Here is a 109718-nt window from a genome sequence, read left to right as displayed (position 1 = left end):
GTGAAATGATTTGTCTATTAATTGATGGTACAATGACAAAGCACTTCTTTTTAAATGAGAAAATGACATTTTATCAATTTTTTTCATGATACAATCCCTGTGGGATACAATATTGTGGGACAGCTAATCATTTATAAGTTGGTATATAGTCTCATAAGGAGCGCTCCTTATGAGACTACCTAGTAGGTAAGTTTCTATATTTTACTAGCCTATCATCTCAATTGAGTGTAGCCACAACGTACGTACGTAGTTCAGCGGAAAAGAGACTATTTGGGCCTATATAGTTCTGCACTTGTCAAATTCCCTTTTCTAATGAAATACACGCAGCCGCTCTCCGGCTTGAAAACAAAATGATTGAAGTTGTAGAAATGATCTTACACCAGGGGCCGCGGAACGGTTTTCAAAGAGGGGGGCGGGCTGACCATGCAAAAAATCACACAATCATATGGTAATTTTAACGTTTTTGTACACGGTTTTGGAAAAAGTTGGGGGCTGAAGCCCCCCACCCCCCACCGCTTCCGCTGCCCCAGTATACATTTAATCAATTGTCCCCCCAAAAATATGTTATTCCCGGTGGAAAAAAATTGGATAAATATAATTTTACATGATAAATTGAAAATAATTGGGGATATGAACCTGGGGCGGGCACTGATTTTTTTCTTTTATAGGTGGATGAGTGCCTCTTCCCCTCTGCCACTCTCGAAACAGGAGCTCAGTATAAATGTCTCATTTTTAAAGAATGTGTTTTTGAGGTTCAAGGAGCCCCAATAAGGAGCTAATAAAACTAGATCATGGCCGTACGTAACGTACGCAGGGGGTGCCCTCCCCTCCCCCGGCCCCCAAGAAATTTGAAATACTTTTTTACTTAAAATTTTCACAAATGAATTTAACCATTTAATTGTATGCACAAAATCCTTCAAGGCTATAAATGGCCCAGAAAAATGGTAAATTGCCATATCATCTATACTGCCAACTCGATTTTATTTCCAATTCGTCTAATTAATGCCGATTCGTCCAATTGCCAACTCGTCTACTATCTGGTCTACTAGCTTCCATTTAGTCTAACTTTGCCACTGATTCCGTCCATCAACATTTCATCTAACAACCATTTGTTCTATTAACCGTTTGGTCCTATCCAGGGGCGGATCCAGGATTTTCCTAGGGGCACTAGCGTACCTACGGGGGGGGGGGTTGGGCAGGGGGGCACTCTGCCCCCCCTGACGAGTCACAACCCATGCAATAACGTATCTTTGCCCCCCCTGACGGGCTTGAAAAACCTTTTTTGCCCCCCCTGACGAGCTTTAAGACCTTCAATGCCCCTCTGACGAGCTTGAAGACCTTTTTTTTTTTTGCTTGTCAATTTTTTTCTGGTACGAAATCCTTTATTTGTGATCGAAGACCTTTTTTTTTTTTTTTTTTTTTTTTGCTTGTCAAATTTTTTGGCGGACGGTTTTGCCCCCCCTGTGGAAAAAACTAGGTACGCCACTGCCTAGGGGGGCACATTTTCCCGAGGAAATATTTGACAAGCAAAAAAAAAAAAAGGTTTTCAACCAAAAATTATAGATATTTCGTCCCATAAAAAAATAGAAAAGAAAATGGTCACTTTCAACGGCTTTTTTAAAATTTACATTACAAATTTTAATTTTGCTTCTCAAAAGGGGGGCACACGGGCCGGCTGTGCTCCACCCCCTGATGGATCCGCCAGTGGTCCACTTCGTCTAATCACCATTTCGTCTATGAACATTTCGTCTCATCACAGTTGGGCTATATCCATTTCATTTTCATTCATTTTGCACACTTTACTTATTTCATTTCGTTTAATTCCATTTTCAACAATTAGTTTGTTTTGTACATTTTGACATGTAAATAACAAAATGTATTTCAAGTATCCCTTTCCAAAATTATATTCAAGAATATTACATATCAGTAGGAGTGGGCTATAAATGGGTGATTTTTAGTTTTACTGTGACAACAGTTTTTTGTGTTCCTTTTACCTTATCTCAGCATGAAATGACAATATTTTTTGTCTCGGGTCCGAGAAAAAAGTGTGCCGGGCCAAAATCCAAAATGGCCACCAAAACCCCCCCAAAATCACATTTTGGGCCACAAATTTTTTATTTGATGGTCTTTTTCTCTGGTTTTGGTCTCTATTCATATGTTTTTCTGGGGGCAGGGAATATGTTTTTCCTAAACTTAGTACTTTTAAATCATTATTTGTAGTTATAAGGTGATTTTACTTAAATTTACCACTTTTTAAAGCCATTTTTTCAGCCAAAAAGTAGATTTCATCGTTATGTGGTTCTTGAATATTAGACGATACCATACAGTTGAACAGTAGCAGGCAGCTTTATATAGCTATATTGCTTTTATTCCTCTACTTTGGGTTTTTACGGATATTTGCGAAATATATCTTATCAAATAAAAGAAAATGTCATTTATCCATAGGGGCTATACGGTATACAATGCACTGTACTGTACATACTACACTGCATATATCCGTGCATTAACCACCATGACATATGAAAAGGACTGTATATAAACTATAGTGTCATAGAAATGAGCTCCTAATGTTTAGAATTAGATTGTGAATTGTGAATTTGATTGCTTGTCAGCTGATGTATAATACATGATGAAACCAGCAACGTAAATTGCACAAAAATATCACATGTATATCATATACGTACATCACATTTTTAACCATATCTTCTCCATTTGGAGGTGTTTTTTTTACCTGGTTGTGGTGTCTAAACTGGCCTATATTTATGGGGTCAGTTAAATATCATGGTACCGCTGATCAACAGCAAATCAGAATCAAGGATTCCATGCAAGTTATACCATTAAGTTAAGTTAACATAATGGTAAATTTTTATGCAACGGGGACCACAATAGCTACAGTGTAAATGACATGATGTGGGGTTAATTACCTCTCTCCGCCCCCTGAATTAGCATATTTGACAAAACGTCCTCAATTTCTGAGACAAAACATATCTTCAATTTCTGAGGCATGTAATTCTAAACATGAGAGCTCATTTCTATGACACTATAGTTTGTACAGGCGTTGTTAGCTGTCATGGTGGCCAATGCATTTATGCAGTGCAGTATGTACAGTACATTGTATATATGTACTGTATAGGCCCAATGGATAATTGTCATTTTTTATTTAATAAGATATATATTTCACAAATATCCGTAAAACCCAAAGTAGAGGAATAAAAGCAATATAGCTATATGAAGCTGCTTTCTATTGTTGACCTCGTACCATCTAATATCCAAGAACCCCAGGACGATAAAACCTACTTTTTGGCTGAAAAAAAACTATAAAAATTTGAAAATTTAGGTATAATTACATTTTAACTCTACAAATAATCGTTTAAAAGTACTTATCATAGGAAAAAAACTAATTGCCTGCCCCCCAAAACATATGAATAGACACCAAAACCAGAGAAAAGGACCACCAAATAAAGAAGTTGTGGCCAAAACTGTGATTTTGGTGGCTTTTGGCGGCCATTTTGGATCTTGGACCGGCACACTTTTTTCTCGGACCCGAGACAAAAAGTATTGTCATTTCATGTTGAGATACATTACAAGGAATAAAAAAAAACTGTTGTCATATTGAAATTACAAAAAAAAGTTTTTTGACCCATGTATAGCCCACTCCTAATATCAGGTTGGAAATGGAGGAGGCTGCTAAACTCGGAGCTTGTAGATTGCAGCCTCATAATAAATATTCTTGTAGTTACATAGCATATAAAAATCAAAATAACAACTTGAGCATACACCAGTTAAATTAAAAAGAAATAGGGAAAATTAGAATAGAAAAGAAAATAAGAAAAGATAGATCAAAGGTATCCAGAATCCAGCCCCAGCACTCACAAACGGACCTCGTTGATCAACAAGAAAACGAAAGAGATGCAGGAAAAGTGTATGTCACATGATAATCATGTTTGATAAAAATACAAAAGTTTGAGTGATGAAGAGTTAATTCAATGGTTATCTTGAAGAATTTTTTAAACTTATATTTGAAAGAATTTAGGCTTGGTGATTCTTTGATGTTATTGTTAATGGTTCCCCAGAGTCTATAGGGCCTTCAAAAATTGATTTTGAAAGGATGGTCCGGGGTAGTGGTAAATGGAATTCATCTGATTGACGAGTGGGATATTTGTGAAGAGTTTTGTTTTGTTAAAAGAAGAATTAAATATTGGTGGTAACATATTATTGTTTAACTGATACATGAATTGACCTAAGTTATATTGGTACTAGCATCCCTAAATTAGACCTCAAAATAGCAAATCTGGAATAAAATTATTGGAAATGGTTTTTTGACTGATTTGAGTAGGTATGGGTGTCAAAATTTACCCAAAAAAAAGTTAGGGAGAATACGGGTTGGGGAAAGTGGTTTTTTCAAGGTCAAAGATCAATGACCTTTTCATATATACTGTATAATGGTATCTCTGAGATGGAAAGGCGCAGGTTGGTGATAATGGTGTCAAAATGCACAAATTCTTACTAGAATATCAAATAGAATAAAATTGATTGCCTAGAATGCACATTCACCGATACAATTCAAGGTCAAAGCTTTTCAAAGGTCAATTACCTTTTTACATTATATACCATACTGTATAACGGTATGTCTGAGATGAAAAGGCACAGGTTGGTGATCATGGTGTCAAAATGCACAGATTCTTACCAGAAGATCAAATAAAATAAAATTAAGTACCTAGAATGCACATCCACCCATAAAATTTAAGGCCAAAGGGCAATGACCTTTTATACTATATATACCATATTATATAATTGTATCTTTAAAATAAAACGGCGCAGGTTGGTGTTCTTGGTGTCAAAACACACAGATTCTTACAGGAAGATAAGATAAAATAAAATTAAGCATCGAGAATACACATTCACCCATAAAAATAAGGACAAAGGTCAATGTCTTTTTCAACATTAGATAATAATAATGGTATCTCTAAGATAAAACACCGCAGCGGGTTGGTGATCTTGGTGCCAAAATGCAAAGACTTGTACAAGAAGATTAAACAACGCCAAAATATGTATAAAGAATAAACTTTCACCCTTGAAATCCAAGATCAAAGGAAATATATAATCTATATGACATAAAAATAACCAAAAAATTATCCTTTGTGTTCATATTTTATTTGTAAATAATGTAAATAAAGATGGCTAATTTGTAATGAAAACATGGAGGTTTCATAATTTCAGTCTGAAATAATGAAGGCCATGGATAATGTATTCAGGGGTCAGAGGTCAATGAACCCTTTCCAAAATATCAGTGGAAATTAAGTCTTAAAAAAGTTGATAACCAAATAACACTTTTTCATATACTGCGATGCATTGCCAAAAGCAATGAAAAAAATAAATGAAATCAAGTATATAATTTGAAATGATTTTTATCTTAAGTAGCAGCATTTAATGCATCATTATATCTAAATCAAGGTTGTCGTGTCTTTTTCTCTCCAGCGATAGGCCACTCACCTCAATGCTATAATAAATAGTATGAACTATTAGCTTAATACTTTAGTACTTGCCACTTGCTACTTTAGGTAACTTCACCATTGTCACCATTTCAAATTATATCACACATGATTTTTTTTTACACTTTTGGCAATGCATTACAATATATTATAAGAAAAGGTGCTATTTGATCTCAATTTCACCTCGAACTTATATTTTGACATCATCATTGGTCAAGGATTCAACTATTTAATTTGTGTTCATTTTCCACGCAGGTCAGTCTTTTTCCCATCAGAATCACTATACCTACATGCCACAATCACGTTATATCGACCTATTTACTTAAATTCCCTGACGTTATTGGCATAGTTGATTGACCTCTAACTCCTAAATATATTTTTCATGGCCATTTTTTATCCTTATTTCAGAGTGAAATTTTCAAACTTCCAGGCTTTCATTACAAATAACTATCTTTCTTTCTATTATTCACAAATAAAATGTGAATATAATGGATCAATTTCTTTTTGGGGGGAATCATGCATGGATATATAAATATTTATCATCATTTGACCTTTGACTTTGGATATCAAAGTTGAAGGATTATTCTGTATGATTATTTTGAGCCTTTTTATCTTCTTGTAAAAATTGCTTTTTGTCATCAAAATCACCAATATGCAGCGTTTTATCTGAGATACCTTTATACGATATATAGCCTATGTAAAAAGGTCATTGACCTTTGACCTTTGAACTTGAACTTTATGGATTAATATGCATTCTAGGTGATTAACTTTATCTTATTTGACCTTCCTGTAAGAATCTGTGCATTTTGACACAACGATCACCAACCTGTGCCGTTTCATCTCAAAGATAATATTATACAGTATGATACATAATGTAAAAAAAGGTCATTGACCTTTGAAAGGCTTTGACCTTGAATTTTATTGTTTAATGTACATTCTGGGTACTTAATATTTTTTTTTTTTAATCTTCCTGTAAGAACCTCTGCATTTTGACACCTAAATAACCAACCTGCACCTTTTCATCTCAGAGATACCATTATACCGTATATGGTATATAATGTTAAAAAGGTCATTGACCTTTCAAAGGCTTTGACCTTGAATTTCATGGGTGAATGAGCATTGTAGGTACTTGATTTTATTTTATTTTATCTTCTTGTAAGAATCTGTGCATTTTGACACCATGATCACCAACCTGTAATATTTTATCTGGGAAATACCATGATACAGTATATTTAAAAAAGTCATTGACCTTAGACCTTGAAAAAAAACACTTTCCCCAACCCGTATTCCTCTAAACTTTTTTTGGGTAAATGTTGACACCCATACCTACTCAAATCAGTCAAAAAAACATTTCCAATAATTTTATTCCAGTTGGTTACTAATTACGGGATACTTTACAGTGTTTTTATTTTTAGAATGTTATTGTTGAAAAACAAGTGATCTTTGTAAACGCTTTCTTTCATGCATGGATATATAAATATTTGTCATCTTTTGACCTTTGACTTTGGATATCAAAGTTGAAGGATTATTCTGTATGATTATTTTGAGCCTTTTTATCTTCTTGTAAAAATTGCTTTTTGTCATCAAAATCACCAATATGCAGCGTTTTATCTGAGATACCTTTATACGATATATAGCCTATGTAAAAAGGTCATTGACCTTTGACCTTTGAACTTGAACTTTATGGATTAATATGCATTCTAGGTGATTAACTTTATCTTATTTGACCTTCCTGTAAGAATCTGTGCATTTTGACACAACGATCACCAACCTGTGCCGTTTCATCTCAAAGATAATATTATACAGTATGATACATAATGTAAAAAAAGGTCATTGACCTTTGAAAGGCTTTGACCTTGAATTTTATTGTTTAATGTACATTCTGGGTACTTAATATTTTTTTTTTTTAATCTTCCTGTAAGAACCTCTGCATTTTGACACCTAAATAACCAACCTGCACCTTTTCATCTCAGAGATACCATTATACCGTATATGGTATATAATGTTAAAAAGGTCATTGACCTTTCAAAGGCTTTGACCTTGAATTTCATGGGTGAATGAGCATTGTAGGTACTTGATTTTATTTTATTTTATCTTCTTGTAAGAATCTGTGCATTTTGACACCATGATCACCAACCTGTAATATTTTATCTGGGAAATACCATGATACAGTATATTTAAAAAAGTCATTGACCTTAGACCTTGAAAAAAAACACTTTCCCCAACCCGTATTCCTCTAAACTTTTTTGGGGTAAATGTTGACACCCATACCTACTCAAATCAGTCAAAAAAACATTTCCAATAATTTTATTCCAGTTGGTTACTAATTACGGGATACTTTACAGTGTTTTTATTTTTAGAATGTTATTGTTGAAAAACAAGTGATCTTTGTAAACGCTTTCTTTCATGCATGGATATATAAATATTTGTCATCTTTTGACCTTTGACTTTGGATATCAAAGTTGAAGGATTATTCTGTATGATTATTTTGAGCCTTTTTATCTTCTTGTAAAAATTGCTTTTTGTCATCAAAATCACCAATATGCAGCGTTTTATCTGAGATACCTTTATACGATATATAGCCTATGTAAAAAGGTCATTGACCTTTGACCTTTGAACTTGAACTTTATGGATTAATATGCATTCTAGGTGATTAACTTTATCTTATTTGACCTTCCTGTAAGAATCTGTGCATTTTGACACAACGATCACCAACCTGTGCCGTTTCATCTCAAAGATAATATTATACAGTATGATACATAATGTAAAAAAAGGTCATTGACCTTTGAAAGGCTTTGACCTTGAATTTTATTGTTTAATGTACATTCTGGGTACTTAATATTTTTTTTTTTAATCTTCCTGTAAGAACCTCTGCATTTTGACACCTAAATAACCAACCTGCACCTTTTCATCTCAGAGATACCATTATACCGTATATGGTATATAATGTTAAAAAGGTCATTGACCTTTCAAAGGCTTTGACCTTGAATTTCATGGGTGAATGAGCATTGTAGGTACTTGATTTTATTTTATTTTATCTTCTTGTAAGAATCTGTGCATTTTGACACCATGATCACCAACCTGTAATATTTTATCTGGGAAATACCATGATACAGTATATTTAAAAAAGTCATTGACCTTAGACCTTGAAAAAACCACTTTCCCCAACCCGTATTCCTCTAAACTTTTTTTGGGTAAATGTTGACACCCATACCTACTCAAATCAGTCAAAAAAACATTTCCAATAATTTTATTCCAGTTGGTTACTAATTACGGGATACTTTACAGTGTTTTTATTTTTAGAATGTTATTGTTGAAAAACAAGTGATCTTTGTAAACGCTTTCTTTTTTAAAAACAATATTCTATCTAGGTAGGTTGAGTGTGTATTTCCCCAAACAATTGCTGTTAGCTAGCCGAGACAGATGAAAATTTGTGCAAAACTTGTAAGTTGGCGAATGTGGACCCGGGATCATCATCCGTTTAATGAATAATGGTGGTCCCCAAGTCTAGCCAGGAGGCTTCTAGAGAGTAAAAATCATTTACTAACGTAAGGTTACTCTCATACGAAGCCAGGTCTTCCTTCCTATACTTTTGCGTGTACCACCAAAAAACCTGAAACTTTCGCCCCGAGATTTCTACTTTCTTTCTAAAAGATCTAGCCCTAAATCATGTACATGGGATACAACTTCATTTCCGACATTTCTACGCTATGGATTTTATTTCTAGACAAGAATTGCTCCATAATTTAGATATGGTAAAATTAATGTCGAATAAAGCATTTTAGGGAGGAAGTTGGAAGAAAAAAACTTAACTTTGCTGATAACATCAATATCGCGTGAAATTGTACGACATATAAAGTCAGTGTGTGTTTTCCAAGATAATTTGTTGTCTATTATGAGACCTAAAAATGTTGTTGCAGTAACAACTTAAATGTCTATATTGTCCAGTTTAATATTAAATGGCAATTGTTCTAAAGCATTGCTAATAAGCATGCATTTTGTTTTTTTGTACATGAATTGACAATTTGTTAGCCCTAATCCATATTGTACCAAGTTCAGTGTTCAGTACAATAATTAAAATATCGGGGTTAGGATGAGAGTAGAGTAGAGTACACTATTTGAATCATCTGCAAAAGGACATAATTATTAAGATAATATTTCAGAGGAGTTCTGGATGTCATTTATAAAGATAATAGATAAAAGTGGGTCCAGGAGGCTGCCTTGGGGAACACCCCAGTTAACATTCTGTAGAGAAGAATTTTGTTCATTTATGCTTACGAATTGTTTACGATTTGCGAGGTATAGTTTCTGAACCACTCCAAGGCCTTCCCACGAACTTCGTAATTTTCAAGTTTGTAGAAAAGTATTTCATGATAGTGTCAAAGGCCTTGGAGAGGTTCAGAAAAACACATATTTGTATATTCAAAGTTGTCAATAGCTTTTGTGATTTTGTCAATTAATAAGAAAGTGGCATGAGATGTAGGCCTACCATGTTTTTGGCGATATCCAAATTGAAAATCAGAAATTATATTATATTTATTAAAAAAATTAATAATCTTGTATAGCTCACCCTTTCCATAACTTTAGTCAAAGTAGGCAATAAAGCTATCGGTCTATAGTTACATACATTTCTCCTTTTTGTGCACTGGTATTATCTTCGATATTTTCGTATTGTCAGGCACATCGGACGCCATTACTTAAAGAAAGGTTAAATATGTATACTAATAGATTAATATATTCTATAACATTCTTTAATAAAATATTATCAATACCATCCGAGGTGACCACAGTTTTTTTTTTTTAAGTTGTTCACTATATCTATATAATTCCTATGTACTGCATGGTACTAAAAATAAAGAATTAGGGTTTGGTTGGTGAATGAAGGCGTACATTTCTTTTGTGTTAATGGTATATTGTCTGCAAGACTTTTTCCAATTTGTGTAAAGTATTGATTAAATATATCAGCTATACGAAAAGAATCATGAATTTCAACATTATTGTGCTTTATCGTTTTCATGCGTTCTTTTATGCTCTCGTTATATGGCAGTGTTTATTGTTTTCCATGTTTTATTGATGTATTTGAAACGAATTAATTAATTTGTGAATTAATTGATTTGTGATTAGTCCAATTAGACCAAATAAATGGCTATTAGACCATCTGGTTATTAGACGGAATGGTATTAGACTATATAAATGAAAGTAGATCGACAATACGTGGAGAGTGGACGAATTGATGGTAGACCGAAGATAGTAGACGAGTTGGCAATATTGGATGAATTGGAAATAAGCTTGCAAAATGACAAAGACAATGACAAGTTTGGTCGCTTCCCTCCCTCGCTTTCGATTTTTTTGGGAAAAAGTTTACGCATGTGCTGCCCCCCCCCCCCGTGGCGGATTTTCCACAGGGGGGGGCAAATTCGTCGGCCCAAAAATTTGACAAGCAAAAAAAAAAAAAAAGGTCTTCAACCACAAATATAGGATTTCGAACCAAAAAAAAAATTGACAAGCAAAAAAGAAAAAAAAAAAGGTCTTAAACCACAAATATAGGATTTCATACCAGAAAAAAAATTGAAAAGCAAAAATATATAAATAAAAAAAAGTCTTCAACCCCAAATGTAGGATTTCGTACAAGAAAAAAAAATTGACAAGCAAAAAAAAAAAAAAAAGGTCTTCAAGCTCGTCAGGGGGGGGGGGGGGCAGGGATACGTCCCTTGCATGGGTTGTGATTCGTCAGGGGGCAGACTGCTTGCATCAACCGCGTAGCCAGGATTTCATTTTGGAGGGGGCGGTAAATGCACGCGAAGCGTGTCAACACTTACAGAGCGCGCGAAGCGCGTTCCCTAGGGGGTGGGTGCAGGGAGGGGGAGTTTCCCCCTCCCGCGCGAAGCGCGAAGCTTTTGGTGTTTCATAAATTAAAATGAAAAGGAGCCGTCTCTCTTGTCTCTAGTATCTATATCAGCTCCAATTCAGTTGACTATATTGTGATTTTGAACCTTGTTTTCAAAAGTGATTGTGAACGCACAAAAAGGAATACAGTGGAGGAAATTAAAATCATAATAACCCCGCGCGAAGTGCGGAAGCTAAAGCGTTTTATCAATTTTTTTTTGCCATGAAAAGGGTCCCGAGAAAAGGGTATTCTCAAAGATATATTGAATACTTCCCTTGGAAAGATCAGATTTGATTACAAACAATTTAGCGACAGTGCATATCTTTAACTCGCAAAACAGAGGAGAAGAAGTGTATATGCCGGGAGGAAGATATTCCTCCCCGCGCAGAGCAATAAAACTCTGAAATTTCAAAGGGCGGACGTTTCATCAAATGCAGATATCTCTAATACACAGTAAAAACGCTGTTTAAGATTTTATACAACGCTGTTTACTATATGAACCTTACAGTATTTGTTTAACCGTTTAAACAATCATGTTTAATTTATTGAAAATTAGATATTGAAAATTAAACTTTGTTGCTTAAGATTTAAACAGTTGTTTACAGTTGTTTACAATTGCTGTAAGGTTCATATATTAAACAGCGTTGTATAATTTTTTTTTGCTGTGTACCCCATCGGCTCTAATTCAATTGATTTCCTAAGATTATTGAACTTCATTACAAGGAAAATAGTGCGCAAAAAGTTGAAACTTCTGTGATTTATTGAAATTATATAAAAAAGGATGCCTAATTTCTTTGACTTATCCTGAAGCGCTTCATTTTGAATTATAAAGAAACCTAAGTGTCATTAAAAATTTCAAACTGAGGGCGCAAAACAGGACAGGAGATGAATGTGCAGGGAAATGACATGACGATTAATAGAATTTGATAAAAAAATATTGTACTTTTTTATTTAATACGACACAAATTTTATACATTCCTCTTCTTAAATTAGGAACCTGTTTGCCCCAAAATTATGGTTGTTTAGTAATGAGCTGAAAAGCGGGAGAAGTTGACTTTATGGAGTTGACGGCAGTAATTGATATAAAGATTTTACCCGCCCGGAGCCGACCCGACCAGAAGTTGCGCGATCAATTTAAAAAAAAAAGATAACTTCATATACTGATCGGCTTAACCTTACTCTAATTCCATGCCCTAATGTATACGTTTGAACTTTAACTGGCAAGAAACACATATATATAGCTGAGGTGGAAAAACATGGTTAGAGAAAGGGTGGGGGAAACAATGGAGAACTTCAATATTGTCATTTAAGCAAAATTCATATATAAATTTTGAGCAAGAGTGAAGGAGTTTCTCTTTTGAGAAAAAAAAGAATAAAAAGAAAAAAAAAACCGACAAAGCTACCTTTCTTCCATTTCCTCCCTTCTCTTTTCCTTTTCTCCTCTCTTTTTTTTCCCTTCTTTTTTTTTTCTTTTTGGGGACGTTTTGGGGGGGGCGACCGCCCCCACCGCCCCCCCCTGGCTACGCGCCTGCTTGCATGCACGAATTAAATAATCCCATCAATCACTAACACTCGTGAACTGAACTGAACTGAAACTTTATTCTGTCGACCCCTTTCGGAGTATGAGAATATACATAGATATACATCATACATTCATACATAGTGCATACGTACATTAATACATACATAACAAAACATGAATAAATATAAAAAGCTATAATATGGCAAAAAAAGGTGATGAAAGCCTTGATTGCTTGAATGCAAAGATAATACTTTTGAACACATGAATAACAAAAAGAGAAAGAAAAAGGATATAATAACATAATATACAGGTATATACATTTGGTACTTATCTACGAAACTGTTTCATAATAATGTTAACAAACTTGGCAAGTTTTGACAGTGTTTTGGGAATTTTAGTATTAAATAGACTATGCATTTTTAAAGTGTTTGGACGTTTGGCAAACTAGCAACAGATTGTCAGGGGATCATTGTTTGTATGTGTACCATAGAGATGTATACTAATTACTTGTACCCATATATTTTGGTCGATAATTTCTACCAACATTTCTGCTCCAATGCACTGCAGCGCTGAGCTGCCGATCGATCCGAAGAGAGGGCAACTTGCCAATCTCTAGGCCAGTAGTTTAGGCTGCATTTGCGAGCGATATACCGTACCGTTGGATTATCAGCGCGGGATATTCAATTTCAAAGACTGACGAGGTGGCGACAAAAGTTGGTTAGCAGGCTTGAAAGGATTGGAGAAGACAGCATTAAGACAAGTGGAAAAGGCTGGAGCATTTAAATCTGTACAACTTTTTGACCCCCAAAAAAGTTAGCTAGCCGAGACAGATGAAAATTTGTGCAAAACTTGTAAGTTGGCGAATGTTGACCCGGGATCATCATCCGTATTCCGTTTAATGAATAATGGTGGTCCCCAAGTCTGCGCACCTAAGAATTTGAGTTAAGATTTAACATGAATTTCTTTTTATTTCACAAAATCTTTCAGTTAATAATGTTCCTTATATTATTATTATAAAATATGAGTAAGTGTACCAGATATCTCATAAAAATTTAAAAGAAATATAGATCTATCATCTAGGAATTTCTTGGAAAAAACCTCGGGCAGTCATTTTCAATTTCAGATTGAAAAAATGATGGGGGGACCTAAAGCTACGCACTTTGTTTTCAAACAATAAAAACTATCCCAATTTTAATATTTCAACAAATATCTTTCACTAATTTGTGGCAAACATTCTAAAGATCATTAAACAAGAAGAAAATATCGCAAAACTCACTAATACGAAAATCCCGCCATGTTTTCCGAACACCTCTTGATTTCGCCACCCGATGTAGAAGGGGTCCTAAAGCTACGCGCACTCGATTTAATATCATGCAAAAAAATAGTATTTCCTGTGCCTCAATTTCTAAAATATATTCATATTATTATAGGAAAAAATGAAATTTAAGCGAATATAACTCCAAAATTCCAAACAGTTATTGGTTTCTCTGCATTAAATTAGAGATTTACTGCAGCCTCTGTAGAAAAAATTGAATAGGAATCATTCGTCACTCTGCAGTCACAGTTCCACACACAGAGTGCGCATTTGCCATAAAAACTATGCGCGATGAGTGGTGCGTAGCTTTAGGACCCCCTGCCATACTACGTCTACGGTATGACTATGAAGTATGATATGGTGGGCCCCAAGTCTGCGCACCTAACAATTTGAGTTAAGATTTAACATGAAATTCTTCTTATTTCACAAAATATTTCAGTTAATAATTAATGTTCCTTTATTATATTATTATGAGTAAGTGTGCCAAATTTCTCACTGAAAAATGAAAGAAAATATAGGATTTTCTTGAAAAAACCTTGGGCAGTCATTTTCAGATTGAAAAAAAAATGGTAGGATGGGGGGTCGGGTGTCCGGACAGTTTATCTTTTCGAAGCCTTCTTTTTTGTCTTTGGATTACACTAAAAATATGAATTCAATACTTGTAATCATCTTCTTTGTTCTTTATAATATTTCCTAAAATTTTGTACTAAAATTTGATGAAACTTTGCTTGTAATTTTTTCCAAATGACTTGTTAATTCTAAATTCTAAAATTGATCATCCGGACACACAACAACTGGGTATACCCCATGTCTGCGCACTCATTCACTTTGCACACGATTTGGGGATTTGGATGAGAAAGGCTGCATTTTGAGGTCGTCACATGAAGTGCCCTAAATTCATTATTTTCCCACCATTTTGAGCCGGATTTTAAAATAAAAATCTGTCTACACTGTATGTAATGCATGTGTAAAGTCTGTGTTCGTTGCGTATCTTTTACTAGAATCGCGCAGATACGCGTGTGCGCAGACAAGGGGGACTGCGCAGACTTGGGGGAACTTGCCATACAGTCCACCAGGTTGGTGTATCATGTGGACTCGACTGTTCACACAATCAGGTGCCAATGTTAACTTAGGTGCAGGTTGTATGATGGGGGACCTAAAGCTACGCACTTTATTTCCAATTTTACTATTACAAACGATGAAAACTGCCAGTTTTAATATTTGAATCATAAACCAAGGAGAAAATATCACAAAACTGACAAATACGAAAATCCTGCCATGTTTTCCGAACACCTCTTAATTTCGCCGCCCGATGTCATGCCTCATGGGTGTAGAACTTCTAGAAGGTTAAACTAGAAGGGGTCCTAAAGCTAGCACTCCATTTATCATGCAAAAAAAATAGTATACTCAATAGACCAGGGGCAGTATTCTGAAAATTGTCTTAAGAGAAATATTCTTGTATCTTTAGAGTTACAATAAAATCTGTATTCCGAAAATTCTTGTATGTTTTCTTGTAACTTTCGGCGAGCGCGTATGATGTCATAGCTAGAATTATGCGTAAAGTTAAAAACGGCGCATAAATATCCCTTTGCGCAAGATAACTTATCGAGGTAAAAGGTGTTCTGAAAATTCTCTTATCTTTGTGTTATGTTAACTTCCTTGGAAAATACAAGAAAATTTACAAGAGGTAAGGGGCTATTGTAACTTATTGTTGCATGCGATATTTGTCCGTCTGCAATAATTATTTCCTGCTGCATCCCGCAAGAATATCATGTTTTACAAAACGAGACTTTGCAAAGACATTATAACGACGGATTGGTAGACTTTTCAGCAAATTAAAAATTGGTGTTCGAGACGATGAATCTTTTCAGAGAAAATATGTCTTTGAGAAGAGCCACGTGTATTTTTAGCACAGAAGCGCACAAGCATAAGCATCGCGGGTGCAAGGAAATTACGCCTCATATCAACAATGCGCTTCATTATTTTTTAGAAGAGACGTCTCTATTGGTTGACCTTAGCATATCACAAGCTTAATGATTGGTTGATGAAGAAATATAGGGCGTGTCAGAGATAAAATAGGGGACGTTCTTACAGGGATAAGACAATTTTCAGAATACCAATTTAAGATAATTTTAGCGAGCTGTTATATTGCTGACTTACAAGAAAAGTTAAGACAATTTTCAGAATACCACCCCTGTTCGTAGTTACTTCTTGGACAATTTTTGTCAAATGACCTTTCATTTCTTTCACTATGATAGGCAGATTTCAATGCAAGATATTACGTAAGCATGCCTTCCATAGCAAGATGAAAAAATTGAATAGACCAGGTGACCAGAATAGCACACCAATGAACACTATGAAGGTATTTGTTGCATTTCTACTTTGAATGCATAATTATAGCATGTTGTCCAATGTACATGTACTTTGCAAACTGAAATACCAGTCGTTCGTAGACGCAATTTTGTTTTTTGTGGAGGTAAATCAAAATAATATATGAATAATCAAGACACCAAAGTTGGTGCTTATAAATCTCATTAGATTTTAAACCACCATGTCACTTTAGTACCAATGACCTTCCTCTGATCATGCACAGAGTGGAACTACGAACTGGCTTATTTCTAAAATATGTTCATATTATACAGGAACATATGAAATTAAAGTGAATGTAACTCCAATTCCAAACAGTTGTGGGTTTTCTCTGCATTTAGAGATTAAATGCAGCCTCTGTATAAAAAATTGATTAGGAATCGTTCGTCTGCAGTCACAATTCCACATAGTGCGCATTTGCCATTGAAAACTGCATGTGCGATAAGTGGTGCTTAGCTTTAGGACCCCCTACCATACGTTGTTTCAGACCCGACCCACGGCCCACCGTGAATTTAAACTTCAGTCTAGACTCTCTGGAGACTCTTGGTTGGTAAATTCTGAGATCCATTTTATGATTTTTATCTCAGATAAAATAAAATATTTTATCTCTGTTAAAATCAGTGAGATAAAATACCCTTAAAATCTCTCTGTATTGGTATTCTCTATCTCTCATCTCACTCAACCAACATGACCAATGCCATGGAAATCCATTCCGCCAGGAGGTGTGGCAAATGAGTGAGATTGCGTCAATTTATTGACTTCAAATATGCTTGCGCGTCTTTACAGAGATGCCTTTTTTAAAAAGTGACAATACTCTCATCTTTTTTTCAAAGTCTAGTCTAGGGTCACTCACACACATGCGAGGTTAGAATGTATTACTCGGCTAGGCACCTATACATGTATATCGTATCCTTTCAAGCATCATTTCAAACACAATATCAGTCATGGTCATGATTGTACAGGAAGAACGTTGTATTCTCAATAATATCATTCATTTTTCTTCATTTTCATCAAATTGATGTCAAGATTTGAAGTTAATTCACCTAGTAGAAATATTGATGAAATCAACGTCGCAGAGAAAAAAAAAGACTGACTCTGAGCATCAATTTCCTTTAAATTTTACAAAATTGTCAGTTGATATTGTTTCTTATATAATGTCAAGAGAACAGCACTCAGCAGCAGCCAGCAGGGTCTAACAAGACTAACATTACTTAACTTAGTGTGCCAAACATCTAACAATTTGAGAGAAATTTAATGACAATGCTCTAAAAAAAAAAAAAAGCAGCTAGTTATTTCAGATTGAAAAGTGGTGCCCCATGCATCATGTGCATGGCATGCGCTCACATATTGATCTCTGGCTCTCACCAACATTGTTTTACTTTCACTCCTTTTTTTTAATTAAAATAAATTCACCTTGTTCCACAGGTTTATTTGAAATTTGCCTAATTACCAACCATATACATGTACCATTTGGTCTAACTGGAATAAGTGTTAATTGGGCGAAATGAATGAAATTAAAATGGATATTTAAAATGGATATTAGACCAACTGGTTATGAGACAAAATTGTCATTATTAGACGAAATGGTGATTAGACAAAGTGATGATTGGACCTAATGATTTTTGGACCAAATGTTTGTTAGACAAAATGTTGATGGACAGAATGGTATTAGATTAAATGAAGGTACAATAACATTAGACCATGTGATGAGTTGGCAGACAAATTGGCAATTTACCATTTTATACCAATACCATGTCCACATGACTTTACATGTAGACTAAACTGGGCATACATTCCTCAAATTTTTCCTGATATCCAATATGAATAAATGCCAATGACTCTTGTTTATGATTTTAGGCTTTAAGAATAAGGTATGAACCTTGAAACATGCATGTTCCGTTTATTACAATGTTAAGTTCTTTTTATTACTTTTGGCTCCCATATTCACTTTACACACAGGGATTTTCTCCATCATTTTGTCTTCTTGACCCAGATTTTTAAATATCTGTCTATGTAATGCAGCCAGGTGTATTCAGTGTGAAGTTTATGGTTATTGCAGGTTATTTAATTTTCACTAAGGACTCTGTATACACAGACAGTACTATGCAGACTTTGGGCATCTAATCATATGAAGGAGGGCCCCATGTCTGCACACCTAACTATTCAAGTTAAAAATTTAACATGAATTTGTTTTTATTTAACAAAAATTTTCAGTTGATATTACATAATTATGAGTAAGTATACCAAAATCTCATAATAGTTTGAAGGAAATTTATGATTTTATTGGAAAAAACGCTTAAAAAAAATGCCAATTATTTTCAGATTGAACAAAAAAATGGTGCCCCATGTCTGCGCACCAACACAGGATTCTGGGTTTTGATGAGAAAATCTGCATTTTGATGCCGTCACATGACATGCCTGAAATTCAATATTTTCCCACCATTTTGAGTAGATTTTTAAACGAATATCTATGTATTTCAGGTGTAAAGTTTGTGTTCGTTGTGTGGATCTTCTTTTATTAGAAAAGAATGTGCGCAGACAAGGGGCAGTTGATATGAAGGGCCTTCTACTAGTATTTCAAAAACGTTAAACTTATTCTCCTGTAAAAATTGGCCATTCATTTTGAGATTGAAAAAAAATAATGGTGCCCTATAGGAATATTTTCAATTGGTCTAATGCTAATTCATCCAATTTCCAACTCGTCTACTATCATTTGGTCTACCATCAGTTTGTCCACTATCCACATGTTCTAAATGCTATTTCGTCCACTCACCGTTTCGTTTAATAACCTGTTGGTCCAATAGCCATTAGTCCATACCATTTGGTCTAATTGGACTAAGTGTTATTTGGGCAATATGAATGAAAAGAAAATGGGTATTCATATTGGACCAATTGATTATGAGACGAAATGGTCAAAGACAAACTGGTGATTAGATTATTAAGTGATTATTGGACCAAATGGTTGTTAGATGAAATTTTGATGGATGGAACTTGGCAGACTAAATGAAGGTAGACCGTGTGGTTAGTGGACGAACCCCTATGGCTATGTCCTATGACATGTCTTTGCACCAATTGACTTTACAAATGATTCAGGGATTTTGATGAGAAAGGTTGGATTTTGAGGCTGTAAGTATGATTGAAATGCCTGAAACTCTATACTATTTCACAGTTTTTGTGGACAAATGCAAGCACTCGTGTATATGACTGTTATGTTTCATCTTAGCTTGAGAATTTTGTGAATCAGCTGTGAGAATTTTGTGAATCAGCTGCTTACAAAGTGCAGTGTTCCAAATAGTACTACTGATACTTTAAATTTTTATTCATAATATTTTCTTGATACACAGAGAATATTGCTAAAGAATTTGAGTCATGGATTCTGATACACAACCAATGTCAGCAGGGGAATTGAAAACAAGGCTCTACCATACATTCAGAGAAAGGGGTCTAGTTGAATCACTTAAGGTATTTTCTTTGATTTTACAGTTATCCCTCCAGCTTGAATGTTTCTAAACTTGATGAATTTTTACTAGGTCGACCACTAGTCAAGTTTGAAAATAAACTAAACATCAATCACAATTCACTAATACATGTAATACAGTTTCATGATGGTGTTAATTTGTTGGAATTATGGAATATACACACGTTAACACGTCGACTGCTGAAAGCACGCTGCTCAAATCCTAGATGGGAGTTATTAATGGAAGTTAACAAATTTGAAATGCAATAATGTATAAAAACATGATTCAGGGATTATATGTATATGTACAAGTAGGTAGGACAGTGCTTTTCCATTTTATGGTTAAATCAAAACAAAAAAATCTGGTATGTTTTTTTTTTAGTTTTCAAGAGAAAATTTAATGAATTTACCTTTGCTAAACTGAACTTATGTTTTTGCTGTGTACATTTTCTATGACAAAACTGAATTTCAATTTTGGATATTAAGTTTACAGGTTTTCAGAAATGAAAAAAAAAACATTGATTTTTTTAAACCACTGTCCCTATACAAGGATTTGCTTTCTTAAATTCCTTGAATACCAGTATCATTTTTTTCATTGAGCATTTACTGAGAGAAATATGTGAATGATATAGATCATCCATTGACTCTTTTTTTTATCTCTGAGGACCACTTTTCTTCTCATTCTTGAGCATATAACTAACTTGTGTATTTATTCCATTTTGTATTCTTCAATAAAAATAGTCCCAGCTACGAACCAAGTTAGTGACAGAACTTCGGCAGAGTGCTGGTTTACAGCATGTCAAGTTTGCATCAAGCCCATCATCAATGTTAACGGCTTCCCTGGATGGTTCCTCATCACTCATGCTTAGAGCTGCCAACTCCCTGGTCGTCGACCACCTGAGACGATGTGGCTATGATTACTCTGTTGCTGTCTTTATGCCAGAAAGTGGTGCTACAGATGACAAGGTGTATAAAACTTGTAGGATTTTCCAATTTTTTTTTCTTATTAGTTCTTTCAAAAATTATCCTCGACTAAAATTTGAATATAATTTTCAGTTACTTTCTGCTTTGAAATGCAAATTTGCCCAAAACATATCTCTGATATTTGATTAATACTTGCTGAAGTGTGAATAATGTAAATTTCAGGTGTGAACTGTTTTAATACAAGTTAAAATTCAAGGCAATTGTAAGTATTTAATTTACAGTAGTTTGACAATTTAATCCAAAGTTGCAGTCCTTGACCCTGATTGTGATGCTTCTTGAGGAATTTTCAATTGAATGAAAGTTAAACTGCAGTGGTGAAATATACCACAAATTTCAATTTATGATCTATATACAAATTAAATTTGGCAAATATTATTTACCTCAAAATTTTCGACTACACACTTCAGTCTTCTTCAGGGATATGATGCATCTGATCTTCGCCGGAAGTGACGTAGTGGCGAAGAATTGGGTCATAAACTCTAGGAAGTTTGTATCGGCCCCGTCACGATTCAGCGAAGGTTGGCTTTAATTTTCTTTCATTGAAATCTGTCTGGAATAGTTTTCAGAATCTTCTTTACACAGTAAATTTTCTTTAATTGAGATCTGTCTGGAATACTCTTCCGAATCTTAATTAGATTTTTTATTATTTTTTTATCTCCTTTCTCATGCTCTCCATAAAGATGTTCACATTACCAGATTTATTAGATCTTCTGAGGATTGCCCCAAGCTCTCGATTATATAAGAAGTTGGTAAGAATGGCTTGACTATTTTTTTGTAATTCTCAATGTTTTTTTAAACATACATATGTCTTTTTTGTGGCTGCAATATAATGTTTCAAAATTTCATAACAATTCCTCTGACAAGAAAATAATTACCTTTTCATAATTTACATTTTGAATGTGTGGCATAATCTTGAATGTGCATCAGTCAAAACTGGACGCTTCTCATTTAGATTTCATGCTAAATCATTACTGTACATAGCTCTTTTTATTCGTAATAGTTTTGATGATATCTGTTTGTTTGTTTAATTGAAAGTTGAAAGTATTTTGTGTCAGTGATTATCACTCCTCTGGAGAGCATTGAAATCTGCTAGTAGGTTTAATTATGGGCATTAAACATGAAAATAACTACTATAATAATGGTATTTTATTCAAAGACTGTTCGCAGCAAGAGCTGAATTGTACAGAACTTTTACATTAAAAAACAACATAAAACATAACAGTATCAAAATAGAATTATAAAAATACACAAAGCATGAAAAAATGTACTTTGGGGGTTAATATGAATCAACAGAATATTTTCAAATATAAGTAATTGCAGAGGTTTCAAAATTTGCTTAAGATATAGTACATGTATACAAGAAAGCGGATTGGAAGGATTTATGATGTAAGTGAATTGGATTGGATAAATTTGACTTGAGAATATCGATATTTCAAATTAGTAACGTATTCAGAGTATAAGGAGAAATGGAAGTGGGTAACAATGGGTAAATGATTAGAATAAAGTTTTATATACAGAGAGTTTTGTATACTTATTTCGTTCTACTGAAACATTACAGGTAGTCGCTGATTATTCTAATTCAATAATAATAATAAGTCACATTGCATGGTGAGATAGAGAAAGAATTGGAGAGAATGATGGATGAAGGGAAAGAGAGCGAGAGAAAGAGAAAGAGATGGAGATGGAGATGGAGATGGAGGGTGAGAAAGAAAAAGAAGAAAGAGAGAGAGAGAGAGGAGATATGAAAAAAAAAAGGATTTAGGAAGAGGTCATAATACAGATCACAACAAACTGATTGTCTTTTTTATCTAGGATTCATTCAATAAGCTAATTAGATATGGGATTGGACTGAGTTTGTACCTTTGTGTTCTGCATTTAATCTGATCGTAGGGAGCAATTCTTCGGAGTGATTTTTTGTTTAGTCTAGGATTAGGCAACCAGGATCTGAAGGTGGGTGAGTTTTGTAGGGACTTGGCAAATTTGATACACAAGTCCCGTCGTCTTAATTCGAGTGATTTCAGGTTTGTGATTTGTAGGGCATTCTCATAGGTGATGTACAGTGGGCCAAGAATAATTTGGAGAGATCGTTTCTGTATTCTTTCGATTTGTGCTCGCTGTTGGGTAGTCAGACCTGGGTGCCAAACTGGCACAGCATACTCCACCAAAGGCCTCACGTAACCAGTATAAATGGTCAGTAGATCACCCTGTTGGAGTTTAAAAGGTCTGAGCTGCCTCAACATGTAAATTCGCCTGTTAGCCTTAGCTATCATTGAACTAATGTGGTCATTCCATTTCAGGTCTGATTGGATAAGGATACCAAGTATTTTCATCACATTTACTTCGTTCAGGGTCTGGTTGCTTATTTCAACAATCAGTGGTGGGGGTGGATTCTTCCCAAAGTCCACTCTCATCACTTGACATTTACTGGCATTCAAGTTCATTTTATTTGTATTACACCATACATTTAGCTCATCAAGTGTGTCTTGTACCTCACTGGCTGCACCCCTCGTTTTCACTTCACCTAGTGTCATATCATCTACATATTTCCATAACTCCATTTTGGATGATGCTAGAGCATCGTTGATAAGAACTAGGAAGAGCACCGGGCCAAGCCGTGTACCTTGTGGTACACCTGCGCTCATAGGAGTAATGTCTGATATGACACCTTGGTAGCGGACGCACTGGGTACAACCAGTGAGGAAGTCTATGATCCATGGGATGATACATGGACGACAACAGAGATCCATAAGCTTCGAAATGACGATAGAATGGTCTACTCGGTCAAAAGCCTTTGAAAAGTCGGTTGTGACTAGTGTAACAGAAGTTGATAACTTATCGGTATGTTTGGCTAGGAAGTTCAAAATGTCAACAAGACAGTGGGTTGTTGATCTACCTGGCCTACTTCCAAACTGTTTCACATCAAGGACCGGTGATATATCAGTCATTAGCCACTTCGTGATGAACAATTCTGCAACCTTCGCGAAGTGGTCGGTGAGAGCTATGGGTCTCAGCTTGTCGATTCTGGCAGGTTGTTCTTTAGGAACTGGCACTACTATTGCCTGTTTCCATCTAGTAGGCACTACACCCTCCGCATACGAACTGTTCAGGATGCTGCATAATGGAGAACTGAGTTCACAGGCAAACATCTTGATCAATCTTGCAGGAATGCCATCTGGACCTGACGACTTTCCTGGTTTGATACGTTTAAGTTCACGATACACTTCCCACGGTTGGACAACAGGGGGCGCCGTTTGTGATGGGAGGAAGGTTGGTAATTTCGAAAGATCCAGTTGAGGAATGTCAGCAGCAACTTGAGAAAAGTGCCTGTTGATGGCGTTAGCTACCTTTACAGTTTCCAGCTGATTAATCCCTGGAGCTTGAATTATTTGACTGGACTTTTGTTGGGAGGTCATGACCTTGATATGCCTATACCAAGAAGCAGGGTCATCTGTCTTAAGTTGGGTAATACGATCATGGTAGAAACGAGCCTTTGCTACTTTGATGGATCTTATGACTCTGTTTCTGCAGGCTTTCCAGTCTTTCTCCGGGCCACTAGCAAAAAGGTGCTGACGTCTTGTTATGAGGGACTTGATCTCGGGTGTAACCCAAGGTTTATCCCTGACATGAATCTTTACCGTCTTTGAGGGCATGTAAGCATCCATGGCTGAAAAGAGAGATGAGTAAAAGGCCTCACATTTTTCTGATGTTGTCAAGGCGTCTGTAACACATGACCAGTCATTTGACGATATCCACTGGCCAAAAGATGTCAGATCGGAGTCACGCATTGGTCTGACAACACGTATGGACATTTTGTTTGGCATATATTCACTTGTTGACGATGGTGTCCAAATGATAGAATTATGGTCGCTCATGCCAACAGGTGAGGTAATCACTGGTGAATCGTAGAACTTCGTCATATTCGTCAGTACCTTGTCGAGTATAGCTTCATCCCTCGTTGGTGAATTAACAACCTGGACAAGACTCGTGTTGGAGCAGATCACATCCGTATTAAGTCGGTTAAAATCGCCCATGATAGCAAAACCGGCATCTGGATGATGAGATGTCAACTCGTCAATAGTGCTGATGATGTGATCAACGAGCTCTTGCTCTTTGTCATTGTTGGGAGGTGAATATACAGCGCGTCTCAAAAAAAACTATACACTTTTGAAAGGGCTACCAAACAAAAAATATGTCACTTTGGGGGAAAATACCTATATATATGGAAAGCCAAGAAGTCAACTTTTAGATGACACCAAAAAGTTGGAAAACTATTCATGCTTGAGTGAGCAATACCCACTTAAACAAAGGGTATGAAAATTAGGGTGGGCAGGAATTAGCCTTTCGATTTTTTCAGTTTTTGAGAGGCGAGTCCTTTGGAACTTGCAAACTTTAGGGTGTTGTGATGAATTAATGGTCATTCCTTATCAATTTAAATTGTTAGAGCAAATTTCATGAATTATCAAATTGAAATTTCATGCATAAGTGAGCGTGAATTGCAATCTTTAGTGCAGCATTTTAACTTTACAATGTGGATCTCAGCAGTGTGTTCATTGGAGTCAGGAGAATAGGGGTAAGATAGGGAGGACTTCAATGGGTGAAGTAAGCTGATGGGAAAGGGGGTCAACAGAACGTTTAGCCTCCCTCCTACAGGTCCGTCCCCCCTCCTGTTGAGATTGAGACTGATTGCTATTACATGTACGCATTAAGTCCAAGGCAGACTGTCAATTTGATAATAAATTCTAAAAATTAGGTCATCAACTTTCACCTATCAATCATTCAATCAACAATTTGTTTGTAAATCAACTCAATCAATGTGATCAATGAAATATTTACCTTTTTCAATAAATTATCAAACATTCAGCTTTTTCAATAAATTGTTTCATAAATCACCATAATTAGTCAAGTTCTTAATAATCATTCAACGGAAAAGAAAGACCCATCAACCATAAGTCACTTGGCATTTAAGTTTTGAATACCATCCACGAGAAAGAAGGGGTTGGAGGGCGGGGGTGAGTACATGATTTGTAATTTGTAAGAGAACACAAAGAAGAATGCCCTTTTGACCCAGTCTTACCCTATCTCACCCCTGCATGTAACACGTACCATCACATTACTCTGGCTCTCACAAGCACACTTGCAAAGATCCAAATAATAAACTAAAAATTCTACACTAAAATTTTAATTCATGTTTACTCGTGCATTACATTTCAATTTAGTAACTCATGAAATTTGCTAAAGAAACCAAAACTGATCTCAAATCATCAGTAATTTAGCATAACACCCTTAACTTTGCAAGTTCCAAAGGACTCACCTCTGAAAGGCTAATTCCTGATCACCCTAGCAAAGGCTAGTCTCTCAGGAGGGGTGAAAGTGGTAGAGAGAGAGAGAGAGAATGGGGGGGGGGGTTAAGTGATCTGTGGACCCTTATCCCACCAACCTACTTCCCCCACCTAAGTCCTATTCCTTCCATGAACACATTGCTGAGATCCACGTGAAAAGGTTAAAAATTATATTTCATGTTTACTCATGCATTAAATTTCAATTTAATAATTCTTGAAATTTGCTCTAAAAACCTAAATTTATAATGCTTGATCATTGATTTATCAGAACACCCTCAACTTTGCAAGTTCCAAGGAACTCGCATCTCAAAAACTGAAAGAAAATGGAAGGCATATTCCTGCCCAGCCTAATTTCCATACCCTTTGTTTAAGTGGATAGTGCTCACTCAAGCATGAATACTTTTCCAACTTTTTGGTGTCATCTGAAAATTGACGTTATTGGCTTTAAAAATATATAGGTATTTTCCCCCATAGTGACATATTTTTTGTTTGGTAGCCATTTCAAAAGTGTATAGTTTTTTTTGAGACGCACTGTACAGCAGCGAGATACACTTCAGAAACATCTCTTGGAAGCCGAAAAGGGCGGATTTTACACCACACAACCTCTAAGTCTTCTGGGACGGGTATGGAAACAGTTCTCGGCTGCATGCCGTCACTAATGTACAGAGAGACACCCCCTCCTTTGCGATTAGTACGGCATTTTGAGAAATGTAAGAATCCATCCACATTGAAAGAGTTTGCTGTATCCGCTGTGAACCATGTCTCGGTAATGGCGCACACTTCCAGTTTGTTTATTTGGATCAAAGTTTCAAATTCGTCAAACTTGTTCGATAGAGACCTGAGATTAGACATGAAAATACGGGGGAAATCGTATTTTTTATGTTTCTTCTCTTTCTCATTTGTCACATGTAAGGGTGAGATGGATATCAAGTTCGATCTATGAAATACCTGTATTTAAAGCATGTTTGATGAGGCAATGAATTATTATTTTAAGTTTTTGAAGTAACAAATTTCATAAGATAGAGTGGGTGGAATGAGAATCTAGTACCCCTTTTAGTAGATTATTGGTTCGCTTTTAGTCATACAATTTTGAATTACTGAAATGTTCAGGCCAAAATAGTCTGCACTTGTATAGTGCTGCCCTAGAGTTTAAGAAACACTGGGCTCCGACCAGAGAATTACTAAAATTTATCAGCATTAAACATGTGAGGGTGCACAAAGTCTACCTGCACTCTGTAGTTAGCTTGCTTTGATGATCCCTGAAAAATTATATGTGTACAATGGTCTGATGTGGTTGTGTTTTAGATGTCTTGACTCTTAGCTCCATTTGGAGGATTTGTGATAACAGGGCAGACCACTATGAATTTCTAAAATCAAGTCTTACTGCTTGATGAAGACCAGTTTATCACAGAACATTGGAAGACCAGAAGTGTAAGATTTGCTGAAACCAACAGTGTAAGAGAATCACCTTCTTTATCTGAAATGCTTTACTTCACCCAATTTTTAAAAATTTCCTTTATTATTTTCTTTTTAAATACAATAAATTACCTCTTTTTTTTCTTTTTTTTGTAGGCGGCTGAACTACCAAGTATTGATCCAAAAGGTAAGATTTTATTACGATAAGAACTTTGGTAGGATATAAAACTTAAATAACAATTCTGTAAAAGAATATTTGTGTTTCTTCTCCTTTTATTGTTTTTCATTCAGTTTCATTCATTTGTATGTCTAGTGGTGTATGTTTGTTGTGATTTTTGTTTTCTATTAACATTCCAATATAAAAGACCAATATTTTCATGTTAAAATATGTACTTGGGTGTGATATATGATTAATTAATTGTATTTTGTGTATGTTTTTACAATTTACAGGATTTCTTTGGCAATTATTGACAGAGCTCAGTGCTAGTCAAGCAAGAAAACAGGAGCATGTGGGCATACAGGTTGATACACACCCAATACACCAGTCTTCCCTAGGCAAGTCTTTTATTGTACAGAAGAGTATTTTTTCCACCCACGCATGCTTCATTCTTAATATATTTTGTTTTCTCATTTTTAAAGGGGAATCCAGCCTTGGCTATAAAAGGTTGTGTTGGGAAGGAGAAAAATAGATTAAACAGAATGGTTAAAATTTGAAAGAAATCGGACAAGCAATAAGAAAGTTATAGCTGCTTTAAAATTGAGATCACTAATACTATGTAAATTTCAAATTGGCAACTGAGTAAGTAAATTATGACAAGGGGCAAGGACAACTTTCCCATAGGCCATGTACTTTATTATCAGGGATTAGTGGTTTTCTCCTAAGTACCCATTCCCCTGGGGCAGTAATCTTAATATAACCCAGGTAGTATATTGTTTTATGTCCTCATGAAAGAAAACTATAATTTGAAATAAAACTTTTGGGGAAAATGACATTTTAGCCATAATATGTATTGGAGTACATGGAAGAGTAGTCCTTGCCTTACATCACTATGACTTCCCATATGCGGCCAATTTGAAGTCTCCATGGGTATAGTGATTACCAATATTTATAACTTAAAAATTCATAACTTTCTTGTTGTTTGTCCAATATTGTTCAAACTTTCACCTATCAACTTGTCTGATTTTTCTTTTCCTTTATAAAAACAAGTTTTTATTTGGGTTAGATTCCCCTTTAAGTGAATGACAAATAAAGACCTGTTAAATGTCCCTACCAAGAGGTTTCTGTAGTGAAGGAGTTTTTGTGACCGAAAAGATGAAATCTCTGTTTTGTTTGGTAGATGCTTTGCAGATGAAAATATAAGACTAATGATGGATGCTGTATGGTAATTGGGAAGGCTGTACAGTCCATAGGGAAATCAACTGATTGATAGTCTTAATGTGGCTAAAGTAATCTTCAAACTGAAATATCTGGCTAGAAATGTTGGTCTCCTACATTCACAGTTTATATTGTCTAATTAAAAAAAAAGAATAAAACTTATTTTCCAACTTGTTTGCATTCAAACAAAGAAACATTAATCCATCTTGTGATTCCTCTGTTTTCTCTCCATCAGAGAGAAAATTACAGAGCGTTGATGATGTTTACAATCAGAGATCAGAAGAGGATGAAATTCTAAACAGACATGCCATCCAAGAGAAGCTACTTAAACTCAAACGTGAGATGGAGATCAGATCTAGGGAAGAAATTCATCGTGAGGTACAGATCACTGTTACTACCTTATGTAGTACCTTTTTACCTTTTCTCTTCAATATGATGTTGACACATTTCTGCCTTGCATCCAGTAAATAGGATTTAATGTTTGATCTGAAAACAAGTCATTATTTTCAAAATGGTAATAATGTTTTATGAAAGTAGCATTAATTCTTACTTTTTTATCAAAACTCATATCCAATATTAGCAGCAAAATGAATATTGATCTGAAACTCATTAAATGTATTGTCACATTCTAGCCTCAATGGTGTGATGGTTCAACTTCTCTTTTAAATATTGTTCATTCTCTTATCTTTGCTTCTATTTTACAAAAAAATATTTTCTCAATTATAGAATGTGCATGTATAATACAAATTTTCTTTTTTGGAGGGGGGGGGGGCATTCATGTGCAGATAAGTAATGGGTTATATATAATTTTCAGTTTAGGTATTTATTATCCTAATTGTGGAGAAGTTAATCTATGAAATAAAACAAAGATGTGAGTGTGTATTTTTAGAGTCTCAAATTATGAAGTGTGACTTTGAAAAATGTTCTTGCAAAGTTCATGGAGTCGCTTTTTAATCGCATGTTTGATATCATATGCCTTTATTTACTTTACGGATACCACATGAATTCTTGAAGATACATTTGTTTGAAGAGGAGAATTGTTCAAGGTTACTCTGCTTCTTATCATCGTTTAGATCTCAAGGTTCAAAGAAAGTGCATTGAAACGTGTTGAATTGGAGGAAAGAGAGAAAGCTCGTAAAGAAATCGCAAGTGCTAGAAGAGAGGTGAGCAACTTCATAAATCTTCTTGTTAATGCTTGTTTCATCATTGATTAAGTTTTGCCTTTTCTTTTCATTTTACTATACTTCCTTTTTGTTAGTGCAGAAATTTAGGTTGCACAACATGAGTAAAATTTACAGTTTCGCTTGAAGTTTTGTAAGTTAATAACATGTAATTTTAGCCTACAGGTTTTGACGGACTTGTAGTTTCAAAATTTGATCCATTGTACTATTACCACAAGCCTGTCGGTGCAGGTTGAAACTACTTGTGACCTGAAGTTTTTAAACATAAGTATTCAACCAAAGTTTTTATTTGTTCTTTCTTCATGACAACATTTATAAAAGAATAATTTACATAATTTTAAATCGGTTATTTCATTTTCCGTATAGATTGAGAATACCTACCAAGCAAAGTCAGATGCACTTAGGGAAAGAGAACTATCTACGATGGAAAGGATACAAAAACATCAAGAGGTATGTAATAGTTATTATCTTATTCTTTTTATTAAACTCAAATACATTCCTGACAACAAATTTTTTTTTCAAACATTGCTGTTTTCTGCATGCACTAATTGCAAAGAAAACTTTGGGCATTCTATATTATAGAAATATGTTGAGATTGCACTTGTCATTGGGTTTGAAGAGAGAAAAAGATTGTAAATTTTTAACCTCCAAGAGAGGTGTACAAGTTTGCCCCTGTATAGAGCATATCCAGGATCAGATAGAAATGATCCTATGTACCTCTGATGTGCACCTCTCTGTCTGTAGTTATCAGCTTTTCTTTATTTACAATTATTTTTTTTTGGGGGTGGGGCTGGCCATGAATAGGAATAAAATTTGAATCAAAATTTTCCCTTATCCCCTTTTAATTTTTCTTTTATGGACAAGATTTATGTTTCGATTGAAATGTCTTTTTCCATTTTTTGTATCGCCTGAACGAAGTTCCGCAGAGACATAGTAATCACTTTTCCTGTTGGTCTGTTAGTGTGCTAGTAGTCTCTTGGTCTGTTTGAAAATGTTAAAGGTTTTGTTCAACTTGCTATCATTTTTTTTGTTTGCATCAATTATGTTCATACTTGGTACAAATGATACTTGGGTAATCCCATATGTGTGTTAATGAGGATGGTGGGGTCAAAGGTCATCTAGGGGTCAAAAGGTCAAATGAGATGAGGTCATGTCCATGCTTTTTTCAAGTGTTTGCTCTCATTTCTTTATATCTGCATCAATTGGTACAAATGATCTTTGGGTATTACCACACGTGTGTTCTTGAGGATGATAAGGTTAAAGGTCATCTAGGGGTCAAAAGATCATATTGCATATTTCATTGTTTGCAAAATCAGGCAAGACTCGTGGTTGAACCACCTTGTTAAAATTTAGTTTAGATTAAAATATGTTCAGATGTGATGCACAGATATCATGTTTATTTACTTTATGTCAAATGATTTGATTTCATGTACAGTTAGTTGAGAAGGAAACATATGCCCAGAGACAGAGCCTTCTTGAAGAGCTTAGGGCTATTAAACAACGAGAGGCGGATCTCAGAAGAGAAGCAGAGATTAACAGAAGGTAAGGAAAACTAATTTCAATGAGACCCTTTTTATTTTGTTCCTGTGGCAACCAAATGAATACCGAGCATTAGTTTGAATCTGTCATGAACTACTTAGGTGTTAAATGAAAAGGGAAAGGATTTTTGTTATGAATTTTCTATTGCTATCCGAGAAGCAACTTGGTAAGGAATATTCCCCAGGATGTGGAAGATGTCCACTGCAAAGTGTGATTTTGTAATTGTATATTTTGATCAGAGTAAAATTCTAATCACCTTCAAGCACTTGCGAAAACCCTGTATAATCATTATTTGTTATTTTTATATATTTTTTTAAATGTTATTAAAACAGAGTGGATTTCCACGTGGATTTACACGGAGGAGAACCAACTCTTTTTGATAGGGTTAAATTCTTGTATTTTGGAAAAGAAGGGCATCTGATTTTCTTTTCCTTTTTCTTCATAAAACTTTTTCTTTTCATTTTTTTTAACTTTAAAAGATAAGGAATTTTCCATTATATTCTGGGTTTGTAAATTTTTTTTTCCCTCTTAATTCATGACACACTTGGCATGGGAGATGTCATATTCTTTACCCTGACTTTATTCATTGTATATAGGAGCTCATTCTGTATTTCAAGAAAATGAGTAAAACTACTTTCCTTGTTTTTATGCAGGGCTGCAAAGATGGAAGAAGACAAGAGGAAAGCCTTGGAAGAAAACTTGAAAATGAGAGAAGCATCCGTGTCAAACATAGAAACAACATATGAAAATAAACTCAAGGAAGAAACAAGAAGGTTTGTATGAAAGCTTGGTATTCCAGTCTTTAATAGATGTTATAATATTCATAATATACATATCTGTCTTACGATTTTTTCATGAAAGAGAACCCTTTGATCTGTATGCAGTGAATCATGACTTAGTTCAAATATGGACTCCTAGCAATGCTGTCTGATGTTAACTGATTCTTATAAGTGTAATTAATTTACAAAAAAAAAACAGATTACAGTTTTAAGTAAACCATAATTTAGTTCAATATTGAATGTTATAATTCTAATTTGTGAAATAATAATCTGAAGAATCCTTTCATTTGAATCCATTAATACATTGTTCCATAATATTTCAATGGTTGTATGCAGGTTTGAATTGGATTATGAGGCTAGACTTGCCAAGAGATTGAATGAGCTTGAACAGAGAGAAGCCAAAATAAGAGGTAAAGTTCTTGAATGTATACTATTTTAGATATACAAATAATTTGTGCAGCATCATACAGCAAATGACCAAAATGGATGTACATGTACATCATATACTTGTAGACTTCAATATATTTTTGTTGGTTTTGAATTTAAACAAAATTATTAATACATAAGTATTCATTTTCGTATATAATAAAGCTATGATATAAAATTCCTTGTTTGTTCTTAAGGATGCTTAACTATACAATTTATGTGGGACAGAAGAATTATGTGGTGTAGCTGTTTTGTTTTTCTGGAAAAGTTACGGAACAAAGGGCCCAAAGTAGCAAAAGTAATATCATATTGTCTAGATATGATTGGTTTTTATTGCATTTTTGATTCCACAATCCAAAGTAAAATAAATGTTATAATACTTATCCTGACCGTGGAAAAGTGTAGTAAACTCTACATAGAAAACTATTTTGCTTGAAATATATCAAAAAGTAATTGTGTCTGTTTAAATTCAATTGTTTGTTTTTTCAGCTGAACAGAGAAGTATGGTTGATGAAAAGGGAACCCTAAAATCAGTTCAAGAGCAACTACTTGGAAAGACAAATCATATTCTAGAATTAGAGGTGAGTTCATGAATTATTTGTTTACTTTAAGTGTTATCTGTTTAAAAACATTAGAGATTTCATTTAAGCATTTGAAAAAAAAAGTCTTATGTCTTTTTTTAATCTGCCCAAGTGTTTGCTAGAAATTTGCATTTCACATGCATGAAATATTTGTCTACTTTCCTTGTTTCCTCGGTACATTTTGTTGTAATTTGATAACAGCAAGAGAAATAAAAACTGAGAGATCAATCTCTTTTTGTTTCAACTGGAACTGAGTATTGAACATTAAAAATGTTCTTGTATAATACTAAGAATAAGAATATTTATATGCCCGTCTCGACAGGACGTATTATGGTATCACGCTCGGTGTCCGTCCATCCGTTGACTTTTCCTTGTAAACGCGATAACTTCAGGTTAACTTAACCTAGGCTCATATAATTTGGTATGTATGATACTAGCATGGATCCCGGGAAGCCTATTGATTTTGAGGTCAAAAGGTCAAGGTCACAGTGACGTATTTTCATCGTACCCTTCTGCAGTCCTTGTAAACGCGATAACTTCAGTTGAACTTAACCTAGGCTCATATAATTTGGTGTGTATGATACTAGCATGGATCCCAGGAAGCCTATTGATTTTGAGGTCAAAAGGTTGAAGGTCAAGGTCACAGTGACGTATTTTCATCGTACCCTTCTGCAGTCCTTGTAAACGCGATAACTTCAGTTGAACTTAACCTAGGCTCATATAATTTGGTGTGTATGATACTAGCATGGATCCCAGGAAGCCTATTGATTTTGAGGTCAAAAGGTCAAAGGTCAAGGTCACAGTGATGTATTTTCATCGTACCCTTCTGCAGTCCTTGTAAACGCGATAACTTCAGTTTAACTTAACCTAGGCTGCTCATATAATTTGGTGTGTATGATACTAGCATGGATCCCAGGAAGCCTATTGTTTTGAGGTCAAAAGGTCAAGGTCACAGTGACATGTTTTCACCTTACCCTGCTGCAGTCCTTGTAAACGTGATAACTTCAGTTTAACTTGACCTTTAGGCTCATATGATTTGGTTTGTATGATACTAGCATAGATCTCAGGAATTATATTGATATTGAGGTCAGACAGTCAAAGGTGAAGTCGCCACCTTCCACTTTTCTTGCTTGAACGATATCTCCATTTTCCACTTTACAGGCGGGCGTATTATGTGCTCGCCTTAGCGACACTCTTGTTCTATAAAGATGTGATTGTCAGAAAATTTCTCATTTTACTCCTTGGAACCTTTCCTTCTGTCTTGACAGAATCTTCTGAAGGAAGCAAAGGGGGAAGCTGCATCAGCTGCAAATAGAAGTGATGCATTGAATGAGAGAATGAGAACAATGATTGATTATCCTACGCTGAAGGAGAGCAACACTATTCTTAAACGAGATCTTGAACATGCAAAAATGTGAGTTTAACAAGTACCATATTCCTTTGAAATGTTTCTTTTTTTGTATGATGGGTGGATGACTGAATTAATTAATCAGCATGTAATGTAGATAGAATATAATGCATGATGGAGAGGTGTAACATTCGATGAGCAATTTGATAAATAATAAAGTGTTGGTAGATGAATGGTGTGGTGGAGTTTTTATTAATACTGCGACTGCGCCGCCCACTGACTTTTTATTTTCAAGTTTTGCGCAACTTTTTAGACCAAATTTTGGACGCCCGGGTACGCGGTTCCGAAATAACGCAACATTTTGCTAGAGCATGTCAGACCAAAAATTGCTCAAAAACGTGATTCGTGTACAAAGTCAATGCAATTTGTGTTTTCAACCAAAAATCATAAATGTATGATTATTTTTAGTTGTGCTGGTCTAAATGGATTTGTTTTATGCCGTGTATGATCTCAAAAGAGTCCCCGACAATGTTCATTGAAAAGACAATGAAAAACAAAAGGTCAAAAAAATATAGAAATACATCAGAAATTGCAAAAAAACAATATAATACATAAAAAATTAATTTATATCGCAATTTTTTAAATGTACATTTGCTAAGAACATCACAAAGAGTTTATATACCATCATATGATGGAGCTTTATTTTGGGAGTTTAATAGAGGAAAAAGTATGATTTTGCATGCTAATTACGCATAAATTAGCATAATCACTTAATAGTGATTTGCATGAAATAAATTACTATACAATTTTGTATATTATGTCCCGGACAACCTGTGTGCCAATTTTCGGCGCGATCGCGCAATCAACGGCAGAGATCTCAAGGGGGGCCGGCTATATGAACTCCCAAAATACCCCGGCCTAGACAGGGTTAAAGGACAAGTCAAGTCCACCCCAACAAAAAATTGATTTTAATAAAAAGAGAAAAATCCAACAAGCATTACGCTGAAAATTTCATCAAAATCGGATGTAAAATAAGAAAGTTATGACATTTTAAAGTTTTTCACAAAACAGTTATATGCACATCTCGGTCGGTATGTAAATGAGGGAACTGATGACATCACTCACTATTTCTTTTGTATTTTATTATATGAAATATTTTGATTTTCTCGTCATTGTCATGTGAAATGAAGTTTCATTCCTCCCTGAACACGTGGAATTCCATTATTTTAACATTTTGTGGTTCAGGCAAGGAGGTCCTAAATGTCAAATTCGTAAAAATTGAAATATTGTATAATTCAAACAATAAAAAACAAAAGAAATAGTGAGTGAGTGACATCATCGACTCTTTCATTTGGATGTAACTGACTCGTTCATATAACTATTTTGTGAAAAATAAGCAAAACTTTGAAATGTCATAACTCTTATTTTACATCCGATTTTGATGAAATTTTCAGCATTGTGCTTGTCTGATTTTTCTCTATTGATTCAAATCAACATTTTTCTGAGGTGGACTTGACCTTTAATGTTAGAATAGAGATGTTCAATAAAATGATGTATGAGTTGATGGCATAGGTGCATAGATTGGTGGATTGATTGAGTAGGTGTATAGAGGGTAATAATGATGAGTGGATAGTGTGATGAATTGATTGATGGAATAGGTGTACCCTCTGGGTCATGACCTTTGATGTTTCATGCCTTTAATAGGTATTACTCTACTGTATGCTGCTTGCACAGGCCAGGTGGAAAAGGTGGAGTGTTGGGGTTGACTGATGGATGAATTAATGGAAAAGTGTTATAAAGTGATGTGTTTATACACTGATAGAGGAATTCATAGCATAAGTGGGTGGACTTGTGAATGAATGAATTTATACATGGTTAGAGTGAATGGTTGGCAGTCTCGATAGATAGATTGATTGACTTTTTCCCCAGATTATTTCATGTCCTGTGTTTAGGTATTGAAAAATAAGTGATTGCCTATTTTCTTTGTGTGTGTGTGTGTATTTCTGTAAGCACTTTATTGATTATTGATGTTATCATGTTAATGTGTAATTTTGTGAGATGTTTTTTTTTTAGAATGTACATTTGGGTACTTGGAGCTGTTGGTGTTGTCTGAAAGGGTTATTTGTTTCATTAATAACAGGAGGGCACTTTGGTATTTAAATAAATTTAATGCAATTTACTAATAGCAATGAGCATTTGTGCAGATCACTATTGCCGTAATTGATTGCTGTCTATCAAATATCACATGATATCAAGCATACCTGTAATCGTGATCAAACATTGAATTTTAGCTCTTTATCAAACAATGTCTAATAGTAAAGCCATTGTAAAGTTACTTGTTTGCACCAATTCAAGTAATGGAGAATGGCTGAACTGAATGTATTTTGAGCCTTATACAACTATAAAGGAAGATAAACCTTTCAGCGTACGTAATTAATATTTTAATTGAGTTTTTTTTAATGCAAGCAAGTCAAACAAAAAAATAATGAATTAAATGAAAATCCACTTGAAAATTCTAATTCGTAACAAAAAAAAATATAATCTAATTTATTAGTATAATTTATTAAGAACTTTACACTTAGGGAATTAAATGCACCATATCACATTAAAAAATTTTTTTTTGGCAGGTTGGCAAAAATTGATTACAAATTTAGGTTATATTTCATAAGGAGGTAAATCCACTGCAGTTATTTAGGATTTGTTAATTTTGTGCCAGATGTGTCTACATTATCAGTGTAAGTTTTGACATAAATAATAGAGTTTTATTATTTCTATATTTTTTCATTTAGCTCCTTTTGGAATAAAATGTTGAAAATTCAACTCTTCATAATAGAAAAGATTTTGATATTTTTTCCTTTTTCAATTCTCAATCTCATTAGATTAACATCAGAAAACATATGTATTCCACACTGTACTTGTTGCATTTTGAGTTTCCTTTGTTTAACATGTTTAAATGTGCTCCAAAAGGAGCCAAATCTATGGAATTTAGTATTATGAAAAAATCTTTAAAAATTGATATTAATTGCTAGAATTTTAATTAATCTAAGATGATAGCACCGTCATATACATCACAATAAAATAGCAGCAGATAAGGGAAAGTGGTGAATAAAAAAAAACTTGATTTATAGAAAAATGCTCTGGGTGGATTTAGCTCCTTTTGGAACAAAACTCTTGAATTATGAAGATTTAGAAATGAAAGTTTATGTAAGGAGAGTTTGCTTTCTGGGTAAAACACCTGTCTTCTTTGATAATGTTCATATTGATTGAGAAAGGGAAAGCTTGAAAGATGTTTATTTCATACTCTTCATGTTCTCTTGCCCCCCCCCCCCCCCCTTTGAGATCTAATTGATCATAGGGCAGCTCTACTGTATATGTTTTTGCTTTGTACAAGTTTAAAATATCTTCTCCTAGTCATGCACTCATCTTCATGTACATGAAATTATGTAAATAGGAAACTGCACATTTAATGGTTATTAACTGTTATCTTAATATCAGTATTCATTTCAGTAACAATTTTATTGTAAATAGGAGACATGCATGTACATTGTACAACAACTAAGAAACCAAGGGGGTGTAACTTCAAATTAAAAAGGCATATACACGGAAATGGACTGAAAAGAACGAAAATGACAGAAATATAAGAGATGAAATATAATTCGTTTTGAGATATTATCCGAGCTCAACATCATTTTCAGTTTTAGATTTATAGGATGAGACAATTTACCTCACTATTTTAGTTCTTTAAAAGAACAACTCCTGACTTGATAATTTCATTATGATGTCATAAAATGAGTACAAGTTACAACTTTGGACAGATTTTAAATTTTTTTTGAAATAATTCGACTTGTCCAAGGATTGCTGCCTTGTGACAAAAAAAAGAGAAGAAAATATCCCCTCTTTCTGCAATGTTTTTTTTACACCTCCCATTCCATAATTGACCTTGTTTACAAATCTTTGTCACACCATGTCTGAACAAGCCTTCAGTGAGCTAGAATATGCAAATATTGGGGAAGAATGAGGTACTGCTGAGCTTCAACATCAGACATTCTCTCATATCGCATATATCACAGTCAAGCAAACGTCTAATATGTACATTTTAAATTAAAATTGACATAGGAAACGGGTATGAACAGATTGAATCAAACGTCAATAATTGTTCTGGTGCATGTGTGCTGAAACACAGAAAGTGATGATAGGAACTGACAGGGATGGAGTGTGAATTCATAGAAAGGGGGAGATATAGTGATAGAGTGAGAGTAAAAAGAAGCGGAGGAACAGGGATGCAGATGAGAGGGAGAGAGGTGGGAGCGAGCAAGAAAGCAAAGAGAGAAAAGGGGTAGAAGGAAAGTGTATCAAGTGGAGAAACAGGGAGATATATAAAGGTAGATGAGAGACAGACAGAGAGAGAGAGAGAGATGAGAAAGCTAGAAAAGATGGTGAGGGGGGGGGGGGAAATCAAGAGGATACAAGTACTGTAAAATGTCAGATATGAACTGGAATATAAAATCCAATTCTTGTATTTGGTAAGAGATTGTATGTAGGTAAAATGTGACATAGATTATAAAGATGAGAAACAATGAGCTTAAATATTTAAAATGGAATTAATGCTTGTATGTATCTACATGTATTTTGCAAACTTCATTCATTTCAAATTCATTAGATACAGTACATGTATGACTAAATGACTAGTGTGATAACTCTAAATTTGATATAGTACAGTGTGTTAAATGAAGGGAGAAATGAAAAAATATTTGATTGGAGAGAGAAACAGGAAAATGCAAATAATGCAAAATATCATAAGAATATTGCACATAACGACATAGCTGCCAAGTAGTACAGATTTTCTGTATTTAGTACTGAAAATGGCAAAAAGAAGCTGCCGAAAACTGCTTATCTAATAAAAGAGAGCCAATGGAGTAAATTAGAAAGTCAAAGGTGGCCTAAGCTTTCGATCCTAGCAGAATCTTCGTCGGAGGCAAAACATTTTAGTACTGAAAAATTAGAAGAATACTGATGGTTTCATCATGCAAAGTACTGATTTCTAAAGTTTCAGTTTTATGTGTTGTCCTATGGTATTTCTTTGAAAATACTGATTTTCTCACCAAAATGCTGATTTAGAAATACTGAAATGTTCTTGTTCAGGTTGGCAGCTCTGTAATGAGGTAGAGTGAGGAAACAGATAATAACAAAATGGCTTTGACATTGTACACTACACTTACCGGTATATTAGATAACTCTTTCATTTACTGAATCAATTGAAAATCAATACTTTCATTATACTTAACCTGATAATTAGAAAGAATATTCATAAGCCTTGTGCAGTGCTAATTGGTCTGTTGTCCTCCAGTCAAATTAAACCTTCACATGCGTTCTATTCACACAGTTTTCACAATCTTGTGTATGTACGTCACACACTTCTTCCACACACTCATACATTTTGCTTGACATAAGTTAGTACATAATTGATGCTGTGTCCATTCTGTCTCATTTTGTAATTTTCTGCTCATTACTTTTCTTGTGGGTGTTGCAGGCGTATCGCAGAGCTTGGAAGCGAGTACAAGGGAGAGCAGACAAGTAAGTCTTATGTAATTTTGTTTCTTTATCATTGGGATTTTTTATTTAATACCTCTATCAATGTTATTGCTTTATCTGTTATGATGGGAAAATTCATTAAATTTAGGTTATATTTCCTACATCTTCATGCTTAGATTTTCATGTCAATAATATCTGTTGGTTTTTTTCATCAATTTTGTTTAAAGTATGATAAATATGGTAACAATGAAGTGATTGTGCTGTTGCGAATTTGGTGAAAGTGGAGTGGTTATGCTGATTTTTGCAGTGGTAAATAATATTTTTTTAATGATAGTGTTGATGGTGTTGAGGCTATAATGAGTATTTAATTACTATGATGGAGATGATGATGATGATAATGATGATGATGATAATGATGATGGTGGTGGCAGTGGTGGCGGTGGTGGTGATGATGATGTTGATGATGATGATGATAATAGTGGTGATAATGATGATGGTGATGACAATAGTGGTTATAATGATGTTGTGATGGTGGTGGTGGTGATGATGATGATGATGATGATGACAATGATTGATTGATTGTGGCTGTAGTGTAGGGAAATTGTTATTGAGGCTATAATGAGTATTTAATTAGTATGATGGAGATGATGATGATGATGATGATATGGTGATGGTGATGATAATGATGTTGAATATGATGATGATGATAATAGTGGTGATAATGATGATGGTGATGACAATAGTGGTTATAATGATGTTGTGATGATGGTGGTGATGATGATGATGATGACAATGATTGATTGATTGTGGCTGTAGTGTAGGGAAATTGTTATTGAGGCTATAATGAGTATTTAATTAGTATGATGGAGATGATGATGATGATGATGATATGGTGATGGTGATGATAATGATGTTGAATATGATGATAATGATTGTGATGATGATGATGGTGGTGGTGGTGGTGATGATGATGATGATGATGATGGTGATGATAATGTTGATTATGATGATAATGATTATGATGATGATATGATGATGATGATGATGGTGATAATAATGATGTTGATTATGATGATAATGATGATGATGATGATGATGATGATGATGATGATGATGATGATGATGATGATGATGATGGTGATAATAATGATGTTGATTATGATGATAATGATTATGATGATGATGATGATGATGATGGTGGTGGTGGCAGTGGTGGTGGTGATGATGATGATGATGACATGTTGATAAATGATGATAATGATGATGATGATGATGATGATGATGATAATAGTGGTGATAATGATGATGGTGATGACTTAGTGGTTATAATGATGTTGTGATGGTGGTGGTGGTGATGATGGTGATGATGATGATGATGACAATTATTGATTGTGGCTGTAGTGTAGGGAAATTGTTATTGAGGCTATAATGAGTATTTAATTAGTATGATGGAGATGATGATGATGATATGATGATGGTGATAATAATGATGTTGATTATGATGATAATGATTGTGATGATGATGATGATGGTGGTCGTGGCGGTGATGATGATGATCATGGTGATGGTGATAATAATGATGTTGATTATGATAATGATTATGATGATGATGATGATGATGATGATGATGATATGATGATGATGATGATGATGATGTTGGTGATAATAATGATGTAGATTATGATGATAATGATTATGATGATGATGATGATGATATGATGATGATGATGATGATGTTGATAATAATGATGTTGATTACGATGATAATGATTATGATGATGATGATGATGATGATGATGATGATGATGAGATGTTGATTATGATGATGGGGATAGTGATGGTGGTGATGATGATGGTTATATGATGGTGATGATGACAATAGTGGTTATAATGATGTTGTGATGGTGGTGGTGGTGATGAAGATGATGATGATGGTGATGATGACACTGATTGATTGTGGCTGTAGTGTAGGGATATTGTTATGGAGAAAATAGGAAGGACTAATGTAGGGTAATACTTTGAAATATGTTTATCTGGTGTATTGCGAAAATATTCAAGCTTTTTAGGACACAGCTTCTTACAAATGTAATTGGTCACATGCACTAAAAATTATTTTTAAGTGTATCTTTAATATGAGTAATAGGCTTAACTATTGATGGTGACTTTGGTTTTTGACAACAACTTTACTTCGATTGAAACCCAGATTTGATTAGCTATTGAGTAATGTTGTCATGGTGATTAATAGTAGTGGGAAAATGTTAATAAAATAAATAGAAATATAATTTTCAGTCAGACATAGCTTGTAATGGTAGGCCTATACAATTCAAACAAATGATGAATCCATTGATTTTCATCAAAGTAAATGTGAATTATAGAGCATTAAGACTTAATGAGTGTGTAATGACAGAAAGGCATGAACCCTATTCCCTATATGTAGTTTATACTATTATTCTTCTCCATCATCATCACCACCACCACCCTCAATCCCAATCTTTAATATGTATTGGTAAATATCCATAATTAGAATGCAATGTCCAAATGTCAAGGAGCTGCTCCAGTGGATGTGGTTACCATGGTAATTTATCAGCATGAATCACACAAAATATATCACTTCCACCCCTTTTGTGCATATATGTAGATGCATGTTTCATTGATAATGTCTAATCTGCTGAAACTACTGTTAACCTGAACGTTATTAAGCATTTTACATTATAACATGCTAGGTTACTAATGGGCTATTTGAAGGACCCTATTTCATGGTTAAATGAATTAGGGGCTTTTAGCCAAATCAGATTTGACATTTATTACGGTATTAATGGAGAGACAAATGATTGAAGAATTCAACAACTTCATTGTCATTTGACATCATCATGTTTGTACACAGTATTATAGGAAAATATAAGACAGTGAGTTCTATATTATAAATTTGGAGTAAAGAGTTTTACATAATTACTCTGATACAATCTGATATTGTGACATACATGAGGTAGTGCTGCAAGATATTCTCTTGGAAAGAACTATCTTTAACTAAGAAATCTGTGCATCCAAAGTAGTTCAAGTTGCTAAATTTTGATAAGGACCTATTTCATCATTTAGTCTGATTTGGATTTTTTTTAAATGAACCCCATATATCAAAATTAGAAGCAAATAATCAGTAAATTGGGTATGAAATAATGATTATCAAAGTGGTGAAAGTTCTTCATCATGAATGCTAATTTTGTGTCCCCTTGGTTATGCTAGTATTTTTAACCATCATCCACTTTAATATGTATAATTTTACATAATTATCAGGAGCACAACTAATATTCATATAGTTTGTAAATTTGGAAGATTAGTTTTAAACAACACAAACAAACAAATGCCTTTACAATGTACTTGACAATGCTCAGATTGGATTCTCAACTGTCTTATTAGACATTTCAAAGATCAGACACAATACACATCACTTTAACTTTTACAATACCTAGATCAGATAGCCATGTCTTGTCCAAATGAATAAGTTGACCATGGACCAATTTGAATTATGCATCTGTTGGTTGTAGAAGCAATAAATACATCTCTACAGTGTACAGAGGTTATGATCGAGTACGGCATGTATCCAAACACAATTGATTAGACTTCTCAAGCTCTTTTATATGACACGATGATGAAGATGGAAGGGTAATTTTTTTATAAATGTAGTAACCATGGTAACAAAACTCCCAACGATTTTAGCTTGCCTAACTTGTTCACTTGCTTTGACCTTATCAAATAACAGACACTAAAATTCCTACTCGGTCAGGTATGATTTATTCTATTAAAGAATCAGTTGTCTACATTCTCTTGCAACAGTTGCTCAGGGTGCATGTCTCTTGTAAAGTTGTTCTTGGATGCTAAATCGGATTCTCAGCTATTGTTTTATTACCATCAACAAAGGTTGAAATGTGTGTGTGGGGGGGGGGGTTCAGAATAAAATTTGTGTTAACAAGCATTCAAATGCAAAGTTTACTACGTGTCAAAATTCAATTAGGGATTTTTTTAATCCAGTCAACAACAAGAGAAAAAAATATCATTTAGCATAAGAAAAGGTCACCAGTCTGGAAAGTCAAGCAAAAATTACAAACAGTTTTATGAAACACCCTCAGCACTATTTTTTTCTGTTGACAATGATATTTGTAATTTCAGCATGAGGATTAGGATCATTTGGTTCTAATCTATACTTGGATTGATGCTGATGTGAGCGCAGAGCAATTGCCCTTGACTTTTTTTTTAAACAGGAAGAATAATTCAGACAAAATAAAGGAGATTCTTTAAGACGTTGAATGGTTTCTGTATTGCACTAAATTTAAAGTACATATTTACTTGCCTATGCATTCATTATGAAATGTGTAGATATATTAATCATCTTACCTGATGAATTACCTAAAGTTTTGCAACATTTGAGAAGCTAATTTATGTGAGTGCATGTTCATGTATTAGCTGAAGATAAAGTTGATCATCTATCAAGCATTGAGATATCAACACAGTTGTCAATACTTTTCAATTTGATAATATACCCATCCCGTTTTTTGTCCAGGAAAAGCTTGATTGTCTTTGAATACATACAAAATATAGATGAGAGCAATAAATTCAATTTGACTGAGATGTGTTGGTAGTTTGGTACCGTAATTTCATTTAAAATGTGGAAATACTGAGCTTGATGAATTATTCAAAACTTGATTCCTTGTGATTCATGTGCATTAGTTACCTTCTTGACAACTGTACAAAAGAAAAATAATATTTAATGACTCACCTTGCACCACACACAATATGAGAGAGAAACATCCCTATTAAAGCTGCCTACATTTTGGACTCTGCATAAGTTAAATTATTAGCATGACATACATGTGTCATACAGAGACAAAGTATTGGAGGGGCACAATATTGTTCACAAACAATACAGTGCCCCTCCTCTGATCATTGTCTCCTCCTGGTCACGGTCTGCCACTGCTATTGATAACTGTCAATGATCAAGAAATGTCAGTGCAGTGCAGTGTTATTTGAGCTGAACTTGAAAAGCATTTTTTAGAAGAAACATAACTTTATTTCTAGACCATTTTCTGTGATTTAGCTATCAAATTAAAGAGCAGATATTGAACTTTTTAGGCATATGATTTTATTTTTGAATTTGTGATGTCCCCTGCCAAATGACATTTTGTTATCCTTTTTTCAAATAGTTTTTACTCACTCATGTGTGGATGAAAAATCTTGTATGTTATCAGATAAAAGAGGAGATTCTAAGCTTTACAATGGTAGGTCATTTGTCAATTGTATTTGTGATTAAGTTATGATCATCGCTAAATCTCAGTTTTGTTTTTGTGGGATGCACTGTACATGTGCACTGCAGCTGGAAAAACATGTCTTTTGACAGATGGCCATGCTTACTTTGTATAAGTGCTGAATTTCAACAAGAATCGTTTTGCACATATAATCACATTTAAACCATTACCATTGGGTATTCATTTTGCTGGATTCATTTCCAATACTCATGTGTTTGTTTCCACAAGTGATGCTTTTATTCAATGACTTCAAGAGTTGATTGAAATAGATCCATCGATGAAAGTCAAATGTCAGATCAGTGTTGCGTGTACAAAAGCTCACAGCTTAGAGCCCAGTGTCAATAGATCAATAGTGGTATTTATATGATCTTGAAGAGACGAAAGGGGAGGTAAGGGGAGAGGAGAAAGAGAGGGGAGGAGAAGAGCAGACTGGAAGAGACTGGGATACAATGAGTGACCAAGGCTGCGTTTATGCGACCTCAAGCCAGAATCATGATTTGAATCATGATTTGAATCATGATTCAAAACACAAACATGAATCACAATATCACAGAATCAGCGTTTAGATGACCTTCATTCCAATGCCGTTTCTCCTCAGATTCGGGCCAATCCAGTGCGCATCACTAGTGCGCAGTTTGACAGAGGAAGTTTTTCGCACCTGTTTCGGCTCTCGAAAAATCTTTTGCTTCCAGAATTCAGTCTATACCTCATTTTGTTTACTTCTATATGCTTCTATTCATCTTGTTAATTTATCCAAAATGGTGTTCGGAAGTGAATTTCAGCGTAGATCCAATTTAATATTGATACTGTATACTCAACAACAACTGAGATCATTGTCTGTCCAGATAATTCATTTACTAGAACTTGAAGTTGAAGACATAACCAAAAAATGAAAAGTAGTGGACGATGCGATGACCAACACAGAACTTGAACATGACAAAAAATGCATGCGTAGTACATAATCATGTACATGCGATGAACATATAGAGCGCCTTGAGCTTGGCAAGAGTCAAACCGAAAATAGCCCGACACAACAGTGAGGTCATAGAATCATGATTGTAATCACGATATCGTTTATTCGAACATTTTCGTACGTGATTCTGCAGAAACGTCTTTCCAAACGCCCCTTTTTTCGTGTTTCATGTTTGTGATTCTAATCATGATTATATTCAATTTCGACTAAACGCAATCGTGATTCTGCAGAATCGTGATTTGAAAGGTTAAAAAAGTGGCGGATAAACGCACCCTAAGTAAGAGAGAGAGAGGGGGGGGGATGGTAGGGGCAGACTTAAAAAATAAATAGATTTTAAGACTGATAGATAGACAGATAAATAGATAGAAAAGTAGCTGAACAGCGAGATGTATATTTATTGTTAATCTACAGTAGATGTGAAGTGACAAACTTAAATAGAAATTTTAAGAATTTGTTAATCTGTAGGCCTACTACAAATTGTCAATATCATCAATGATTTCATGTGATCAACCATACAACATATTTTCTTTGTTGTTTTATAGTGATTAATATTTTTTAAAAATGTTCTAAAAACCAAAGGTTTATCGTCCCAACCCAGATCATGAAAAATAGATAATGAAGTTTAAAAAATAAATGAAGGATGAATAATAAAAATAAAAGATCATTAATCTAAATTATAAATAAATATGATATATAGTTGATTATGTAATCAGATTATCAATACATGCTATATATATATACAGTGATTGCTAAATTTGGGAAAATGAAAAAGAATAAAGAAATATACATTGTAAAGAAACAAATTTTGTAATGAATAATTAAAGGGGAATCCAGCCTTGTTCGTAAAATGTTGGGTTGGAAAGGAGAAAAATAAATTAAAAAGAATGGTGAAAGTTTGAAAGAAATCAGACAAGCAATAAGAAAGTTATGGCTGTATTAAAATAGAGATCCCTAAGACTATGTAGATTTCAAATTGGCAACTGTATAAGTAAATTATGACACGAGGCAAGGACAACTTTCCCATAGGCCATGTACTTAAAGGGGAATCCAGCCCTGGCCATTAAATGTTGTGTTGGGAAGGAGAAAAATAAATTAAACGGAACGGTGAAAGTTTGAAAGAAATCGGACAAGCAATAAGAAAGTTACAGCTGCTTTGAAATTGAGATCACTAATACTATGTAGATTTCAAATTGGCAACTGGGTAAGTAAATTATGACAAGGGGCAAGGACAACTTTTTCATAGGCCATGTACTTTATTATCAGGGATTTGTGGTTTTCTCCTAAATACCCATTCCCCTGGGGCAGTAATCTAAATATAACCCTGGTAGTATATTGTTTTATGTCCTCATGAAAGAAAAATATAATTTGAAATAAAACTTTTGGGAAAAATGACATTTTAGCCATATTATGTATTGGAGTACATGGAAGAGTAGTCCTTGCCTTACATCACTATGACATCCCATATGCGGCCAATTTGAAGTCTCCATGGGTATAGTGATTACCAATATTTACAACTTTTAAAAATTCATAACTTTCTTGTTGTTTGTCCAATATTGTTCAAACTTTCACCTATCAACTTGTCTGATTTTTCTTTTCCTTATAAAAACAAGTTTTTATTTGGGTTGGATTCCCCTTTAATTATCAGGGATTTTTGGTTTTCTCCCAAGTACCCATTTCCCTGGGGCAGTATCTAAATAAAACCCAGGTAGTGTATTGTTTTATGTCCTTATGAAAGAAAATTATAATTTGAAGTAAAACTTTTGAAGAAAATGACATTTTAGCCATTTTATGTATTGGAGTACATGGAAGAGTACTCCTTGCCTTGCATCACTATGACATCACATATGCGGCCAATTTGAAGTCTCCATGAGTGTAGTGAATATCAAGTTTTACAACTTTAAAAAATTCATAACTTTCTTCATGTTTGTCTGATATTGTTCAAACTTTCACCTATTAACTTGTCTGATTTTTCTCTTTCCTCTAAAAAAAATAAGTTTTCATTTGGGTTGGATTCCCCTTTAAATATTATATAACAAATATTAAATTCTATCGGATTCCAATTGTAATATCTTAAAATACATTAGGCAATATACTGTCCCCACAAAGATAACAGTGCTGTTTTGAGTAGAAAAATTTGAGGTCATTTTTCTCAGTGGAAAAGCCTTGTGTTGCCATAGAAACTTGTATTGTCACGCAGCCTACTGACGTCTTTGTGTTGACACTACCTTGCATTTTGAAGAAGTCTAATGATCTTGATGCTCAACAAGTGGATGCATACATGTATATTCAGTTTCCTTACAGTATTCATACATGTATGTTGTCATGTTTTGAGGCTGGTTATAGTCAAGGACACTTTTAAAAGCTATTTTGCAATTTTTCTGTATCTCAATATCAATAAAAAAAAATTGTAAAAGAAATATAATTTTGACAAAAAGGCGCGATGGCTCAGTCGGTAGAGCGGGGGACTCGTATTCCGGTGACCCGGGTTCGATTCCCACTTGGTGCGCTAGTGCCCTTTGGTAAGGCATTAATCCTCAGTACCAGGTCCTTCGGAGGGGACCTTAAGCCGTCAGTCCTCTGGTTGCTTGCTTACAAGCATTCATGCTTTCTTAGCAATCAGGTAAAAAAAAAAATCACCACCAATCAATGAAAGTTTGTGGTTTTTTTTTACTGGTGTTCACAAGTGATTTTTTTTACAGATACCAGTGCATTAAAGAAATAGATAAGAAATTAGATATCACCTATGACTTTGTAAATTAACAGTTTATTAGAACTAAATTTCCTTAAGTATATCAAACTTTTCTATGATTTGAATTTCAAAACTTAAATCAACCAAGTGGAACTATGGAAGTGAGATTACCAAGCAGGATTTTTTCTATTTTTTTGCTGAAAAGTGAGCAGTTAAAATATATGGGCAGAGCGCACATACCGAGTTACGGAGTATGCAATGACATATATTCCTTACATACCTAAAGCAAGTAATTGAAAAGTTTGTTAGTGTTCTTCAAATCATGATGATTTCATTCTAGTTTTTAACCAAAAAGATTCTTCATGAAGAGTTGGAAGATGTGACTACACCTAAAAGGCCTAAGGGGTAACCTTTTTTTTCATGGAGATCATTTTCATTTTCAAATACTGCTAGATCCTTTCTAGATGTAATGATAGCCCTGGTAATCCAAGGTTTACTTGATGCTTTCTCTATCTTTTATATCCAATATTGCTTTTTGAGTCCTTGAAGCAATCATTATCCTGAATAAAGTTTCATCATAAGCTTCATTGGTATTCAATGGTTTTATCACAAAATACAAATCATAGAATTCAAATCTTCACAATGTTCTGACTCACATTATTCTTATTCAAATGGATGTGGTTATTTGATGGTAAAGCGGATGTGGTAATAAAGTTTTTGGACATTATGTGATGGCAGAATAATGATGATTGACTGAGAATTTCCGTTTGTCTTTTCATGATTTTATTGGTAGTCCAAGATGGATTTTTTTCATCTTATTTCACCTTGCTTGTACACCATGTTTTGTTTTGTGAGCATATGTTAGTTCCTGTTAAGAATTCATGATTTACCATGATACCTCTTCTTTTTCCTTTTTTTTTCTAGGGCATGAAGAATTGATCAAGCAGCTAAGTGAGAGGATGTCTAGACCGTCCCCAGAACTACAGGCCTTGAGGAATGAACTGCAGCAGACAAGAGAACAGCTCAGTCATGAAAAGGCAACGATACAACACATGGAGGCACAATGGAATGCAAGATTACAAGAAGAGGTAAGTAGCATGTTTTATGCCACAGCAACCCCTAGGGAAACTGGTTCCAAACGGACCAATGGTATAGTATTAGAAATGATCTGTCTGTAGGAAAGAAATATGTAGTCCAAGTAGTTGTAACGTCTTTTATATGGCATCTCTAGACAATCAGTTACGGATCTAGCCACGTTAGGATTAGAATATTATTCCATTGGCCTTATTATTGTTTTTGGACATTAGTCGGGATGTTCAAACTATTGTGTGTAATATTGCTGCATCCAGTTTGGCGTTACAACTAATTAATTGATTATAAACTTTCTTAATAGAATACATTTAAATCTGAACCTTTATTACAATTACCTTAAATCACTTCGTATGATATTTGTTATGATCTACTCATGAATTTCATGAATTTCTATTACTTACATTGTAATCTTGGAACATGCTTTTTTCAGATGGACGCAAACAAGGACCTACGTCATAGGCTATCAGAACAGACCAATGAGATGTCTTCTCTCATGCGTCAGCTAGCTGATCTCAAATTGGCACTCCGTCAGACTCAGACGGCTCTTAATAACAATATTTTCCATGTAGACAGGTATGGATGGCCAGTGAAGCACAATGATTTAAATATTTGTGTGGGCTTAGGAGGGGGTGGGAGAATTGATTGCTAATTTGCAAGTGATAAATTTATAGGAAGTATAGCATATCAAGACTTAATGGCCCGAATTCACAAAGGTGGTTTTGAAAACCCACGGTTGAATCCATGGTTTATGCAGATTTCCTGTATAAATTACACTTAATTTAGTGCGTATCGGGCGCGTGTATAAAATGTCCTATGCTGATGCCCGCTTTTGTCACATTGCGCCAAATTGATGCCTGTTACCATGGTTAGATATGCTTTTTTATTCATGAGTCCATTGTTTGAAGAGTGGACTCATTAATTCAAAACAGTGGACTCATGAATAAAATAGCATGGATAACCTCGGCAACAGGCATCAATTTGGCGCACTGTGACAAAAGCGCGCATCAGCATTGGACATTTTCTAATATACACGGTAAAATTAGCATAATTTATACAGGAAATCTGCATAAACCATGGACTCAACTGTGGGTTTTCAAAACCACCTTTGTGAATTCGGGCCAATGTGTCAAGAAGCAACGAGCAATCTATTGGAAATTTTGAAATAATCACAAGATATATGATTGTGTGATTGATTTTGGGACCTCAAATTTGCTTGAAATTTACTGCAAGTTTCCAGTAATGACAATCTACATTGTGCTTTTTGCTCATTCAGAAGTCTTGGGCCTGCTGTAGACAACACCAATCAAAACACGACTCTTGGTGAGGACATCTACATGGACACCTCCCTTCATCGTAACACACTGGGTCCTGAGCTTCTATTGGCTAATTCAAACAGATACCAACTGCCATTGGACGATTCAAACAGCGGAGATGATAGCGGGTCACAGGGTGGAGACTCTATTGCTTTTATTGAGCAGACCAAGGCAAGGTTTAGGCAGTTGGATAGAGAAGCAGAGGTGAGTAGTTCATAAGGAGGTTGATGGTGATAGTGATGGTGATGATGATAATGATGATGGGGATGATGACAATGGTGATGACAATGATGGTGATGGTGATGATGATAATGATGATGATGGTGATGACGACAATAATTAGGATGATGATGGCAGTGATGATGGTGATGGTGATGATTACAGTGATAATGAGATGATGATGATGACGACGACGATAATGACAAGGACGATTGTATAATGACCTCAGTGATCTTTAATCACATGACCCCCAGATATAATCAGATCATTGTCCTTTCAATATGCTTACATGGCCCAAGTTTTTGATTAATCCTTCAGATGCTTATTCAAAGACAGAGATAACAGAAAAACATAAATGTATTCTTTGATGGTGATGATGATGATGCTGATGATAGTGGTGATTATAATGATGATGGCGTTGGCATGATGGTGAGAATAACTGTAACAGTAATGAAAGTGATGTTGGTAATGATGTTGTTGATGATGATGATGATGGTGATTATAATGATGATGGCGGTGGCATGATGGTGAGAGTAACTATAACAGTAATGAAAGTGATGTTGGTAATGATGTTGTTGATGATGATGCTAGTAATGATGATAATGGTTATGGGGATGGCGACAGATGACGATAACGACAATAAGGACAAGGACGATCGTATAATGACCTCAGTGATCTTTAATCCCATGACCCCCACATGTGCTCAGATCATTGTCCTTTCAATATGCTTACATGGCCCAAGTTTTTGATTAATCCTTCAGATGCTTATTCAAAGACAGAGATAACAGAAAAACATAAATGTATTCTTTGATGGTGATGATGATGATGCTGATGATAGTGGTGATTATAATGATGATGGCGGTGGCATGATGGTGAGAATAACTATAACAGTAATGAAAGTGATGATGGTGATGATGATAATTATGGTGATGATGGTGATGATGATGATGATGATGATAATGATGATGATGGTGATAATGATAATAATTATGGTGATGATGGTCATGATGATGATGATGGTGGTGATGGTCATGATGGTGATTATGGTGGTGATGATGATGATGACGATGATGAGGATAATGATGATGATGGTGATGATGGGGAAGTGGTAAGGGGAAGGGAGTGCAGAGTTATTACTTAGTACTTCAAGAACCTTCCATGAATGGGAGTATTTTGGTCATACATGTAGATCACTTGAAGATGACATCATAATTATTATATATGTTCCTGGCTGTGTATTTATCCTCAGCAATATTATGAAACAAAAATATGAAAATTCAACTATTCTACAGAAGCTGCCAACTACTTTAATGCTAATCAATATCAGACAGACAAGCTTTTCATTTAGCAGAATACCCTTCAACGAGACACTGAAAATTTGAATGTGCACTGTAGCTTTAATAACTGTCTGTATATATAAATCATGCAAACCAAATTGAACTGTAAAGATGACTAATCATTTTGCTCAAGGTTGGCTGGTATGCTAATTAATCCCCAAACATTTCCTTGGGTTCATTCGTGTGTATTGAAGAATCCTCTCTCATCTCATCTGTCATTGTTCCTCTGTCTCTCTGTCAGCATCTGGAACACAACTACCAGGATCTCCAGCATAGGATGAGTGGTATAGGAGGATCTTACCAAAGTCCAGGAGCTCAATCATTGTTTTCCAGACCTACAGGTAGGAACAAAATCTCTTTCTTTCTGAATTGTTAGGAAACAACTCTATGCTCATGTTGATTTTCATATTTTCTAGACGATGTTACCCCAAAATCCTCTCGTAAATATTGTTTCTTTGAGTAAAACATCCCTATACAGTGCGTCCCACAAAAAACGAAACCGAGATTTATCGATGATTTATCATAACTTTATCACAAATATAATAGACAAATGAACTACCATTGTAAAGCTAAGAATCTCCTCTTTCATCTGAAATTACTGAGATTATTCCTAATTCACGCATGAGTGAGCAAAAACAATTTGAAGAGGGGATATCAAAAAGTCATTTGGCGGGCTGTGTCTGGGTTTAAAAAAGAAAGCCACATTTCTAAAAGGTTCAATATCTGCTCTTTAATTTGATACCTCAATTACAGAAAATGGTCAAGAAATAACAAAGTTCTGGTTATTTGAAATAAGGCTTGAATTTCAATAATTTCATAACATGAAGAGGTTTTACAGGCTAGCGTTCAAACTCACTCGACACTCCGTTTTGTTGACGATCAGCCATGTATTAAGTCTTTTGTTAACCATGCGATAGCTTCTGTGGGAAACCGGTGAAAACAATGTTTATTTAATGAAATTATGGAAATACAAGCATTGTTTCGAGGAACATAACTTTTTTAGTTCTTGACCATTTTTTGTGATTAAGGTATCAAATAAAAGAGCAGATATTGAACTTTTTAGGCATGTGATTTTCTTTTTGAAATTCAGATACCCCCCGCGAAATGAGTTTTTGGTATCCCCTCTTCAAATTGTTTTTGCTCACTCATGCGTAAATGAGGAATGATCTAAATAATATCAGATGAAAAAGGAGCTTCTAAGCTTTACAATGGTAGGTCATTTGTCTATTGTATTTGTGATTAAGTTATGATAAATCGTCGCTTAATCTCGGTTTCGTTTTTTCTGGGACGCACTGTATTTTACTTAAAAGAGGTAGTTTATCTTATTTTATTTAGCAATTAGGGTTTGGAAAGCCCATAAAGTCCTAAATTGAGATTAGATTCAATCTATTTGGGTATTTAAAAACTAGTGAAAATTAATTACTTGTTATGTTGTTGCATAATGCTCACAGCATTCAGTTTAGAATGCAAAGTAATCACAATAACAGTTGTTTTATTTGTAAAAACCTCCATCATCTTTGACCTCATGATTCCCAAATTAAATTGAATCATTGTCCCTCCTAAGTGCGTACATGAACCAAATTTAAAGATGATCCCTCATATGGTTCTTCAAAGACAGAGATCACAGAAATTGAGAATGGAGTTCTTGAATTGTTTACTGTTAGAACATCATTTATACATAACCCCTTTTAATAAATGCAATACTGAAAAGAAGGAATACAAATTAGATTACCGGTAAGTTGATATAATTAAATTACAAGAGCAAAAGAAGAGCAGAAACATATTTTGGAGTAATAGATAACAAATAAACAAATATAAATATAGTAAGCAAAACATTATTGTTACATTATGATAACATTCATCCAGGTCACCGGCTAATTCACACAATTGCATCTGAAATTATTGTCTGCTTAAGATGTAAATATAAAATTTAAAATATACATAATCATTATAATTATCAATTTTCTTATTAATTTTTGAATTTCCAGATATGCAAATGTCAAGAATTCCTGATCAAACTTTACATCAACCACCAGATGGCAGCAGACAGGATTATAGAGAATCCGCTCACAGCTCTCATCATTCCAACCATCCCAGAACACACTCTGGTCCACACAAGTCTAAATCTAAAAAGGATAGATCGAGCGACGATAGAACAAGACTTCCATCTAGCACTGGAAATACGGAGATAGGTCAAGCTCTTGGTCGGACTGATAGAAGGATGTCTGAGAAGCGGACTCGGTCATCATCCTCATCCTCCTCCTCATCATCGATGTCATTGAAGTTGAAGACTTCAGATCTTGGAGGTCCTGATCTGAAAGATGATTCCATGTGGATGTCACCAAGGGCTACCACAGGTTAGTTCATTGCTTTATGGGGCTTCTTTTTGTAAGTTGTAATTGTCAGAGATGCGACTCGCTATAAATGTCAGAAATTAAGGAATTTTTCATGTAATGTAGTTTTAAGGAAGCAAAAAATGCATTCAAATTCTTTTTAACTGTTTTTATTATGTAATCTACAAAGACTATATCTTCTGACCCTATTTAGGGCATTGCAACCTATTCATGCCCTAGTTAACCCTAATTCTCCCGGGGGGGGGGCCATAATGCCCCCCCCCCCTCGACAATTTTCGCGATTCATCTGCAGCGCAAAATTTTTTGACCTCGCCGCTCACTGACTTTTTACTTTCAAGTCTCGCGCAAATTTGTGACGCCCGGGTACGCGGTTACGACATTACGCAACATTATGTAAGTGCATGTCAGACCCAAAATTGCTCATAAACGTGATTTCATGTACAAATCCAATGAAATTGTGTATTTAGCCAAAATTCATAAAACTATCATTATTTCTACTTTTACTGATTAAACTTAATTAACTTTGCCTTGTTTATGATCAGAATTAAGTCTGGAACGATTTCCATCGAAAAAACAATAAAAAACAAAAAGTAAAAAAACAAAGAAATACATAAGAAATTTAAAAAACAATAAAATACATAAGAAATCGGTCTTGGTACCAGAATTGTTTTCATTCGCAATTGTTAGGAATGATATAAAGAATATTTTCACCAAAAAATAGCCTTTTAGGAGCTTTATTTAGTGAATCAGAGCAAAAAGTATGATTTCATGAATAAATTAGCATAACTAATTCATATAAAATAAAAATATATGAATTCAGTGAAATTTACCAATGCAACTGCGTAGATTACATCATTCTCTACCATCATGCAAATTTTTGTTGTGATCGCGCGCAATCCACGGCTGAGATCTTAAGGGGGGGCCATAATGCCCCCCCCGGGAATGACAAGAATAAAAATACCCCGGGAGAATTAGGGTTAAAAAGCAAATATTTTTAATGACTTTTACAAACATTTATACGATCCTTTTGATTAGTCATTGAAATGTAATTCTAAACCCATAAACCCATAATGATGTACTTCAGTTCAAGTGTTTTTGTTTGTGTCAAATGAACAATTAAAGAATACAATATAAAAACAATAGTACCTAAAAAATTGAAGTAAATTGGCAATAAAACTTAGATACATGTGCAGAATCAATAGTTTAATTACACATGATGTTGAAAACATTGATGCCACATTGATAATATTTGCAAAACCATCTCTCGTAATATAGGCATCATAAATAGGTTAAAAACATTTATTTCTGTTACCTCTCTACTAACTCTATATTCTTCTCTCATATTACCATATCTCAACTATGGAATCCTGGTTTGGGGTAATACACACCAAAATTTACTAAACAGAATATTACTACTACAAAAGAAAGTCCTTCGTATTATTTCATTTTCACATCCCCGTTCTCACACTGATCCGCTATTTCTCGAATATAATTTGTTTAAAATCCAAGACTTGTACTTATTCCAACTAGGACAGTTTATGTACAACTATATTCCACGATATGTATCTTCAAAATAATAGTTATCAAAATATCCCACCAGACATGGTGATCACTTTCATCTGCCAATGCTAAGAACTATTTTTGCTCAAAGTACTTTCATTTTTACAGCCCCCAAATCTTGGAACTCTCTCCACAAAGATATTCAACAGGCCCCCTCCATCAACTCCTTCAAGAGAAAATTTAAAGTATTTTTGTTACTATCTTACAAACGAAGTTGATTTGTTTGTAGGTCCTGAATATCTCATAGGACAAGTCTTGTATCTCACACTGAATTTTCCTCATCAACCCCAAATCTGTGCTTTCATGACCATGTATGCAGCGCTCTCGTTGATCCATGTTAGTACGAACTTTGTTCTCTCTCTCTCTTTCTCCCCACTCTGGTTGCCCCCCCCCCCCTCTCTCTCTCTCTCTCTCTCTCTCCCTATGTGTGTCTGTCTGTTCATCTATCTCTGTCTGTCTGGATCCCTCCCAGTCAAACACACTCTCTCTCCCTCTCTATCGGTCAGCCTATTTCTTCACTCTCTCCTCCATCCTCTATTAAGTCTCTGTATTTTTTTTTCTGTTTCGTGTGTGTGTGTCTTTGATAATGCATGTTGTCCCCGTACTTCTGTCACCTTATTTTCATTTTTTGCTATCATTTTTTTTTTTCTTTAAAATATTTTTCCTATTTATCACATTTTACTTTCCCATTTTATAATATTGTATATTTGTACATTTTGTGCAATCGAATGAATTTCCACATTTCATTAACTGTTATTACTTAGCCTTTTCTCAATTACTAAATATAAATTATTTCTTCAACTCGCTATAGGGGATCCACGCTCTACAAGCAATGCTTTTTAATGGGTCCCCTTATTTCCATGTACGCTTAATACTATTTTATACAAGCTTTTATTATATAATTATGCTGAGGTAAAATTGATCTTGTACTCATACTTTGATTTGTATCTGTATTTGATTTATATTTGTCATGGAAATGAAAATAAACTTCTTGAATCTTGAATCTTGAAAACATGAGAAATGAGACACTAAAAAAAAGAAGCTGAGCTTGTAGAAATTTTAGTGCCTCTGAGATTAAATACTGTACAGTGTCTAATTCATATAGTCAAAATAAGATTGTATATTTATAATTATTGACCATCACACATTGCCTTAAAGACAAGTCCTCCCCAACAAAAAGTTGATTTGAATAATAAGAGAAAAATCCAACAAGCAAAACACTGAAAATTTCATCAAAATCGGATGTAAAATAAGAAAGTAATGACATTTTAAAGTTTCGCTTAATTTCATAAAACAGTTATATGCACTTCCTGGCTGGTATGCAAATGAGGAAACTATGACGTCATCCACTCACTATTTCTTTTGTATTTTATTATATGAAATATGAAATATTCTCATTTTCTCCTCATTGTCAAGTGATACAACGATTAATTCCTCCCTGAACATGTGGAATTAGCATTGTTTAATACTATATGGTTCAGTCAAGTTGGTCCTTATTATCAAATCTATAAAAAATGAAATATTGTATAATTCAAACAATAAAAAACAAAAGAAATAGTGAGTGATGGACATCATCGACTGACTCACCTTATAATGTGCATATCACTGTTTTGTGAAAAATAAGCAAAACTTTAAAATGTCATGACTTTCTTATTTTACATCCGATTTTGATGAAATTTTCAGCACTATGCTAGTTTGATTTTTCTCTATTTATTCAAGTCAGCAATTTCCTGGGGTGGACTTGACCTTTAAAAAAAAGAAAGAAAAACATGACTTTGAAAAGTAACTTGTTATTCAGAAATAAAACTTTATTTATCCTTTCTTTCCTTTGGCTATGAACGTCAGCCATTTTACATTTTAAAAAAATCAGGAATTTCTGTCTGGCTTTGAATAGCACCTCTAAATCATAAAAAAATTATAATTTTCAAACACTGTTTCACGCAGAGGGTATCATGTGTATTTTTGTTTTAATCACCTTTCATGGATAATTTGAAAAATACAACTTTATCTATCTGCAAATTGTAATCTACTTACCTAAAAAGATAATCAATTATCATTAAAAATTGATTATTTTATCATTTCTTATTTAGGTGCAGTAAAAGAAGGAAACCTGCCCCATCTCAGTGACCATTCCATGCCCCAGGCCTTAAGTGATGATGAACAGAAGAGAGAAGAAGAAAGAAAACGAAGGGAAGAGGAAGAAGGAAAGAGGGTTGAAATGGAGAGAATTAGAAAGGAAGAGGAGGTGAAGAGACAACATGAGGAAGAAAAGATGAGAGAGGAGACCAGGAAAGCTGAGGTTGATGAAGATGAGAGGAGGAGAAGGATTGAGGAAGAAGAAGAGGAGCAGAGAGCCTGGGAAGAAAAGAGAAGAAAGAAGGATGAGGAGAGGAGACGAAAGGAGCAAGAAGCAAGGGAGAGGGAGCAGAAGATGCTCATGGAGCTTCAAAAACAAGAGGTAATTTATTCATCTTGTGGACTTTGATCAGGTATGAATTCAAAATCATAACTAGCCAAATGATCCATTTGGAACTCAACTGCATGATTTTAGAGGTCGATGTCAGTATATCTTATTTTAACGTGGGAAAAAATATTTTGGGGCTTGGGGGCAATTTAGCCCTGGAAAATCCCCATTCACTTACATGTTAAGGCTTATCCAATGTTGCAGATGTAGGCAATAGGTTGTGAAATGCAGCCCCTGATAATGAAAGATTAAGTTTTTGCCTGATATTGACCTTCCATTTATTGTTTCCTTAGGTACCTCATACATTGCCCTGCATAGGTTTTTAATGATGATCTCGTGAACTTTCACATCAAATCTTGCTGTACTTTACTCAAGACATTTATTTTTTGTTTCACATAGTTTTCATACATTCCAAGTAAAATGTGGGATGTATGCAGTGGGATGGATTAATATGGATTTGAAGAACTAAGATTATTCATAATTCACAATCAATGTCCATCACAACGTAGGGTGAGAATTTATGCAATTTACTTAGCATTTGGTCCACCATGTCACATGACTGGACTACCACTCGGTTTTGCAGGCAAGCTTTAATGACTGGTTTTAACACAGTTGTAAAGGAAAGGCAATATCTTCTAATGTATTGGGTCATACCTAAATTTGGAATATCATGAATAGTTCCCGGTCTTACTTCTTGACTTTGCAGTCAGCAGGTGCAAGCAATGGTGTTCCAGAGCCAAAGCAAGATAATTCAGCTGGTCTGAATGACACTTATGAGTTGGGAGACAGTGGAAAGAAGGAAGAACAAGAAGAGAAGAAAGAGAAAGAGGAGGAGGATGGTGTAAAGATTGACCCAGTAATGCAACGCTACATGATGATGGTGCAACAACGCAAGCAACAGCAGGATGCAACTCCAGCAACACAGGAGCCAACAGTGGTAGGAAAATTCTGTCTTTTTCTTAATTTTTATTGCTTCAACAAAACAAACTATAATTTGTACAATATTAATCATATACATCAAGATCAATCAAAATTCTACAAAATGAAGATTCTGTAATCCAAAAGATACCTCAACAGAAACTAAAAAGCAAGACTCTTTCTTATACAACTTTCTTCTTGCCCTTTTTTAACGGAATAGAATTTTCAACACTTTTAATAAATTTCAACTTTCAAATTTCAATATTTGATGATTTGTGGCACCGTGTATTTTGAAATTTGACCAAGTATTTACAACCAACCAAAATTATTAACATGTGGTATAAACAAAAGTAAAAGTATCAAAGTTTGTGAATCAGTTGAATGAAAAGGGCACAATACTGGATTCTTTACAACTATCTTGAACTTAAACCATGTTAAGGTGGTAAAATAAAAACAAATAATCAAATATTAAGTCTATTAGTTTTTTAAAGATGATTATAACATAATTCTCTATTCTTTGAAACTTGGATAATTCATTATTTTATTTCCACTCCATTTATTTATGTATTTCAATCAATTATCAGTAAAAAAAAAAAAGATACATACAAAGTAAAGTAATAAAAAAATAAAGGAGACAGCAAGAAAAGCAAAAGAGCTTTATACACCTTGCAACAATCAAAAGGCTGTATAATGAATAGAATGAATAAGATATCAATCTAGAACAATATAATTACAATGTAATAATAGTATGTTCACAGTATTAATAACAATTATGTCATATGGTCTGGTATAGTTTAATCCTGTCAGTCTTGGGGTTACAATCTGTGATGTGAAAAGCTAATTCTGTGACGTTTGATGACTTTTTTTTAGTCTTTCGCTAATTTTGAGACCTTATTCACCACATATGTGTATAACAAGCATCACAGCGAGCATTTCATGAGACAATACAGTGCCAAACATGGCTCATTTTGTTTGGGGTCAAATGAAAATTATATTAATAAAATGGTGATCAAGTTTATTCTAATGGGATTGACTAAGGTATTTAGGGTAAAGTTTTGTTCTTGAATGGTTTGTAATGATTATCATTGAAAAGCAATACAAAGATTAAAAAGTTGACATATTTAGAATAAGATATAACACAGAAATAAATATTGACGTCGACTAAGCTCAGTAGGGGGGACAGTGCCATGATGGCTCCCTCCCCATATCCTCTATACTTTGAAAATAGCCATATAGAGTTAAGAAAAGCGGGTCTTCAGCATCAGCAAGCGACATTTAAGATTCATTTCAAAATAATGGAATGGTGTACATGTTTTAAGATGAATGGGTAAATTATTGCACCTGCTGTTGGGGCAAAATCTATTCCTCACCTACAGACTTTCAAATGGATTAAACAGGTATAACACTATTGATAGCCTTGTTAGATCTTATGCTCTTCTCAAATTTAGCCCAGAAGAGTTCCTGACCATCCTCATCATCCGTCCAGAGCATGTAAGGTTTGTTCTTACTGAGGAACAACCTGATTAGGTATGGAAGGTCATCATCCCGGATATCCTCAAGGAAAATTAGAATGACCATATCCAATTTGGTATCATTGATTTGCTCCAGGGCGATACGCACCTTGGTCAAGAACCAAGCATCATTTATACAATTATAACTAATCAAAAGGACTGTCTTGAAGCTGTTATCAACAACATAGTGAAGTGCGTTAAGGTAGAACATACCAATGTTAAGGTCATTGTCACCGAAGGCCACTTTCTGAAGATGTGGAAACCTTTCCTGCAGAACTGGCTTCATGATGCGGTCAACCCATTCCTGGTCTTCTTCGTTATACATAATGTTTAGCTGGTTTTCATATTCCTGTTCATCAAATTCATGGTTGATTTCCTTGTAGCCAAAGATAGCCAGCTTTAAGAGGAATAACTTGTAGTTTAGCCACCATCGTTGCTTGTAAGCCACCCAGCCAATCACCAATACCAGTAGACCAGAAAGAGTTACACTTGTGATCATCACAATGTCAATTCCACAATATTTGTCTGGGTTAAACATTAGTATTGGGGAATTCACCTCTGCTTCTAGGGATGTTAGTGAGCAGAGAGTTTGATTTGGACGCAAGAGTTCAACATTGTCCGAACGTAGCCATTTTACAAACCAACTCAGGCGGCATGTACAGGAGAATGGGTTCCCGGCAGCATGTATTCTTAGTGTCCTATTCGTTGGAAATGACGTCATTGGCTCTATTATGGCAATTCTGTTTTCTTGGATGAACAGACTGTGCAAAGAGGTGGTTTCCTTGAACAGTATTCTTGGAATAGACTCAAGTTTATTATTACCTAAGAACAGAACAGCAAGATGGTGTTGCCTTTGAAGCAGGGACTCAGGTACCTTCATGATAGCATTGTCACGTAGGTCCAATGTTCTAAGGGCAGTGAGGTTATCAAAGACACCAAAGCTCAGAACCGTTATAGTACTCTGTGACAGGGAAAGAATCTTGAGATTTGTCAAAGGGTTGAATGTACCTGGTGCTAACATATCAAGCTTATTTTTTCTAAGATCCAGGGTCTCCAAAGAGGATAGTCCCCAAAAGAGGGTTCTGTTTACTTCAGCATGGTATATATCTGCACTTCTCAGGCTATTGTCACGCATGGTTAACCTTTTGAGCGATGAAGTATTTGTAAATTGACTAAGGCTAAACAACCTTAATGGAGCAGATGATAAGTCTAAAACTAGTAGATGTGCCAGGTAGCGGAAAGCGTAATTGATATCTTGGTGATTCTCATTGGTGAGATAGAGTTCTTGGAGGTGTCTCAAGTTGATAAAGGAATGTGGCGAGTACTGGTTAGTGATGCCATTGTTAGACATGTTCAGAATCTTAAGATTTGTGAAACTCCACATTAAGAACCTCCTTATCCCTTTGAATTTGTTAAAAGACAGGTCTATATATTCTACTGAAGGAATTGTCACATTGCTCCTTTCAATATCTTTTATACTATTATGTGCCAAATTGAGGTGAGTCAGTGAGGATAGGCCTGATACCAATTCAAATGATACACTTGTGATCTGATTATTATTGAGCTTAAGCTTTGATAACATTTCCATGCAAGAGAATGTATTCCAGCTTAGAGTTGTCAGGTGATTGTAAGACATATCCAGATTAATTAACTTATCTAATCCACAGAATGATTTATTTGATAATTTAGAAACTTGGCTATAGTGGAGCAAAACAGTTTCTGTCTGACTGAAACCCCAAAATGCAAAGTCTGGTATATATCTTATTCTGTTGCTATTTAAAATTAGTTCAGATATTTTACCATAATTTTCCAGAGAGACATTTGATTTATTCCATGGAATTATATGCTCTATATTGCATCCACTTACATCTAGATATGTGATATTAGTTCTCCCTAACACCATGGAGGGGGTAAAGTTTTTAAAGTTGTTTGCTGACAGCGACAACCACCTCACTGAATGCAAATAGGAGAAAATGTTGAATTGAAGGCTATGTAAGGCATTACCTCTTAGATCTAGTACTTCCAGTGAGCAGTTCTGTAGCGGTTCAAAGTTACCTGAATCAATCAAAGAGATTTTATTCCCACCTAACCCAAGTTTTGTTATGCTTTTAGACTCAGGTAGTGCATTATGGGGAAAATAAATCAATCTGTTTCTGCTAAGAATGAGTCTAGAGAGGAAATGATTTGCTTTGAACAATCCTGATGGAAGAGAAACCAGTCTGTTGCCTGTTAGACTTAAGTTCCTGAGGTGGCTCAGGGGCTTAAAAGCACCATGCTCTATCTTTGAGAGAACATTGCGTTCAAGTCCCAAGGAAGCAATGCTAGGAAGATATAAAAAAGAATTGTTGAATAAGGTTGATATCATATTGAAGGAGAGATCGAATATTACTGTGTTGCTTGGAAGTTTCTGAGGAACAGAGTTGAGATGTAGGTGAGTGCAGATTGCTTTTGTTCCAAGGCTTGTGTTCTTGAGGATGCATCCTCTGGTTGACTCAATGCTGGCACTTCCTGATGCATTGACAGGCCACACAGCCAGAAGCATGTACATGGCAAAGAGCAGTATCCACAGACAGGCGGAAGCCCTTTTGGTAGTATCAACAGCCCTCATGATTGTGATCTTGAAGATGTCACAACTAAACAAAACTGCCTGTTTTTAAAGGATGAACAAATCTGTTGGTAAGGAATGTTGGCCTTCAGATAGTTGGGGAGGAAGGTTGTCACAAGTAAAATATCAGGATTTCCTCTTTGTTTCAGAATGGCCAAATATATTTCTGCAATGACCACCTGCAGTTAGTTTGTTGAGAATTGTCTTTCAAAATTTAGTAATTACTGAACAAGCAAAAGGTTCTGTTCTTTTAAGAATGATCTCAAGTGTGTGCAGTGGTTACATTGAGGGTTATCTGTAAGAACAAGGGTTCACCACATCGCTTTCCAATGGTTAAAGATGAATTCATGGACATGTCAGTACTGTAGTTTTAACAAATTTGTGCCAGTACTTAACTGCAGAAGCAATATGCCCTTTTCAATCTAAAATGGCTGCAAGATTACCATAAATCTTAGCTTATCCATCAACTTTCTCAGGTTGAAGGTTGTCAAAATTGATGTTTTGTTGAGCACTGAATAATCCGAATCATCATCATTGTCATTGTCAAAAAATGCAGCCACAGAACTGATACATTGTGATTTTGTGTAGATGCAACTTAAATCTTAATTGCAAGCAGTCTCCTATGCATCCAAGCATATTAGCAGTAAAGTGGCCAAAGTCATACATGTACATGTAGTATTCTGCTAATGAAGTTATTGATTTTAATATAATGATAGCAGACTGAATGAAAAAATTCCCAAGTTTGTGGAGCTGGTATGCAAGTGAACTTCACTATAGCATGTTTATATACCAGAGTGTAAAAAATAAGAATAATGCCTGGAGTAAGGATTAATTGCTCTCATATGTATTCAAAGATGCAACCTAATCATGCCATATATAAAAATCTAATCATTTTCGATGACTTTTAACAACTTTTCTTCTATTGAATTCAGATCCTTTTGATTATTCATTAAAGAACTGGAGGGGTGATTCTAAACCGATAATTACATGTATTTGCTTGTGTTAAGAAAAACAATATTTTTCCTTATTTTCCGTCAACATGCCATGATATCTAGCCTGATCATAAACTTGTAATTGCCAGGCTCCATTAAAAGGATATGAAGGTTTCACTTCCTTAATACAGCAATATCTTGAGTAAATGACTCAGTAAAGGTTGAATGGACTTTTATTTCTTTAGGGTTTTTCTACTTCCCCATTTGTATTAATAAAAACTCAACCAGATTTAATTTTCAGATATGTTTAAGATGAGGATATGATGAGCTGATGAAAAGATCAATTATTTTTGTCTCACCTGCATAGCAGAGTGAGACTATAGGCGCCGCTTTTCCGGCGGCGGCGGCATCAACACCAAATCTTAACCTAAGGTTAAGTTTTTGAAATGACAGCATAACTTAGAAAGTATATGGACCTAGTTCATGAAACTTGGCCATAAGGTTAATCAAGTATTACTAAATACCCTGCCCGAGTTTCATGTCACATGACCAAGGTCAAAGGTCATTTAGGGTCAATGAACTTAGACCATGTTGGGGGAATCAACATCAAAATCTTAACCTAAGGTTAAATTTTTGAAATGTCATCATAACTCAGAAAATATATGGACCTAGTTCATGAAACTTGGACATAAAGCCAATCAAGTATCACTGAATATCCTGCATGAGTTTCACGTCACATGACCAAGGTCAAAGGTCATTTAGGGTCAATGAACTTTGGCCGAATTAGGGGTATCTGTTGAATTACCATCATAACTTTGAAAGTTTATGGATCTGATTCATGAAACTTAGACATAATAGTAATCAAGTATTACTGAACATCCTGTGCAAGTTTCAGGTCACATGATCAAGGTCAAAGGTCATTTAGGGTCAATGAACTTTGCCCAAATTGGGGGTATTTGTTGAATTACCATCATAACTTTGAAAGCATGTTGGTCTAGTTCATAAAACTTGGACATAAGAGTAATCAAGTATCACTGAACATCCTGTGCGCATTTTAGGTCACATGACCAAGGTCAGAGGTCAATGAACTTTGGCCATAATGGGGGTATCTGTTGAATTACCATCATAACTTTAAAAGTTTATGGATCTGACTCGTGAAACTTGGACATAAGAGTAATCAAGTATCACTGAACATCCTGTGCGAGTTTCAGGTCACATGATCAAGGTCAAAGGTCATGTAAGGTCAATGAACTTTGGCCACGTTGGGGGTATTTGTTGAGTTACCATCATATCTCTGTAAGTGTATTGGTCTAGTTCATAAAACGTGGAAATAAGAGAAACCAAGTATCACTGAACATCTTGTGCAAGTTATAGTAGTTTTCAAAGTCAGCACTGCTGCTATATTGAAATGCGTGATGCAGGTGAGACCGCCAGAGGCATTCCACTTGTTACTCCTGTTGTACTCTATCAGAAAAAAAAGGAATTTTCAAATTATTTCATTGGACTTAAACTCTTATGTTTGATATATTGAATTCATGTTACAGAAATTAGAGCTTTGAAACCAGTAATTAGTCCTGGATTATGACATGGTGTATTCAAAGGATACATTAAGAAACTCATATTTGATATTTCAATGTCACAAAATCAACAACTCCGTTTGAATTACGTAATGCAGGAAAAATTGCCAGGGGTATTCCACTTGTCCATAACACTTCCCTCTTTCTCTCATGTTAAAATAAAATCTTTTTGATATCTTTGTTTGTTTTTTGTTTCTCCTTTATATATTTCTTTCATTCATGTTTTTTTTTTTTTTGTCTCATAACAGATACCAGATTCTCCATCAATCAGTCATAAATCAGATGGAAGTATATCAGGAGAAGAGATGGAAGGAGAGGTAGAAGACCCAGCAAGGTAAGAAATAGTCATCAACGTAACCTAGGTTTATCGTTGGTACATAAAAAAATATATATATAAAATAAAAAATGTGCATGTACAGTGTATATCAACTATTTGAATATGATGAATGCATTCCTCAAAATACCTCCAAATTATGAAAGCATGGATTTGAAGGACATCTTTGCTTATTTACTTAGTCATTATCTGTCATCTGTCATATTATACATCTTTCATCAATAAAAGTGAAATAATGAACTGCATTAATGATGTACAGCACTATTTTATAATTTTTGGGCCAAATTCATATCATTTTTCTCTGCTGCTAAAGTTCTTGTTTGTTAGGAGGGAAGGGCTACTTTCCCCTACTTTTGCTCTCTAAATGTCTTTTAAATAAAAAAAGTTATGTTATTATATTTTTGTTTCCTTCTTGCACAGTGTTGGCAAAGCTTCTGATAATGATGATGATCCTTTTGGAGACTGGTAACTATCACCTCTTCACTTTACCCAATGTGACATCTAGTTAAACATCCTGTAGAGTTTTTTATGTTTTGTTATGTATTTTAGAACTTTCTTTTTTTAATTGGATCAGTAATTGTGCTGAGATAAGCGGTAGCTTGAATCGGTGTTATATGGATAGCCAAAATTGACACAAATTGCAAAAGAATTTTTTTGTGTGTGGCCGTGGACCTTAACCATTATGTTTGTTATCTTCCTTCCAAGAAATTCAAGAAATAATTCCCAGAGGCACCTATTAATTAATTTTTGCATACAAAGTACAAGAAACTGTCTTTAAACGGTCATTAAGCACGATCTCGAGCAAAGTGAGTCTCATTAATTTAATCAACACATTAGAGTAGATAGATTTCTTGCATTGAGAAATCCTACACATGAAGCAAAGATTGAATCCCTCTTTGTGACTATGGATTTATATCTAAAGTGAAAATCCATCCTTATGTCAGGTTTTAAGAGACGCAGAAAAATTATATAAATGAGCTCCAATTAGGAAGAGGTATTTTCTTATAAAAAAGTATTAAGGTATTTTTTATTACTCAATGTGTATGTTTGTATTTCTTGCCAGTAAATACATGCTCCTGTATGTTACTAATTCTGTGAGAAAAGAAAACAATTTTTTTATCTGACTGACATTGAGTAATGACCAACTACATAATAGGTGAATATCCTGTATGATTACAATTTTTATGCATTATGGTGTTCATAAAATCTTTTTGTAAAGTTGCATACAGATTTATGAATGACAGGAAACATGCCCTTTGTGGCTAAGTCAGCTACAAAGGGATCTACCAGTCATGCGAAAAGTTGTGTGTACATGTAATATATAAACAGCTTTATGAAACACCCGCCAGTACACATTGATCACAAGAGTTTTATGCAACAGGCTCTTGATATCAGGGCCCGATCTTACAAAGAGTTGCGATTGATCCAATCAGTCCTAACTCTATGGAAATCCATCAGTGTCATAATTTTCTCTACAGGAAATTTGCACAATGTCCTTTGTAAACAAAGAGAAGCACAATTGATTTTCGATAAAACAATGAATGTATGAATATACATCATAGTTATAAAATATTTTGAACATGCATAATACATGTTGACGTTGCTGGCTGTCCATAGTTGTGATTGATTGGATCAATCGCAGCTCTTTGTAAAACAGGACCCAGGGGGGGTGTGTTGCACCCACAAATGTAATAACGCCCACAAATGTAATAACGCCCACAAATGTAATAACACTTTACCCACAAATGTAATAACGCCCACAAATGTAATAACACTTTACCCACAAATGTAATAATTTCACCCACAAATGTAATAATGCACTTTACCCACAAATGTAATAATTTTTGATCGCCCACAAATGTAATAATGACTTTACCCACAAATGTAATAAATTTGAAGGGATTTTTGGCGAATCCGTTCTAAACTAAAATCCTATAGTAATGCGTTCATATACCACAAAAGTGCAAAGTATTTTCACCAGACGTTAATTAAACATCATAGTCCAAGTCCAAAGTCTTTTTCCAGACCCGGTTGTTTCAAAATTATAATATACGTCCAAAGTCTTTTTTCCAGACCCGGTTAATTCAAAAATTATAATACAAGTCCAAAGTCTTTCTTTCAGACCCGGTTGTTTAAAAAATTATAATATAAGTCCAAAGTCTTTTTTCCAGACCCGGTTGATTCAAAAATTATAATGCAAGTCCAAAGTCTTTTTTTCAGACCGGGTTGTTTCAAAAATAATAATATACGTCCAAAGTCTTTTTTCCAGACCCGGTTGATTTAAAAATTATAATGCAAGTCCAAAGTCTTTTTTCCAGACCCGGTTAATTCAAAAATTATAATGCAAGTCCAAAGTCTTTTTCCAGACCCGCTTGTTAAAAAAATTATAATATAAGTCCAGTCTTTTTTCCAGACCCGGTTGTTTAAAAGATTATAATATAAGTCCAAAGTCTTTTTCCAGACCCGGTTATTTCACAAATTATAATATAAGCCCAGTCTTTTTTCCAGACCTGGTTGTTTAAAAAAATTTGATATGAGTCCAGTCTTTTTCCAGACCCGGTTATTTCAAAAATTATAATATAAGTCAAAACTAAGATACGATAATGATATTTCAGTGGAAAAAAAAAAGAAAATCGAGCTTAGTCTTTTCTCCAGACCCAGTTAATTAAAACTGGCGGAATTAATGTCTTTGTTGTTGTTTCAACTTATACGGCGTATATTGTGAATATATGCACTAAGAGTAAATTGAGAATCAAACGTAGTCTTTTCTCCAGACCCGGTTACTTAAAACTAAAAAATAAACCCTATAGCAATGCGTTCATATAGCACCAAAGTGCAAAGTCTTTTTTCCAGACCCGGATAATTAAACAATTACAATATAAGTCCAAAGTCTTTCCTCCAGACCCGGCTATTAAAAAATGAATTAAAAAACTTCAAATCTAAGACCAATTTTCCAAAGTTTCACCCAGTAACAAAAATATGTCTTTAACCCACACCCATTAAAAAAAAAATAATACTACGACCCCTACAAAACATTGTAATAATGCATGGGTAAAGCAAACATCCTTTCTCCAGACTTGGTTATTATTTGAAAAAATAAAGTAGTTTTTACAAATATTCTAAAACGAATACCCAATAATCTAATTACTGTGATATAACATGAAGACCGATTGTCGAAGATCGACTTTCCTCCAGACACAATTATTTCAAGAAATAAAAAATCAATAAAACCCAACCCCCAAAACGAATCTTAGAACCAACAATCCTCCAAATTAAGACCATGCATGTAGAAAAGCACATGTTTAGAGCGTTGTCTTTATTCCAGACCCAGTAATTTAAAAATGATTTAAACAATCTTAAAATAGAATAAGAATATGACTTTGTCATATTCTTATTCTTGTGGAATAACACGAGTATTATGCTTAGTCTTTCGTCTAGACCCGGTTATTTAAAAGATAATCAAATATTGAAAAAAAATCACAGCTAAGACCAATCTTCAAAATTAAACCAACTTAAAATGCTTGGGCTTAGAGTGTTGTCTTTACCCCCTCACCCAGTTCTCATTAAAATACAAATTAAGCAAAACATTAATCTTAAAACTTAGACCCCAGCATCTTCCAAACTATAAAACCCTTGTGATAACGCATACTTAGTTTGACCAGACCAGTTTATTATAAAAAAAACAGAAAAAAAAAAAAATTAACCCTCTTCCAGCCTAACATCCTATAATAAATGATGCAATTAAACATTCATTTTTTCTTCCAGGCAAAGAAATTTATAATAAAAAAAACAACATCAAAACTTAGAGCCCAGGGAGCATTTCATGAAATGAGTTGTCTGACGTTTTATCCGACACTGGTAGCACTGCTTCTTAGCCAATCAACATCAAGAACAGTTGTCAGATCTGACAACTTGTCGGACATAAATGTTGATGAAATACTCCCCCAATCATCTTATTCATGTTGAACAGGCACAAGAATATGATTGAGTCTTAGTCATGAGGATTTCATTTATCTTATTTTTTAAATGACAAGGTCTGGAATAAAGAAAACTCTCTAAACTTTTATTTATTGAAGGTTCTTAGTTTGAAGGATAGTTGGGCCTTAGATTCTGTTATTCTTTTCTAATGATTTTGATTATTTTGAAATAATTGGGTCTGGAGGAAAGACTACACCATATTTCCATGTTATTCAATATTGATAAGATTGCAGGGTCTTTGTTTTGTTGTTGTTGTGTTTTAAATGACTTTTATAACTGGGTCTGGAGGGAAGACTACACTATATTTCCATGTTTTCAATAAAAAGAGGATCGTGGGTCTTTGTTTTTTTTTTATTATTACTAATTTATTATTATTATTCATCATTTCTTATTTGAAAGGTCTGGGTCTGGAGGAAAGACTACGCTATATATCCATGTTATTCAACATAAATAGGATCGTGGGTCTTTGTTTGCTTTTTTTGTTATTACTAATTTATTATTATTATTATTCATTTGTTATTTGAAAGATCTGGGTCTGGAGGAAAGACTACGCTATATTTCCATGTTATTCAACATAAATAGGATCGTGGGTCGTTGTTTGCTTTTTTATTATTAATAATTTATTATTATTATTATTCATTTGTTATTTGAAAGATCTGGGTCTGGATGAAAGACTACGCTATATTTCCATGTTATTCAACTAGAATATCATTATCTTAGTTTGGACTTATAATAATTTTGAAACTACCAGGTCTGGAAAAAAGACTTTGGACGTATAGTATAATTATTGAAACAACCGGGTCTGGAAAAAAGACTTTGGACTTATATTCTAATGTTTGAAACAACTGGGTAAAGAAAAAAAGACTTTGGAATTGTACTATAATGTTTTATTAACCGGGTCTGGAAAAAAGACTTTGGACTTACATTATAATTTTTGAAACAACCGGGTCTGGAAAAAAGACTTTGGACTTGCATTATAATTTTTAATTAACCGGGTCTGGAAAAAAGACTTTGGACGTATATTATAATTTTTGAAACAACCAGGTCTGGAAAAAAGACTTTGGACGTATAGTATAATTATTGAAACAACCGGGTCTGGAAAAAAGACTTTGGACTTATATTCTAATGTTTGAAACAACTGGGTCTGGAAAAAAAGACTTTGGAATTGTACTATAATGTTTTATTAACCGGGTCTGGAAAAAAGACTTTGGACTTACATTATAATTTTTGAAACAACTGGGTCTGGAAAAAAGACTTTGGACTTGCATTATAATTTTTAATTAACCGGGTCTGGAAAAAAGACTTTGGACGTATATTATAATTTTTGAAACAACCAGGTCTGGAAAAAAGACTTTGGATTGATATTCTAATTTTTGAATTAACCAGGTCTGGAAAAAATACTTTGGACGTATATTATAATTTTTGAAACAACCGGGTCTGGAAAAAAGACTTTGGACTTGCATTATAATTTTTGAATTAACCAGGTCTGGAAAAAAGACTTTGGACGTATATTACAATTTTTGAAACAACCGGGTCTGGAAAAAAGACTTTGGACGTATATTACAATTTTTGAAACAACCGGGTCTGGAAAAAAGACTTTGGACGTATATTACAATTTTTGAATCAACCGGGTCTGGAAAAAAGACTTTGGACGTATATCATAATTTTTTAAACAACCGGGTCTGGAAAAAAGACTTTGGACGTAAATTATAATTTTTGAAACAACGGGGTCTGGAAAAAAGACTTTGGACGTATATCATAATTTTTGAAACAACCGGGTCTGGAAAAAAGACTTTGGACTTGCATTATAATTTGTTAATTAACCGGGTCTGGAAAAAAGACTTTGGACGTATATTATAATTTTGAAACAACCGGGTCTGGAAAAAGACTTTGGAATTGTACTATAATGTTTTATTAACCGGGTCTGGAAAAAAGACTTTGCACTTTTGTGCTATATGAACGCATTACTATAGGATTTTAGTTTAGAACAGATTCGCCAAAAATCCCTTCAAATTTATTACATTTGTGGGTAAAGTCATTATTACATTTGTGGGCGATCAAAAATTATTACATTTGTGGGTAAAGTGCATTATTACATTTGTGGGTGAAATTATTACATTTGTGGGTAAAGTGTTATTACATTTGTGGGCGTTATTACATTTGTGGGTAAAGTGTTATTACATTTGTGGGCGTTATTACATTTGTGGGCGATTATTACATTTGTGGGTGTAACAGGGTGTTTCACAAAGAGTTCAGTGTGACTTGGAGCCATGCATAAACCTCATTATGCACATGTTATTTGTAAGATGGGGCCCAGTTTCTATCTTTTGTTCATGTAACTGAACTCTGATTATCTTCTACATAGAGATCCTGTTGAATAAAAATGATACAACCAGTTGTACAATCAATATTATTGTACCTTCTAAACAATAGGGCCTTGGTGCAACTTAGCAATTACTTTTCTTTCTTTTTTAATGACTAAAACAATGCGAGGAAAAATGTGGTGTATGCAAGGAAGATAAGCAATCCAGATATTCATCAGTATACCATTCAATCCCTTAAGGATTAAAATAGAGTCGACTAAGTCACATAATAGTATTCAAAACTTTTACTGGGGGCACCATTTTTTATGTATTCAACATGCTTATACAGGATATGATTATTTGATTAGAGTGAATATTCTTATGACGGGTTATCTATTGAATGTTTTTAAAGATTATTACTACAAAAAATGGAAGAATTGCAATGAAGAGATGAACAATTAAAAATTTTCAACCAGCTGAGTAAAATATGCAATTAAACAAAGAGCTAGATTTAGACAATATAAAAAATTATATGAGCAAGCAAACAATTATATAAAAGACTGTGAATGGCTTCTGTGAAGTAGTTATACTCAGTTTATTGCCAGTGGTTGTAGCCAAGATACCTAAATTAACACAAGAGTTTGTTTTGCAGAAATCAAGATCAATGAATACATTTAGCTAAATGTAAAAGCATAAGTTGACAACTGAAGTATCTTGGCATTCAACAAGTCATAAACCTACTTTTCAGAAGTATATCACAGTCCCATATATACATTTGTGTGTTGGTGTTCCATATGCTTCCTCTTTAAATTTGTCTGAATGTTGCCTTTTGTTCAGTAATAGAGCAGAATGTGAAGCTCAACTGAATTGTAAATATTTTAATTGATATTGTGTATTTGAAATGTAAATAATCAGTATTTATGGAATAAATAAAATTGTGAACAAAGAAAATCTTCACAATCTGTGATTTTCTTTAAGGACCGTTTGGGAGTTTGCAAACAAATGTAGTTTATGAACTTCTGTAAAGTCTAAGAATGAGGTACCTTATTGACCCCAAACCCAATCTTCATTCATTTATATTATTATTGTTAAACTGGCTATTCTTGCCATGGCTATTGTGAAATTAATGCACTTGGGTCCATTATGTTATCAAAACTAATTAAACCATTTATTATTTCATGCAAACAATTTTTTTCTGGCCAAGCTCTAATTTCATGTCACATATCAATCTTATAATTGCCCCGAAATTTTGTTTTAAAAATAGGAAATATAAAAAGTTTAAAATACTGTATGTCAGTTAGGTTGACGCCTTTTAGAGTCTGGTAAAAAAAATCTTGGACCTCCTAAAACCAAGAGAGTTCATCACAGAAGAAATCACCAAAATAATCCTTACGACAGATTAAATCCAATACTTCTTGAAAAGCAATTGATTGCCCTTACAACAATTAATTTTGTAGTCTCACAACTTTCTGGGATGCACTGATTAGTGATTATTAATTAATTTATTTATTCATTCATTTATTTATTTATTCATTTCTGTTTTCTTTAGACAAGGTGGTCTCTTCAGTACATAAAAACTGCTTTTCAAGACATATAAAAAAATTAAGTGAATGGCTAAGGCTTAGCATTGTTGATCTCAAAATGATCTGGATAGGAAATATCTCACTGGCTAATGGCAGTGACCTGTAACCACTGGCTACTATACAAATTCATTTTAAGATTTTTTGGGGACAATTTATTTTATTCCTCTTTTTTCTCCAAATTTGATTGAAAATATTTTATCGAAAATGTTCACGTATAAACTGCACAGATTGAAGGTAATGAAAACCTGTTCATAATACATGTATATAATTTATCTATGTCTTTCATCCTTCAAGAGCTAGAACCATCCTGAATAAAACATTTATTTTTACCGGTATCAAACTTCGTAACTCTCTTATAGAATCATTATGTCACAAACCAACACATTTAAGTTTCAGGAGAGGGTTAAAGAAAATTCCTATCCTTGGATATAAATCTGAGATCTCCAACGTTTTTGTCTAAGCATCTACCACCTTTTTCATTCTTCCTCTCTTTTTACTTTCTTCCATCTCCTCTTTCCCCCTCTCACATTTCATTTTTCTCTTCATATCACCTAAACGTTTAGTTCTATTGCTTTTCTGATCTTCCCGTCTGTCTTTGTCTGTAGTTAGGTATGTTTATTTTCTGTCTTGTCCTGTTCTGTCCTGTTTTGTTTGTGTGTGTGTGTTTTTTGTTTTTGTTTTTAGGTTTCGTCCTGTCTTGTCCAAGTGCTTGTCTGTTCTAAACTCTCCCAAACTCAGGTTTGTTTTATACACCAGGGGTATGATATAATATTTTGTTGATTGTCACATAGTGAGTAGGCATAAAGAGATTGACCCCACTAGTATTCTTTTTCATTGTACAAACCTTTTTAATTTATGATTTTAATATCATTGATGAAAGATATACTTTAATCAACTATTTATTGCAGGGAACCCATACTAACAAGTTTGCTTTCCAGTGGGTTCCCCTTTTTCATGTCTGTATATTATATTTCTATGTTTTGCCTTACATTTCAACATTTTTTAATTTTTGAATGAAAAAGAATACATGCAATCATTAAAACAATACCAAATGAATACAATGCAAATAATTATGTCTTGAAGTAATAAAATGGCCTCTCAATCCCTGTACATAGGTGGGACAATGAGCTATCCAGCATATTCAGAGATCAATGCTGATGCATACTGAACACACAATTGCAACTTTTGTTAAACAGTCATTAATATTTAAGTCTTATACAACGTACCAATTTATATCTCACCTGGGTTGAGTATGACAACTCCATGCCAAAAGATGTTAGTTATCTAGTAATAACATTTTTGTTACAATTACAGGGTTTTTTATTTCAAAGAGTAACTTAAGGAATAGTTTTGGAGGGTGCAAAAAATATGCTCCATCTTGTCAATGATCAGAGGTGATGAAAGTGACTGTCCAAATGAAAATAAGACTAGAGAGAGGGACGGAAATAGAAGCAGGGCAACCGTCACAACACCAAACAACCTGAACAAACTATGCTTAGTCTGATGACAAGACTTTCACTTGGTAGGGCTTTAGACAGTGAACCTGCAAAGTTAGGATGAATTTTTCTGCCTCTTCATGAAGTGATTTGTGAAGTTTTACAATTTTCATCGTGGACCATAGAAAATACTTTGTAGCTTAACCCTAAAATGGCCGGGGGGGGGTTGAATCAACCCCCCCCTCAACATTTTCTGCGATCATTTCGCCGTGCAAAATTTTTTGACCGCGCCACTCGCAGAGTTTATACTTTTAAGTCTCGCGCATCTTTTGAGACAAAATTTACGACGCCCGGGTACGCGGTTTCGAAATTACGCAATATTTTGTAAGTGCATGTCAGACCAAAAATTGTTCCAAAACGTGATTTTGTGTACAAAGTCAATGCAAATTGAGTTTTCTCATCTTATTCATAAAGATATGATTATTTTTACTTTAAACAGCTGAAAGCAATTGACTTTAGCATAATTATGCTTCAAAAAGGTTGTGCAATAAATCTGGTGAAAAAAACAAAGAAAAACAAAAGGTTGAAAAACAAAGAAATACATAAGAAATTCATAAAACAATAAAATACATAAGAAATTGATTTCCAAACCGACGTTTTTTTCAATTGCCATTGTTAAGAATGCTACAAAGAATATTTTTACCAAAAATTAGCATATTAGGAGGTTTATTTAGTGAATTAGAGCAAAAATTATGATTTATGCATAAATTAGCATAATTAATTCATATAAAATAAAATCTCATTATTTTGGACAATTTTACCATACAGCCTTGTAGATTACATCGCACACTACCAGCGTGCAAATTTTTGCGGCGCTCGCGCAAACGACGGCCGAGATCTCAGGGGGGGGGTTGAATCAACCCCCCCCCCCGGCCACAGAACAGCCAAAAAAGCCCGGCCTAGTTAGGGTTAAAGTTAATATGTGAATGAATGACTGTTACGTCATTCTTTTACAGAACAAAGCATAACAATCATTTCTACTGGTGGAATAAGAGATCAGTCTGATGTTTAATATGAGTAATAAAGTACTACTGCATCTCATGATGGAAAAAACAATGGTGAACACAATTACAAGGACATTGAAAAAATAGTAATGTAAGTGAAATAAGAGGACTTGGGATGAAAATAAAGAATATTAAATGCAAAATGACTAAAGAAAAAAGGAGAACGAAGGGAAAAGGCAAAACAAGAAAGAAGAGAAGAATATGATTGAAAAATAAGAGTATAAGACAACAAAGATAAGCACAAAACCAAACATCCACACAGTGTCTGACATTGAGACTAGTCATTATGGGGGAAGTCCCTGTTTTGAAGGAGCTGATGACAGGTGAGGGTTAAATAGGCAGTGGTCCGGAAGGATCCCAGGTAGTTAATAGAACAGTCTTTGGCGCCGCTCTGGAACAGGTGCTTCAACATTAGAGAAGTTCAAGGGCTCATCAAACATCTCGTCTCTTCTTGTCCTCTCTGATCTTTACTTCACTCTCCTTATGAGAGTGTAGAATGTGATCAAGGATTTAATTAATAGACCAGTTCGTAGTTGTCTCATGGACAATTTTGGTAAAATGACCTTTCATTTCTTTCATTATGATAGGCAGATTTCAAAGAAAGATATTATGTAAGCATGCCTCACATAGCAGGATGCAGAAATTGCATAGACCAGTCGACCAGAATAGCACACCATTGAACACTCTGTGAAGGCTTTTGTTGCATTTCTTTGAATGCAATGTACTTGGCCAACTGTTAAAAACCCAGTGTTAGTGGATGCATTGTTGTTTTTTGTGGATCTAGTGAAAAACACACTTTAAAAGAATCAAGACATCAAATATGGTGCTTATCTCATTAAATATTAAACCACCCCGTCACTTAAGCACAATAACCTTCTTCTGATCATGTACATGTATAGAGGGCCTCCAATTCATGTTCTTCAAAGGGTGACACGACATATGCTCCGGCGACATTTGCTCTGGTCATAATATCTCAGAGGGCATAAGGTTAGAGTTAGTTTTTGGTTTAGAATAATGTAAAGATAAGCCTAAGGATTAGGGCTTATTTAGTTTTGAGGTTAGGTTTAATGTTTGGCGTAACATGCATATTTTTCATCGGAGCAAATGTCATGGAACCCTTCAAAGATACAAAGTGTAGCAATTGATGAATTTGGAGGGGGTATGAGAGTTTGTTTCAGTGGGAAAATGATGGAAATAGATTGTGCCCTTAAGAAAGCTTTTAAATGAAATTCAAGCAATGTTGAATAAATTATGTGACTAACACTGTTTATAAAAGAATTTATAGCTATGTCATGAAAATGTGACCACTTTGATCATTTGGAGTTCCTATGTAAACACCAGAGCCTAGGTGACACTATAATGCGAGGGGGCAACCCCCCCCCTTTGATTTTTCGAGTAGTGAAGATGAAAATAAATCGGGTCAATGAAAAGGGAAACGGGAGGAAGAAAGACAGAATTCTGGGTTTGATGGTGGTACTGTGATATCCCTTTTATTCAATAAAGAAAAATTATACCACAATGGGTTGCCCCCCCCCCATCAAAATACTCTTGCGCCGCCCCTGGTTACACATAGGTTGCTCTAAAATAGTGAAAATGCACTTAAAATGTATTCACTTTCATTTCAATCATAGAAGAGTGATTTGTTTTTTTAAGGCATATTTTCATTTATTGAAAGTTTACGATCAAGGAATGAATATAGTTGCAACAAAATGATAAGTCAGAACATCACAATTTTCTTGTTTTTCAAAGTACGTACATCACAATTTATTTACAACCAAAGAGAATTTGACACAGTCCACATACAAATATTACACGATATCAATGTCAAACAAGTCAATGCAACGCACATCACTCAAGTGAAAAAGGGAACGAAATGAAAACATAACATTGTCAAACGATTCCCAATGCTATGACAAAGTTTATTTCAATACCACTTAAAGTAATATTTGCATTATAGTAATTCCCCATTAACCCTTCCCCTTGATGGTGTATAGTTAACACACTTAAAATCCTAAACATTGTTCGTCTCTGCAATAGAATTCGTCATGAAAAACACATTTGTTTCTTTTCAATTTTTTAAAAACAACATTTTAAAATTTTTGAAATTGATATTGATACCCTGAAAGACTTAAACATAAAGGCCTATTTTCAATAATCACCCAATGGAGGTTAATGAATGATGTTATTTACAGGAATAATTAAATAAATATATAAATAGGAATAATTATATTCCTAGTGTTACGCCTAACTGGAGGATATAAATCGACTATTTGGTTTCACTTTTCATTAATTAATTTTTTCTGATTTTAATCTTCTTTAATAAAAGGGAATAACAAGATATACATGATACAAATGATTTGTAAATGTGAGTAAAACAAAATTGTCTTTTAAACATAGCTAAATTGCATAGAAATGAAAAATATGTAATAAAAAGTCAATATCAAATACAAATCATAGACAAAACATATCAAGCATGAATCCTTTGTGTGAACAAAATATATATTGCATTTGATTGTTAAAACAAATATGATATGACATAATAACTCTCAAACAACTTTCCTTGATTCAAAATAGACCTATAGAACTCCTTGTTTATAGTGTTCTAAGAGAATTAACTTGGACTTAATAAAAACATTTTTTTTTCTCTTTTACAGTGCCCATTTCAGATAAAGAGAATCAATGAAATGTCTCTGTAGGAGCCCACGCCGTACACTGTAAAAACGATGTTAAAAAATTTAAGCACGTTGTTTAGGCCTGCCTCTCTAACAACTATTGTTTAGTGTTAAAAAATTGACAAATTTAAACAAGTTTTTGTTAGAGTGACATCAGGCTTAAACAAAGTGTGTTTTTTTTTTTTACTGTGAAAGGATTTTATCATTCTCTTGAAATCAAACATATCGGGCCTATGTATTCTTACTACCTTGTCCTAATGATGCTTAAGACCAATCATATTGATTATCAATGGCAGAAGATAAATATGTTTTAAGATCCAAATGCATATTGACCGTAATTATCTTTTGATTGTGTATGAAAGAAAATAATTATTTTAGTGTATTCAGTAACACAGTCAACATCATTAAATGACAAACCACTGCTCTTCTCTGAAAATCTATCGCAGTGGATAGATCTTAAGACACTCTTTTGGGGAATTTACATCCTCTAACTTTATATTTTGAAATTTATTGATTTTTATAGTTTGTAGCAATAAAAGAAAAAATCAAAACGCAAATAAACTGTTAAAGAATCAATAATGTATTCATAAAATATATAGACAAATACAATTCAATAGAATAGGCAAGTATGTTATGCGCACATTCCAAGTATTTACATTTTTTACAAATAATATTCATGAAGATATAGGTATGTAAAAAAGCACCTTGACTGGAAAAGGGGTCGAAACGCATTTGAAAGAGTAGAAAAGTGATTTGTGTTAAAGCCTCATGTTATTTAGTTTTAATTCTTAAAAAAGCTATATTTCCTATCAATATAGTTTCCCTGCAGTTAAATCAAACTTTCGAAAGACGAGTGACTTTGTTTCACCAACGTTGATATAATTACGTTCCTTTACATTAAAAGCTAATAGTATTTATATTTGCCTGTGCCCCATGGTCCACAAACTTATAAAGGCTACACTGAGACTATCAAAATTCTAGAACTGAGAAAAGACTAAAACATAGTGTACCACAGAATTACTTTGCACTTATCAATATTTCTTAGTTTGATAGATATATATCTGAGCAAAAAGTATACTAATTGTTGCCATTTGGCAAATCTTTATTTAATAATATGGGAATATCACTTTTTTAAGTAATTTTGTGAGGAACTAATTAAATAACTCAATTGAAATTGGAAGGTCAACTGGAGAAATGTAACTTAGAAAATTCAACAAACTTTAATTTCATCATTTCAAAGTAGCAAACCTATATATCAGCGTTCAACTTATTGGTTATTATTTGGGGGTCAATTATCTTGTATTTTCCCAGGGAAAAATATGAAATGAACAATTTTCTGAAAGATCAACATTCCTTTTTTAATTAAACTTTCCAATGTTGAATAAACCTGATCATTTTCAGCTTTCAATGACTGATAATAAATGGGAAATTGAGTAAGACCTCGATCTATATTTCTAAAAGAACAAGTTATGACATTGTAAGCTTTACTTATTTTCCACAAAACAGTTTTATGCAGAGTTATGCAAATTATAGAGTCATGATGTCACACACTGTTTCTTGTGTATTTAATTTATGAATTACGCAGTATTTTCATTTTTACCGACTTGACAATAAAGGAAACTCTTCATTGAATCACAATTCATTAAAAAAATGATTTAATGATGAAAAAGGAATATTTCATATTTCACATAATAAAATACGGAAGATATAGTGAGTGGGTAATGTCATCGGTTTCCCTTATGACAGGGATGTGTATATAACTGTTTTGTCAAATCATACGAACTTTTAAATGTCATAACTTCTTTTACATCAAATGATTATTGATAAATTTTCCAACGTTAAGCTTGTTTATTTTTGTCTCTTTTTATTCAAACAAAATTTTCGTTGGGGTGCACTTACCACTTATAAATGAAGTTAAATTTTAAATGTTGATAATTCCTGCGAGAGTGACATTTCCAAATGCTAAAAATCGCAAACGGTTAAGAAATGGCAACGAATGGCGGATCGCTTTATTCACAGCTTGTTAAAATAACACCCAGGCTTACACTACTACACGTACTTACAGAAGTTTACAACATTTTAAAATGCCCAGGTCACATTCACTTACATTGACAAGGCATAAAAACAAGATGTTAGCTTAGAATAGTTTACATTGACAATGCATAGAATAGATGGCATAGGAATAACGCCACGACCATCGGTCTTTTAATATTCGGTTTAATGAAGATTAGGAGCTAATATTAAAACACAATTATTCATTTTACCAAGGATTATAATTACCACAATCATTTAACATGATACATCTTATGCTGAAATGGTTGAATCTTTTATATAGCTATTAACAAAAACAATTACCCAGATAAGGCAATATCTCCATTCTCTTCTTTAAGGTAATACTGTTTAATCAGCAGACAGTTTGCTTGTTGATCTCTCTACCCCATCTTAAATATTGTCTGTACCACCAAAGTTTTCCATCATATTAATACACTATCAAAATGAATGATTAACACTCATAATTTGCTGATTGGCACTCGAGGCCAGTTGATAATACAGGGTCGAATCTGATCACTTCAATTCAATAAAAACTTGAACTATCGTAATTCTTATGAATGTTAAAAATCCTGGATTGTGCAAGCATCATTTTGTAATGATTATCTCCATCACGATAAAAACTGATCCATCTCTATTGGATTCCTAAATAAGGGAAATTGAGACAAAGAAAGATATAAAAAATCTGACAGTGACAAGTAAAATTGCCAATTTCAACAAGATTATCGACAATATGAGCTGCATAAACAACATTGATTGAAATACAACATTAAATCGCTTTTCATACAAATATGTGCACTTGTCAGCCAGTATACAGTACAATACACAGTTTTTTCTGCAATAGCTACAATAAATAACATGTTATGTAATGCGTAATGTCCATGTATAGAAGCTATTTACAATATCACTACTCATCATTAGATGAATTCTAATCCCTAACTACACATGATCACATGAGAAGTCTGCAACACTGAACTTTGATATAAATTTTCATCAATAACTAACATTGTTTTCTAAGAAAACGACAAGTGACTACAATAGTATTTTCCACATGATTTAGGTAATTGCTAACTACTATCAAACTTGAATAAAATTTGGATAAAATTATGTACATCAAGCTAAATTCTTCACAAATTTTTCACATCAATATAATTTCCATACCATGTTACTGGTATAATGAGTTTACTTCAAACCAAGATATACAATTCAAAATTTAATGTTCAAATACGCTTCTTCTTGTATAATAGATAAGTCACTTTCGTTTCGGTGTACTGTCTTTTGTCAGTCAATACACATTGGGCCAGTTATCTATCACTAAGTCCAAAGTCGTATTTTTATCATTATTTTCGTTGCTACAGTCCAGCTTTTAATGCTATGAAATCTCGCATAAAAAGTCATAAATACAAAGAATTTGTTCACTACCCGTCGTTATACTAATGTGACTTACCCATCATAATCTTTTCAACATGTTAAAATACACGTCTTATTTCTTTTCTAAATACCAATGGATTGTCTCAATATGGGTTCAATATCATTACCAGGGTTTCATTGCATCTAAGCTAACGATAATGGTATCTTTGAAATTATACATGCATCGTGGCTTAACTATATACCAGAAGTTTATGCAACGGGGCTCAGGTTCAAACAGGTTGTACGAATGCTGAAACATGATGCTCTTCAAGACAGCATTTTGTCTAAACCGAACACCCCCCCAAAAAAATTGATTTAACTACATTAGTGTCAATGGAATAATGCGGACAAAATATTGTGCAAGACAGGATATTAATTTTGAAATAAATATTATCATGAATAAGGCCATAAGATTACAACCCCCTTTTTATTCGGGGTGAAATTATGCTGTCCGTATTATGGTCATAGCTTTTGACAAAATATACAGAATGGGTGGAAATTTCCGATTAAAGCATACTGGATCTGCCAAGATGTTTTAAACAAGCACTGATATCGATTTCTTATCTGGATTTTCCGTCCTATCTGTCTACCGGCATTTTTATAAAGATCCGTCATATTCCACTATATGGACAGCACATATTCTAGAAAATAAAAACATTCTATTTAATGGTCCCTTGCTCTATGGTCTCACCTAAAACTCTCTTCAAGCAAGCTATTTAAAACGACTCGACAAAAAGTGTTTAGTTGGGGTAACTGCATGCAGTAGTGGTTCTTCTCTCGTCGTAATTGAAACTTTTTGACTCGATGCAGTCATTTCAGACATGGCTAGATATATCAGTCCCACTAAGCTGCTCGATATATGAATATTTTACTTAATTTCCTTTAAGAGTGTAGGTCTATACAGTCTATATTAATCTTGGGCAATTTGGGAACATTTTTTTCTTCATCAGAGTACAGCCAGCGCACCTGATGCGATTCGTCAGTTTATAGGCAGTAAAAACAGATACAAAAGAAATATCAAATGTTACCCCATGCCCATATCCAGAAAGGGCTGAGAGAAACTTCATCACACATTGAGGGGGTGGGGGGGGGGGCTCCGGGTGATGGGGGAGGGGAGAACAGGAAGGTAACATCATTCTTTTTTTATCAACTGCTCAATGAAGACTTGGGGTAATACCCAATCCCCACTTTTCAATACTCTTCCTTCTTTTTCTACCCTTTCTTGATACTCTGCTCTAGCTTATCTGTTTTCTTTTATTGAAAATCCAAGAGGCGGGTCGCCCCCTGCCAACCCTTTGCGGCGCAACCATGTGCCTTCATATCTGTATTAATAAATTTGTCATGTTATTTTTTTAAGAGTCAATATTTTGCAGATTGTATGAAAATGTATAAATTGGACAATCCATCGTGCAATATTAAAGTTCTTTAATGTACGTGATTTTCCTGGTAATAGGCAGCTTTCTATCAAATTTCTCTCAGTTTTTTTCATCATGACCTTTCTTTCTCCCCTGACATCTTTGTTTCTTCTTTGCTAACCCATTTCCTTTTCAAGAACCAAAGACAATCGAGCGAAGACCCTTCTTCCCAACGTCACACCAACAGCAGCTTCAAACTTAACCATAATTGTATCATAAAAGCTTGCCCGTATATCACATCAAAACCCTGTATGTCGTATTAATTTCTTCTTTAGAAGTAAAAAGCACCCCTGTTTTCTCTAAAAACGGCAACTCGGCCTTCTTCAGAACTCATCATATTTTAAGAGAAAGGCCGTTGAAGGCAGTCTTCGTAAAAACTTAGAAAAAGTCACCACCACAACCTCACGGGATCTTTCCAAGACACAAGATCACTGAACGTGGAGTCAAGACCTCAAAGCAGCAAGGCGTCTTTCGTCATCAAATCAGCAACAAAATAGATTTCAAAGTAAAAGGAGAAGGCCCTCTAAGCGGCGTTGCTGGACTCAGAAGTGAGTATTTTCGTCCTGGATATTCAGCGGTTCTTGAAGCGGCATGCCTGCGTCGCTGTAGCGATGTCCAATGTAGTCGTTGCCGCCGTATTTGGTTCTACCAGGCAGGTCCTTATGGAATATTCGTATGTAGGTGTGGTTAGCCGCCAGTGCCATCAAGAAATGGATCTAGAAAAGACAATGAATTGAAAAGAAATATAAAGGTAGTCTAGATATGATAATGAATTACGAAGTATAGCATTTATTATTCCGTCAGAAGATGCCCGCAATTAAAAGAAGACATACTAACATATTGTTGAACACTAAATACCAGTCGATCATCAGGGGTGGGGATTAGTTTTCAAGAAGAGAGGGTGCTGGATTGGAGAAAAAAGCATTGCCATGCCCATGACTGCCTCAAATCTAAACAAGTGTTGAAGATCAAGATGATTATGTTTTGGTGCATGGGATTTACAAGAATCATGCAGAGAATCGTTGGAAATGCAAGTGCCTATACTTTTTGATACATTTTTATACTATTCAATACAACGGCTGGAAGAGATTTCGGAGATGAACCAATCTTTTCTCTCTCTTTTAGCCCATATGTATGTCGATCTGTCTACTTATTTTGTATGCATCGTCACGGATATTGTCCATCCTATCAAATCGGCCACATTAAATACCCAGACGTGCTCTGCAACGATGAATAAACAACCAAGGCGTGGTGATTGGGAATATTTCTGCTCTTATTACGAATATCCCCCTTAACGCAAACTGCTCGAGTCCTCCTTGAAGCTCCTTGAAGCCCCTTGAAGCCATAGAATTACGATATATAAATTGTCATATTATGAAGATTTATATATCGTAATTCGTATATCGCAATGTTTATTTTCATTGAGTAAAAAACAACAATTTCCTACGTGGAATTATATGAAGTTTGCAACTGGGAGAGGAATCAGTTTGTTATTCGATGTACAATGTAGCATACGAAATTTTATGAAAGAACAATTTTGTTCATTTACTCTCTTACAGTGAACAAGATAAAATCTAAAATGAGCGAAGATCATGACTTTTATCATATTAAAACTGTATATTGATATAGATAGTTATTGATGTTATGATAAGAAGCTGACAACCAAAAAAATATGATAAGGATGACGAATAATAAACGCTAAGGGTCCTTTGACTATTGACACTTGTTTATGTACAGTATATATTTCGCATATATATAGTTTTTCAGAATACATTACCGCAATTAAAACCTAACGACAGAAAATATTCCGGAAAAAATTATAATGCAGCCAAACGACCTCTTCTTCAGTTTGTCAATTTCTACTAATTTGTATGGTAGAGTCACCTGCGTCCAATAGACTCGTGTCCATGCCTCACTCGACAGATATGCTGTGTCAGAAAATTTGCGTTTACATAGACTTCTCTTTTGTGCATTGAATACAATATGGAGAGAGAGATTTAAGTATTTTCTACCAATTTTTACTATAGGCCTATATACATGAAAACCCAAAGTAGTAAATAGTTTTTCGGTTTAATTATCAATCATTATGGGCAATATATCTTCTTCCAACTTCATTTGTTTCTTATTTATCTCTTAATCTTCTTTCTGTTCTTTTTTATTTCTCAACAATCCTTCTCTCATTACATACTCTCTCATTTACATTACTTTCCTAATCACTTACCGCTTCTACCGTTTATACATTCATTTTATTTTTGTGCATTTTCTGCATCTCCATTTTGTTATCTTCTATCTTGATTTTGAACCCTTCATCAATCCGACCTCATCTCAACGCTCCGATTAATCCTCCTCCCAACATCGCTATGTCGAGAAAGATACAGATTCCCTAATTAAGGTCATTGTAAATTTATAAAGCTTGCAAGGAGTTATGTTTTTAAAGAGACTTGGAATGATAATTTATCTCTTACTTCTTGTATGACGCCAGACGTCTGGTAGAGCCATAAGCTAATGTTTTTCTCATGGGGATCGACCAGGGTATATAGCAATGCAAAACTAATGGGAAATATTACAAGTTTTCTCCTCTGCATCTGACGTGCTGGAGGGCATTCATGGAAACTTTATTTTCGTTGAGATTGTTGGTATATGGGAGAGTATATATATGGAGACCATATAGTTCGTCCACATGAAGTGAATCCTGCTTAAATGTTCACTAAAATATTATCATGGACCAATGAGATCAATACTTTTCTTAGAATCTTCTTAGATGTAACAGACAAATGATCACATGGGCTTTCGACATATATGAATACTTTTCTTGTGAAATATAGGCCTATAGACATCTTCGTTTAGAACAGGTAACCTGTGCTTATTGTTATGATTATTTTGCTTTTTAATTTCATTTTAAAAAAGTGATTTATCAAAAAGATGACTAAGTTTGTGAAAGTTAAGTTCTGTATTAATATGCCTTGAGTGAAAACAATCTGTCAAAGCCATGCTTTATGACATTTGAGTATAACATAAAAAAAACAGATACGGTTAATATTTACAAATAATTGTAACTTATTGCATAAAGTATACCATAGACTGATAGTAATGCTTAGTTGAGCAATTGATAATATATTTTATATCAAAGTCCATTAAAATACATGCCCTCTACACAATAACACTTGCAATCACTTGCAGATTGACTCCTTAGATTTTTCCAGCCCATCCCTAGAAAACATCGATTTTCGTTCTTTCTTAAATAGCACTCTTTGATGTTGCCCTGTCCAGGGCCCCTTTGAACGAACATCGACGCCAAGCTGAAGTCAATTCTGACTGATTGCTTGTGCAAGGACAAGCTGGAGAAAAAGGACTAGATACACAACTTATCATTTCTTAATCTTCATCCATGCACAGGGGCTATCGTGGGGACCTCATCTAGAAATGGGAGAAATTGTTAATATTTTATTAGCTATGTAATAGGGAATGGATTACATGGACTGATCTTTTGATTTTGTCCTTCCATCATTGTTTGTAATGCTTTTTCATGATATTTCCCAGGTTAGGATGATAAAGCGATATAAAATGACGTACTTCTATTATAAAAAAGAAAAAACTTAATTGTTGAAGAGTTTCTTCTGTATTATGACATACATACCAAAACAAAGATAAATAAAGAGAAGGGAGACGATTTCAAAGACTTCACCTATGAACAGAAAATGTGTGTACAGTGCATCTGAAGAACTTATACGAATTTTAGATAAACTGCTATTTACAACCAATTTAAGATTCTTATTTTTTTCCATTTCTTAGTTTAAAATTATAAATACACTCATAGGAGATCTATATAAGTGTGTAGGTCACGTAAGTCCATCATCATTTTTCTACATGGAATGAATTTCGTGTATCGCGATTTTCAATGATTTTGATCAAAATATGACCCGATAAAAGCTTCCCGCATGCATGAATGAAGACATATCGGTGATATGCAATATGCACCGATGCAATATTACAATAGAAACATGTCAATGAACAGGCGACAGTTTCCCGCGCATCACACATGCACCTGTCCGTGTGGCTGTCCAACGAGAATGAAGAACAGGATCGTTCCCATTGCCATAACTTTTGTTCCATTACCTGAGGATTGTATCGGAGATGCACCAGATTGTATGACCTTTCTGCAGAATGCAAACGGGATTTTTTGCATCATTATTTGTGATTTTACCCTTTGGCCACTGTTTGTCAATGTAAAGAACCATGGACCTATAAGAACATACAAGGCCAGGATGATTCCCACTATCAAATATTTTTAAAACGGCCTCAAATCCATACCACTTTAGAAAATCTGTAAGTAACTCACTTGCTGAGAATCAAGAATTATTGTAAACAATTTTCATTGTAATTGTAAACAATTCATTCATAGCATCGTATATCTTGTCAAAAGTGATCTTCCATAACGCCAAACATTTTTATTTGACAATGGTAAATTTAGGCAATCTCTTAAAACTGAGAATATTGAAACCACCAACTTGATATTGTATGCGGTTTCATGGGCACGCATGAAGAGAATTCAAAATGAAATTTTCAATGATTGTGTGCAGTTGGTGTCACCCAATAATAAGTCCACCTATAGAAGATCTTCCACAGAGTGCAATATCATTGATTAAAGGAAATTTATGGTTAAAAATGGTTAAATAAAATTGAATTTCTACATCAGCCCAACATTGATAAGAGTTCTGAACCCCGCAAAGTTTATCTAAATCTCTTCGCGGCGTTGGTCAAACTCCACTTTCTATGCCAGGAAAGGCAGTGGAAGGAAGACTCTTATTCAATGACCCGCTTATTATGTTTGGTTCGTTCAAGCCATAGATGTACCTTATTACCATTGATTAGCAGTTCAAGGTCAACATAAGTGCACCTTTGCACTATTATAAGCAAACCACATTGATAAGTGCAGGACGCGGTAGATCCAGTGTTCATGGTGTTGTTTTTGTGTCCTAGATTCATTGAAATAATCACACTATTGGATTGATTTCAGTGGATGTTGAATTATGTTACCATGGTAACCGCCACCATTAGTGCAAATATATTCATCATCAATGGTAAATTATATTATGAACCCTAAAGTCATGAAAGTATAGGAGTAGTACAGCAAGTACATTGTGAGAGAACCGAAAGTCGATACATTTTAAGTTTTATATCATTACTTTGTCGTAAATAGTTATTTAGTCATGTTAATTTAGAATGCATTCTTACGTTGTTCACCTATGTAAGTAACCGCGTCCGAAAGATCTGCATGCGAACGTTAACCCATGGGTATTACCGCGGAGAGTTATGTGTGTTTTTCACTTGTCTTCATTTCGCGCCTTAATTGGCGACCCAGTCCGTCTCTATCATCAGTAGATATCAACTGAGTTCTTTTAAATTCACCCTGTCGTCTGCTTTCTAATTCCCTCTGATTGCACCGTGGGGTCGCATCTGTCTTACTTTACTTCTCTACCAAACTCCTTGGCATTCTCACCTCTCTCTCTCTCTCTCTCTCACTTGCTTTGTAATGCTGCCTTCACTCCTCTCTTTGCCCTCTATCTTTGTCTCTCTCTCTCCCTCTTTGCCCCATCACCCGCTTTCTATCTCTTGCCATGTCTCAATCCTGATATATATTTCTATTTTATTAACATTTAAATTTGCTTATAATTATTTCCTCCCTCTATTCCTCTTTCTCATTACACACCTGTGCTGTCCACGTGAAAGATTGGACACCTCAACATCTTTCAAACTCTAAAATGTTGATCCAGAGAACATAATCATAGTCTTCACTGCGCCTAATAATGCATTCTCCCATTGTTTTCGTTCACCTTCCATCCCTCCATCTGTCTTTTGTTTATCTTCATGCGAAGGCCAGATGGGTCGGGAAAAGGTCACTCCTAAATTAGCCTTCTAGTATATCACTATGCATATACGTCTGCAGGTATCTCATATTTTTCATTAGTAAATGAATAAATTGGCTTAGCGCAGCGCGCTCTCCTGAGCACTGTGGTAATGTTTTCCTTATCCATCCTCTGCAATTAACATCATGTTGGCAGCATGTTATTCGGAAGGATGGATGATGAAACAGCCATCCAAATGAATCAACAAAATTTGATTTAAACACGGGGTAAATAGCACTTAGGCATTTGGTATTCTGTACATATTTATTAATGGAGATTCTCAGAATTTGTATGCTTTGAACCAAATGTAAAGAATATCTGCCAATCAGTTAAAGTTGTAATTTTAACAACGTTTTAAAAAACATCTTCACTAATATTGCCGCTATTATTTTTTAATATCCCTTAATAAGTAATATTTTTCTTTTCAATATTATCTTTCACTATTGACAAAGTTCAAGATACTCATCTCAACATCAACATTTTTCTCCTCTTCTAAAAGAGAACAATTGTAGCCGATTCGCAAGCAGTTATGAAGTTTGAAATCCTTCTCCTAATAGAAAAGCTGTAAATGGATTGGCGCCAAAATATTTACAAGATCTTGTCATACACCAGCTTGTAGTCTGAGGTCATCACAAGAGCATCTTCTAAAGATCACCATAACACGATTAACCTATGACTATGTTGAATGGTCTTTCTCAGCTGCAGCTCACTCTCTGGGATAATTTACCATTAACATCATTGAATTTGATCATTATAAAAATTTAGTCTTATTATTTTCTAACAATATTTTTTGTCTGATTTAAGTATGATTAATTCTGATAAATAGCACATAAAAATAAATTAGTTAGATCTGGGTGCCGTGAAGATTGAATCTTCGATTGAAACCATGGTTCAAATTAAACACTTGGTTAAAGGCTAGGTTAGAGTTCACTTACCAGAGCTAGAACCACTATAACAGCAGCGGTGACGGTCAGGTACACAGCTAACGATATATCTTCGTTCTAGAAAATAGAAACAAAGACAATACAAGGCTTATTAGCAGGATACATTTTCAACAAGAAGACAACCAAATGAGACAGTAAGGTCAAGAAGTAAATAATGCATGCAAAGCGTGCCGATCAGTTCTAGTTACGGAAGACAAACATGCCCATCATTTTGTTTAGGAAATTAAAATTTTATCTCTTTCTATCAGTAGCGAAATGAGCCCCAAATTTTTGAGGGGGTCAAACATGTCATAGGGGCAGATTCTTGAAAAGCTATATCAAACGGTGCGAGCGAGCAAAAACATTTGTTTTTTTAATACAAAAATATAATTTGGTAATAGATTTTGACGATCATAATTTATTTCACCCTATTCCTTTTCCTTTTCTTTTTCTTGGTCGCGAAAATATGTGGGGTCCATGCCCTTTAGCCCCATCTCCCCCATCTGTATATACGTCAGTGCTTTATATCATTTTCAATTTCGCCTTCCTTTGTCTCCTCTCTCCATCACTATCTCTATTTCTAATTCGAAAAATAAAATAGAGATTATTATCATTAATTTTCTCCTAAACTTTTATAGTCTACGTCACTCAAGTATTTAAAAGGGGCTAAGTACGCCACCCCCTAACAATGTTTTGATGACCCTTTGGTTATTGGTCAGAATTTTTCCCTCCTGGTAAGGCTTGTCAGGTACGCTACTGAGTGACGTCATAGATCACTTGTTTTGGACTCAGCACATTATCGACATGATCGATATTTAGTTTAGAGTATTTTCTAGAAAGAAAGGGTGATTTTGCACTCCTTTTTGGTGCACTTTCACTTTCCCCGGAGAGTGACGAACCACTCGATCATTACACAGTCAACTCGTCATCCTTCACCCTCGCCCTAAATCTTTATACTCTGAGATAATGTTTATTTCAACCACCCTCATTATGATGCAGAGTCTATACCAGACTCCAACCCTGGCAGAACGTGCTCAAAACACCTTTCTCATCTCAATCCATCTCTTACACCAATCCATTCGTGGTTCCTTTAACACAAACAGTATCTAATTCAAGGAGAGTCATGTGCTGTGGCATTGCAATTTCATCGGCAATGTATGTTGAGAAGATATTACTTTACAATTATTCTAAATGACGCGTTACATGCTGGTGTCAATTAAGATACATAAACTATGCAATTGGATTGGTTCAGAGCAAAAAAATGTGTCAAAAATATTAATATATTTATACTTTTTGTTGTGAATTTAGAGAAATTTGAAAAATATCATGTTTGTTTACACTTTGATCATTGAAGCAAATCTCTGTGTTAGATGAATTGAGATATATCTAAGAGCCATTCTTACAAAGGAATTGTTAAAATAATCAGTATGTTGGAAAATTATGTCCGACAGAAAAAAATGACCAAAATCAATCGAATTATTGGTGAGAGTCAACCAATTTTTTAAATATCTAAACTTATTTCTGGTTGGACACATAGTATAATGCAACGGGATCAATAAGAGACAACCAGATATTTCTTTAGAGGATGGAATGGGTTACTTACATGATCACAGAATTTCTCCAATTCTGATCCGCAGATGCTTGTTGGAACGACCTTAGGAGGTTCTGTGGCAGCCATTATAGGCATCACTGGATTGATGGGGTTAGCTGGTGTCGTCACCACCACTGCAGTGTTGTTTGGAGCCTCAACAAAACCTGACCAAAATAAAGTAAAATCCAAGCAGTAAAGGTAAATTGAAGAGGTCAATTTAAGAAACGAACATGAAAAGATAAATCAAAGAACGAGTAAACAGCTATTTCATAATAAGCAAACAAAATTGTGACGCATTTCAAAGGCTACGTCTATCTTGTTCACACTATGTGTGTTGTGTTATTAAATTGTAGAGGTCAGTTAGTGTTAAGATTTTGTTTTACATTAGTTCGGCAGCTTTAAATTCATCACGAATTTCAACAGGCTGACCAAGACTATTTCGTGGTGAACTTTTATTATCGAGAATAGCCTCGGCTATAGGGTGGAGATTTATGTTTGGGAGTTAGCAACCAAAATGGTGGACAATTTAAATGGAGAAAGAAAATGGGAATATGATTTTCTCTTATTAGAATGCTATGCCAATAAGCCCCAACTTTTCTGACATCCACCCCTGATACCGTCAAAGCCGACAAAGTGAGGTAAATGCATGTGTGACGTGTTAGTCACATGATAAATTGCTAAACAGGTGAGGCATTATGTCAAACACGGTTCAGTAATGGTGTTAGAATCTAAACCATTCTAAAGTGTGTGATCAGGTGCTGTATGAATACTAGTATTCTGTTTGAAAGAAGTTGATATTACCCGTATAGTCTTTCCCAACAGGCATTTATAAGTCTTAATAATCATATTTTTATATCCGCATTACTGTTCTGTGCCGAAAAACCATGTAAACGATTGTGTTGAAACTATGATTCAGGGGGAATCGTTGTGGACGAGATTAATTCAATTATCTACTTATACTTTCACTTTTTTTATAATTATTCTTTGCTTCACATTTTAAAAAGTATATGCGGAGAGAATGATCATATTCAATATCATATTTTCTGGCATATTTATTTTCAGTTTTAAACCATTGATGAATCTAAACAAGAGCATAGAAATGGGGATTATTTTTCTTCACGTAACACCTTTGTATTATTGTGTCAACGATTCACAACTGATGCAAGAAAATAATGATGTCGTTTTTAAGGAGGGGACAATGCATCCATGTATTGCATTCATATCAGTCGAAACTTGCTAAAAGTTTAAAATTGACCAGTAACACCGAATTACATTGTGCATGTTCTAAAACTTGGTATAGCATCCTGAACCAAATCGAATATGAATCGACTAAGTGATCATGATAATGTCCGCGTTCGCACAGCTCTATTGCCAATGAAACGCTTCAAACATTTAACATGAAGACATACAATCAATAGGGTCTTCTCTTGACACACTCTCCTATATCAGAACCAGATTTCTGGAAGAAATTTCATTTACGCCGTTACGGAAAATTTCTAGTCTACTACATGATGAAAAGCAGACGAACGTCATCCCTTGAAAAGAAGCGGGAGTTGCTATAGCGACTGGGTATTGTGTTTGATACGCGTGAGCGGTGGAGCGTCTAATCAGACGATCGAACTTGGTATTTTTTATACTAGTATTGCATACGGTATTCGTTCAACGATATAATGTTTCGCTTTTTTATTTTGTATGTCATGTGCAAGGATTCCATTTGGGTTACTAGAATAATGACATGAATGATTTTGCATTTGTTTGCTTATGCGATAAGTTACAAAACTAGAGGATTTATGAGATACTGCTTAGCGCTCACCCACTCCCCCCCCAAAAAAAAAATCATAATCATCAGAATTATCATAAAAATATTACTAAAAACCTTTAACGATGGTACATCGATAATGATGATAATTATTAAGGTGCATGGGATAATCTCCCTCACCTCAAAAACCGCAACCATCCTCCACCTTCTCACCATATTCATCATGGTCATCATCAATCATTGTTATCATCATCATCATCATCATCATCATCATCATCGTCGTCGTCGTCGTCATCATCATCATCATCATCATCATTATAATCATCCCCAATACATCTAAAAATACCGCCATAAACATCACCAACATAATAATAATAGTAATAATAGAAATAATCATCATCATCGTCATCATCATCACCATTAACAACATTCTAATCATCATCATCACCATCATCACCATCATTATCACCGTCATCATCATCATCACCATCATTATCATAATTGTCATCATCATCATTGTCTTCATCGTCGCCATCATCGTCATCATTATCACCATCATCTTCATCATCATCACCATCATCATCACCACCACCACCATCATCATCATCACCATCATCACCACCACCACCATCATCATCACCATCATCATCATCATCATCACCACCACCATCATCATCACCATCATCATTACTATCATCACCATCATCTTCATCTTACCATACTGAGAGAGGTCCATGCATGTGGTATCCAAGAAGACATTGTTCTGGACTTTGCAGTAGGATTGGACCATCAACATGAAGGTGAGAGGCATGGCTAGGATGATACAGCCTAACATCCAGCAAACACACAGGAAATAACAAATCATGATCATCTGGATGGAAGAACAACAATTTTGAGAAATGCGAGTCGGAGACTTTAGTTTATAAAGAGTCACATAGAAAGAGTCTGAGGGTGAATCATAAAGGGAGCATATTATGATAGGACCACGTGGTATGAAAAAATGGCAAAGAACAAATAAAGAGAAAAGAAAGAGGAAGAAAGGGATTGGGAGACACAGAGAGGGACAAACAATTGAAATAAATAAATAAAATAGGAGGGGAGAGGTAAGAGGAGGGAGAAACACAATATAAGGGGAAGAGTTGAAGTGAAATATATATATATATATATATACATGTATATATATATATATATATATATATATATATATATATATAATAAACACAAGTTCACAAGGTTGACTGGAGGTTCATCAAATTTGTGAACTTGTGTTTATTATTCAAAGCTCTTCCTGTGAAGGACATCGAGCACTCTATACAAGGATAGAATTCCCGAAGTATATATATATATATATATATATATATATATATATATATATATATATTTTTATTTATTTATTTAGAGAGGAGAGAAAGATAATGGTCTACGACAAAACATGATCACATTCATAATTATTTTATTAAAAGAAAACGTTAACTTTCATGTATGTTTTATCACTTAGATATAGATAAGAGAAAGCACTAAAATGATTTCATATCTTATGAAGATAGAGAAAACACAGCTAAATCTTACAGAATACAAGTTAGAACATCGATGGCGAGAATAGATATCGGGTCAGCTCAATATATTTGATATTATTTTAGATCTCTTGGCTAGAAAACACGACCCCTTACTCGTCAGAAATAATGTTTGTAAATCATGCAGGCGGGCCATATGTAATGTCACATAACATACATGCTAGGAATGTTTAGACAAGGCACACGAACCGGTCACGTTTTATTTTTCTTTATTAATGTCAATATAGGTTGCCATGGAAATTAGAAAGGGAACACTCGTATGAGAAAGTAGTTTTAAGTGAGTCTTTGTATTACTTCATGTGGCATATTACAAAACAAAATGCAGAGGAGGTAGAATAGTAATATATACAAACATGATTGTTTGATTCAAACAGTGAGCTCAGAAAGAATAAAAACGAAGTAATAACGAACGAGACATGACAAAATGATATAAAATGCATTTCACACACTTGACTAATGAATTTGTAAATAAATAATACTGATCGAAGTTATAAGGAGAAATAAAGAAAAGGAGGATGGAGGAGTGTGAGAGGGAGGGGAGAGAGATATATATTTTCGACATGACTACATTTTTATTGCAGTTGGTGTATTACTTCATTTACTATGTGCAACAAATCGTAAATTTGGTATTCTTTTGTGGAGGGGGCTGGTTGGGTGCATTTACATAAGAATTGGGTATTTACGGATTCTAATTGTTTTCTATGACTGAGAGTTATGATAAACATTTTCAAGGTAAAAACAAAAAAGATATGGATTAATAACTTACAATCTATTATTGCATTCAAAAGCAGGATATTCAAAGGAAAGATACACCCAAGCCCCCCCCCCCCCCACAACGCCTTTCAAATACAACGATTGAATGACATCATTCAGAGTGTGACCTATAACTTTACTGTTACGACTTGCACTTAGCTAATTGAGTTGAATTGAGTCTGATGAGAGCTAGAAGGCTTTAGAAATACATTTATTACTTAAAAGCAACAACATTCTTGCCCTGAATGACAACATACGACAAAAAGCATGTCTGGCATTGATCTTGGTTTTTAACGGTTGCCAGGTGATGGGCGGACAATAGAGAGTCTGAAAATAGAGATGATATTATTTTGAATGAAACGGGGAGCTCAGCGCGAGCAGGGCTCCAAGGCCACCTAATAACATTGTGGAAAAGGCGGGATCAAATCAACTTTGTGCATGATGCTGCATGTTTCATATTATTTATTATATTAATGCACACATGACCTTAGTTGTTATTTTCAATTTGTTCAAGAACAAAGAATAATGACTATTCAAACCGTCCGGCCGTACCAAATATAGAGAATCAAAGTCATGGTTCTTAATTGCGGTATTAGCCACGGTGGAACATCAATTTATAAATTGGATATGAACTATAGCCGTTGTTGTGTGTACCCTTAATCCAGCTGCAGGTAAAAGTTACAAAATAATTCGCGCCTTGGGTGACGTCTTTCGGATGAGGACGTTAAAAGTCGGTATATGACATCTTAATAATACACCTTCATACAAACCTACACACACAAACTGAATTTTCATTGCATAAATAGCAATAAATTCTTTTTAAAAAAGGTCTAGCAGTAAATTCTATATCAAAATATTAAACTTGTTAAAGTACCAATTTCTAGATTTCATAGCCAATCTGAAACGGGTTATCCATACGATATGAGTTCTTTTTGTGTAGTATGTATTACATGCCGTTATTACATAATTCATTTGATCGTGCAATGTATATATTTTAATCGTGAATTTCGAAACGCAGAATTTTAAATCTACTTAAAGGAAAAAAAAGAAAGAAGAAAATACCATTTTCCCACCATAAACGATATTGCTCACCCTCCTCAATTACCCTATCACTGCCCCTCTATTTTGAAACCATAATCAACTTGAGCTTACCACTGATGTTGAGATACGACCAACGCACTTCATGGCTCGCTTGCCACACGCGTTCTTTTTCGATGGTCCCGCAGTCATGCATGCCATGATTAGGAGTAACAGGCCGAAACATCCTATGAGGGACACCAGCGCAATTAAGACCCAGAATAGTACTGCAACTCTGAAAATAGGAAGATAACATTTCGATAAAATGAATGAAAACATAATATCTTTGAGATACAAAATGCAGTCAGTGGCGTTAATCTGTATTTTATTATTCAATTCAATTCAATTAAGTATTTACTTACAAATTATCATTTTCTTTTGACATTACTTCAGTGGCAATTAAAAAAACATCGAAAATATACAATATTATTCCACATTTCTTTGTTTTATAAAACATTTATTTTATTATGAAGAGCGACAAAACGTTTATTATGATAGAAAATGACATCACCCCCAATATTTATATAAATAGCAGTATGCTTTAACTTTATATCGGTATACTAAAAAAAATGACATCAATAAATAATGGCAAAAGTAGGGCCGAAAATGGTTTATAGGTTTATAGGGCAATAGTGCAATACACAAAAAATGTAATAGGGAAATTAGTGAACGCAGAGATGAAATCACACTTCGGGCATGTTGGATGAGACATGCACATATAGTGCAGTCGTGTGCGACAAAATTAAAGGTCGAGTGAAAGGACCGACACGGTATTTTGGCCGAATTTATCCCCAGACGCTCAATCTGACATTTCCCCTGGACTAATGGTCATTAGACAGAAAAGTAAATATACAGGTCAGGGATCAACTCATCAATGAGACCAGCTCGTCTGACCAGGGAGATCTGAACAAATATGAATGACATTTTATGAGCTCACGCTTAATTTCATACCACACCGATTCATTACGGTCAACCCGGCAGTCATGGCAGTATACTTCAGGGCGAGGCCTATACGAGAGAAACCTCGATATTAGTATATGTACATGCATTTAGAGTTCACCAGCTTATCAGTGTAATAATATGGCTTCAACGCGTCATGAAATAATCGTAACTTCAATTATAATCAATTGTTTTGTTTTATTCTAATAGGTTAAATATTAATCTAATCCACCTTGTGGTACTGCAGTGTATAGCTTTATATTGTATAATATCAAATTTGATTGAAAGATGTGCACAAAGAATTCGAGATAAATACTTTTATGGTTTCTATTTATGCACTGTTTTCTTTTCACAGAGAGTTTTGTTAGAAATAGCTACACAGAAAAAAGGGGAAAAATTGCAAATTTTGTTTACACTATGTTTTACATCCTTATATTCTAGAATTAAGGAAATAATAAAACAAAAATGATCTAAATAGTCCAGAAAAAGAGCAGAGGCAAATGTTAAACGTAGTATTACAATAAGGAAACAACAAAGAAACGACATGATTTTCTACAAAAAAATAATAATCATGATGAATAATGAAACACAAATTTGTAGAAGTATTGATACAGCAAATTAAATTTAACCGTGACGTCAATATTGAATATAAAAGATTGGTCGGCATTTTACTCATGTCAGATGATGAAATATTCAATATGTTTAATGACTTGTGCAGAATGCTCGGTGTAATGCCTTACAGGAAGATCTAGGGACTTTACACTCTAAACTTAAGTGTCATTGAAAGTTGATGCTGGTCGTATTAATTTCAAACTTATCTCTACACCAACACCTAACCTCTGCATCCTTAGCTATTTCGCACTTCCTCTCGTTCATAAAGTTCATCCATTTTCTTTTCCCTTTTCCTAAATGCCAAGTATGACCATCTTGATTTTATTTCATCATTTTCATGTTATCTAATATATCTCTTTAAAAGGAGTAAATTGCGTTTGCAATGTTTATGTTGCCATGCTAAATTCTTGACATCACGAAGATAAGTTACATCATCTTCCCTCCCTCCCCCTCTGTCCTTTTCTCCTTCTCTGTCTTCCCCTCTCCCTCTTTTTTCGCATCCTCCCGTTCTCTATTTTTTCTCTGTTCTTCTTTCTCACTACCAAACTCTTCTCAACTTTGAATCCATCAGTCACACCCTCCATTCTCACATACCTCTCTTACATTTTCTTGTATTTCACGAAATATAAATATGTCCAATGTAGATATTTTGTCTTCCCTTTGTCCTTCCCAGCTTTTCTCGATTGTTTGGCATTTACTTTCCTCGCTACTGCATGTTACCATCATCCCACCAGCACTCCTCTCAAAGACTCTACTCCTAAATCCCACAAAAGCTTTCCCCGGATCTCAAATCGCACCGCAAAGACAGTTTCTAGAACATTTAGGCTCATGATATTAGAGAGCAGCATTCGGACAGGAAATCCCGTCTCCTCCGGCACCTTTGTCACTTTGCATAATTAACGGGTTGTCAGGTACCTCAATAAAGACAAGATGGCGGACTTTTTCAGCTATTCAGTCGCATTCACATGCTTCAGTGAATCAGTGGACCATATAACCCTAATGTTCATAATTTGTGTTGCTAATATCAAAATGTCAAAAACACCTTAATTCCACTCAAACGCACGTATCAAAAAGCATCAGAAAGAGAAACTGGACGAAGAGAATATCTAATTAATATTGCAAACCGATTTGGTGATAAATTAACATCGCTGCCTCGGGTGTAAATTCACACGATTCACTCACATAACTATGAAGTTGAAGTTAGGTAGAGGCCAAAATCACCTCATTATATTAATTACAGATTTAAAAAAGCAATCAAAATTAGACGTACAATAAAACAAGTTTTCTTTCATTTTCAAGTTTTGCATAGTTTTTCAAAACAATGATATTGCTACAACACGTAGAATATAACTATGAGCTAACGACGACTTTGCTCATGTTTTCATTATCAATGTGGTATGGAGCAAAGGAAAAATCGGTGTTTATTTAGATGCATGTACTGGCGCCCCTATGTGCACCCATGAATATCCTACTTTTTATAAAGTAAGCATATTTTATTTTTCATTTTGAGGAAAATAAATGTCCGAAGCATAGTTAAAACTGAAATGTCAAGCAACGGTCCCATGGAATTTGAAAGGTATCACCATGCGTATTTGAGGTAGTCTGCTATCGGATGAAGATATTAAACTGTTATGTTTTACGATTCATTCCCGATTCCCATGATACAATCTTAATTTATTATTTGAATAATTGATTTGGTATGTAAATAGTGAAATGAATATAGTAAAATGAACATTGTAAAATAATTAAAAAACAAGCACAGACCATATAACCAAATCACAATTCAATAGTTTTAAAGGATAAAGAACTCAATTATTATTGGTATGTTAGAACATCATGTTTAGATAAGTGTTCGGAATCTTTTAGGAAGTTCTCATTCAGTACCATAAGATCATCCATGGTGATTTTTTCATATTAAATGTGCAGGGATTGAAATCGATCCATTCGTAAAGCGAGCTTGCCCATATGGATTTTTTCTCCGTTTTCTCTTGCTTGAGACATCCCATCGCATGCCTGCAATTCAAGAAAGAATGGAGATTCTAAAATAATAAAAAATAGGGGATGCCATCCCGATCTCTTGAGTGAAACTGAACACACAAATATCCACTAAAAATGTAGTTTTCCATCCCGCACCCCTCGAAGGGGGCCCCACCTAAAGCAATTCCGATGGCTCCAATTTAAATGCCCGCTGCAGCTGAAGAGGAAAAAAAGAGCGGGAAATAATATGAGGGAAAACCAACAGCTATGTGACTCAACTCTGCGTTCTCTTTATTTTCGCTTCTTTCATCGTATCGACCGTATGTTAATTTCAGCCTGGTATATGTGGAAAGGGCAGCAAATGGAATGAATGTTCTCACGCGAGTATATAGGCGAGTATTGGACCTCACGGTTCTTATATACACTAATGGATGTTCATGTTCGTGGTAATGGTGAGCCTATATTGGATTCAGTGTCATGGGAATTAACCGACTTCTACCCCCAAATCCAGATCTTTTATCTCTTTGGAGGTGAAGTAAATTACTTCGAAGGCAGAGTTTCATACACATTATGTAGATTAGGCTATATCCTGTGTTTATTTCTCTCTTCGTTTTCTTTCAAATAGAACTTTCAGGGGAATTCTGTATACCGGGTTTATACGTTTTCCTCTTTGAGCAATGTGTTTGAGAAATGAGAACCAATTTAAAGAAAATAAGAAAGACGAGTACAAAGGATTGGTTTCATTCAGTTTTTTCGTAAGGAAATCTCATTACTTATCGTACCTAGGGAATTCTGCAGCGCTTCTCCGAAAAACGTTCTTCATTATTTTATCCGGGTCCTTTTTTTAAATGAACCGAATACCTCCTTTCGAAACCCCAATTTGATAACACTCTCCACAAAGTTGGGTGTCGAATAGCAGACACCTTTTTTACCGCCAAGACAGCGAAGTTGAGTAATCATTAACACACCTCTCATCGCTTGCATAGCGACATGCGCCGAAGGCTATGGTTATTGGCAAACATTCATGCCCTAAAACAAAGATGACAGTTTACACTTTCAAGCACGTGGTTAGGATATTAAGATATCGAGCGTTTACCTTAGCCTAATATTGTGTCCTACATTATTTTGGACAATCGAAGTAGCATTATATTTGCGGTAGTTCAATGTGAATTGGGCAACGGGAATTTTCCCCTTTTGCCCAATGCAAAATTACCCAGTGATGAGTATGTATGATCCCTCCTGTTCCCCATTTTGAGAATAGAATGATAATAATTTTTTTTTTCGTTTATTAAGTGAAGACCTAAAAGTAACAGTCAAAACACGCATTAAAATTTCCAGGTCTCCACATCGCGAGGTTTCGTCACAAGGCACTCAGTCATGTTAGTAGTAATATTTGCAAACATCTATATTTTCGTTAAAAATTAATTTTAGCGAATCTGATGGTCAGTGAGTTGGGAAGCATTCAATATTCAGTATAGAGATACCCCAATAGTAACCCACAAAATCATATTTATTTTATTTAAAAAAAATCCGGCCGATACGGATGAATATACAGCTAACAGCATGTCTTTTAAACACTCGAACGACAACAGAGCTCCTGAATCATCTAATGTCGACTTCATTTTCGAAAATAGAAAAAGAAGTCAATATTGTAAGGTGTGGACACAGGTAAGCGTGAAAAAATAGAAAGTTTGGCATGTCAATCATTTCAGTCGTGAGATACCGTATGGAGAGGGACCTTTAAAACAGCATATACGTTGGTACGATTTGCCACGTGGGTCGTGTTAATTTGATTGCCTTCTCAAATCCAAACCCATACTGAGAGGGCTGTCAGTCAACGCTCTTCCCATCTCTTGAGGAGAAGAAGACGATCAAATCATAACTATCTACAGAAGATCGAAGGGTGAAGAGTAAACTGGCCGAAGTACTGATAGGGAGAGAAGAAGATGAGCAAGAGAAGATCTTTAGGGTGAAAGGGGACTGGCCGAAGCATCAATAGCATGGAGATTAGAGAAAAAAGGAGCATTTCTACAGAAGATCTAAGGCTGAAGAAGGGACTGGTCGAAGATTCGATAGGGGTATATGAAGACGAGCAAAATCAAAACTATCTACAGGAGATGTAATGTTGAAGAGGGGACTGGCTGGAGCATCGATAGTATGGATATGGAAGAAAAGAGGAGCATACTCATTATCTACAAAAGAAAATCGAAGGTGATGAGGGGATTGGCCGAAGCGTCGATGTGGGAGGAGAAAATGGTAAACTAAAACAATCAAGTTCTTAAAATAGTCTACAGTGGTGAGAGGACTAACCCGAAGCATCGATAGAGATACAGTAAAACGTCATTACTATCTAAAGAAGATCCTGAAACTAAGGTAAAGGACTGGCCGAAGGATAGAAAATAGAAGAAAATCTAAGCTTTCTACACTCTAAATTCCAAGGATTCAAAATAAATCCAGATCGGCTGTGAATAGTGACCAGTCAAATTTTAGATTTAGATTTAAACCTTGTTGATTTAAATATAAATTAAAAGATTTGAATTTAAATCTTTTGAGATTTAAAAGTTAATCCTACGTTAAGATTTAAAACAAATTAAAAATTCGTCTGGTCACTATTCACAGCCGATCTGGATTTATTTTAAATCCTTGAATTTAGAGTGTAGAGAAGATCTTAAATCATCTAACATGTCTAAGGTAAAGAGGGGGCTGGCTGAAGCTTTAATAGGGAAGAAAGACTAGAAAATCATAACTATCTACAGAAGATCTAAGGGGGAAGAGGGAATTGGCCGAAGCTTCAATAGGAGAAGATAGAGATAGAGATAGAAATAATCATAACCATGATAACTATCTATTGAAGATCTTAAATCATCTAAGATAAAAAGGGGCTGCATGGCTGTAGCATCGATATAGGGAGATCAGAGGAGCAAACTTAATCTCTGTAGATGATCCTTAAACATCTAAATTGAAGAGAAGACCGACCGAAGCAATGGCAGGGAAAGAAGAAAAAAAGAAGCAAATCATAACTTTAAGATCGTGAAATCACAAGGTGAAGACGGAACTTGCCGAAGCATCGATAGGGGAAGAAAGAGGACCAAACTATATATATAAAAGATCCTGAATTCATACTGTATAAAGAAAAGAGGGAGCTGGGCTCCGTAACACAAAGGTTAGTGATTGATCGTACGCTTGATTTTCACGATTGATTGAATATTGTAGTCAATGGAATCAATGATAGAAAAATGTTCTACGGTCATTGCTAAGCTTTTTGTTACGGAGCCCTGGTCACAGCTTTAATAGGCGAAGGAAGATGAATAGAATTAATCACAACTATATCAATAGAATTGTGACACCATTATAAGTTGAAGAGAGTACTGGCAGAAACATCGATAGGGGAAAAAAAGGAACACATTATAAAAAAAAACTAAAACGAGGTCCTGAAACCATTAGAAGCATGTAAACTGAGCAAGAGACTAATCTATCGGAATGGGAAGAAAAGAAGAAAGGTGGCAGCAGCCAAATGAAGAGAAATTGAACATTATTGACAGAGATCATTTTTAGTTGATGGACTGAAAAAAATGGTCCATCGTTGACATACAAAGTATAACGTTCTATGAACTGGCATATTACAATTCCTAGTTAGAGAAATTAAGGGGTCAATGTATCCTACTTCATTATGGCATGGGAAAAGAGGGGGTGTTGTCTTCACCCTCCTACAAGCCTGATGAGAGCCTTCTGTCGGAATTGGTGGTAAGGGATTGACTCAAAATAGCCCCACGGGTGGATGTAACGAATCAAAATATCAACTGTAATAGAAGACGAACGGGGAACTCCCTCTCTCTATCACCAACACTGAAACTGTTGAGGTTTCAAGCTGTAGTCTTACAATCAGGTCGAATAGAATCATTTGAATTCATACTGTCAGTTTATAAGTTTGGCTGATATCAGGATGAGGGTAGGGAATGAGGATTGGTGATTTCAACTCACCTCTGAATGGGAATTCTAAAAGTCTGGACTATCAATTCTCCATTAATTCGATATATCACCATAATCAAACACGAGAGTAATGCATTTTCAATTGCATCAAAATGCGACAACATTTTTAGATAGTGAATGAATACCAACCCACCATTCCCCCAAGTGAATAGAAAAGATTAAAATAATATAGCTTACCGCTGGCTCGATATCTGTGTCTGTTTTAAGCACTTGCATTTAGTATAAATTTATTCATTATCAATACATTACCCTCATTCTCCTATATATCCCCCTCTCTGCCCATCCCATCCACTCTCTCCCTCCACCATGTCGATATATGTCTCTAATAAATCAGTCTATCAATAATCAATCAATTTATTTAACTACCGATTTATATTTATCCATTTTACCTTTCTGGTGGGTGTTTCATAAAGCTGTTCATAAGTTACGAGCGACGTTAAGAACGACTGGTTACCCTTGTGGTAACTGGTATACACCAAATGTTCATTGGTGATGATTAGCTCGTAAAAGGGTTCATTGGTCGCTCCATGTTCGTAATAGGTCCATGGTCGCTCTTAACTTACGAACAGCTTTATGAAGCGCCCTCAGGTCTATCCTTATTTATTACTATTTGCACACATTTGTCGTTTTGATGTCCATCTACATCATTATGCATGTCCTCCTCAAACATGTTCATGTAATCATCTCTCACTCTTCCAGTTACCATATTTCTCATGTCTCTTCTACTTGCACACATAATCTATTCGTACCATTTTAATTTTAACGTGAAACAAATCTTTTACATACCCCTTATAGCAAAGTTATTTTCGCTGCTTTTTAATAATTGATATTTATCCCAGACAACTCGGGAAGACCTTACATATACACAGAGATTCCCCAAATGGCTTAAGAGCAGGTCGAACTGTCTTTCCCATCTACTAAGTAATTATGCTGATGGATTGATCAATCAATTTATGGTTGGTCTTTGTTTAACGTAATTACCCAATACTAAACAACGCCATCACTCAGAGTCAGACGTCATAATGCACTAGGGATTTCAACGATGCGCTCGAGTATCAAAGGCAATGATAACACACTACTCTTATTTTTAAAAAAATGAAGAAAAAATACGAAGTAAATTTCGAATCCATTGTCCACGTCTAGAAGAGTATCTTAAAGAGTGCCATTAGGAATCAGTTGTTGTAGAGTGATTTTAGAATTGTTTAAGAGTTTTCTGAGAAAAAAAATAGTCCTCTCTCTTTTTAAATAAATTATCTTTGTGCACACTGTCCATGGAGTCACTTTCAAGATCGTTTAAAATAATAGAAAAGAAAATATAAAACAAAGATTTGCTCTTAAGTTATCGCTAACCTTTCTTTTGAAATGTAAACCATCAATAAAGTATTTTAAATGTTACTGTCGGTTTGCATTTAATGGGTGCAAATAATCTACAGTTTTTTTTACTTACCTATCTCTTAAAATCTCATGTATTACTATTCATTCGATAGGAGATATGAAGCCTATACCATTATTCATACAATGAATTATATAAACTACTTTCGTCATCATCTAGTGAACTCGGGTAACACGTGAGAAACACATTGCCAATTTAGATCAAAGATAAGTTGCATGCCCACAAAATTCTGAGTTGTTCATTATGACCTATGTAACATGTGTCACTATAATTTTTCTCCATCGAAATCCCACACGCAGGCGTTCACACAGCGATAGTAACCACACCCGTTATCAAAGATCTATGATGACGATGCGGTCTGCATCATAGTAAATGGAATAATAATTTGGTGCAGTAGGTCTATGTCCATACCACAAGATCAATAAATGACCGGACATACCAATTTTGAGCTAGAAATATAATGGATAGATGTTATTAGCGAATAAAGGGCTGAAGTTTTGGATACGGAGCAATTATTTCTGATTTAACGAGTAAGCGAAGCAAGCGGGACTCCAAAACCTATATTTTTGACAAATGTAATATATTTGGTATTATAATATCATTTCAAATTGGCTATTACTTCAAATATACATCCGCAAAACAAAATCAATATAAGGTGGATCAACTAGTTAAGATATATGAAAATTTATTCGTTAACCAACCACATTTAAAACCCAGTAGTAGCCTCTCGGATTTGTAGCTAGGCTTCGTTTGACTGAACTATAATTAGGACTCTAACCAAGTTCAAAACCTTATTGTCATGGTCTTTATAATTGTTTGCCATGCCCAGCCCAGGTGATGACAATTTACAAGGTCCACTCAAACATGGAGAAGGTTCGGGTGGGGGAGGGGCTTGTCACATTATACATATAAAGATCCTGTCAATCACGGAAGGGATATTGAACAAGTTTTCCATAGATCTCCTACACATCACTTAAAAATGATATAGTCTCTATTTCATCTTACCCTTGGTAGAACTTGCTTGGTTGCTTGGAGACGTTAGGGTCGAGATGGGTCCCTTGGAACATTTCCTCTACAGTACTATCGATGAGAAGTATCTCATATGTCATTAGCGCCAGCCCACCAGCTAGGACCATCAGAGCGAAGATAGTTGCGTAGGGGACCCGCCGAAGACATCGACATAACGCGTAATCACAGCAATTCACTGGAGAATAATAATATAAAAAAAGGGGGAATTTATCATTCGATATGTTCCCAATATATCAATATCGTGGTGAAAAGAGGATTTAGGATTGGTGTCAATATTGATGACTGTATTTAGATATATCATTTTCGATTTTAATCATAACAAAATTAAGCATGCCAAGGTTGGTTCTGTATCCTCCAACCCTCTTTACATTAATTACATCTTGAATTCTCTTCATACCAAGAAAATTATAGTCATCATTGCTACCATCACCACCACAACTACCACCACCGAACACAATTATCACTATAACCATCATCATCATCATCGTCGTTGTCAGTAACATCACTGCCACTAACCATCGCCACAATAGCTCTTATCTTTAAAATTTTCTGCAACATCTAAATCGCCAT

The 109718-nt window shown here is 34.6% G+C and overlaps 3 protein-coding genes across 3 annotated transcripts; 1 reads left to right on the top strand and 2 right to left on the bottom strand.

Annotated features, from left to right (window-relative positions):
- Positions 1 to 13387: 13387 nt before the first annotated feature.
- LOC129260659 (centriole and centriolar satellite protein OFD1-like) lies at positions 13388 to 70369 on the top strand. The gene is made up of 24 exons (XM_064114235.1): positions 13388 to 13752; positions 19928 to 20045; positions 20782 to 21006; positions 21705 to 21773; positions 27936 to 27966; positions 28230 to 28334; positions 29390 to 29532; positions 30228 to 30317; positions 30702 to 30785; positions 31771 to 31877; positions 32528 to 32647; positions 32990 to 33063; positions 33569 to 33660; positions 34929 to 35074; positions 40539 to 40582; positions 50424 to 50587; positions 51022 to 51164; positions 51865 to 52108; positions 53702 to 53801; positions 55449 to 55817; positions 59465 to 59832; positions 60545 to 60775; positions 67630 to 67715; positions 68136 to 70369. Exons 2-24 carry the CDS (start codon positions 19953 to 19955, stop codon positions 68182 to 68184), a joined length of 3177 nt encoding a protein of 1058 aa, XP_063970305.1. The 5' UTR covers positions 13388 to 13752; positions 19928 to 19952; the 3' UTR covers positions 68185 to 70369.
- LOC129260900 (protein slit-like) lies at positions 62146 to 64815 on the bottom strand. The gene has a single exon (XM_054898899.2). It carries the CDS (start codon positions 64813 to 64815, stop codon positions 62146 to 62148), a length of 2670 nt encoding a protein of 889 aa, XP_054754874.2.
- A 9441-nt stretch (positions 70370 to 79810) lies between the features above and the next one.
- Positions 79811 to 109320, bottom strand: LOC129260901 (uncharacterized). Its single transcript, XM_054898900.2, has 6 exons — positions 109125 to 109320; positions 99284 to 99443; positions 96522 to 96675; positions 94058 to 94209; positions 92467 to 92532; positions 79811 to 86341 (listed from the first exon to the last, which is right to left on the bottom strand). Exons 1-6 carry the CDS (start codon positions 109253 to 109255, stop codon positions 86168 to 86170), a joined length of 837 nt encoding a protein of 278 aa, XP_054754875.1. The 5' UTR covers positions 109256 to 109320; the 3' UTR covers positions 79811 to 86167.
- Between the last annotated feature and the right edge of the window lie 398 nt (positions 109321 to 109718).

Source organism: Lytechinus pictus, unplaced genomic scaffold, assembly GCF_037042905.1.
Source record: "Lytechinus pictus isolate F3 Inbred unplaced genomic scaffold, Lp3.0 scaffold_19, whole genome shotgun sequence".
Taxonomy (NCBI): domain Eukaryota; kingdom Metazoa; phylum Echinodermata; class Echinoidea; order Temnopleuroida; family Toxopneustidae; genus Lytechinus; species Lytechinus pictus.
This window is presented reverse-complemented; position numbering and strand designations above follow the sequence as displayed.

Coding starts and splice junctions, on each gene's coding strand:
- LOC129260659 (XM_064114235.1), top strand. CDS start 19,953: ATGGATTCTGATACACAACCAATGTCAGCAGGGGAATTGAAAACAAGG. Junction 30,318..30,701: donor TCGCAAGTGCTAGAAGAGAG/GTGAGCAACTTC, acceptor TTTTCCGTATAG/ATTGAGAATACCTACCAAGC. Junction 51,165..51,864: donor AATATTTTCCATGTAGACAG/GTATGGATGGCC, acceptor TTGCTCATTCAG/AAGTCTTGGGCCTGCTGTAG.
- LOC129260900 (XM_054898899.2), bottom strand. CDS start 64,815: ATGTACATGCTTCTGGCTGTGTGGCCTGTCAATGCATCAGGAAGTGCC.
- LOC129260901 (XM_054898900.2), bottom strand. CDS start 109,255: ATGGTCCTAGCTGGTGGGCTGGCGCTAATGACATATGAGATACTTCTC. Junction 92,533..94,057: donor TGGAGAAATTCTGTGATCAT/GTAAGTAACCCA, acceptor TCTATTTTCTAG/AACGAAGATATATCGTTAGC. Junction 86,342..92,466: donor TTATAGTGGTTCTAGCTCTG/GTAAGTGAACTC, acceptor TGTCTTTTCTAG/ATCCATTTCTTGATGGCACT.